Source organism: Brienomyrus brachyistius, chromosome 1, assembly GCF_023856365.1.
Source record: "Brienomyrus brachyistius isolate T26 chromosome 1, BBRACH_0.4, whole genome shotgun sequence".
NCBI classification, from domain to species: domain Eukaryota; kingdom Metazoa; phylum Chordata; class Actinopteri; order Osteoglossiformes; family Mormyridae; genus Brienomyrus; species Brienomyrus brachyistius.
Genome location: NC_064533.1, coordinates 45976853 through 46097088, shown reverse-complemented (window position 1 = coordinate 46097088; position 120236 = coordinate 45976853). Strand labels below are relative to the sequence as shown.

Sequence of the window (120236 nt, the reverse complement as noted above, 5' to 3'; positions counted from 1 at the left end):
GAGGGGCATTGATGTTAATTGTACCTTGGGGTATAGAACTGCATCAGTGCTGTACCATTTCTTCCTGACTGTGTGTGTAATAGCCAATTATCAAAGGGAAAAAGAATAGTAGAGTAAGAGTTAGGATTTGTGCTTATCCAGTCCTGACAAGATGCCTGAAATGCAGCTAAATTATGGTTCTGATCTAGACAGTACAGTTTTTGTAACAATTAATTGTGTCAAAAATGTATTGGCTTCTTATTAACTAATATGGATTTTTAACTGGTGAAGACTGTGTGATATGTTCGTATGAAACTCTTATTAAAAATAACCCACAGCATTTTCGTATTATATGTGCTTATAAGCTAATAGCTGAAGATATAAAATATTAGTAGTTGATAAATCAGGCTTTTGCATTGGTACTTGGCCAGAAGCAGTGGTCTACACTATGGTGAATTATGATATTTTTTTATTATTAAAACATTTTCTCATGGACACGGATGGGTCTTGCCACAGGATGACGATCCCTGGTCAGCAGGAAAGGGCCTAGTAATTGGCTAGCAAGTTATGGTACTCTGGTTACTAGGTGTTGTAATGAGGAGTGACTTCATAAATCATGAAAGGATATCTAGTGGCATAGTATTGTAGGGTGTGGCGTTGAAGGGGGTTATTGTTTGTCTAACAAAGTTCTTAGATATTATATAAAATTCAGATGTTACATGTGAAATGAGGTTGACAACCGGAAGACCAAACACAGAACCGGAAAACGGAATAACTTAGTGAGCCAGTTCAGGACAGAACTTTTGGGTCTCTTCACATCGATCCCTGGTTGGAAAATATTCATAGAAAATATGTCAGGAGCGTCAAATGAAAAACTACAGTGCATAGTACTGGGAGGTGTGGTGGAGTAGTTAGTGTCTACCCATTATGAGAATTATGCTAAAGGAATGCATGTTGCCAAACAAAGGGACAAGGGTCATATTGAAGTAAGAGGAATTCCAAGGTTTTACTTTTTAGCAAGTTTAGTAATATATTACTTAAAATGACACATAAAGTTATCTATACATATGTCTACAGCATATAAATTTATTTCAGCAACCCATTTATAAGCATCTAATTAGTCATTTATAATTATAAATATATTTGCATGATATCTTCTGTAATTGCTTGTGAATTTATAAAGACCGCTCTTTGATGATGAATATGAAAATACGTATTGTCACCAGCTACTTGTGTGATGTTTTCCTCATCTTTTCTGGGTTTTGCCTGTCACTCCAGATTCCTCCTGTAAGCAAAAGATGTGCAGTTGTGTGACTCTGTGTGTCCCGGGATGGACTGCGTTCTTTTTAAGGTTGTCCCTTACCCTCTATCCTTGTCATCGTGGAATCACTTACTGGGTAAGCTGGGGGGATAGATATGCAGCATGTTAACCGGAGATACGGCGAAGTTACCTGTAGCTTATTCTCGTAAAACACACTAGGTGGCACCAAAGTACCTTTTTACAGAAACCAATTCCGCTTAATTTGACTTAGAGTATTTAATATGCAAACTCGGCATCGGCCTAACCGGAATATGTTTATAATAACATTAACTCCCTGATCCGCGGCTGTCACAGACAGAGAACAGCAGCTTAAGGGGGGTAATTTCTTGACCCCCCAAGGCACTGCATAACGCAGTGGTTCACTCATAAATGGATGCCTTATTTTATCATAGGCTGTGGACGCCACATCACTGCGTTTACCTGTTTATCATCGTAATTTATACATGTACTCTTATATTACGTATTTGTTGCCTGGTTACGTGTTTATTCTCATTATTTGTACTCGTGTTTTGTCTTATTAAAGTGCCTTAATTTGTATTTGCAATTTATGTTTACCGGCGTCCAGAAGCATTCATACAATAATCATACAGTATTCATAGCATAGTGTACCTGAGTGTGTACTGTGCATACTGTCCTAAATATGCAGAATCAACCCGTTAAACCTGAGCAACAGCGGCCCCACTGCATCACCGTGTCACTCCTATTGGCCAAATTTGTTTTTGTTGTTTCTGTTACAGATCATGCCAAATTTGATATTGATTCATATATTATATGTATTTCTGAATACATGATAAATCACAATCAGAGATGTGACTCGTTTTAATAGTCAGTGTGTATGTACTGCTGACGCCTGCGCAGAGACGCATTTAGTGTCTAATGGAAGGAGAACCCATCTGGGTGCGTCATCTTTCAAGTGCAGAAAAACCCTCCGCGGTCCAGATGCTGTCCAATTAGACCATGACATCACCCGTGTAGTTCACTCTGATCTGTGCTAACTCAATTAGAGAGCCGACAGACTGCAGCCGAGTCTCACAGCCGTCAGACAACGCCGCCATGTTTCGTCTCTCTCTATGTAAATATAAATGCTTGATAAATACCACAGAAGGTACAAAATGCAAATATGCATACATGTATACGTTTAAATTCATGCTATGGCTGCTATGGCTGAAACAAATGTACTAGGTCTTTGTTTACAATTATCAGTAATACTTAAAATGCCAAAGAACTGAGTTGCTATGAAGGAAAATTGAAGCTACATTTTCTCTCTCGATTGACTCAAGGCATGCAGACAATGGATTTTGTCTGCAAACGGAGGCTCGCTCTGCTTTTAGACTCCAGTCCACATATTATCCACCCCCTTGAGCTGGATCTCAGCAGCCTTCATGTGTTCCATGTGGGCTTTGATGCTGTTGCCATGGCAAAGGGGTAAATGAATAGGAGCTGGTGAATACAGGCTGTACTTTTCAGTGCTGTTACTAGCTAATAGCATATACATCTGCTCTGACAACAAACGTCGGAAGTCAAGGGAAGGAAGAACATACACCAAAACATCAAACAGAAAAAAAACACTTGACATGGAATTCGTTAAAAGAGGGAGTGTCTTCAGTGTAGAGGGATGTACTTGTGAAGTATATCACTGTAATCCCTCTTGTCAAGCGGAGACTCACAATAAAAATGGAACCTTTGTGAAAATATTTAATGCAGGAGGCCTGCTGTGACGGGAGATTCTTAGTTTCAGTTGCTGTCCAATGTTCAGATAAACCCATACTAACTGATCTCCATGTGAAAATATATGCGACCTCTCATACATCTCCATACATCTACATATGCACACGTACAGAGAAAACCTGTGTTTAATTTCTTTTCATTTGCATTGGAAGTTATCTGAAAATGTATGTGCAGACAGGCTGGAGAGGTTCGGTGATTGGGAAGCTCAGCGTTAGAACGGCTGTGACGCATGATGGAAATGATTTTAAATGTGGTGCGACTGGTAGTGCCAGATGTGGCGGTTTCAGCATCTTCAGGTGCAGTCGCTCTCCTGTGATTGTCCCGTACGGCAGAGTCTAGTTTTAATAGAGTATGGTGTGATAAACAAAAAAAGAATCCAGTCACTGGCAGTTTGGCTGTTGAAAGAGGTCAGAGGAGAATTCCAGATTCATTAAACCTAAGAGGAAGGTCACAAATGCAAAAATAAGGTCGGTAGAACAGTGGGGTGTTGAAAGGCATCTCTGAATGCACAGACACTGCAAACCAGAATGTGGTTCTAGTAGTAAAAGAAGGTCTAACTGGAATTTTATGGGGGCACGTAGTAAAGTCTTTACATGCTTCATTTTGTGTCCTACAGCCATGCAGATGTACAGTTATTTAGTCAATATCTTAATTTTCGTCCTACCAATTTGTCTGTTTTGTGTCATAATACGTTGAATTGCAATGCCACTATAAATTCACAATATCATTATGGGAAAAGCTGTCTAATACTTTTAGGGTTTTTGTTGTTGTTTAAAGTTAATGTCGACTGTATATTCTACAGTTTTTCTACATTTATTCATTCATCTGACGCTTCTATTCGAAGCGACTTAAAGTACAGGCAATGGTCACTATTTTCGTCTGCACCCTGGGATTTGAGTCCATGACCTTTGCGTTTTCAGCACAATACCACTGTCGCAGCATTGACAAAAACAAACACAGCGATATATTAATGAATACATCCTTACTTTGCCACACAGTGGGACGATATATACTCAGTACAAAATGGCTGCACTTGACCTATGTGGGAAATCTCCGTAGTAGCTGGAGCTGAACTGAACAGTGACCGTGTCAGCATTTGCGCTCTCGGTGTGCTGTCCATGAGCTCCTCCCACCTCAGCCTGCGGGATCTCTTGGCTGTGGACCTGTACACCACACTAGGTAACTATCGGCTGCCTGCCTCCATTTTCCTACAGTGAAGAAAAGAATACAGCAATGAATATCTGCATATTTTAATTGCTTCCCATGATAAATGTTAACCTCCAGTTAAATGCCCATTGACAGTTATTGATGATTATTGATGATTGTTATATATAATACTGATAAAGGTCAAACATGGGGCTCTAAAAATACACTAAAAAACGTTTTTGTCCATTTCTTTACATCAATCCACTTATCAAGATTATACATGACTGTGGGAACAAAAATTAGAGAAAATAGCAAGAAAAATTTAATTTCATATATTGATTAAGTCATATTTTAACAGTTGAACATTATGCTGGAGCTGTCTAGGAAGATAGCAGTATACCGTCCAGGTAGTAAACACTCACAGCAGTTTACTATATTTTGAATTTTCATAGAGAGAGAATTTTTAGAGCCGGGGTGTCAAACTCCAGTCCTGGGGGGCCGGAACCCTGTGTAGCTTAGTTCTTTCCCCGTCCCACCTCAAATTATTCAGCTCAAGAGCTGTATGGTAATTAGCACAAGGAGGGGCAAGGAGTTGAATCAGGTGTGTTAAATGAGGGGGAACCCAAAAATGCATAGGGCTCCGGCCCCCTAGGACTGGAGTTTGACAGCCCTATTTTAGAGAAAAAGAAAACTAAAGAATTGTACCACACAATATATAGGAATGCCATCCATTTTCTGTAGCTTCTTGTCCTTTTCCGGGTCACAGAGGGTCAAGAGCCTATGGACAAAGGGCAGGGAGTAACCTAGGATGGGGCGCCAACCAATCGCAGGGCATACTCACGCTCACACACGCACATGGGTACACCTATGGGCAATTTGGTAACTCTAATTAGCCTCAGCATGTTTTTGGACCGTGGGGGGAAACTGGAATACTTGGAAGAAACCTCATGATGACATGGGAAGAGCATGCAAACTCCGCACGCATGTAGCCACGGCGGAGACTCAAACGCTGGTCCCAGAGGTGTGAGACAACAGCGCTAACCACTGCACCACCCCACATAGGAATGATGACACCAATGACACAGGTACTGCTTGTAATATAGCATTGCACTTTCCAATTACTTTACAATATTGTTTTCTTTTCTTGTGTTGTAGCATTAATTAATCAAACTATTGCCGCACGTATGGCCTTCCTGAGTACTGCATTGTAGTCCACTGTACAATGCTGAGGTGTGTCCTTTGGCCCTCTCTGGATTTTTACTCTGTATTTTACTCTGATCTTTTATTTTATTGCTTATTTTGTTCAGATTGTAACAGAGGCAAATTGCTTGTACACGAAACGTCCTTGGGGAATGTAGCTGATTCTGATTCTTACTTCATTTCCTGCTCCTAAAGACACACAGTCAATAATGTCAGTGCATGTGAGAGCTGACCTGAGAACAGCTTCTGCAGAGTAGTCGTGTACTGCTGCTATTACCACTGAAGAACATTTTAAGTTACATAAGTATGACAGTAACATTGATGCCAGAATCCAAATCCCAGAACATTTGTATATACACGTACCTACTAAAATGAAGAGGACATTTCAGTAAATATTTGTTAAAAGAAGGAGCTTCCAGGCAGGCAAAATTCCTGAATTCATTACTAATATCCCATCATGCTTAAAGGTCATGTGAAAAATTCTGGGCATATACTAATTGTATTGGAGGAGATCTGAGTGACTGTTAAAGCATATTTGACATGAGATTCAACAAGGAAGGCTGTTCAAACTGGTGATTTTTGAGAAATTGATTAGTATGGGAGTTTGAGGGAAGGACATCGTCATCTATGCCTTTATCCAAAGGCACTTACGGTCGAAGGAAGGGATACAACTCATGTACGTTCCTTGGGATTTAAAACTACAACCTTCACGTTGTCAACACAATGCTTTACAACAAGGTTCCCCGAGTCTGGTTCTAAAGGGCCTGTTTACAATTTCCCTGCTCAGACACACCTACTAAACCTGGTAATTAGGTAATTAAGAGGCGCTTGAGCAGGGAAATCTGCAAACTGTGTTGGGTTCTGGCCCTCTAGGCCCGGAAATGCGGAACCCTGCTCTACATATTGACCTATATCAGCATCACATACACTACATACAATTTAACTGTGATAAAAACTGTGAAAAGTTCCACTTTTTGAGATGCGAGATACTGTTTTATTTGCGAATGTCAGGCGCCGGCCATTTTGTGAAGTGCAGTCCACTGAAAACGAAAGCTGGTCTGCACTACATAAATCCTATATTATACATACAAATAAACTATTACACGTGGTACAAAAGACACAAGCAGTGGTTTCTGAGGACTTAAACAAACTATGGTCAGGTGAGTCATCTTTCACCAAGTGTTCAACAAGCAGCCAAGTATATATGAAATAACAGACAACCTCAAGTTCTCCTTTTCTTCACTGAAGAGTCCAGGTGACCATCAGACGTGGTTTAGGTCTGGTGTTCCCCTCAAAGAGCAGGGTGAATTCCAGGGTAACGGTGTAGGAGTGGTTACTAAATGCTTCAATGAGTATGAAAACAATGTAAATCATGTCCCATTGTCATTCCATCCATCCATTTTCTGTAACCACTTGTTTCATTCAGGAACATATATACATATGTACACATATATTTTTACTTTTCATATGTTAATTTTATAGATGGTACATAAAATAAATAACATTTGGGCAATTTTTTGTTTTTATTAGTCATTCCTCCCACCCAGTTCCTGTACACTACTCATTCTACTCAGGGTTGTGGGGGGGGGGGGGGGGGGGGGGGATTCCAGGGTCTACATGCGCAAGGTAGGGAACAACTCAGGTTGGGGCACCAACCCATCATACCACTCTCTCATACACCATTTGGTAACTCCAATTTACATCAGCATAGTTTTGGATTGGGGGGGGGGGGTGAGGCGAACATGCAAATTTCACACACAGAACCCTCACAAAGACTTGAACCCAGGTCTGAAACAACGATAACCACTGCACCACATTGGTTGGTGATTTTCCATCAAAAAATCATGAACGAATATACATTCTTTCTTGCAGAATTCATGCCAAGGTGCCTCAGAATTGGTCTGGCAGCTCGTGAGAGGACCAGTGTCCCTTTAAGACATTTGAATAGTCATTTTCATTACTTTGTATATGTGTGTGCATGATTAAATGTGTATGTCAACAGCCCAAATACTACTTACTAAACCATTTAGTGTAATTGAACAAAGCATTATAAAACCACATTCATTTCTGCCTTCAAATAGTTTAGTTTCTGGTAGAAGATGATAAATAACTACAATATTTTTGTTTGTAGTCCAGTTATTTCTATTTGCCTCAGAAATTAAGTTAATTTAATAAGTGCTCACTATTATATTATCTAACCTCCAAACACTGCTTTTATATGTCAATTTTGATTATGGTACATTAAAAAACTAAAATACATGCCATAAATGAAAAAAAAAATCTGTTATGGCAATTTTACATTTCTTATTAATTTATTTTTAGTAAATTGCAAATGTGGGCAAAGGGATATAGAGAAAAACCTCGGTATTTTTTTAATTTGGTATTTCCAAGCTAGCATCTGCGGCTTAAAAGCTAAAGCCTAAGCAGGGTTACGCAAGCCGAGAGGGGCGAAGCCGTCCGAATAGCGTTACGGGCAGAGCGGGCGCTGTGGGGACGCACGCGGCGTATCCCGGCATGCCTGACAGCGACAGCGGCTCGCGGACGAGGATGAAGCTAAGATGGCAGCGTTAGCGAGACTGCGGCTCGTTCGGGCTCCAGCCAAACGCCAGCGACGGGCGCTGCCAGCCGGCACCGCGGCCCAGCTCTGAAGGAAAGCCGTACATGTCGTTCGTCCACATGCGACATTATGCCCGGGAATGTCATATTTAATCGGGCATTGATTGAAATTACCGCGCTGAAAAGGAGCGCCGCTTCGGATTCGCACCACGGAGTGTATTTTATGTCGTTTCAGTTCTAATCGGGTGCATGGAATTTTATTTTTTTCTGCATTCGAAGGACATCTAGCTTTAATGTATAAGGTCTTTTTAATGACGAATGTTAGTGACTGCAAAAAGTGAGATTTTAACTAAATGTCGCTGATGTAACATACGAGTCGTTCCACAAAATAATGATGTGCGCCGCTGCGGCGGCGGCGGCTGCAGGAGGGATCCTCTCGTCGCCTCCCACCGTGGGCTTGGGTGTCAAAGTCTTTTCAGCAGCCGGGACGGATTTTCCTTGTACGGGATTAGCTATGGGTTCGTGTCCCGGCCCGGGGGCTCAATCAGACTGCCGGAGCCGGTATCAGCTTCTGCTCTCAGGCAGAGCTTTGGGGGACATATATCGGAGGATTTACACCACAGCCATAAGCGACAAAGAGCAAGGGATTTCACAGAGCAGGTAGGTCAAAACAAATCAGAAATGCACTCTGCACTGTTAACCTAGCACTGTACATGTTTATTTCTGTCTAAAAAATAACTAGTTGACTACCTAGAAGGCTGACGAGAACGAACCTTGGCTAACTAGCTACACCCCTTCGTTAGCTATCCGGCTAGCTGCTGTACTACAATGGCTAGGGAAGTCCGTGCTGGCTAGCCTGCGAGCTAGCTGTCATAACTGGCGTTTGTTTGGCTTGTTATCTAGCTACATTTAGCTGGTTAGCTTGGCGCTTATATACTTGACGAATATACCTTTCTTTTGCGTCTATTTGTTTCTCTTATTTGGCTCATACGTTTGCCCACTAGATTGATCGTCATTTATTAGCTACCCGGGGCAGGTCTGCGGCATGCACCCTGGATCTGTTAAGGGCAAAATGCAAAAGAAACGTTGCTCTTCATTGGAGACACGTTCAGCACATTCAGGATTATATATGCAGTGTGTTTGGTTATCAAAAGGGGTCTTAATTTTATTGGGTTAGATGTGGGTGTTTGAGGCAATGACAGCCCGCGCTGCGACGCGGGGCTCCGTTGACCAGCCCTTCCTTTCACCGGGACTCCTCCGATTCAAGATCAGTATAGAGGTATCAGGATTTTTTCGTCCAGGAAATGACCGTGCATCCGTGTGCCTTGAAATGCAAATAAATAGCGGGTGTTGATGCGCTTACTATGTCCACAGCGCTGAGTTTCAGAGTTCAGTCCGTCCGTTAAACCACGTTTCGCTGACAAGCCAGCCGTGATTCATCCATGCCTGTTAAACGGGTTTATAGTTTCTTATAAACATCCCGGATCTCATCCTAGCGGTCATCTAATGTTCTAGTTACTTAGTCAGTACTACAAAGCCGAAGACAATCTGTGTTTATTTGTCCTGCGTCACTAGCTGAAATTGTATTATTGATACCAAATTAACGCAGCTTATAGTGTGATGGTTTTTCAAGCTTATTATACTGTTGTCCCCCATTGAAGCGTGCAAGGTGGTACTTCTTTAGCAAAACCCAATTATTAAAAAGAAAAAAAGACAGCTCAGTGTATTGAAATCGGCGTCTCTCCCAAACGTCTTGTTTTGAGGTGTTATAACGGCTTTGATGTGTCGTTACGCAAATAAAGAAATATATCTGTATTTTGCTATCAACTGCTGACAGTACTAAAATGCAAAGTGAAAGTATCAAAATGTGAAACACCTGTCTTTTTCTTAAATCACAAATTGAGTAATTTTTTTTGTAGACAGTGTGGTTGTAAAGCATTGTAAAATGGAATTTCTTGTGCGCTTTAGTTGTCTAGTTGTAGCTTCTTAAGTTACACAGCACATTTTTGGATTTGTTGGAAAGGGTGTTGTGCTCCCGTTATCCTCCTGAAAACAGGTTCACTTCTCTAATTACTCAGGAGACGCCTTCAAAGACTGAGAATTTGCTACCTAAAATGTTCTGTCATCCGTACACTCAGCTCTGATGATGGCCGCGCAGACTCAGAATCCGTTTATTCACCATGTACAAAAAGTACAATGAGTGTGTTTTTGCTGGTGGCATGAGTATACAATTAATCTAATCACTGTGTGTGTGATTTTTTTTTTTATTTGCAAGAAATTGTTGGTATTTATTTTTAGTGTAAACTTAGGTAAGTCTACATGCAAATTTAACATAAATCGTTAATCTTAAAATATGAAATTAGGAAAATGGTTTATTTTTGCCAAATATTTAGCTGTGCCTCCCTGTTTGCACTCTAGGTATATCTGCATCATTGCACACAGGTATATTGTCTTATCAGTGCAATAAAAAGGACATTCTTCTATACTGCCAAATCACATGCCTTTAAGCAATGGGGAAATGTAACTTTTTTTTTATATATTTCTGAATAATATTTAGACAAATATTGGAAGTTGAACAGCTACAGAAAGTATGTGCTAGGTGCAAACATTCGCCATTGAATAGCAGGTAACATAGTGGTTAAAAAAGTGTACTTGTGGTGATAATCTAGTTATGCTGCTTAGGCTAGTCTTCGTTTCTGTTGCTAGTGTGACGGTCAGTCAATATGTTCTATTTTTGTGACATGCAAGCCATTTGTGACATTGCAAACGGTATGGTGTTTCTGTTTGCCTTCTGGTTAAAGGTACTCTCTGGACAATAATGCACATTGTTAGTGTTCCATACTACCTAACCATCCTAATTTATTCCTCAGATAAGCCTTACTTTACAGTATTCATCCCCTTTCTGTAACCGCTTGTCCTATTTAGGTTTGCAGGGGGTCTATAGCCTATCCCAGAGACTCCGGGCACAAGGCAGAGAACAACCTAGGATGGGGCACCAACCCATGGCAGGGCACACTCGCACACCATTCAGTCACACATGCACACCTATGGGCAGTTCGGTAACTCCAGTTAACCTTAGCATGTTTCTGGACTGTGGGAGGAAACCAAAGTACCCAAAGGAAATCCCACGATGACACAGAGAGAACATGCAAACTCCACGCACAGAACCCCTAGCAGAGAGACAAACCCTGGTTCTAAAGCTGTGGGTTAACAGTGCTAATCACTGCGCCACCATCCTGTCCAATTACAGTACAAGCAATCTCCAGGTTACAAACAAGATCTGTTACCTAAGTCTGTCTTTAAGTCGACTTTATAGGTGTTGGAAAAATAATAATATGGTAACAATAATGACTAAAGAATTGTACAGTAATGATAGAAATAACTACTCAATGTACTGCACCTCGAACCGATGAACGGCTAAAGCTGCAAATGTTTTCATGGATGTCACAAAGTGTGTCCATTCATTATTATGCACCATTGCATTTAGCTCAAATTCTTTATCTAATGGGTTTAATGGCAGTGCGTTTGTAAGTATGAGTTGTCTGTAAGTCAGACGTTCTTAACCTGGGGACTGCCTGTATCGTTTATGAATATTTAATTTATTTTTTTATTTTGCAGAAGTATTAGTGTGTTGTCATTGTTATGAAACATTGTTGTATCGACTCATTGATCATATGGAGACCATTTTGTGCTGCACTGGGAAACGACGCTGTTAATATGTAACTGCAGAGTTTTTGTTGCATTACATTGCACTATTGTCTTTTGTTATTTAGGCTTGGGTAGCTTACGGCTGGAATCTTAATATTTTTATAAAACTGAATTGTCTTGTGCTAAGAGTTTTGGTTGAATAACAACAATAGAGTCAAGGTGGTGATGATACTTTTTTTTTTTTGGAGTTGGCTGTTTCAGTTATATAGGGCCTCGATAGACAGCTGAGTTGAAATCTTCACTGATTGGTCCATGAATCGTTTATCGAGCAGCCTGTCGAAAGTAGCATACACTGCAGACCTTTGATGCGGTATTTCGGGGTGCACAAACAGAGCTCTGCTGCTTCCTTCTCTTTTTCTCCAGAGTGGAAATCATTTGGCATAACTGGACCATCTTGTACCATCAGTTTGAAGTCTATAGTGTTGTTTTAAAAATGAAGGTCACTAATGGACTGCGCCTTTATAAAGTCACCGCTAAGTGTTTTCATATGAAGTCATGTTCTTGTGAGTGTGATCTTTATTTGCACTGAATAGAATCAATATGTCAGCTTAAGGCCAATTGTTAATGTAGCCTTCCTGAATTTGATTTAGGTGGCATGTTCCCTTGGGTGTTGGTGTGCATTTTTTAATGAGTTTCCTGCTATTAAAGTTTTTTCTATGTGTTGCATGTCCCTGAAATGGGCTAGTCTTGTTATTATGGAGATATGTTCCTCCTAGGGATTTCGATCAGTTTTCCTTTTCATACAATATCAATATGAATGTGTGGTACAGTTGTTTGTAGAAGTTTGGTCTGTCTTTTTATTTAAACTGTTGGCCCAGGCTGTTTTCAGAGGATTTTATGTCAAGAGTTTGCTGATTTTTTAAATTTTTTTTATTATTATTTATTTTTTTAAAATCTGTACCCCTCCTAATAACCAACCTTTGAAGTTAACGTGTGGTACAGTGAAAGGGCTCTTACTAATAGGCTTTCTTTGCGTACAAGAAGAAAATCATATTTGAAAGAATATAAGCATATATTCCAATGACACATTAATTTGAGAGGAATACAGCTGTTTTGGTGTAAACTGGCACTTCATATGCTGCTGTTGTAGATGATTTATAGTAATACCAACAAAGCAGAATTATGAATAATAATATATTCTCTTTATTCATTAGCATTAGCCTGCTGGATAAATGGGTGTTTCACTTAGGAAAAATAACGGCACTGATTGGTAAGTGTTGCAGTGTATAAAGAGATTGGCATAGACTGTTTAATGTTTAATCGTTTTCCTTTGGATTAAGCTCTTAGCCTACCTGCACTTAACGGTTGTTTCCTTCTGTAATGGTTTAGCTTTATGGCTGGCCTGTTGTCATCCTAATCTAAAATTTCTTGTCCCTTATTAGCAATGAAATTAGAGCTGAAAAAAAACGACCATCAGTATGTATCTTAAACGGAATTTGTCGTGTAGGTGGGACTACCAGTTAACATCCTGGTTTTCACGGCAATACTGCAGATTCTGATAAGTCAACCAACTAGAGTGGGTTTTATCAAATGAAAATTTGTTGAAATTGTTGAAATTATGTTAGCGCAGTTGAGCATAATTGTAGTGGCAACATGCTGGTCTCGGTGCAGTGGATGGCCACTGCTTCTCATACGCTCCATTCTGTCTCTGTGCTTATTTTTTCGGTCACCAGTTTGGCTGTGTCATCCTTTGGATTGTTTTTGTGCTGGTGTTTATACCTGCAGACTGGCTGACCAGGGGTAGAATGTATGTGAGGCCTTTTGAAAAGTACAGGCGATTGTAGCAAGGAGAGTGTGTGTCTGAGAGACAGAACTCTGCTTCCATAGGAGAATCCTCCTAGTCCCCACTAGTGTTCAGTGTCTTAAATGCAACATTCTTGATTGTGAATAATGTCTGAAGAACAGTGATGGCTATGTATGACTGTGCTATAGGGTTGGTGATATACGCAGACACAGATAAGCATGCATGTATGTCACTCCAAGCATGCTACTTGCATTTTTTTTAGCTGATAAAATAACGTGACGGCATAACGGAGCAGAATTTTGCTGCTGATCATGGTTTCTCTATGAAATGATCAGTGGGTGGGCCCGAATTAATTATGATTGAGAAAAAATGTTACAGGCCTTAATAAGCCATCCAAAGCAGCGGGTCTCAAACATTTTACAGTGCGCATGTTACCTTGCTTTGTGTCTGCCCACTTTGTAAATGAAGGCGATAATTGAAGGTTAATCACTGTTGGATACTGACATCAGGTCTATCACCGATATCATCATCATCATCATCATCATCATCATATTGCACAAGCTTATTGTGCTACATTGTTTACTGTAGATACGTTTGGCCATAAAGTGTATCTGGACAGTGACTTGCCCAACATCTCATTCTGAAATCAAGGGTATTATGCTGTGTTCCATTTACCTCGGAGGTCGGGAGTCGGTGTTGCGTATGACGTCACACCTGAGTTAGGCACTTTCTGATACAAATTGAAAAATCATTTAGCAATATTAGGCACCTGTTTCATAAAGCAGGACTTCTTGCTTAGCCAGACAACTTATCAGATTTAAGTTACCCCAGTTTAAATGGCCTTGATTTTTGTTAGACAAATCACACTCCCTTAAATCCAAAACATTATTTGTCTAAGCAAGATCCGGCTTTCTGAAACATGCCCCAATTCTAGCCAGGTTCATCGTTAGCCATTGTTAGCAATACCAGTAGATGACAACACATCACATAGTATTTTGAGCATAAAACACTGTAGCAACATGGCCACAGATAGCGGTTCAACAGTTTCATGTGTGCTGCCAATTTAATGAGCCATAAATAAGACATGAGTGCTAATAAACGGTATAACGCTACAGCTTTAATTTCTGTTGATAAAGGGCGCAGCCATCTTGAATTCTGAGGTTGGGGTTGTGTAGATTCCTGTGACTTTCTGAATAATAATTCCAACTTCAGGGGGCGTTCCAGTTGAATTTTCCAACTACGAACTCGAGATTTCCGAGTTATGTGTGCAAATGGAACGCATTAATGTGAAGTTGGTCGGCCCATTGTTGGTTCAATCACATTTGCTCTTCTGGGAAGGCTTCCCATTAGATGTTGGAACGTTGCCAGTGGGATTTTCTGCAATTCAAGTTGGGTATTGGTGTTTGAGTGATAAGGTCCCTTTCTGTGAGCTTCTGTGTCCAAACACTTCACAACTGAACTTGCCCCGAGACATTTTGACATTTACTTTCACTTCACTTGCAGTATGATACAGCAGGACTAGAAGCAAAACAACACAGAAAAATCACACACGAAGATCACGGACATAACGATGCAAAACAAGGAGGAAGTACAGTTTAAAGTTGAACTGATAGACAAATATTTTGTTACATGTTCAATCGGCATGGACAGTGCGCATATCGACACATTTTTGGCACTAATGGAACCTCCTCATACATAGCAATCTGACGACTTGGAAAGTTGTGTAGTGTGAACTTAGCTTCATCCTTGCTCATCCTTGCTTGATTTATGGATTTATTAATGATAATGTCATATTTCGTCCTCCATATTAGCAGGGCAGAAATGTGGCGAACTGACTTATTGGAAAAATGGCATCCTATAATGGCACCAATTGGAAAGTCCCTAAGCTCTTCTGTACAGCAACTCATTCTGCTGCGAATGTTCGTCGCTGGAGATTGTGTGACTGTGTGCTTAGTTATACACCTGTGTCGGAAATAGATGTGGCGTAATTAGAAGATTACTCTAATTAATAATGGTGTCCACGTACCTTTGGCTATATTGTGTACCTTTATATTTTATTCACATTTTATCAATCTTAAAATTAATGCACCCCTTCACCCCGGTCGGCTTTTTTGTAGAGTAAGCCGAAGGATGATATCTTCTGAAAATCTTCTGACTGTAACTGTTTAAATTTTGGAGGAAATAGTGGACAATTAACATCTGTAGTCTTTTTATTAGTTGTTGATAGGGTTGCTGTTCTTTGTTTTGTTAGTTTCAGTGCATATTGGGGTTATTGGTAATATAGGAATTGGTAGCTGCTCTTTTGCTTTTAAGAATTCAGTGTTTCAAAATGTTCAGTTAGAATTTTAAGATGGTAATTACTGGCTGTTTCTCCTGTTTGACTTTGGTGCTTCTTTTGCAGGGGAAAGAAGACTTTGAACAAAAAGAAGCTGAAAAGGCGACAGAAGGTCAAATCAAAAGTAAAAATTAGAACAAAGGTAACTGGCTTTCATTTTGGCAGTCCTTGTCCTTCGTTTAGGCCTGTCTTCATTTGGTGTTATCCGTTTTGTCTAGTCTGTCTGTCTTTTTTGTGAGTGTGTGTGATTTCGAAGACTTGTATGAATTTTTGTGTGTGAGTTTGACTTTTAAAAATATATTTGTCTAAGTTCTGATTAAGGAGGTAATGAATGAGGTCTGGGAGGTTTCCTTTTGTATTGCGTGATTGTGGATGATCAGAAGTCTCAGAAAGGTATGCATGCTAATTAGATAGCTTTGATCATGGCTGGTCAAAATCAGTTGTCCAAATGCACCGATGTGGAGCGCTGTTTTTAAAATGTCAGTATTGTTAAAGTAAGATCGTTACGACATTAATGAAGAGGCTTCCCTCTGATCTCAAGATCTGTTGCTAGGAGTACAGTTTAAATGAATTACAGCTGGGCAGTAGCCAGTAAACAAGGTTTTCTGGAAAAGATGTGTAAGATACTGTGGCAGTTCACTCTGTTGCCAGGTGATGTAGTGTCACCTGTTGCCCTGGCAACCATGTCCTCCATCCGGTTGTCATGCAGTCAGCAATGCAGTATAACCGTGTTGCGTGTCTGCTTATGGGTGTGTTGGGGAAAAAAATAGGTTAATTTCTAAATACCATATGATGTGGTATTAGACAATCCTTTTGGGATGTGTTCTTTTGTGTGGTTTTGTTTTCCTTCATAAAGGTCAGCTGTTCATGGAAGGAGCCAAGAGAATCTTAAAAATGAGCAACGGAATAGCATGCCCCCTCCTCCCAGCTCAAGACCTCATTAGAATAAAGTTAAGCCCCTTTCATCCCGTAACTTGTTCCGTTATATATGCAAAGGTGTTGGGTTCAGAGGTTGGCACAGTCTGTAAGGGTCACACTTGAATGATGCACCCAGATGCATTGTTATGTGGTAAGCATTAAGTGGTAAGCATTTTGGTGATCCGAGGGGTGTATTTTGCTACGTATGCAGTGAATTGTGCTTGGAATTTGCTCTTTGTGTTGTTTGAATTCCATTGAGTGATTTTGGTGCTGACCTGTGCTCTTGTGTCTCCCCTGCAATCGGAAGAATGATTTTGTTTTCTGTGTTGGAGACATGGCACATCACTAGCTGAGCACATGCCAGCGGAGTTGCATATTGACCAGGTGTCTCATGCGATTCAGTTTCTGACATAAAATGGTGAAGATCTGCAACAGAGCTTGGAAGCTCAGGCCTTATAGGAGAATTTTGATTTATGCTATGAAAATCGATCTTCAGTGCTCCCAGATGTAGTGTGAACTAATGAATGAGGGTGTCACATCTGTTGGAATGTTTTATATGCATATATGCATTTATATACAAGTTACTATATCTTATTACATTTGTCATCGCATGTTGTACAATTATGTATTGAAAACACCCAAAATATTTCCAGTATAGAAGCTAAACAAGACCATACAACCAAAACAAATAGCATAGCATGATGTTTGTCATGTCTTTATCTAGTACCTTGTAAATGGTCTGAAACATCAAAAACAAGGGCACAATAATAACATGGCATTTTTATGTTTTGCAGGTGGTTAGTGTGTGTGTGTGTGTTAGAGATGCACCAGTTGCAATTTTCTGGACCGATTCAGATTTCTGATTCTTTATTTATCTTTTTTGTAAGTGTGACCGGCTCATACGTAATTTTGCTGATTCTGATTTCCTTTCTAAGACCTATAATTGACAGCATATACAAACAAAAATCATCAAATGCAATTTCCCCCAAACTGCACCAAGTTACAGGATGTTCTCTCACTTAAACAAATCTCAAAATAAAAGTGCTCGGTGACAAAACAAATGTCTGCCACTGTATCATTTTCCAGTATGTTTAAATTCACCAGATAACACATTCACCTTATTTTTTACTTGTCTTAAAAAGAATAATAATTTTATTAATATCAGCGTCGCATGTTATGCATATACAATTCTTACATCACTAGTCAGATTAAGATCAGCCTTTTTCATTCTTTTGTACTGTACTCATTAAAGCGCAGGGGGTTAGTTTCGCTAAACCGTTTTTACTCTCATAGGAAAAATCCTTGGCTTTGTAGCAGTTGTAATGATTATTCCTTTTCAGTATGATCTAGCATATGTTTATTACTCAATTTAAAGTTTACCTCCTATGTTTTACCACGTCTTCCTAGTGGTTTCCTCATAGTTTGCTTAGGTTTTACATGTATTACAAATTGCAGTCTTTGTGTTGTCGCTCGGTGACAAATTTCTACTCTAATGACACGTTAGCGTGCTGCAGTGAGTGTGCACGCGGCTGTAAAGCTATTGCTTGCATCGCTGTGTGTATGACCTGTCGTTCATACGTATAATGGATCGGTTCGGTTTCGGACATGCATGAGACTGACCGGCATCATTCAGAGTTCATGCCTACTGTACTTGTGCACACACACATGAAGTAAAAATATACATATTTCATTATCCATATACTATTCCTCACATCTGCATTAGGAAAATGCATATGTACTTTGTTAGTTAAAATGCAAATCATGGTTTCCCTGCACTTTATACCACAACACCGCATTAACATCACACTGTAGCTTTAAAAATGTACAGCTGAATGGAACTTGTCACCATTATAGCTGGTGGTGTGTGAAAAGATTATTTAGACTCATTGCATATGAATAATGACCCTGTGTTATTGCTGATCACTTCTGAAACCACAGCAGTTTGGACTGGTGTCAAAGTAGAGCTCTGGGCTTTGTTTTTCATAGAAATGTTTTTGTGCCATTATGCGTATTATTCCATCTGGATTAGTCAGTTCACTTAGCGATATGGCAAACCTGCATCATGCCTCTCTGGGCTTTTATTGGGAGTCAGCAGAGCTGCTAGGAGCCTGTATCACAGCAGACTAAGAAACATATGAGATGTGCTCAAAAGGTTTAGTGTTACTTAACATGACCAACGAGCATAAGTTTTAAATGTGGCATGGACAGGTTCGAGTCTCAAATGGAGTCTGGGGCACAACGATCACGTTCATGGAATTATGGTTTTGAATGGTGACATTTTGATGCACACTGGAAATTTATTTTTTGCTTTGTATTGCAGGATTACCCAGGTGCACTTGGTGTCTGGTTTTTGTCATGCATCCTTGCTCTTGGGTAGTGCACATTAATAGTAGTAACATGCAGTAATGGGCTTCCATTACTGAATACTGGTGACGCCAGGAAAGCTGCAGCCGCAAAGGTCCTCTGAATAAATTTGTTCCCTGATTAGATGCTGACATCTCTGTCCGACTTGCTCTGGTTCTTCTTTTGAGCAAGAGAAATTGGGCATTGCCACCCTGCAGGTCTAAATGTGATCCAAATCGTTATAACCGCTGCTGCAGGAAGGCCTGTTGGAGAAGGTGGATTGCTGTGTGCGAACAGGCATGCCATGCGATTGGACTGCAGAGCTGTGTGCGGACAGGCGTGCCATGCGATTGGACTGCAGAGCTGTGTGCGGACAGGCGTGCCATGTGATTGGACTGCAGAGCTGTGTGCGGACAGGCGTGCCATGCGATTGGACTGCAGAGCTGTGTGCGGACAGGCGTGCCATGCGATTGGACTGCAGAGCTGTGTGCAGACAGGCGTGCCATGCGATTGGACTGCAGGGCTGTGTGCGGACAAGCATGCTGTGTGATTGGACTGCAGAGCTGTGTGTGGACAGGCGTGCCGTACGATAGGACTGCAGGGCTGTGTGCGGACAAGCGTGCCGTGCGATTGGACTGCAGGGCTGTGGTTTCCTGTCCATCTCCCCGGCCTTGTGGGATGCGCTTCCCCGCAGCGGTGTGTGCGTGCTTGCGTGCATTTGTGTGTGCAGGGGCGGGCTGCCCATCCCCTCCCTTTCGCTCCTGGCAGGGAAGCCCTGAAGCTCCAGGCCTCTTAGGTGCATTATGCAGCACGGCATCCAATAAACCTCTGACTCCTCCCTCCCTCCCTCATGTACACTGCAATGGCTTCCCCCTCCCCACATTGTGAAGAAACAGGCCTGTATTCTCACCTGCTGGGTTCAGAGCTATGTACTAATCTATTCTGAGTAATATGTGTGTGTATGAATTGAGTGTCTATGTGTGTATGTGTGTGTCTACTTAAAACAGATGATTATTGCCAAATATTAAGATTAAAAATAGTTCAATTGTAGTAGTCTGCACAGTATGAGCATATAGATTCTGTACCAGTGATTACAATTGTCTGATAACTGTTTGTTTCTGATTTTCTTATTCATAAAGATTTTGCAGTTACATTTATTACTGTGTTGCTTTGATGGGCCAGGCCTCAGTACAAAAACCATCTCTCTCTTTCTCTCTCTTTTGTTTTATGCTCATTCTTTTGTGTCATTTTGTTGCCCTGCCGTCCCTCTCCCAGGCCGATGGCGTGGACGGGATCCTCCCCATCCCAGACGTTAAGCTCCATGGCAACCCTTCGGCCTTTAACGTCTACTGCAGCGTGCGCCTCTGCGTGCTGGACTGGCAGCAGAGGGAAGCGTCTCTGGCCCTCGCTTCCCGCAGCTCCGTGCAGAGCGGCGACTCGGACAGCGAGGAAGAGGAGGAGTGCCGCGAGCCGGTGATCAAGCTACCCAAGGTCAGCAGCGATGTCCCAGAGGGGGTCGCGAGGCCTGCTTGGCCTGGGGGAATCGATAGGTCCATCTCCTCATGTTTCTGAGTGTCTGTTCACTGAGGAAGGGCTCTTTCTTTAACTGTTCGCCAGCCGTCAACAGAATAATTTATGCTGAATTTCAGCTGCATGGTTTTACAGAAAATGCAAAATTAAAATATTTCACAGATACAGACCATTTTCTAAACCGCTTTGACCCAGTAAATATTGTAATTAATTCAGACAATAAAGGGTTTTTTTTTTTATTTTTTTTTAAATATGGTTGGTAATGTAATAAAATGTAGGGTGTTATATGCATCAGTCTAGGCTGCATTGGGTATATTGAAATAAGAAGATTATTAGTATATATGGAATGAGTGAAAAGATTAGAACTGGCATTTCTGCAGCTGACCTGTATGGCAGATTTTTCTGTTAAGCTCCCCCTAGCCTGTGCGGAAACCCAGTGGTGTTGAACCCCACTGCCCCCCCTCCAGTGTTCAGAAGCAGGTCACGTCCCTTTTGCATGTGACTTGCTAAGGAGAGTGTGGCACTGTGACAGTGTATGGCCTGTGGAATGAGTGCACGCTTTCCATTGTTCGCTTCGTTATGCTAATTAGACAGGAGGTGCCCCAGCGGGTGGCATCGTGCTGTAGCCTCGTGCCTCTCGGGTTCTGGGTTCCATTCCCAGCCCGGCACCGCATGTGTGAATTTGCATGTTCTGCTCATGATTGCTTTCCTCCCACAGTCTGAAGCCAGGTACTTTAGGTAAATTGTCCTCTATATTACTTTTAGTTTGTGTGTGTGTGTGTGTGTGTGTGTGTGTGTGTGTGTGTGTGTGTGTACGCAAGCTCTGTGATCAATTTCTATATCCTGTATATTTAAGGAAACCGCTTTGAAACTTAAAGGGCAATAGGCACGATTTCCTAAGATTTCCTTTTATTTAGCAGGTAGCTATATCTGTAGTGGGGTACAAAATATTTGAAATATTGTTACACAATACAGAGGCAAGTCACATGAAGGTACTGTAACAACTTGAGATTAGGAAGTCTTTTTTTTGGTGAGTACCCGCTATAAAAAGTGTCAGTCCCAATCATTTAGTAATATAACTGCTCTAGTTTTTTTGGCCTAATTTCTACATTGTTACTTCAGTCACTAAACCAGTGCTTAGATTCAGGGATATTTGATTGCCCTCCACAAATAAAAGTAGTAAATAACCGTTGGGCTTCTATGTTCATGGAATGTCTGGATTTTGGGATTTCTCTATGACACGCAATTCTGTGATTACTACAGAGCCTCTCCTTTGAATGACATTGGTGTTAGCATGCACCTTTCAGACTGTCATAGTAATTAAATCTGCAACAAAGTGGCCATACCAAGTCCCTGCCAAAGCATCAAAGCTGGAATGCCGCTAATACTGACCAGTCTTGCAATCTGCAGTGAAGCATTGTGGGAACACGGAGGCACCATTGAATTACGTTTCACTTGTATATGTAGTTGTCTATATGTAAACCTTTAGCAGAGGTGGAGATTTCAGGTCCAGAGAGTACAAATCCAGACCACAATTTTGTTTTAACCTACCAATTGAGTATAAAGGGTCACAGACACAGAGTACTCAACTGGTTGGTTGAAACAAAATCTTAGTCTGGATTTGTACTCCCTGAACCCGAAATCTCCACCTCTGACCTTTAGGTAGAGATGATTTTATTTCTGTTTTCTGTCTAAATATTGTTTTATCAGCATAGAGATGGAGGGGTTTTAAATTTTACTTAATTGATTTTTTTATTGACAGTTGCAAAAAATAACCCTTTTCTGTTTTGTGTCTAAGATACAGCCGAACGAGACTTGCAGCTGGCTATATATATATATATATATATATATATATATATATATATATATATATATATATATATATATATATATATATATATATATATATATATATTATTCCATTAGACATTAATACAGTGGTTTGAAGCTAGGGAAACAGACCCTAGTGCCAGTAAAGGTAGACAGTGGGCAGTTGTGGTGTCCTGGTGGACTTGCTTCTTAAATCAGACCCTGTTCATTTAAATTACTGTCATAAACTGCAGTCCAAGCTTTTTAAATCAGTGCAATAATCATAATACCTGTGTTAGTTTGGCTGGTTCATAATGGACATTAAGGCTGCTGTTGATCAGTGTTTAGGTGAGTTGTTGCACCGAGCCTTTAGAAAGCCACTTCTCAGTGCTGCACATCCCGCAAACATCTAACCAAGTGATGTTCCATGAACTGCACCTCCTTTTTAGTGGATTTGCTTTCCATCAACTTGGTTCTTTCGCTCCTTCCCTTCAAGGTGAAGAGTGTGTGTACTTAATAATAAGCCTTGAGTAGATTCTAGCCGCCGATCATTGTTGTTCTCACTTGTCCTTATCAAATATGTTTTCAGTGTAAAAGGCAAGCTCTGCACATATTGTTATACAAAGTTATATAAAGACAAAAAAGTTCGTATTGCTGATGGCTTGTAGTGACTTAAAGCAGACCGTTGATTTTGATTTTCTTCCATCCATCCATTTTCCAAACCGCTTATCCTACTGGGTCGCGGGGGGTCCGGAGCCTATCTCGGAAGCAATGGGCACGACGCAGGAAACAACCCAGGATGGGGGGCCAGCCCATCGCAGGGCACACTCACACACCATTCACTCTCACATGCATTCCTACAGGCAATGTAGTAACTCCAATTAGCCTCAGCGTGTTTTTGGACTGTGGGTGGAAACCGGAGTACCCGGAGGAAACCCCACGACGACATGGGGAGAACATGCAAACTCCACACACATGTGACGTAGGCGGAGACTCGAACCCGGGTCCCAGAGGTGTGAGGCAACAGTGCTAACCACTACACCACCATGCCGCCTCGATTTTGATTTTCTTTAAGTTTGCAAATGGATTATTTTTTGATACACACCTACACAGATGGCCTAGGATACGTGGTAGTGAACTGGGTTTATGTTAGTCTTAAGTGCCATTTTAATTTGGGGAAATACTGGATTTCCTATAAATATGAAAACTCGGGTCTGGGAATCGAAACTGGCGACAGGATTTTAGATGTTTACTCCGGAATGAACGGATCTGCTTTTTTGGCTTTTTCGCTGACCAGTGATATCGGTAGCGTAGCTTCTGCAAACGCCACTGGGCAGAATCCTGGAATGCGTCGGGCTCTGCCGTAAATGGCAGGTCGGGCCGGCCTTCTCCTGCTTCAGGTGAACTCTGTTTGAAGTTCTACTCAGAAAACCTCAGCTGGCTTCAAAGCAATGGGCCAGGCACGGTGCTGAGGATTATTTATTTTTTTTGTCTCCTGTCAGATCATCGGCATCGGGCTGCGCGGCGTGTTCGAGCTCATCAAGGAGACGCGCTTCTCGCACCCTTCGCTGTGCCTGCGCAGCCTGCAGGCCCTGCTGGACATGCTGCAGGGCCAGCAGCCCGAGGCCTTCCTCTCAGAGCCCCCCGATGTCCTGGGTAAGTACCGGCATTCTGCCAGAGGCGTTCAGGGACGTTCAGGTCCAGAAAATACATATGCAGAGAACTCAACTAGTTGGTTGGAAAAAAAAATGTAAACTGGATTTGTGCTTTTTGGATATGAACTTTCCACCTCTGCATTCTGCCGGTCAGGAACATTTAATTAAAAATGCAGCTAACATACGTTATCGTATTTAAAGAATAATCACAGGAGCAAACCTGCCCTCACTTAGCGTCTTTTATCGTCATAGTAACCTGCTGTCAGTATAACCCAGTGTATCCTTCCCTGGGAGGGAGCAGAAATGTGGACTCTGTAGGTCCATGTGGACCAGATTGGGGAACTCTGATATAACTGATCACACTCGCGTTCCGCTGACACTGAACCGCGGGTGGCGCTGTCCATTTCTCGACCGCAGAGTCTCTGTTCTACCTTCTGCTGGAGACGACGGTGCGCAGCACGGCCATGAGCGACAAAACGGGCCAGGCACTGGCGGCACTGTCCTGCACCTGCCTCTTCAGCTTGGTGGTGTGTTGGGGCGACACAGGGAGGATCCTGCAGGCCGTGTCGGCCATCCTCACCAACAACGGCAGCCACGCCTGCCAGACCATTCAGGTGAGTTACCCCCTTAAAGGGCCCCATGTAGATACACCAGTATGTGGGTTTGAATGGAAAATGAGATTGAAGTATGAGCCCGCTGATGACTGAGGGAAGAATGTGGAGCACAGGAATGAGGAATGGTTTCCTTTTAAATGCCGTTCACTTCTAACCGTATGAGCTATTTTTGCAGTACGTTTTGAAATTTCTGGTTATGTGTGTTTCTGTGGGTTTAAAGCCTACGGGTTCGCAGTCAGCAGCAAAATGAAGCCGTCTAGCAGCAAAGGCAGTGATGGCCCAGGGTATGATTTGTAGCAAAGCTTTGTGAGGAGCTAGAAGGTTCTTTCTCCTTCGTGCAGGAAGTCACATACAGCTATTTTTGGATATAAATGTCACAATGGGTTTAATGTCATAATAAGGACTTTTGACATCTATGTTTACTAAAGTGAAGTTTATTTAGGGTGTTTGGTGATCTCTTTGGTCTGTGAGGGGTGCAGCGGCGAGAGCTGACTTCTCCTTGGGGTTCATGGTCTTCATTTTGGAGCCGTAGAGCTGCCCTACATCCTAAAATTGTATTTTGCCAGTCAGGTTTCAAGAAGGCACAGAAAGGGCAGAAACTCACCACGCTGTCGTTAAGCAGTCAGGGCTGGGGGTGGGAATAGGGTGAGTCACCAGTGTCTGTGGAGGTGGGGGTACGATGAGAGGAGCTCTGGAGGAGGGAGGGAGGAGCAGCAGAAGCATCGTTGGCGTTGAGTCAAGCTAATCGGGCAGCGGCGTGTCTCCAACTCCGGCTCTTGGCGGCTTGGACCCACTCCAGGAGCTCGCGGATTTATTGAACTTCCGTTTTGTTTGAGAGCTGATGAGTCGACACAAAAGCAAAACTTTGCCCTTCGTCCTAACATCAGTCGTTGAAGACGTTGGTCCATATTGCATGGAAGCACAATTGTTTCCATGAAAACAGCAGGACATAAAATTAGGGTGTTTCACGCTACCAACGGCAAGAGCGGTCTTACTAACTTGGGCTGCAATGAATCATGGGATTGGTCTTCTTTGGCAAGGATACAACCCGTGTACCTGTACCTTTGATATTTGGGGCAGGGCAAGAACAACATCCAGGGATTTTTACTGTCCTCTGTACTTCTGTTCTTAATATTGGACCTGATCCTCGGCAAGGGAAGATGGTATAAAATGGGTACGCGAGAACACAAGTATGGTGACCCACGCATATTGAGAAACACCCTTAGTTTCCTCGTCGTCTGCTGGTCAGAAAGTTATTTCATTACTGCGCTGTGGAACCTTCAGGCGTAGAAAGTCCAGGCGTAGAAGTCCAGGCGATTTATGAGTGTGAATGGTACATAAATGTTTGTGGTGGTTTATGATAGAACATAAGTAGGCGACATGCAGGCAGTCATGCTATGTCCTGCCCCGCGCCCGTCCAGGTACCCACCATCCTGGGAGCTCTGCAGCGCAGTGTTCAGGCCGTCCTGGTGGGCAAGGTGCAGATCCAGGACTGGTTCGGCAGCGGCATCAAGAGAGCAGCGCTGATGAACAAGTGGGTGTTGAGGGACGTCACGGTGGACGAGGACGAGCACTGCCTGCTCCAGACTGACGGCTCCTTCCTCTATCTGCTGTGCAAGGATGGGCTCTACAAAGTGGGCTCCGGTTACAGTGGCACTGTCCGGGTATGTCTGCGCGTTGGCCTCTATGTATCTCTGCGCGTTACCATCCACGTTGGTCTCCATAAGTACAATAAGTACCTTATGTAGTTCCTCAGCACACAGTTAGGTACCTGATACAGTCTTTGATCATTTATGTGCTGTGCCCTGGGTTTCAACTAAGCTCTCCTTTATCCGGTAATCCCACACCTTCATCACATCACACGGTTCCATGGGCATGTGTTAATCACTGTGCTCAGTTACCGGAAGTCGTGTTCACTTCTGCTAGTAGCGAAGGTTTTAGGTCAGTGTATTGGAAGTTTATTCTTTCTGTTGCGGTCAGTGTGTACGAACATTTATCTGCTGTATGGGGGATTTGAGTGTTTTTTTTTTTTCTAGATTTTGGGGAATGTTTGCAGGGAGTAATTGTGTTTTTCTGAAATGCCACAGGGTCACGTGTATAACTCGACGTCACGCATCAGGAACCGAGAGGGGAAGGGGTCCTGGCTCGGGTTCGCTCAGGTAGCCTTGTGGATTTTGTGTGTGACGTCACGATGTCATATATACTCATTTCTATGGGGGGAAATGAACTTAGGCTACATTTCCATGTCTTCCTGTAAATACACTTCATGACCAAAAGCATGTGGGCACCTTATTGATTAGCCACACCTCTTTCTGAGACAGGTTCATAGCTAAGCATACAGTCACACATCTCCCGCAAACATTAGCAGCAAAATGATCACTTTACAAAAGAGGTTAATGACTTCCGATTTGGCACAATCAGAGGACATCATCAATGTTCAAACATCTAATGGAAAGCCTTCCCAGAAGGGCAGAGGCTATTGTGGCAGCAAAGGGCGGACCAACTTCATATTAATATTCTTGGTTTTAGAATGAGACTTCGGTTAAGCTTTGATAATTTTCTTAAATTGTTATTTACTGAATGTATGCTTGAATCTATTTGCATGGTTCTTACCGTAATTATGCTCCTGTTTTAATTGTGTTAATTACCTCTGTATATGCATTAGAAATGGTGACTGTGGCACCATTGTGAGTGTAATAATGACTCTGTGGGGATGTGCGTAGGGCTGTCTGCTGTACAGAGATATGAATAGCCAAAACATGACAGCTGTAAGGATCAACCCAGAGACGCTGGAGCAGGAGGGAACGATCACCCTGGCTGGTAGGGTTCACCTTTTCTGCAGAAGGCAACCACTGCTGAGGAAGGATGCCACACTTTGTTGAATTTGACTAGTGTGCGGTGCAGCTAAATCTATTGATTCATAAAACCACTATCGGACATTTACTCAGACCCGTTGCCGTCGAGAGAATGCAGCTATAACCCTGACAGCTTTATTTCTGTCTTACTTTGTCAAGGTCTGCAAGGGGATGGACAGAACATTTTATTTACGGATGGGGAATACATCAATCAGATTGCAGCCTGCAAAGATGTGAGTAAAACTGTGTAAATATAATTTTTGGTTCTCAGCTGTCAGACTGTATTGTTGATCCTGATGATAGATAAATCCTGTATTTTCTGTTACAACTGCCATCTTAGGTTTGTAGCAGTTTTAGTTTATTAGTGTGAATGTAAAGTGGTGTGTGAAGTCCTGTATTAGTTGGGTTCTAGTTTATTGATTCAGTCATTTGCTGGTGTTCTGGAAGGTTTAGTAGATGATTAAGGACCTGTTGTATAAAGTCATAATAATCCATCCTGTACAATAAGGTGTGGACAGAATAATAGTCCTGTTGTGGCGAGGTTTAGATAACCTGTATTTCCAGAGGAGTTACAGAGTAGGATCTGGTTTTAAAATGGATGCAAGTGCTGTTGGTCCCACGTATTACCATATGTGCTTGTCCCTTTAAAAATGGTGCCGCTGGACCAAAGCATGGGGAGACTGGGAATGACATCAACAGTCTGGGATAATTCTCCATGGACCAGTGTCTGTAGCAGTTAATATGCAAGCAGGAGGAGAGATGTGAAATTCATGCATCTGCAGAGGAGTTCAATTTGCATAATCATCCCCGTGTAAACGGGAGGAGGGGTGGGTTGGGAAGAAGTCAGCGTGCGGCTTCATCCGTCCTTACCGTGGGATGCAGGGAGTCCGCTGTGAACCAGAACCACCCATAGGGGGCACTGATCAAAAAGGATGCCGAACGCTGCTCGTTTGAGTGCACCTCAGAAGGGCGTCACCAGCGCTTAATGAATACAGACATCTCACGTTCGCATAGCAGCAATCGAAGCATCACACTGTATATAACGGCACGCCTTTCTCTGCTCCAGCCCACCATTAGCACAGAGATCACAGGCTCTCCCTTTTTTGTCTAATGTCCCCAGTGTCCATTTATGTCCATAAAGACACAAGACATCTTCCAAGGCTTTTACCCATTGTTTGGCAGAACACCTCCAGCGTTGCCGGGGGACGTTCTGCTCAACGACGTGTGTCGCTGAGTCGATGTTGGGGTGTAGGGGGATGAGTGAGATGGTTTGGCTTGGTGCTGCAGGATGGTTTCGTGGTGCGGATCTACGCCACGAGTGCCGAGCCGGCCCTGCAGCAGGAGCTGCAGCTGAAGCTGGCTCGCAAGTGCCTGCACGCCTGTGGCATTTCCCTGTTCGACCTGGAGAAGGACCTTCACATCATCAGTGAGTCTGGCGCTCCACATTGTAATGCATTTAAACAAGCTTTGACTTCCGGCTTCACGTTTGAATCTTGTTGCGTAGCCCATTTTCGGTAAGTTTATCACAGATATGAAGTTTAATGTGTGAATCGCATGAGGGTTGGAGTAATTAGTAATGGGAGAAATTAATAATGTAATTAATTACATTGTCTTATCACTCAATTGTGAAAATGAATTAATGACTCGGCAAAGTATTGCTTTCATGTTTTACGTTTTAGTAAAATGTATTAATAGTACAGGTGGGTTAAAGAATCTCTTTATGGCTCAGAACTGATTTTACGCTAATTGATTTAATTAAATTGAGTCAAAAGCGACCCACACAGACTCATATAAACATAGACAGTGGTCGCTATTGAACTGAAGTAGCAGTTGAATAAGAACATTTTGACCTCTTAATAAAATGTCCGTGGGTTAGTGAGTCTCAGTACCTGATATAATGTCTCTATCACTGAGATCCAGCAGAGGTCTCAGATTTGGTGAGCAATTAGGTTTTGCTGTGGGGTTATATATAGATTTGGGAGCTGTGTTTCCCCTGCTGTTGTGAAATGTGGGGTGACCTGTCTGGCCGTCTCTCTCTCTCTGTGTCCGGCTGGCCCGCTGTCTCCCAAGGCACCGGGTTTGATGAAGAAGCTGCCCTGCTTGGAGCTGGCAGGGAGTTTGCGCTGATGAAGACGGCATCAGGGAAGGTAGGTCTCATTCATCCTCCATCTCGCTGCAGTACGGATGGGCCCACATGGTGCGTGGATGATGCTGCTCAGAACACTGCTGCTATATGACCAAGTCTGTGCCATAAAATGGCCGTATGGATTCGGTTACGTGCCTGGCACTGAATGCCAATAGGAGTTTCTGGAGTGAATCCAAAGCACAGGCTTTTAAAATACATTCCACTTCCCACACTGAGCCTATTAGGGCTCCATTAAATATTGCTCTGCATTTTGTGAGCGGCAAGATTTAAAAATAGCCTACGTTAATTTAACCTCCGTATTTTGAAAACGGCCCCGAACGCTATAGAAGTAGAATCTCGTTTTCGTGATTGTCATCGGTAACTATGGCCCGTGTTTCCATTTTGCCAACGCATTTTCCTGTGAAATGCAATACCGCTTCAATTCAGACCGTAAAGAGGGAGATGACTAAGAGGCGTGATGGTGTGCCCCTTCTCTGCGGGTCGCCCGTTTGCGGTAATGCTGGGCGTCGAGCCCCCAGTCGTCACTGCATGTGGGGAATTGTAGACAGACAGCCATGAAGCCATCGCCAGTCCTGAGCTGGCTGCTGTCTGCATCACTGGCTGCTGTAGCTAATTACCCGCTTAAATCGGCGGAAGTAATTTGGTTATATCCCCAGTGCCCACTGTGTAGCATGCCACCACTGTATTAGTAATGGAAAAGCAAAGAAAATCATAGGTGCCGCATCCCGCACCCCCCACTTTATTTGTAGCATCTTTGCTGAGTTATTATAAAGGTGCTTTGGAGATGCCCGTCAGAGATGGATTTGTATGATCAGAGTGCAGGTGCGTTTGCTGAGCATAGTGTGTCTGACAGACGACACTTGGGCTGCTGTTAAAAAACAAAAAAAAACAGTCGGAGTTAAATGGGTGCACTGGGATTTGGTGTTATTGACCAGGGATAATTATACCGCTTATCAAGGGATAATTTACTTGTCATTGCTGACCTGGTAGTATAAATATTTATATATTCATATAAGGTATTAAGGCATCTTGCAGGTCACCTATATTTCGGATAAGTTTGAATTCCAAAAAGAAGTTTGCCAGACAGTAATAAATGCTGATTGTATTTTTTTTTATCCAGTCCAGATGCTCCTCGCTTTACTATAGCTGGACTTCCGACATTTTGACTTGACAGTGGTGCGATAGGGATACCGCACATACCATAGTAATTTTGAGTTTTGATGTGTTTCCGGCCTAGCACTCTGCCATGCGGTTTTTTTCACTGATCGCAAGCGAGTCTTCCTATGAAATGCGATACCTCTTCAATTCAGACCGTAAGGAGGGAGATGACTAAGAGGCGTCAGGGTGTGCCCCTTCTCCGCGGGTCGCCCCTTTTTGGTGTCTAACACCAAGTGTTGATGGCACCATCCACACAACCATACCTTCAGTCTCTATAGTGATTGCAAGCGTAAACATTTCATACATGAAGAACATATCGTGGGTGGCACGGTGGTGCAGTGGTTATCGCTGCTGCCTCACAGCAAGAAGGTCTTGGGTTCGGTCCAGGGTCCTTTCTGTGCGGAGTTCGCACACTCTCCCCCTGTTCACGTGGGTTTCTGCCGGGGGCTCCGGTTTCCTCCCACGGTCCAAAAGCGTGCAGGGGCGGGTTGATTGGCGAGTCTAAATTGGCCCTGTAATTGTGTGTGTGTGTGCGTGTGCGTGTGCCCTGTGGTGTGTTGGCACCTGCCCATGGTTGGTTCCCCTTGTTCCCGGGATAGGCTCCGGTCCCCCCCCCCCCCCCCGCGACCCCATTTGAGATTAAGCAGTTATGGTGATGGTTGGATGGATGAACGACATATCGTAAATAGTCTTTTTTTTTTCTTTTCTTTTCTGTGTTCTTTATATTCATTTATTTAGTTTTTGCATTTCTGATATTTACTTACTGTAAATGTTTATTGTTTATTTACTGATTCAGTAGTTATCTATATACTTTTTATTTATCATTCATATTCGACATTTTCCACTTACGTTGGGTTATTCGGAACATGACCCCATCGTAAGCGGAGGAGTATCTGTACTTCATGAACCTCCCTGGTCTGCAGTATTTTGTTTCAGATGAATGTCGCCCTGCGTCTCCATCACACTGCAGTAGCTGCAGGATGATGAAGCGCTGGTACCGCCGGCTCTGTCTGCGGTACAGTGCCTCAATGCGGTATCTTCCGTCTCTCAATCCTTTGTCAGATCTACTACACTGGGAAGTATCAGAGCCTGGGCATCAAGCAGGGAGGCCCGTCAGCGGGCAAATGGGTGGAGCTGCCCATCACCAAGTCGCCCAAGATAGTGCAGTTCTCTGTGGGCCACGACGGCTCCCACGCCCTACTGGTGGCCGAGGACGGCAGCGTCTTCTTCACTGGCTGCGCCAGCAAGGGTGAAGATGGGGAGTCAAGTACGCATGCTAATGCTACCTATCTCAGTGCTTTTCTGAATCTCAATGGTCTCCTGCATCTGACAGTAGTATTCTTTAGTGATATTCAAGTTTATGTTTCGGGGTCAGAAAACGAAGTAATCAGTTAAATGTATTTGATTAAAGCATAGGCTGTTTTAGACCATAATTGGCAGGGGGCGGGGGGCTTTAGTCCTCCTATTTTTTTTTTGTCTCAGCCCCCTGAAAAATAATCTTTCTAAACTCATTCTGTGATTCGTCCCACATTTTTATGTATATTTCGTAGTTAATCATAAACTTAATTATTGTGACCCCCTCCTTTTACCAAATTTAATCATTCGGGGGGGGGGGGGGGTCCTTGTATCTCTTCAGGGAGCTGAGCCCCCCTGAGGGTCAAATCCTAGAATAAGCCCTGGATTATAGCATTTGATGAATTTTAAGTGAAAAATATTCTTGTATTAATATATAATTAACATATAGTAGACGTTATTGCTATTAATACATAAACTTGCACATATAATGAAATCAGAATTACGGCTAAGTGTTATGTAAGGCCCTCTCGATTTCTCTGCTCTGTTCCGGACGCACGTTCGGCGTTCCACATCTTTGTTCCACGTGTTTTGCAGCAAAAAGCCGGAGACAGCCAAAGCCATACAAGCCCAAGAAGATGATCAAGCTGGAGTCCAAGGTGGCCGTGTGCACGGCCTGCAACAACGGCAGCAGCAGCATTGTGACCAAAGACGGGGAGCTCTACATGTTCGGAAAGGACGCCGTGTACAGCGACAGCGCCTGTGAGTCGCATCGCCACTTCACCCGCAAGACTCGGCCAGTTCCAGGATGCCCAAGTTTGCTGCAGATTCTTTAGCACATTTAACAAGCAGGACAGAATGTTTCACCACTGACATTTACTAAGAAATGTTTTTTTATTTTATTCTTTTAGCACTTAAAAATTCACGTCTGTCAGTGTGCTCTAGCGCCCTTCGTTCGCTTAAATAAGCGCTGCATAACCAGGCTGTATAAAGGCTTTGATAAATGGAGCTGTCTGTATTTGAGTGCATGGATTTTATTTATTTATTTAGCTTGGCTGAAACGGGTTTTAGCAGCTCTGTATTGAACTTCTCGTATCTGCTGTAATTCATTTACTCTGAAGAGACACTCAGTGGTGAACATGGTGGGGATGTACTATATGTGTTGGGGGGAAAAGAACATCACATTAACTGTGGTTACACCTCTAAAAATAGATGCTAAGGCTCAGAAAGAATAACAGTAACCTATTGCTTTCTGGATGTTCTGGGTATGGAGGATGGAACGTGATTGGCGCCCCAAATGGACTGGGAGCCCCCGATAGCATAGGAAGGACATGACACATGCCCTGATAATACTGAATGCAGTTCTGTAAATCTGCTAAAAGTGCAGAATCTGATGAGGTTAAATTGTTTTAGCCTTCAGTTGCGGAATTGGACTGCAAAGCTTACATTACCTGTGTTCGGCCATAGAGCTTTTCCATGGCGATTCCCTCGTGCCGTGCCGAATGCCGTGGCGTGACATGTCTTCTCCCTTTCCATCTCCTTCAGGCCAAGTCACAGACCTGAAAGGGCACTTTGTAACTCAGGTAGCCATGGGAAAGGCCCATACCTGCGTGCTGACTAAGAACGGGGAGCTGTGGACGTTTGGGGTGAACAACAAGGGCCAGTGTGGTCGGGACACGGGGGCCATGAGTCAGGCTGGCAAAGGTAAGACTTTGTTTTAACAGTAGCGGCCTCAACCCTGAAGCCGGTCCCAGCCAAAATACCTGCTCGTAAATGGGTCACCTGCACTACTGCCTTTCAAAGCCCTGACTGAGGTTCTGCATTATGCTTTATGATAAAAAAATAGTCCATTCAAACCCAGTTAATTCTCTAAAAGGACGCATTGATATTCACAGAAGATGTGGCGTGTACCTGAAATCCTGTTGTGCAGGGTAAAGAAGAATCGGTACATGTGCACAAGTGTAATCGGGATTGGAAACAGTGGGGTATCAATTTAACCAATCAGAGGAGTAATAACCCAAGTTTGGATGCCTCCCTTATATAGAAGGGAACCGTATCAGATTCTTGGAACCCATGCTGGATACTATAATACACTGCACATTGACCTAAAGACACATCAGGAAGCTATTTTTGCTCATTAGCCCGAGAGGGCAGTTATAAAACCATGGCAAAGCATTTTATAATTCATCAGTTCATTGTACAGCTAATGTATGGAAATGGAGAACATTTAAGAAGCACATCCTCCTCTTCTGCAGCTGATGACTGTGTTTCTAGCTCAGCTCAGTTGTGTTCATGGGAAGTTAGCATTGGAGCAAAGAGCAGATTAAGAGAAGTATGATTTGTATGTTGTAATGGCTGAATGCGAAAACTCACCAGTATTAATTCAGTATGCACTTTTTTGTATGCCTGGTATTTAGGTTTTTCCCCTTCAAGTACAGAAATATCAGATTTTTTTATGGTGTCCTATTAGGCATGAAGGATACAGGGTTCACATACTTTCAAGCAACACTGTACAATGTCAACTGTTTCCAATTGGCTGACAAGTTGTGGCTGTTGTGGACTAGCTTACCGTAAATGCCGTAATAATCATCTCTAAAAATAGATGCGGTATTGTATTTGTTTGCATCTCTGTGTCGGCCCAAACACCTCTACACACGTGTCTCTGTTCCCTTTGCGGCGTGCCCCTTATCTCCTCGCCCTCACTGTCCTGCAGCGGCTTTTGGCGTGGAGAACATGGCCACCGCCATGGACGAGGACTTGGAGGAGGAGCTGGACGAGCGAGAGGGGAAATCGCTGATGTGCCAGCCGGGCGCTCACAGGTGGAAGCTGGACCAGTGCATGGTGTGCACGGTGTGCGGAGAGTGCACGGGCTATGGCGCGAGCTGCGTGAGCAGTGGGCGGCCGGACCGCGTGCCCGGGGGGTGAGTCAACACCCAGTACTGTGCTAAGGCTCTTTGTACACTTACTGCTAGGATAGGGGTGCATTATTCAGGTGCAGGAAGTAAAAATCTGGTCCAAGATTCATTCGGTTCAGTATTCGGTAACTGTGACTCTTTATACTCAACCATTCGGTTCAGTATTCAGTAACTGTGACTCTTTATACTCAACCATTCGGTTCAGTATTCGGTAACTGTGACTCTTTATAGTCAACTGTTTGGTTGAAACAAAATCTCGCTTTGCAGTTTTACTTTCTGGACCTGATCTATCCACCTCTAAGTGTATTTGCTTAGAAAAAAAGAAAACTGTTTAATATTGGAACGGATGCAGATGAACAGCAACACAATGAAAGCTAAAAAGAATTTCTTCCGTGTCCCAAAAAGTTAATGATATTTTGCTGGATGGCTAGAAGAACACTGCTTTGGTTGCCAAACCTCTCCTCAGGGGCACCACAGCCATTCCATTTATTCATTAGAATTCACCACTAACGTCACTCAGTTAATTAATTAACTTAGTTAACTCAGTGTGGAATTGATTAGCCAAACATGGTATGCTAGAGATCAAAAATACATTGGTGTATTGGACAGTTGCTGCAAATGCTGGAGACTGGAGCCCAGTATTGTATGCATGCTTCAGTGGCCAAAGTCAGTTGTGCACTGGTCAGGGTTACCTGCTCTGTAAGTAATCTTTACTCAGCAGATGGTCACGTGTGTTGGTGTCATACACCCGGCCGTGTCTCCCATACATCATCAGACAGCTCTCTGTTACTCAGCTCAACACAATCCTGCTGCAGCGGAATCGCAGTGCGCCTGGATCTGTGCTTGTGTGGCGTTACATGATTTGCATTTTAGCAGTGTAGAGAATATCGCAGTGTCATCAGAGATTTTTCCATCTAAGGTTGAATGAGCAGACATGTACTTATTTAAAAGGCACTTCTAGTTTTTGTTTCCTACAGCAGTGATTTCTCAACCCAGTCCTCGGGGGCCCACAGACGGTCCACAGTTTTGCTCCCTCCCAGCTCCTTACCAGACAGTCCATATTTTTGCTCCCAGGAGCAAAAACATGGATTGTCTGTGGGCCCCCGAAGACTGGATTGAGAAACATTGTCCAACACTATGTAGTAAAGACAGGAGTGTTCTTTATTGGTATATCTTTGGTATATAATTGGAATTTATTACAAAACAAACAATATTCTGTAGACATATGATCAAGAGTATGCATTTAAAGTGCTGCAGTTGGTACTCCATGCAGAGAATGATGGATGCCAATTCTGCGCATTTCCCGGTGATAAACATCGCTACAGGACATTTCGTTATGGGGTGGAGCCTGCGTCACATGTACACCCCCCCTGTAACACATGCACCTTCTTGCCCTTCTGCAGAATCTGTGGCTGCGGCTCGGGGGAGTCCGGCTGCGCCGCCTGCGGCTGCTGCAAGGCCTGCGCTCGTGAGCTGGATGGCCAGGAGGCAAGACAGCGCGGCATCTTCGATGCGGTGAAGGAAATGATCCCCCTGGACCTGCTGTTGGGTACGGAGCCAGTCCGGTCCGACTCGGCCCAGCCGGCGATGAATCTTAATGCTGGCCGCGAGCCAGTTATCCTAAATGACAGATTGTATGGTTATGCAATTTATTACGCCGTAATACATTTTTCAGATTAAGTACCTCAGGTAGACCGGATGTATCCGATACAACATCTTAGTACTTCCGAGTTCTGCATCGTTGTCTTTTGAGGCTGCGGTGTGATGTTACATGCTTTGTGCCAGAAAAAATGTACATGAGTTAGCTGTGCATTATTAATAATTGATAATGATGTACACGTGTTAGCTGTGATGCTGCAGCTCTTTGCAACGCGAGAACCTTCCGGATCCATGCACAGCTCTCCCACAATTCCCTGCCACGTTTGTCTTTAAGCCAAGCCGTCATTCATCTCACTCACCTTTTGTTTGTTTGCTTTTCCTCTTTTATTTCCCCTTGTCCTCCTCCCCCCACCCCATTTATTCACCATTAAAAAAAAAAAAAATCCTTCTGGGCCTTTTTGTTTTAGCTGTTCCTGTCCCTCCTCCCCCTGCAGGCGTGAACATCGAGGAGCACATCCAGGTGCGACAGGAGGAGAAGCGGCAGAGGGTGAACCGCAGGCAGCGGTTGGAGGAAGGCCGAGGTAAAGCTGGCGTCACGGACCTACGGGGGGGGGGAGGGGGCGGCCGGAGTGCCAAGCCCGCATGGGCAAAACTGTATCGAGATTACGGACACTCAGCGTGCTCCATCGCAGGACGTCAGTCTGTCAGGTCACATGATTTAAGATCAAATCAAACGATTAGTTGCCAGAAGAATAAATACTGCCAAAGGTCTCGGTTTGCACTTTTTACGTACACTATTAGACATAATACATTCTAAATAATTTATGACCTTTACCGCCTTCCTTCCGTTAAATTGGAAGTTTTTGTTTAGACACTGATGAGAATTATTTATGCTTTTATGTAGACAGCCGATATAAATCTAACTACAAGCCAAGTCCTGTCTACAGCTTCCATCCATAAGGTTGAGAAAGTGTTAATATTATAAAATGCTGCGTCTGCTCCTAAAGAGGCGAGCAGAGGGGCTCGTTAATTTTATTTCTTCCTGTTCTATCCGCATGCTGATAAGGTGTGTTTCCCTTTGTGACCAGTAGGCCATCTCTAGCTTATTTTCAGTATTTATCATTTGTTTCCTGTGTTTCTGCCATCTATGATTTGACTTTTCTTGATTTGATGTTGTTGTTGTCTCCTTGATCATTTGCCCTCCCTGTCAGTGAGCTTTCCCCATTGCATGTGAAGGTCTCTCTCTCCCCCCCCAGGCCCCCTTGTATTCCCTGGCCCCATGTTTTTGCACCAGCGAGAGCAGGCGCTAGCCAGGCTAAGACCCCTTCAGGCCCACCTAAAGCATAAGAGGGACAAACACACAGGTACTGCGGCCTTCACTAGGGGGCGCTGCGGGCCTCCCGGCACCCGCCTGTCCCAGCATCTCAGAGGTTAAATAAAACGAATCCCCTCTCCCCCGCTGTTAAAGGGATGGCACTTAAAGAGTGTTGTCCCTTTCGCAGAAAGAAGGTAATACCCAAATTGTCATCTTTGTTGTGGTCTTTTCATGTTTTTAGCAGAAGCTTATAGTATATTAGCGAATGTCGGTGTGGAAGGATCTGTTCATTCTGCACGTTACCGACGAGTGACTTCACTTTGCCATTTGTCTGGTTCATCCTTGTACACACTGCCACACATTCGCATTGCATGGCATTACATAATGTATGTTAAGTAGAGTATCACTGGCCTATTTTATTAGCCTATTTGAAGAGTTTATCCACTCTGTAAATTGAATTTGATATATGGATGGTTCTAGTAGGGGAGTAAAATTATATATATATATTTTTTTTTATGGTTCATTTTCAGCATGTCTCTACATGGAATTAGAAGCTTGACTATCCTTTAATGTAACGTGCACCAACACCCCCCCTCCATAATGTTCGCCATTAGGGTCGTGTCTTAATTGTCTGCTCAGAAATGGTCTGCATCGGCTTTCCGCAAAGGATGCACAAAATCTGACAGCAAAATGGATTGTGGAGGCCGTCTCTGCAGCAGTAGCAGTGTGCTTTACCCGTTAATTGTTCGCGGAGAGAATTTGCCCATAAACATTTTTGTAGCTCTAGGAAGAGGAGTGTCACCTGTTCATTTTTCATGGGGGCTAATGGTTTTTTTTCCCCTCCACTTGGTCTGTTATTGCCTTCATTTTTTAGGGTGGAGTTCCTGCTTCCCCCCCCCTCCCTCCCCCCCCCAGATGGCAGGCCTGCTTTTTTCTAGACCACAATTCCCTTCCAGGGATCCGAAAAGCTCCCTTCACTGCTACTGAATTCTCTGTCTTTGTGTTGGCTTCTGGCCAGCACCGTTTGGACCTCAAGCCGACCCCTGTGGGTCCTTTTTTAATAGATGGCAGCGGTGACCGTGTGGACAAAGATGCGAGCAAGATCACCACCTACCCCCCCGGCGCGGTGCGCTTCGACTGCGACCTGCGGGCGGTGCAGGTCAGCTGTGGTTTCCACCACTCCGGTGAGGCCCTCTCTCTCTCTGCCTCCACTCGGCCACTTCACCTTCTCCACCTGCTGCCCTCACATCTGCTCTTCCAGTTAGATTCTCTGCACGCTGATTACTTAGATTTTTTTTTTTAATGAGCAGTAGAGTGGAAAATAAACAGAGCACATGCAGTGTCACTTCCTGTGTGGTTTTTCTGAATGTGGCCTGTCCTTGTGTTGCAGTGGTATTAATGGAGAACGGGGATGTCTACACCTTCGGCTACGGACAGCACGGCCAGCTTGGTCATGGAGATGTCAACTCCAGGTTAAATACTGTTCTGAGTCCGCGTCTGCAAAACCCGTGTTGTTGGTTTGTAGCTAATAGATCTTCACGATGTTCTGTACAGGGGCACTCCTACATTGGTGCAGGGTCTACCCGGGCCTACTGTCCAGGTGACAGCAGGCAGTAACCACACAGCAGTCCTCTTGATGGACGGCCAGGTCTACACCTTCGGGAGTTTTTCGGTATGGAAATTTCTTTGTGTCCTCATTGATTTCCTTGGCCTGTTTTGGATTCCATGGTCCTCAAACCTGTTCTTTTGTTGTTGTGTATTGTGTCAAAATGGTCTTTTTGTTTGGAAGATGGCCTTCAATAGGAGCAGTGCTCCTGCTACACTAGACGCTGGGAGGGACCAAAAATATGGACCCCTGGGGATTGGGCTGAAAAACACTGATCTAGACCTGTTTTCAGGGAATCAGAAGCTAATTTATGAAACCATTTCCAGAAAGGGCAGCTGGGCCGGCCGATTCTGGACATGCCATACTGGAATGCCAAGCCCTCCCCAATGCCTAACATTGGAGCCAAATATGGGCGCAAGGCCACATGGATTGGAGCTAGTGGGGACCAGACCTTCCTCAGGATCGACGAGGCTCTGATCAACTCCCACGTCCTGGCTACGTCGGAGATCTTCGCCAGTCGCCACATTATCGGTGAGGTCTCCGGCTGCCTTCTGCACTGCCTTGGCGTCTATAGCCATGCGGGATGCAGGAGAGGTTTGTGGGCTGGTGTGACGCCCGTGTCTGCTTACTTCCAGGCCTGGTGCCCACCTCTGTCTTTGAGCCCCCACCCTTTAAATGCCTGCTCATCAATAAGACGGATGGCAGCTGTAGGACTTTCAGTGACTCGGAGCAGGAAGACCTGCAGGGCTTTGGGCTCTGCCTCGACCCGGTCTATGATGTCATCTGGAGGTGAGCCTTTGTGCACTGGGACCTAGACTGTCACCTTGGAGATGGATATGGTTTTACATAGCAACTCTAACTAAATGGGGTCCTGAGGTTCAGTTTGGTCCAAACTCTGTCTTCATAATGTGGGCTTTCATCAAAGTCTTTCGGTTTCCTTTTGAAGTCCAAAGAGGCCATTTTTAGATTAGTTTCCCGTTTTTGGTAGACTCGTTAATCTTTGACAGTATTGGTATGAGCAGGTGCTTTGGACCATTTGCACTCCCATACAGCCTGCTGTTTTAAAGCTTTAAACTTTAAACTATCTAGCCATAATCCGTTAAGCATTCTGACCCATACTTTACGTATAAAATTTTAAACTGTATATTTGAATGTATTTTTCTGTCTTTGTCCATGTCTTGGTATGTCGTGTTTAAACTGTCCGATTGTCAGTGTGTAAAATATTTATATCCTATGCGTCACTGTCTTTCTTGTACTATGACCCATGAGTCGCCCAGCTGAAGTTGACAATATAGATCCTTCACTTTGAATAAAAATTTGGAAATAATAGAGGACAGTACATTATGCTTTGAGGTGGGACTATCAGGGTTGAGTCTGGAAGTCATTGACACGTAATTTCTCTCGGTGTGGGGAGCGTCCGTGCTGCTCCTGTCTGGCCTGGCCTCCTCTTCCGTTTCGGTTGTGACTCTCTGGATCCACCCACAGATTCCTGCCGGCCACACGGGAGATGTGGTGCTACCATGCGGTGATGGCTGACGCGCGGCTCTCCCCGACGCCGGGCCCGCAGGTGCGCTGCAGCATTCTGAGCCCCGAGCTGGCTCTGCCGTCCGGGCCCCACGCAACCACCACCCGCTCGCATGGAGCCCTGCACGTCCTGGGTAAGCGCCGCCTAGCCTGCACCCGGAGCCACTGACCCACATTAAAGGGGCGACGTTAATGTGTTGTATGGACTGAGGGGAGACCTGCACACCTCCTGTAGGATGCCTGGACACGCTTGCGGCTATGCAGGAGCTGAAGGTGGGCGTGGCCAGCACCGAGGAGGAAACTCAGGCTGTCATGAAGGTCTATTCCAAAGAGGACTACAGTGTGGTCAACCGCTTTGAGAGTGAGCGCATTTCCCATAATCCTCGGCAGCACCGGTTGTGTCATGTTAATTCCCCACCATTCATCCTTTCCCTAACAGACCTGCACTAACATTAATAAAGTGGGTTTGAATGGCAGGGAGCGCACATAAAATGTAACCCTTCCTTCTATTGTAATTTACTCTGGATACAAGCGTCAGAGAAATGTAGATGCACATAGACAAAAATATTTTGAGAGAATCTTGGCTTCTGTAACGCGGCACCTGGGCGTGGTGGTTCCCTCGCAGGTCACGGCGGTGGCTGGGGATATTCCGCCCATTCGGTGGAAGCCATCCGCTTCTGCGCCGACGCCGACATCCTGCTGGGGGGCCTGGGGCTCTTCGGGGGCCGGGGAGAGTACACGGCCAAGATCAAGGTGAGCTCCGCCCACCCCGCAAAGCATCCAAGCGTGTTCTTGAAGCCCTCTCATCTAGAGGAAATATCAGAACGACTTACAAATGGATGCGAATCGCAGTGTGTCCACAGCAAATTAGTACCTTCACAGCGTGAATCAGCCACAGTGGGGGAAATTCAATGTGAAGAGCAAGTGACACATTAATAACGCTCTGAAGCCTCATCTTACGCAGTTGTTGTGGTATGAGAATAGAATTTGAATGGCTGTCTGGTCATCTGCTATTTATAAACACGTCAGACAGCCGAGACCCCCTTTGCGTAAATACTTCCCAGTTTCTGCATAATGTTTCTGTCTGGAACCACTATTACCAACTTACTTGACACTTGGAAATCTTACACGCGCTTTAATGATTACATGGCTTTTAACATTCTCTTTGATCAAAGGCGTCCAAAGACGATCTGTTTTGTGACAGATTTAATTTAGGGCAGGAACTGTTCTTGAGAATGACAGGGTGTGTTTGGTTGCTATGATAAATGTTTTTGTGCTTGGTGACTGACTCCTTGCAGTTGTTTGAGCTGGGACCAGACGGGGGTGACCACGAGACCGATGGGGACCTGCTGGCCGAAACAGACGTCCTGGCATACGACTGCGCTGCTAGGTAGACCAATGGAGGGTCGCTCTCCCTTCTCTTGTTTCACCCATTGTGAAAGTCTCCCAGCCATGCCCAATTAGCTCATCCTAATCACCTTGCCCTTTTGCACTGGCGAATCAGCTGTCTGATTTGAAAGGCTGACTCCACCCCTCCTCTCCCTCGTCCTATCAGGGAGAAGTATGCCATGATGTTTGATGAGCCGGTGCTCCTGCAGATGGGCTGGTGGTACGTGGCTTGGGCCAGGGTTTCGGGTCCGAGCAGCGACTGCGGCTCTCACGGTCAAGTCACCATCACGACTGACGACGGGTACCAATTTTCCTTATCAATTAATTATTTTAAACCTGTATTTGCTCGAATTTGTTAATTGATTCGGTTTTTTTAAAATTACTGCCATGGGCGGAGTTTTTACAGTGAAAGGATTGTTAAAGGATGCAAGATGTTTCATTTATTGTCAACTGATTCCCAGCATAAGGCTGGACAGGATACAAGTCCATTGTAGGACACATACATGCATACATACATTCCTGCATTCACTTATGCACTGTGGGCAATTAAATGATGTCAGTTTGTCTGACTGCCTGTCTTTGAGCTGAGGGAGGGAACTGGAGTACACTGGAGCAGTGTGGTTAGGATCAGAAGGTTTTAGGTTTGAATCCCTTGACTGGCACTCACTGCTGGGCTGTTGAGCAAGGCCCTTAACCCCCGACAACTACTGCAGGCACACTGAATAAACAACTGACCCTGCTCTTTAACCCCAGGCTTCACTCTCACCTGAATATCTGTCTCGTCGGAGAGTCAGATGGCGTGTGTTACAGCTAAAGACTTCCTGTGTACCTATATTCGGCATAACGAAGTGTCATTATCAGAGGAAGGTCAGGGGGAGAGCATGCAAATTCCCCATACAGCGGGGTGGAGCGTGGATTCACGCCCCCAGCCCTGGGGTGTGAGGCAACAGCACCCCCCCCCCCCACAGCCACTGTGGCAGCCCTTTTAGGTGCATTTGTGAGTAAAATGCCATTTCCACCCATTTGCAGCGTGGTCTTCCAGTTTAAGAGCTCCAAGAAGTCCAACAATGGAACTGACGTAAATGCTGGGCAGATACCTCAGCTGCTGTACAGGCAAGTCTGACTCTTAGGTCTTTCATTTCTTTCCGACCAGCATTTAGCAGAGATGCACTGAATACTTGACCTTAGAATTTTTTTTCCACCCTTTAGGCTTCCATCAAATGATGGAAACTCAGCAAAGGGGAAGCAGCAGACCAGCGAGCCTGTACACATCCTGAAGCGCTCCTTTGCTCGCACTGTTTCCGTGGTTAGTGTGTGTGTGTGTGTGTGTGTGTGTGTGTGTGTGTGTGTGTGTTACCATTTCTCTAACACTAGTGCCAGACTATCACTTCAGAACCTCTGTAATTGCTTTTTTTAGGTATAAATATTTAGTATAGTGTTAAATGGCTTTCACAGTGTAAGTGTGGATGATGTGGTGCCTTCTTAGAGACCAGCTTACAGAAATGTGTGTGTGCGTCTGTGTGGCTCCCATACACATCTAGAATATTGCAGCAGTTGCCTTAACTTCAGTGTTCCTTCCCAGAATGCTTTTCTGTCGGTTGTCTGCTAGTGTGCTTAATACACACTGACCGTTAGTACTTCGGTTTTTTTTTTTCCACCCACTGAGAGAGAATATGATGGAGTTTCTCTAGGAAGCAGCTCTCTGCCTCAGCTGTCATCACTCCCATATAAGGCTGCATCCATGAAGATGCCTTGATCCAGACAATTTCAGTTTGAGGTCCGCAGCCTCTTTCAGCCAGGCGGACTCCTTTTGCAGAGGGCCAGTCCTGGTACTCCAGGCTAGAGCAGCAGCAGTCAGTGCTTGTCCTACTGAAAATGCTGCCGCACACCTGGCACAGTGATTTGATTAAGTGTCTACGGTTGTGCACCAGCGGCTGTGCCTGATCACCGAAGTCACCATTTGCAGGAGATGCCGGCTAGGGGAACTGCAGGCCGATGGTAGCCGAACCCTCCAGAGTGTGGGTAGAGTGTCACGTAGGAGAAGCCGATTGCTCCAGTGACTGCATGTAGGGAGACGTAGTGTCGGCAGGGTTAATGAGGGGAAGGCGGTACAGGAAAGCCTGGATGATTACCCTTTGGAGTGAGAGGGATTTGGGGCAAACATCGTCAGAAGGTGAGGCTAATTTACTGCAGGGACTGGGCCTTCGAGCAGTCGATGGCTTTATAAAGATGTCGCCTTGGATTCAAGCTCCAAAACAAGATGCGAATCCAAGGCCTGGCTGTACGTAGTGTCAGATGCGCCCGGTGGCTGTTTGCACAGTCTAATGCGCTGCCTCCCCCCGCCCACCCAGGAATGCTTCGAGTCCCTGTTGAGTGTGCTGCACTGGAGCTGGAGCACGCTGGTGCTGGGAGCCGAGGAGCTGCGGGCCCTCAAGGGCTTCCAGTACACGGCCACGCTGCTGGACCTGGAGCGGCTGCGCTTCGTGGGCGCCTGCTGCCTGCGTCTGCTGCGCGTCTACGTCTGCGAGATCTACCCCGTCTCAGGTGTGCCCACGCCCCCTCTGACACGCCCGTACATTTAACAGTGGACTGAAATGTTATTGATGCTTGTGTGAGACACGGCTGTTTTCAGCTGTAGGAATGGCAGGCTGTCATTGCAACGGACCAGCGGAATTTATCTACACGGGAGGACCGGGGTACATTGGTCTGTTTGTGTTTGAAAAGCGCCTTTATTCAAAGTAGCTTACAGAAGGGGGACGGGTTGAAGTGATCCTCCTGCACTGTGAACCTACGACATGTACGTCGTTAGTGCAGTGCTCACCTGCAGCGGTTGCCAGTCACGATCGACAAATCTGACTTCTGTCTTCCTAGTCGAAGTTTATTCCCCCCCAGTCTACTTGTTGAGTGGAGCACCCACAGGTACTTTTCAGGCTTTAATTGATGAAAGATTTATCAATTTGCATTAAATTCTTTGTAGGTTATAATGATTCATAATCACTACATTCTCAGTGATGCTCCTGAAGTTGTTCCGCAGTCCGTACTCATAGCCATTACTATCCATGCCGTGACGCATTGGCTTGGGGTATCACCTGTCCATCGGAGCCCATTGCTGTACTGTAGGTATTAATGTAATTACCGTGCCTGGGTATTCTCGGTGGCATGGCTGGAAGCATTCAGCCTCACAGCACTGTGCTGCAAAATATGAAGGGACAACTGAAATAAAAGCAAATAGCTGCAGACAGTGACTCCAAGAGCCATGCTGGTTCAGCCATATGGTTAAGATGACAACTCTGCAATAGCGTTTCATTACAAACTCCATAGGAGTGTAGTGAAATGTTTGTAAGCCCAGCGGTTTAGCAGAGAGTGTATTTTGATGAATTCATAATGGAGCGGCAGTCTTTATTACTGAAACTGTGAACGTTCTCCTACTGGATAAGATCTATATGAAGTTTGGCGAAATTTTATTTTTGTGCTGAAGAGCATAATGATTTCGTACTTATGTACTGAAAATACACGGGCCGCAGTAGAAACCATACTATTAGTATTAGTTTCAGAAACGTTTGAGTTTTCCTAGATGAAAAATACAAAGGCACTGACAGGAAAACTGAGGAAAGGTCTGTCTCTCACCTTGGTTTTAGTGTGGATTTTGTAGTTACTGTAATTTTCATACTTTCTTTTTCTTCAAAGCCATATTTGTACTAAGATCTTTTGTCGCCAGATCAAACAGCCCTTTATTTGATAAGATAAGCCACTACTGTGTGTTGCCTTTGTAGGCTGGTATGCATGTCTAATGGATCAGATGTGATGGGTTTTCTTCCCTGAAATGCTGAAAACACATTGGAGCACATTGGACTCCCTGAAACATCCGTCTTCCAAAAGTGCTTATCCAGGACAGGCTGAACTGTGATATGTGGTTGAAGGTGGGGCCAGGCACAAGGCGGGGTCTGTTTCTCAGCCCAGTCCTCGGGGACCTTCAGATGGTCCACATTTTTGCTCCCTACTGGAGCAAAAAACATGAACAGTCTTGGGGTCTTTTATAAGTTAGCCTTTATAAAATATAAACCTATTCTCAACAACATCCTTGTTACTTATCAACTTTTAAACTGTATTCTGAAATGGCCTTAGATAAAAGAATGTTTTAGTCCATCGATCAGGTATATTTAGCAGGAATTTATGTGTTATAATGAGTTGAGTTTGGTCTGAGTGTCTGTGACGGTATAAGGGTGTGAAAAATACCTTGCATAGCGACCTAAGGGAGTGGGAGGGCGTGGCTGCCCTTCGTGTTGGGAGGGAAAGTTCCACGGCTCTATTTGGCCCTTGTTTGGTGCGGTTCCTTTATTTTGGTGTATTTTGTTTGTCTCAGTCCCTGTAACCAGGAAACCAGTTTACCGGACCAATGGTCCTTGATCTTATCTCGTGTAACTGTTTTGTCTTCTTATTCCAGGCACATCGGTCTCACATTGGTATCTCATTATTGTTGGTGTTGTTTTGGTAATTTTTTTAATTCATGAAAGCAGCTGCTCCTTTTGGTATTTTTGCTTTTGTGTTGCCTGGCCCCGGGGCCACTGCGTGCCTGCTGAGCCCTGAATAAGCCTCGCTGCCAAGCCGAATCACGTGGCTCTGTTTACCATCGTGATCCGAGGCGTTTCCATACAGCCACGCCGTTCCATGGCAGAAATTTCCTGTTTTCAGACGGACCAATTAAAAATAATGATTTCACTTGAGTTCCGCAGAGGTGTGGTGTAGGGCGGGGTTTCTCAGCCACTGGACCCAGTATACTAGTGGCCTCTGGTGGCCAAATGTAGATTTGAGTCTGCAATAGGTCTCTGCAAGAACATGAACCAGACCATAGCCAGAAAAAAAAATGCACTGGTCATTACCTAGAGGGACCCCCCACCAATCGATGGTCGTTACCAAGGGGCATAATAAATAGCCAAACCTTGTTGAGAGTGTGATGCAGTGACATGCTTTTGAATAATGTACTATGACTATTTTAACTGGTGTCCATGCTTTCCTCCATCAGCCAGCACCAAGGCTGTGGTGGAGGAGTCCAGCAGGCTGGCGGAGTGCGTGGGGAAGACACGCGGCCTGCTGAAGAAGATCCTGTCGGAGGGCGTGGATGGTCGTTTGACGCAGCTGGACAACGATCCCCAGGGCTACCTGAGCCAGCCACTGGCTCTGCTGGAAGCCGTGCTCCAGGAGTGTCACAACACCTTCACTGTTTGCTTCCATGCCTTCTACCCTACCCCCGCCCTGCAGTGGGCCTGTCTCTGCGACCTGCTCAACTGCCTCGACCAGGTGAGCGCACTCTGTCCCGCCGCGGGGTGCAGGCTTTGGCAATGCCGGAGGTTGCTGTAGAAGCGAGGCCCCGTGCTGTACTTAACTGGGAACGAGCGGCTGGCTCTGTGAAGCTTGTGTGTTGCTCAGTACGGTGATGTCATTTCCTCTCTGTCGTAGAATTCCCTGTTCAGCAGAACCGTTACCTCTACATCTCTGTGGTGATGTCATTTCCTCTCACAGTCGTAGAATTCCCTCTTCAGCAGAACCATTACCTCTACACTTCCCCTTTTCTGTGAGCAAATGTGTGCCCTATAATAATGAGGCAGGCCAGCCAGGCCTGTAGCCAGAAATAAATTTTGGGGTGGCGATCCCCGTCTGATTTTGAGAGAAAATTTCTTGGGGGCTTCAAATCAAACACATAGAGTTTTGCTAACCAGCTAAATACATGCCTGATTGATAGCAAACATTTTTTTGCCACAAGTTTTACTTATACTGTGCGCCTGAGGCCAGCCAAGGTGGAACTAGCTCTGTGCCCTGTGATTTCTGGATTTTCTTCTTCTATCTAGCATGCTGCTGTTTCGATTAGGAATTAGTAAAAATAAAATAAATAACAGTGGGTGCATGACATGAGTTTGGCAAGTGATTAATTAGGTTGAAATAAAAAGCTTGTCTCGGATAATGGGTTTTCCAGACATGGAGATGATCCTGTCTGTGTTTCTCTTCTCCAGGACATCCAGGAAGCCAACTTCCGCACGTCCAGCAGTCGCCTCCTGGCCGCCGTCATGTCGGCGCTGTGCAACACCTCGGTGAAGCTGACCTCCATCCTTCCCATCGCGTACGAAGGCGAGGGGCTGCTGCGTACACTCGCCAAGCAGGTCAGCACGGAGAACGACTCGGCTCTCGCTCACCGCTTCCCCCTGCTGGTCGCACACATGGAGAAGCTCAGCCATGTGAGTATCTATCTGCACATGAGCGCAGCCTCTCTCTCCAAGCTTACAACCCCCTAATTCATACACATTCATGGAAAGGCTTTTTTAAACCTAATATCAATCAGTATTTTTGTTTGGGTTCTATGGAGCTATATTTACTGGCAAATTTTTTTGTTTATTCCTGAAGAACAGAATTACTTAACTTTTCTATCATTACTGGAAGTTTATTAGTTTTGGAATTCTATAATGTAACTGAAAAAATTTACGTAAATGATTTTCTCATAAAGTTCTTGCTGCAGTACACGTCACTGTTTGCCTTAACGGGGCGTTACCATTTCTATAATGCTAGTGCCAGACTATCACTTCAAAACCCCTGTAATCATTTTTTTAGGTAAAATTGTTTAGTGGAGTGTTAAAGGACTTTCACGGTGTTTAGGTGTTGATGATGTGGGACCTACTTAGAGGCCAGCCTACAAAAATGTGTGTGTGTGTGTGTGCTGTGGGCAGAGTGAGGAGAACCTGATGGGTCTGACGAGTTTCCGGGAGGTCTTGGAGAAGATGCTGGTGATCGTGGTGCTGCCAGTGAGGAAGAGCTTACGGAAGGAGCTGGAACTCTTCTCCCCACACCTGGTGTCGAACACCTGCAGCTTGCTGGCCAGCATTGTGAATGAGCTGACTGCCTCCGCACTGGGCACCGAGGTACGGCCTCCACCCCAAAAAGCAAAACTGTTAGTCACCCAGATGCAACTGAACCCAATGCAACACACCCTGCTTTATGTCTAACCAGTATGATCTGTATACTAGGAATTAGCTGAGTCACGGAAACGGGTCTTGTCGTGGTTATTGGCCTGGGTTATTGATTCTCCTGTAGAAAGCCTCCCACTCATTCCGCAACGCCATTGGCTACTGCCATGGCAACTGTTCTGCAGGCCTTTTTCATCATATAGCTGGAGAGCGGCCATTTTCTCCCCTGGTATTTGCAGAGATGCTGAGCCATTTTTTTTTTTTCCAACCCTGTGGTTTTTATAAATTCAGCTGAGCCGAATAACACGTCCTCAACACATACTTTTGCAGTTTGTATGTACTTGTAATATTTAATGTCCTTTAGAAACAAGATGTTTTGAATGTAAACCACATTGTTTAAGATTTTGGAACTCAGGTTATATATTATTGCTATGTTGTTTTTTTTTTTTTATCTCCCGAGGTTATGGTTTGTTTAATTGTCAGCCTTCATTTATAACATAGCTTTCACCAATAATAATAATAAAAGCTGTAGGTGCTTACATGGGGTGAAAACTCCAGTAACTAGCCAAACAGATGTTTCGTGACGTATTAATTATAGTTTAATTGCCGTTCAGTTTGTAAGTGTGATTTTATAGGACGTGCAGTATAAGTGGGCCGTAAAAATACGCTTTAACGAGCCGCCCCCCCGGTGCCTGTGGTGCAGGTGGACCGCCTGAGCTCCCTGCACTCTGTGAAGTGCACCCCCAGCCGCTTCACCAAGACCAGCCAGGGCCGCAGCTGGAACACGGGCAACGGCTCGCCGGACGCCATCTGCTTTGTGGTGGACAAGCCGGGCGTGGTCCTGGTGGGCGTCTGCGTCTACGGGGGCGGCGGAATCCACGAGTACGAGCTGGAGGTGCTCGCTGATGATGTAAGCGCCTGTATCTGCCAGGCTTGCGTGTCGCTCTCACTCAAATGCAACTGTGCTGTGCAGCTGGATCCTGTAATTGTGTTGTTCAGCTTTATGGTGAGATTTAGATGCCTTGAAGGTTATTTCACCACTAGTGCTTTCATAAAATTTACTATGATGTGATTTTAGGGGAGGGTGGCACGCTGGCTCAGTGGAGAACGCTGCTGCCTCACATCTCCACGGTTAGGGGTTCGAATCCTGCCCTATGTGTGCGGAGAGTTGCAGTTATGGTGGCGTGTGTGAGATTGTGTGTATGTGCCCTGCGATGGATTGGCATCCTGTCCATGGTGCTTTGCAGTCTTTTGTCCTGTGCTGCCTGGGATTGACACTCTGTCCGTTCATAACCGCTTATCCTAGTCAGGATCAAAAGATGGATGGGGGATGACTTTTAAAAGTTGCATTATTTGACCCATGTATTTATATTACCTGATGACTCAGTTTAGTTTCCTACAGTCTGGAAGAGCAGTATTTGTTGGTTCTAATGTCTTCCCTGTTTCTCTTCAGGCCCAGACGGAGCACCCAGGGGATTCTGCTCATTCTCACAGGTGGACGTCCCTCGAGCTGGTGAAAGGCACTTATAGCACCGATGACTCGTCGAGCGACATCGCTGAAATCCGTCTGGACAAAGTAGTGCCACTGAAGGTATCAGTACCTGGTTCCTCCCGACTCTGCTCTTATGCGTCCTGTTGCCCCTTAAATCTGGCAAACCGTCATGCCTTCCGCAGGAGAATGTCAAGTATGCTGTTCGCCTGCGTAACTACGGCAGTCGCACGGCCAATGGGGATGGGGGCATGACCACAGTCCAGTGCTCCGATGGGGTGACCTTCACGTTCAGCACCTGCAGTCTGAGCAGCAATGGAACCAACCAGACCCGAGGACAGATTCCCCAGATTCTCTACTACAGGTGAGACCTGCCAGCGTTTTAATACCTTGACAGATATTTCGTGAGAAATCTTGAGAAATAAAATGAAATTTGTCTGAAGATACGTTATTTGTAGTTTAGCAATAATAATACTAAAATTATTAATCCCTATGTCATCCCGCATTTGTTGGTTTTGGTGCTACAGGAGTGAGTATGACGGAGATCTGCAGTCTCAATTACTCAGCAAGGCCAACGAAGAGGATAAGAACTGCAGCCGATCTCTGTCGGTGGTCAGCGCCGTGGTCCGGGCGGCCAAGGACCTGCTGCACAGGGCCTTCGCTGTGGACGGTGAGCACCACCCGATGAGGCCGGGCCACTCGCAAGCCTCCGCTGTGGTCAGCCAACTATAGGGTCTGTCACTTTTTTCTCCCTTTCTTCTGCAGCGGATGACATTCCAGAAGTGTTGAGCTCCTCCAGTCTGTTCTCAGTGCTGGTTCCCCTCGTCCTGGCCTACATTGGTCCAGTGGCAGCATCTGTTCCCAAGGTGAAGCGATTTGATTGTTGCTAAATGGAGAAAGATGGACGATTTTTCCTCCTGTGACTTTTTCATTCTGTATTATATAGTGGTGTAGAGAATATATGAGAGGCTGTGTAGGCTAACATCGCAGCATATGTGGTGACATGCGTCTGAATGTCCTATGGCCTCTCGTTCATAAGGCAGACAGGTCCCTCTCATGTGTTTTAACGGTTATTGACCATAATCGGCCTTTGACATCAGAGGTATCCTTTCCCATCAGGCCGCAGTGGAGGTCTTTGGACTGGTGCAGGAGCTGCTTCCTGCTGTTTCTGCTCTGAATCAGAAATATGCCCCGCCCTCCTTCAACCCCAACCAATCCACCGACAGCGCCACCGGCAACCAGCCAGACCAGGGCCTGTCTGCCTGCACCACGTCCAATCACTATGCGGTTATTGAGAGTGACCACCCCTACAAGCCGTCAGCTGTCACCCAGTATAAGGTAAAGCATAGCTGTGCCCCCAGCACTGCTGTAAAGCTAGTCATTCTGTTTCCTATATTGTTAGTATGCCCAGGGGAACATGTTTGTTTTTCTTTGGTTGTTCATTTCGGAACACGTCACAAAACTTGAAAACTTGAATTGCAGAAAGCTCCCAGACGCTGGTGGAGAAACAAGTCCAAAGTCATAATTAATGCATCTTGAAGCACATTTTTAGGATGTTTTGATGGGGTCTGTTTGGAATCCTGCACGGCTTGTTCTTTTTGTCCTTAAACGCCGCCCTCGGTGACTCTCCCCAGGTGGCGTTCCCAGACTGTGTGCGCTGGATAACCATCGAGTTTGACGCGCAGTGCGGCACCGCCCAGCCTGAAGACGTACTGCGCTTGCTCATCCCCAGCAGGTCGGCGAACTTCTCTGGGATGGGCTCCAAGCCGCTGGTTCATGAGACCATCAACGCCTGGACGGAGCTGAAGAAGTTCTCCGGCTCTGTGGGCTGGCCCACCACTGTGCTGGTGCTGCCAGGTACCTGCGCGACTTCCAGTCCGAGCCCGGCTGCGATGTTGCCGTTGCATGCAGTAGCGCTGCAGCAGTCCAAGCCAACTTTTTTTAGATACCTTAAGATTGCAAACAGTTGTTTATATTTGCATTTGCTTTTATTTAGCAGATGCTTTTGACCAAAGTACGTACAAGTGAGACAAATAGTACATTACAAACACAGGTGCTGTCAAGGAGTCGACTATGCATGAGTGCAGCTAGGCTGAGCTTTCAGTGAATGCCAAGGTACAGGTGTAAGCAGGATTGGAGCAGAAGCCACACAACAGATTCTAACTAAGCAACAACCTAAAAATACAAGCGTATAATAATATAGTTCTGTCTCTCTTGTTGGAGCTTATTATTTATGTAGGTCTGGTACGCAAACAATAGGCACTGTAGCCAACCATGTGCAAATAGTGAACTATTTTTGCTGGTCATTTTATAAAAAATTATGAAAATCTATGAATGCTCTGGCATTAACGGTCAAGGTTATACAATCAAATGACTGGTCAAACTAGCACTGACTTCAAAGTTCATGTCTCTTTTGACCTATGAATGTGGTGGTTGACATTGACCTTTAGTGAAATCTGTTTTTACTTTCAGGCAATGAGGCCGTCTTCTCATTGGAGACTGCCTCCGACTATGTGAAAGATGAGAAGTCTTGCTTTTATGGTTTCAAATGTATCGCCGTCGGTTATGAATTCAACCCTGGACCAGATGAGGTAGGAGAAATATTTTAGAAACAGTTGTAGTTTTTTTTTTTTTTTTTTTAATGAGATGAAACTCTAGTAGATGCATATTTCACTATTAGCACCGTGAGATTCAAATCCTGCAGTAGCTAATATTGCCATTTTCATTTGGCTCAGAGTACATACTGTTCTAGCAAATTAAAGTTTGTGTTTTGAAAACAGATGTGTGTCATATGTAGACAGAATGTGTTTCACTTTTTGGTTTTCTTGAGTGCAAACCTAGTTTTCTCAGAGCGCAATGTCATAACTAAACAAATGGTCCTGGTCTGTGTTTCAGGGGATCGTCCAGTTAGAGAAGGAGCTGGCGTACCTGGGTAGCGTGTGTGCTGCTGCCTTAATGAAGAAGGATTTGGCTCTTCCTATAGGCAAGAGCTCTCTCATCTGTTGTCATACTGCTTCAGAAGAAACAGACACTTTGTAGCATATTGCTTTAATGGTTTAGTAATTTAAAGAGAAGGCAGGGCTCCCCCTGAAAAGAATGCTGCACGTTACTAATAACAAAACCTTAGTCATTAATTAAAAACTGGGCATGTTGGTGTATGTTCTGGCTCCGCCATGTCCCTCGCAAGGCTCAGGGAAATTCTGAGTTGATGGTAGAAAAGCAAGTGTATTGTGTCACATTTCTATATTTATTTGTTTTTTTTTCTTCAAAGTTGTTATGTTTGGTGCTATTTGTTTGCAGGAAATGAGTTGGAAGAAGACCTCGAGATAATTGAGGAAGCATCTCTCCAGGTGAAATATCTTAGCCTTTGAAAAGACTAGAATGAAGCAGTTGCTGTCGAGCGCATGGTGATTTCTTCCAGCTTCTCTGACTGATGCCCGTGTATCTGCCCGCGGCAGGTCTGCAAGGCCCATGCTGGCATTCTGGGGAAAGGCCTGGCTCTCTCCCACTCTCCCACCATCCTCGAGGCCCTGGAGGGAAACCTGCCCCTACAGCTGCAGAGCAACGAGCACTCCTTTCTGGAGGACTTCATCACCTGTGTGCCAAACTCCAGCGGAGGCCGCCTGGCCCGGTGGGTCTGCATCACTGTCGCTCTTGGTCTGTGTAGTCATTTCTCCCCACTAGGACCGCATGGTCACTTTGGAATTGAACTCCTTTCCCAGATGGCTGCAGCCAGATTCCTACGCTGATCCCCAGAAGACCTCTCTCATCCTGAATAAAGATGACATTCGTTGTGGCTGGCCCACCACCTTGGTGGTACAAACCAAAGACCAGTATGGAGATGTGGTACATGTACCAAACATGAAGGTTAGGGTTGCCCTTTTAATTTTATTGGGTTAAAGTTTCATTGACTTGGAGATGATTAACCTTTGGGTATGGGTATGTACACATGTAGCTATGCCTGCTTGAGACCTTCCAAAGCTACTTGTCGTACATATAGGTCGAAGTCAAGGCGGTGCCAGTCTCCCAGAAGAAGCCCCCCCAGCAGGAGGGTGGTAAGAAGCTGCAGCGCTTTCAAGGGGGCTCAACACAACCCATTACTGGAGCTGACCTCACTTTTGGGGGCCTGTCCGCGCCCAAACTGGATGCCACCTATGAACCCATGATCATCAAAGAGGCTCGTTACATCGCCATCACCATGATGAAGGTAAGCGAGACCTGCTGCTGATGTTCTTTCGGTTTGGAATTACACATTCAGGAAATTTTGAATTTGTTATCGATGGACGGTGCAACCTCTTGTATATTAATGTTTACCAAATCCAGTCCTCGGGTACCCGCAACAGTCCATATTTTTGCTCCCTTCCTGCTTTCAGTAGGGAGCAAAAATGTGGACTGTCTGTGGGTCCCCAAGTATCAGATTGGGAAACACTGTCTTAATGCAACAATTATGTCATTTTATTTTGCGCAGTAGGTAAGAATCACCAGTTTTTTTTGCATATTCTATTTTTTAGGCTTATGAAAACTATTCATTCGAAGAGCTTCGATTTGCATCCCCAACTCCAAAGAGGTAATCTCTCTCTTTTTTTTAATATGGGACCTCTTCTCTATAAATGTCTGGTGTCATTTTGGATAAATCTCCTGCGTGGTTTTCCCTCAGGCCCAGTGAAAACATGCTGATCCGGGCCAACACTGATGGTACCTACAGCGCCAACTGGACCCCTGGTGCTGTGGGCCTCTACACCATTCATGTGACCATTGACGGGATCGAGATCGGTAAACAAATCTTCAGCATGTCCTTTTCGCTGAGGATTGTGGGGCAGAATGGACTTGTAGTGGATTCAACCCTGAGTGAGTTTGTATGTATGATGATGACGGCGCTTTTACACTTCCTCCTCAGATGCTGGCCTGGAGGTCGAGGTGAAGGATCCTCCCAAGGGTATGATACCACCGGGGACTCAGATGATCAAACTGAAGGCTGAGCCTCAGCCAAGCAAGGTAGGCTTTGTTCACATCTTCCAGTAACAACTACTCGCATTTTCGATGGAGGGTTGCCCTTTGTTAATGCGGCCCAAGGCATGAATTGGATTCAGAGGCATGTTTTTGATGACCAGTGTGCAAAAAGCCGGGGCATGACTTCACCTCTTTGAAGGGTATCTGTAAGGTAACTACCTTAAACCTTAGAATATAATAGTGGTACTTCATTCATCCCCATGGGGAAGTTCGCTTTTGGCCATCCTGCACCAATTGGTGCGAGACACCAATGCACCTGAGCCGTTTCCTGGCATTCTACTGAAGTACGCCTGATGCATTCTGAAGGAGCCTCATCGGTTTCTAACGCATTCACGGCATGGATGCCTTTCATCATCACACGCATTTGTTTGTTGGAAGGACAGACCATTTCAAACCAAGCACAGCTTGGAAACAAGCACAGGTTCTGTAATCGTTTTGCGTCATTTTATCCCCTCCTCATTCATCACAATGTGAAATCTGTAGAGTAGTACCACAGGGTTCTACGGCTGGTTCTCGCATGTCTGACATGTTCCTGCGACGGGAGGTTGCTGCATGACATTCGCATGCCTTCCATTCCGGCTTCCTTTTGCTCCGAGTCCTCTCCGCTCCTGCCTTCAGTCGCCTCCTCTCTCCTCTCCTGCCTTCTATCCCCATCTCACGATCTCCACTCTGCTTCTCTCAGACCCGCAGATTTGTGGCCAAGGACAGCGCGGGGCTGCGTGTGCGCAGCCACCCGTCCCTGCAGAGCGAGCAGATAGGCATAGTGCAAGTCAATGGGACCATCACTTTCATTGACGAGGTAAACTGCTCTAGAGTCAGGGGGGCTTGCTTTCCTGTCCATGTTAACCAGAAAGTGCTCTAACATCACTGTAGATTCCAGTAACTGTGCGCCTACACGCGAAGTAGAATCATTTCTGTAGCTTTTTTGTTTTGTTTTGTTTTGTTTTGCACGCTTTCTTTTGGTTGTTTTGTTTCGATTTGTACCTGTGAAAGAAACCGAGGCTGCAGTAGGAGAATGGGGCTGGGTGCTAGTGTACTGCATTGGTGGTCCCAGAAGTGGTCAAAACAAACCAGTACAGGCTGAGATGTAGCTCTGCATGCTGATTATTACTAAAGGCCACATCCTCTCACTACTTCCTTTCTGCACAGCTTGGATGTCCTGTTTTGTTTCTGCTGCTATACAATGACTTTCTGCAAGCTCCTGCATCTTTACTGTAGACGCAGTATGTCTATACGACGTAGTGTGCAGAAATGGGACGTGGGCCCCCCCTACAGACTGGCATCTGGTATTGTCAGTTCCAATAACATCACTCCCCCCAACCCCCCATCTCCCACTTCCACTCTTCCCTCCACTGTTCAGTCATGTGGTCAAGTTATCACATCCCCACCACTACTGAGCATGGCTTAACGGCTATACCCTGCCATGGGCTCCCACGCTCTCGACGTTTCTGGGTAGCCCGTACCTGGCTCCACCTCACCTGCAGCCTTGGGGTCTGTCAGACGGGCCAGCTAGTGGAGTAACGGCAGAGGGGTGGGTGCACTCTCGCTTGTCTTCCCCCTGTAGATCCGCAATGATGATGGGGTGTGGCTCAGGCTCAACGATGAGACTGTAAAGAAGTACGTTCCCAACATGAATGGGTACACTGAGGCCTGGTGTCTCTCGTATAACCAGCACCTGGGCAGGAACCTCCTGGTCCCTGATGACGTAAGTAAAGGCCTCAGGAATGGAAGGGGCCCCCCAATGCTGCTAATGGGGAAAGATGACCCCCCACCCCACCCCAATATGTTTGGGGACGATCTTTACACCTCATTTCCCCACACTGTATTTAAATTTTTTTGTTTATTTTTTTTTTTTACTCAAATGCCCACACATGAAGTTATATAATACTGCGTCTGTTCTGAGGGGAAAAGTGGTACCATTGTGCAAACTTCAGCACCAGCCAAACTACTTCCAGGGATCAAGAGAGTCGTTTCCAACAGGATTTATGTTTGAGTCTAGAAGTATCCCAAAGCCTTGGAATCTAAATGTAAACTGTTCTGTTGGAGGAATCGCCAGAAAGATACCAATGTGCTGCCTTGACTTGCCTTCTGGGCTTTTCTCTGTACTCAGTGTTTTTTTCCCTGCCCATGGACCTCGGAATATCCGCAAAATGCTTCTTCTATAGCAGTGTTTCTGAAGCCGGTCCTTGGGGACCCTCCAGACAGTCCAGGTTTTTGCTCCCTCCCAGTTCTTGGTAGGAAGCAAGAATGTAGACCGTCAGAGAGGGAGCCGAGAGGGAGCAAAAAACATGGACCGTCTGGAGGTTCCCAAGGACCAGGTTGAGAAACGCAGCTCTATAGGAGCCGGTATTTGGCACAAAATATTAGGGATTTTGCCAACAGATGAGAAATAATAGTTGGCAGAATCACAAAGCATAGCATACATAAGAAAGCATTGCCCTGAATCCTTAGGGCCGTCCTCAATCTCTGCCATGACACAGCTGCTCTCCGTGAGCGATGCATCTCAGCCTCGCACATGCCAGGGTGCATCCAGAGGAAGTGGCTGTGTCGGGCATTTGTTCCAACAGCATGACGCACGACATCCTCTCTGGAATGTTGCTCTTCTTTTTACTGCTTTCAGTGACAACATCACATAATAAAACAACCATAATATGATTAAAAATACATATATTTTTAATACTTCAGTGTAACCTGCTTTCAGTATCATTAATCTTAAATCTTATTAACCTTTAATTAATGTTCTTTTTCCCCTCCAGTAACTGTTCTTTGCTTTACTCGGTTTGTCATTGTTTTAATGCCTGGCTGTGATTACAGCTTTTTTTGTTAACTTAATTATAACTCACTTGGCTACATGGCAGGCAGAGGGCTTTTTGGAAGCTGCACGCCATGTGACGTTTTTGCTCCCGATTCCCTGTAGTCCATACCCCACATGTCATAATGCTGCCACTCAACGTAAAGGAAGATTTTCCAGACTAATAAGCATTCGCTTCATGAATTCCTTTCTGATATTTTTCTCAATGCATCCTTAAGTGTAGTAAGTAAGTTAAGGATGTTGGCTCTTTCAGCATGGGAGATCTCAGCAAGAGGGACATTCATGTATTTTATTTTTTGCTACAATGCTTTCGTGGCAGGTTTTATCGCTGCTTTTTATGAGCTGCATCTGTGTTTAATTGCAGTGTTTTAAAAGTGCTGTTTTGCACAGATGCTGAAAATAGGTTGCATGTTTAGAATCCAGTTACCGAATTGCTGTTGTAACCTTGATAAGCTTTGCTTAAATTATCAGTACAAAGCAATTTACAACAAGCATTAAAAGTACCAAAAAGCAGGAAACTTGTCTTTACCTTCGTTTAAAATGATTAGCTAAGCAATACGTGATGTATTTATGGCTATAAAACGTAGAAAATATCTGTAACTTCTGTTTTGTGTGAATGACAGAACCTGTCTGCTAAGTGAGTCCCTTGTGCTACGTTTTACCAAACCAGCTTGGATGAAGGCTTTCCTTTTTCTATTATGATGCCCCTCCTGTACCTGCTTGCTCCTGTCACTCGTTTTTGCTGAATCATTTCTTTCTGTGAAACGCCACATGAATATGTGGCTCGAGCACTTGACAGAGTCAGATGTAAAAATCTTGGAAATCAACAAAAGTTTTTACAGAACTAACCAATGATATTAGTCACTTTAGTGTGTATCATGTAATCCTTATTGTACTCTCTGCTAACTACATGTTCCTTCTTGGATTACTATTTGTATTCCTTTATTTTGCCGAAGTTTGCAGTTTCCTTTTAAAATTGGCAATGAAGTAAAAGCTGAGCCTAAAACTTCTTGGACAGTATAATAGAGGACAGTTCATTTTATATAAGAACAGTTATGTGCAAAGCTTTGGCCACCTCTGGTCAAAACGTTATAAAGCACACGTAAGTGAACAAGCCATATATGTTGGTTAAATAAGACATTTTACTTAATACTCTGTAACGTCACTCAGTCAACTATGAAATGCTTACAGGAAAGAAATGGGAAGGTTTAGGAATGACCATCAGCCTCCCTATGCCGGAAAATGGTTAAAAATGTGTTGGTCTCTTATAGTGAATCTTAACAGTATTTCTACAATAGCTTGATTTCCCTGGAAACAGTATGGAAAAATTCCAAAGGATAGAATGGAATGATGCCTAAATGCTAAGGGAAGCATTATATCTGCCAACGAAGGTGTTACTGCCTCGAAAGGTGCATGTGTCTTTTTCCAAGTGTTTTATGCTTTTCAGCTAGTGGGAAATATGAAAGAGAGTGAATGCTAATTATGTGTTAACACTTTCTCAAAGATGTTATGTTTAATCAGGTGCAGATTGCTTCTACACTTTCGTCAGGAGTGCCCAAAATTTGCTCAACGCTGTGTTGGCCGTCATTGCATTTCATAAATGTTACAGGCCTTTTGAGTCCCAAATCGCAGCTAAAGTGAAAGCGGTGGGCCATGTCCTATTGATGTTAGGCTTAGGGCAGGAGTAATGCACTTCATACTTGGCCAGTCCTGGCTGATATTGTTTATACCTGACAAGGTTTGAATGCTAAGCCTGAGGTTTGTATCAGATCTGGGGACCTGGACTGGCCTGCATCGAGAGACTAACCCCGTGTCCTTTGGCTCTTACAGGAGGGCAGAACGCACTTGGATGAGTATGTTAAGGAAGTCAGTGGCCGCCCCGCCCATGAAGCCCCCATGCGTGGGCATGACAGGGTGGGCCGGGGCGGTGGACCGGGCATTTATAAGGTAGTGAAGACTGGTCCGTCAGGCCACAACATCAGGAGCTGCCCAAACCTTAGGGGTATCCCCATTGGAATGTTAGTTCTGGGAAACAAAGTCAAGGCGCTAGGCGAGGTATGAACCCAACAGTATGTTCTTGTGGCTGTAATAATTAATCACTCCATGGCTGACAGACTTTCATGTTAAGATCCAGTAACAATGATTTCTTAGCTTTTACAAATGTACACTTTTCCTCTGGCGGGAGTGTCTTTAATTCCGGGGTATATCTCTTGGGTTTGACTGTTCTGCTTTTCGCTCTCTAACCACCTTCTATGGCTACAGCATTTCCTCCATTTTGTCCAAGTAACTTGTAATATTGTATATTCCTCAAAATTTGAAAGTTGTTGATTTAACCAATTAATTATTTGGCAATATATTATCAGTGAAAAGCTTGCCTCCAAAGCATTCTGGACAATAATCAAGCTCAGTGAAATAGCCGCATTTATGTAGTGGGTCCATGTGATCTTGATCCTGAAATGCTAGAGCCATGCTTGCACTCATTTTTCCAGCTTCTGAATTGCTTTTTTTTCCTGGAGAGCTTTTTAACGCGGCCAGTGGTTTTAACCCGGTAACGTTAAAATCAGCTCTTGCGACTTGAGCTTTCTTGAGAGGATGCAGTGTGTCATGCTGTTCTGGAAATGTCCATTACAAACTGTATCAGTACAAACTGATACCCTTTCAGAGAAGCCGAGGGAAACTTTATCTTCAGTCAGCGCTGCTGTTCACAGACTTGATTTTCTTTGTGTTCTTTGTGTTCGTTCATAGTTCTTAATCATCTGTCTGCAAATATCCTATAGAAATTAGCTGCTGTTTATGATTGCCCCTATGATCTTAAATGTGAATTCCACATAAAAAATTTAGACATTATTTTTTTCTAATACTATTTTAAGGAAAACATATTGCATCACCTTTAGAAATGTCACCAAAAGTGATTCTTATTCTGTTTTTGAAACCTATACAGAATAAAATATCTATCTATCTGTACATATATCATAATTATTACCTTGTGTTTTAAACCATTATTTCTATATCTTTTTAATATATAGCACTTTTATGACATTTTTCCCTCTTTCATTTGTGATAAAGCAGGAAGCATCACCCCAGACTGCTAAATTTAGTTTTTGCTTTTGTGTAGCGGTAGTGATGAAGGTTAGCATTCCTTAATCCCTTGGAGGAATGCTTGTGTAGTAAATGAGCTGCCTTGCTCGTTCTGCAGGTGACCAATGCTGACGGAACGTGGGTGCAGCTGGACAAGAGCAGCGTGGTGGAGTTCTGTGAGAGCGACGAGGGGGAGGCCTGGTCTCTGTCCCGGGACCGAGGCGGCAACCAGTATCTGCGGCATGATGAAGGTCGGCATCGTTATCATCTAATGCAAGAACAGCAGCAGCAGCAATAACAATAAATAATCTTTATTTATATAGCACTTCTCATACATGGAATGCAGCTCAAACTGCTTCACATATGAGAATAAAATAAAACCAAAGAGAAGATGGCTAGTTAAATTGTAGAAGGATGGAATAAATCTAAATAAAATAAATAGAATATACGAGCTGTAAAGGAATGAAACGGTCAAAAGATATAAAAGTATAAGCTGGTAAAAATTGGAAATAATCCCGAATTTTATGAATATAGCAACAAAATGGTAAACAGGGCGTAAAAGAACACAAGCATATAATGCCATAATGATGTAAGTGAATATAAAATGAAGAATGGTGCTATAAGTAGAGCCAATTTGAAACGATGCTCCTTATACTGGCAGACAGTAGCAAACAAGTCCATCTGCTTAATGTCTTTCGGACTTTCTTATGATTTTCTTAGGATGTATTTATTTCTAGTTGAGCTTTTTGCCTTGTGTAAGATTCACAACCTTTTTTAGAAATTTGTTCTGATGGTTGCTTGAAGTAAACATAATGTTTTCAATTATTCTATTAGCAGCATTAAACAGGATAGACCTTTGTTTAAAAAAGAAGCAGCAGTCATGGGGGTTAGAATTCCACACATATCTGGCCCCTTGCATGGGATTGGCTGGAATAAAGGGGCCTCTCTTCCCAAACAGAGCAAGCGGCCGTGGAACATGGGCCGCAGACACCCCCGCCGAGCCCATTCTCGGTGCAGGCCTTCAGCCGTGCTGCAGGGAGCGCTGGTGCGCAGGGCTTCGACTACGGGATCTCGAGCAGCAAAGGTAAGCAATGCCCATGTGTGTGACTCCTCTGGCCAAATGTTTGACGATTCCTGAGTGAAGAGAATTACGTTGTGAGGCCCCTGTTTTCTGTGGCTGAAGCCTCTCAGGCATATGGTGACGACACCTAAAGTTAATGTAGTTTTTTTTTTGTACGTCGATGTTTCCTGGAGTCTTCGCAGTGACTCGGGCCTTGTCTGGTTATGTGGCTTAATTGAATCCCAATAGCTGTTTTGAACTATTGAACGTATTGTTGCCAATTGCTTTTGAATAATATTCATACATTTGACATCATTGAATGGAGAACAGATTTAGTTTAATACGTTTTTTTTTTTTTATTGTTCATGTAATTTTCCATGTTAATGGTTGAAGGTCTGACTCTCATGGAATCCGCTTGTCTGCATGTTAAGGTGATTTTGAGTGAATATGCCTATGAATAGGCCTGTCCAGTAACATGACTCTCTCTTATTCCCGCTGTTGGGTATATCTTTAATCTTGTTCCTTTTGGTTGTCAAAGGTAGGCTTCACTGTCAGTCGGAATACATGGATTTTGATGTTTACGTAAAGGAAGTAGATTTGTTTTTGACTATTGCATTTCCCTTTAAGTTATGCAAATAGCCGTAATGACACAACTGGTAAACAATGCAGTGCATTACGAAGGCCATTTTAAGCCACACAACACATCGTTCCTTTTGTTAACATGCTTGTTTGGGGTTGGGTTTTGCATGCTCTTTTTTTCCTCTTTTTGTCGCGCTTGTCTGCTATTATATGTGTTGCATTGCTGAGTGTCTTGGTTGGAGCTTGCTTTGGAGTGGCGACTGCTCTGGGGCCATGAGAGAACCACACCACCGGCCTAACGGCCTTTCATCACCCTCTAAACCTCTGGCCCAGTCTGCCTCCACGCTTTATCCTGAATCCATTACATTAAGATTCGGAATTACCCTGAAATCTAAATATTATCAGGAAAAAAAAAGCGGTTGCCTCTATACAGTGTAAATCTTACTCTGCATGTGCTTCCGCTAAACACAAATAAACGTGAAACATAGATCAGAATTTTAGGTTCAAATTTTGTAGCGTGAATGAGCGTGGGACGAAATTTTAAATCCTGCACCCGTAGGATTCTGTCCCACTACCACAGAAGCCTGTCATATTTTGTCTTGCTCTCGTCCGCAAAGGAAAAATATGTTTCGTTTGACGATGCTTCTTTTCGGTTGGAGAATAAAGACAAACCTGTAGTCTCAACCAAAAGACTACGTTCAATGTTTAATAGTTACAGCGAGCTATGTTTTTCATGTAATAGGCTAGTCAACTCATAGGCACATTTCGCCTGCAACAACATTTGCAATAACAGGTCGTGGGTCTGCACAGACAATTTTTGTGTTTCAGTTTTTGGTGCAGTTGTGTTTCATTTGCTTGCTCTTGCAGTCATTGTCAGTATGTATTCTGGCCCTTTGAAACTGAACGTGGCATTTTAGCCCTAAAGTGCCAGCCTTGTGCCCAGTGTATGACAGCCCATTGTTACATTTCTCACAATGGCCAAAGGGAAATGCATCCCTTTGTGGCCGTACACAATGGGAAAGGACTGGCAAATATCTTATGTCCCCTGACTTAGTTTGACGTTGTTATATTCAGCTTTTTCTTAAGCAAGTACCTGCATCCTTAGGCGTTTTTTGTGCTGGTTCAACCATCATTAGCTGAAAGTGAGTGACGAGGGATTTTCAGCCCTAACGTCCTTCTGAAATTTCCACGATAGGCTGTTCTATTTTTTTGTTTTAATCTGTGAAACTGTTAGCATAAATTTAATAACAGTTTCATGACAAAAATAACGAGGAACATATTTGAGCAGTACTGATTTAATTCAAAAATGAAAAATTGTCCCTGCACCGCACTCTGTTGCCGCGATTCAGACGAGAGTCCCACTGAAATGCAGACCTCTAATTTACAAATATAACACATATTTTTTTAAAAAATTACGTGAATAAACTGGAGAAGAAATAACAACAGCTAGGAGGGCACAAAACCATGGATCAGAAGTAGCATCAGTTTCATAGAAAGAAGAAGACAATGATGTTAATGGGTCTAGAAATACGAGCTGAAATGATATCGTGTCGCATTTAAGACGACAGCTCCCATGCCATGTGCCACAAGACATGCAGACTTGCCACCGATCTGCTGACCCACGATCAAACCTACCAGCACTAAAAGTGAGACTGCCAATCCCCCCCCCCCCCCCCCCCCCCCCCCCCCCATCCATCATTAAATCATTGCCAGCCCACATCACACACCCTCCTGCATCACTAGTGAATAGGACTGATGGGGAGGTGAGTGTTCTGCCTTGTGCATGGTTGCCCATGGGATAATAAAACCTGCAGCTCTCCCCTTGTCTCCCTTCACATTTGCAGGTGACCGGTTGAGTGCTGTACTGAATTCCATTCAGTCTGGGCCTTTCCTCCTAACTCCCTCCGTATTTGAGCAAGCTGCCCAACCTCCCTGTTCCCTTGTCCACAGCCCATTTGTGTTTGGACAGTCCCTTTCCCAGCAGCCTCAACCACAGCTTCCGAGTAAGTCTGCCTGCCTTGTGTCTGTGCGTGCCGGCTCACATGCTTTGTGTGCGCGAGGGTGTGGGTTTGCCTTGTTTCTTTGTTTGTTGGTGTAACTTTCTTGTTTCCTTTTTTTGCTGTTGATGTCCTATTGCGTCTCTGCTTTTCACTTTGCTCCATTCTATGCAGTCTGATGTGTTGCTTTTTCAACATCATCATTTATCGCCATTGCCTTCTGAAAGCCTGCCTCCCTCCTCCTTATCTGGTCTCTGCCCCTGCTGTGTTTCGCAGTTACCCCAAGTCCCATTCATCTTCTCATTCTAGTTCTGTATTCGTAGAGGTAAAGTTAGACTCATTGATTCTCAAAATCAATTGGAAATGCACTTTTTCCTCTCAAACAAAACCCGCTCACCGTTTTATACTTATTTTTTTTAACTAATTCATCGGCCGGAATTTCATAAATCGATGTAACAAATGATATGCGGAGAGAGAGAGAGAAGGAAGCATCAAAGGCCTTTCTATGCTAATATCTGACCCATGCAATTGGCAGCCTCATGGGATGTCAAATTCCGAATAGGAAGTCAAAGCTCTTCAGCTGTGATGTGAATTTGCATCGGAAATTCCGCCTATGCCTTCTGTAGACTTCATAGAGGCACAAAGGCTGAATGTCATTCCTGGAGCGGCTGACTGCCCTCTTCACTCCCCCCTCCCCCCACTCCGTGTCCCATTCCCTCTCTGATAGGCTCCCTCCTTTCAGCCTCTTTTGCTTATTTGCCACTGTCTCCTGCTTTAGATGCTTCATCACGCAGCCTTGCTTCACGTGAGCGTGTGCACAAAAGCGGCGCGGGGGGGCTCGGCACCGCTCTATCATCTCTCGCTGTCAGGCACAAGGGTGGGTAAACGTGCTCCTGCGGGCGGGACGAGTTCCGGCCGGCAGCCCCCGTCTCCTGCTGCTCTGTAGAGCATCCGTGCCCCCTTACCCATCCTGAGTCGCCTTCTGGATGCCCCTGAGACTGTCTGTCTAGCCGAATGCATGTGGAATTATTTTGTCACCACTGTCTGTTGCATTAAAAATTATAACTCTTCTACAAAAATTGAGGGGAGATGAAGGCAGTTTTGATGCCTTTTTTGTTCGTTTGGGATGTTGTTTATTTTATAATCCATATAAACTTTATTATAGTGACTGAGAATTATAGTAAATTTTTACTATATGCTACTTTGAAATTTGCTTTGTTTGCCAGTTTTGTAGAACAGTGGTCTTTTTGGAGACTTCTATATTTGTTTTGAAATGAAAATAAAACAATGTTTGGTAGCACTTCACTTGACAGGGCACAAATAGTATAGTATTATGTATTAATTACCCACAAACTAAATCTTAGTTACATCCTGATCTCATCTTAATTACTCATTAATGAATCATGACGCATGTTTTATCCCCAGCAGTTACTATATCTGTTAATTCTGTTAACCTTTGTGAAGTACTGAAGGAAAGAAGTGAGGAATAACAAGTGAAATACTGATCTTTGTTCATCTTTAATGAATTGTGCTGCATCCTTCACCTCAACTAGCAACTGTTCATGATTTGTACTTCAGTAGCAGCTGAGTTATTACTAACTGTTTGTGCCGCTTCAAGTTTTTATATTTTATATTTTTATATTTTATATATAAATGCTGAGGTACAAAAGGCACCCATATATTTACTTCCTGTGGTTATAATACTGGGTGCTTCTCCGAAATTCTGTAGGGTTTGAAGAAATATGCTTCTTTGCTTGGGATCTGGAGCTGATTCCCTTTATTATTTTGGTATTCATTTGGTTTATTTTTCTGCTGCCAATATACCAATATTGGTTCCGTATCTGTTTCTCAATGTGGCGTCAGGTTTAATGTCCGTGTGTTTTGCGTGCAGGCGAGAGGGGAACAGCTCGCTCCATGTCCCCAGCAAGCAAGCAACGGCAAGAGAACCGGCCCTCGAAGTCCGAGACCCGTGGAAGCCGAGCTTACGATCAGGGCAAGATCAAGAGCAATGAAAGCATATCTGCTAGCGAGGCCCTGATCCTGAAGTCTGAAACCGCCAAGCTGAGGTCCGACTCCCACAGCCGCTCCCATTCTCCGAACCACAACACTCTGCAAGCTCTCAAAGGTGATGGAAGGACGTCTGACCTAAGGGCGGAGTCTCCCACTCCAAGTTCTCGGTCATCGTCCCCCAAGCAGAAAGGCGTCTCCAGTGGCAGGTCCAGCCCTTCTGGCACCTGCTCGCCCGGTCCCGCTTCCTTTCATGAGAAAAACCTACCTCAGAAACTCAGCCCATCTTCAAAGGTCCACCTTGACCCTCCTCGCGAGAGATCCAAGTCGGACTCGTATACCCTAGATCCTGACGCGCTGCGGAAGAAGAAGGTGGCCTTGGTAGATCCCACACGAGGCCGCTCTACTTCACCCAAACCAAAAATCCCACCCAAAGACAATGTGGAGAACCGTGCACCTTCGCCCCATGTGGTGCAGGAGAACCTCCACAAAGAAGTCGTTGAAGTCTGTACCTCCAGCGCCCGGCAGTCCAACAACGAAGAAGGTATTGGTGAGAACAGCGAGCTGCTCGGCAGCGACGAGGGCTCCTCCAAAGTGCACTTCAGCATCGGGAAAGCTCCTGTCAAGGAGGAGCTGGAGACCCGCTCATCACCCAAAGTCAGCCGCAAGTCCTCAGGCCGGCATGTCAGGCTCAAGAAAGAGAAGTCGGGACCTCTCTTCAAGGGGGAGACTGTGAGAATGGCAGAGCCCACTAAGCAAGCCATGTCACCGTCCGTGGCGGAGTGCGCCCGCGCCGTCTTTGCGGCCTTCTTATGGCATGAGGGCATCGTTCACGATGCAATGGCCTGCTCCTCGTTCCTGAAGTTCAACCCTGAGCTGACCAAGGAGCACGCTCCCATCCGCAGCTCCCTCAGCTCTCAGCAGGCTACAGACGAGAAGGAGAGCAAAGTCAAGAACCGGCACTCTTTGGAGATCTCCTCTGCCCTCAACATGTTCAACATTTCTCCTCACGGCCCTGACATCTCCAAGATGGGAAGCATCAACAAGAACAAGGTGCTCTCCATGCTCAAGGAGCCACCCCTCCCAGAGAGGTGCGAGGATGGTAAGATGGAACCGGTAGCCTACGAGGTGACCAGCCACTCCAGCATGAAGAGCAAGTCCATCCTGCCACTCACACTCCAACATCTGGTCGCCTTTTGGGAAGACATCTCCATGGCCACCATCAAGGCGGCAACCCAGAATATGATTTTCCCCAGCCCGGGATCCAGTGCCATTTTGAAGCGGAAAGAGAGCGAGAAGGACAACAAAAAAGCCAAAAAGGAGAAGAAGAAGAAGGACCGAGCTGAGATTCGGCCCAGGGGAAACCTTTTCGGGGAGATGGCCCAGTTTGCCATGGGAGGTCCGGAGAAGGACACCATTTGTGAGCTGTGTGGAGAATCACATCCATACCCAGTCACTTACCACATGAGGCAGGCCCACCCAGGTAAAACACATTGGCTGTGCTTCCTGCTCCTTCTGAAGACCCTAATACTTCTTCATGGTTCTGAGAGGGACTTTTGAATATCTGTCCTTGTGTTTCCTCCGTCAGGCTGCGGTCGCTATGCCGGTGGCCAGGGCTATAACAGCATCGGGCACTTCTGTGGGGGCTGGGCAGGTAACTGTGGAGATGGAGGGATCGGAGGAAGCACATGGTACCTGGTCTGTGACAGATGCCGAGAAAAGTACCTGAGGGAGAAGCTGACAGCTGCCAGAGAAAAGGTCGGTCATCACTGAGGACAGTCACTGAATTCTGTTAGGCTTCAGTATGTTTGTCGGTGGGAATTTGTATGGTGGGAGGTCACCTTGAAGAAATGGCCAAATGTAAGGAGAAACCAATAAAGGTGTGTTTATAATTGATGGTAGGCTCCAGTAGCGCGACAAGTAGAGCCAAAGGTAATAACCAAAAGTTTCAGGGTTTGAATCTTAGGTCCCACATAACCAAACACCTCGGTATCTCGGAATCCCAGGGAATACATAAATAGTAGATGTTACCCATTCCGTCCTTGGATAAAAGCATCTGATAAATAAACGTTGATGGGAGAAAATCATACTGTGGGATAATTATATATGTAATCCTGTATTCACAAAGGAGGTTGTGTGTTTTTGGGATAATGGCCCTATGTATGAGCTCACATAAACTGCTGTGAGGAGTCGGTATTTAGTCTGCAGTCATTATAGCAGCATCATGATGAATACAGAACGTATGCAACGGCAGTGGGTGATTGGGGAGTGCCATGCATAGTCATAGAAATGCTTTGTGCACCAGAGCGAGGTCTCTCTTGCCATGTCATTACGTTGAACGGAGCTGTAATTTAGCTATCTACCTGGCAGCGTTTTGTCCAGTTCTATGCCCTGCACCCATCGCCTGTGATGCACTTTGTAATGACTTTGACTCGCGGGCCCGTCCTCCAGGTGAAGCAGTCCAGGAAGAAGCCGCTACAAGTGCGGATCCCGCGGGCGCTGCCCACCATGGAGGCACACCAGGTGATCCGGGCCAACGCCCTGTTCCTGCTGTCCCTGAGCAGCGCCGCCGAGCCCAACTTACTGTGCCACCACCCAGCGAAGCCCTTCCACGCTCACCTGCCCAGCCTCAAGGAGGGCGTGTCTGATGACCTGCCTGGCAAGATGGGCTGCCTGTACCTGCAGATGCTGGCACGGTATGCAGGCTGCCGATTGTGTACCCTGGCTAAGCCTAGTAGCATAACGCCTGACATCCCGCTGTCAACCATTATTGCAAAAAGTATGCGCTGTACAGTTATCCTTAATTTTACCAGGAAACATTAATCTGTGTTATAAAATGAGCTGTGTTAGAAATTAGTTAAAGTACTTTATAAGTATCTGAAGTACATATTTAGATTCGTACTTCTGCAGAGCTTCCCTGTGTAATTCAGCAGACACGTTTATTATTAGGTGACATAAGTCAAATTCCTGACAGCCTTATAGATGACACACTTCTCGAATAGTCTGTCTGGGTCTTTTGGCCTCCCAGTGAAATATTTTGGTAATTGTGTCCATCTTGTTTCTGGTCGTCGGCTTTGTCTGCTCTTCCAAGCTTTGTTGTTCTCTAGTACGCTGCTTCATCTCATAAAATGCTCAAAATCAGATTTAGTCTAGTTATTGTGCCTCTGATGAAGATTCAGTCTTGGAAATTGGGCAGCCTTCTTCCTTTTAGGATTATTTGAACCATATGTAGTTCGTGATCTGTTCTGCGATCCGCTCCAGGCCACGTGCCTGCTGTGTAAATCGAGCTCTTCCAGTGATTGGCTGGCAGTGCCTGCGAGATCTGCATCTCACTGGCTTATAAGACTCTGTGTGCTGCCAGTCTGCGTGTTTATACATCCATTGATGGCTTCCTCCTTTCCAGTGCCCGCTTTCAATTTTCTTGTGCCTCCCAATCAGGCACCACACAGAGACCTTCGGAGCGTTCCAGGACGACAACCTCTTCCAGGACGAGATGCGATACCTGCGCTCAACGTCGGTCCCCGCACCGTACATCTCGGTCACCCCCGATGCCTGTCCTAATGTGTTTGAGGAGCCGGAGAGTAACATGAAGTCCATGCCCCCCAGGTATATCACATCCCACTGTTTATCAGATGCAGTCGGCTGAATATCTTTCTTGCTTTGTCATGACCAGGTTTGACTGTGTAGAAAACTGATCTCTACAAAAACGGAATGGATCTTTATGCAGACCTTATGTGTTACAGTATACAATGTCCCTGAGCTATGTGTGGAATCATGATGGTATGTTGTGGAGCCATGTAAGTCAGCAGTATATTCCCCCCCCCCCCCCCCCCCCCCAGTCTGGAAACTAGCCCCATCACGGACAGCGACACAGCCAAGCGCACCGTATTCCAGAGGTCCTACTCTGTAGTGGCATCCGAATATGACAAACAGCATTCGGCATCACCCGCGCGGGTGAAGGCTGTACCCAGAAGGCGGGTCCACAGCGGAGATGCCGGTGAGCTCATTTCGACGGGCTGTGCCCAGAATTGGATTAAGCGAGATTCGTTGCCGGGCACGAATAACAGTGTCATGTTTGGCCTTTACGTTCAATAGTTTGCAGCAGAAAGACCTCCATAAAAGCATCCATGTTGGATTTCTTAGTGCAATCGCCTTCCTGCTGACTCTCTGTAAGCGGGCAGATAGTGAGCTCCGTGTAACACCTGTGCCTCTCCCCCCACCAGAGCTGGGCTCCTCTTTGCTCCGACACCCCTCCCCCGAGCTCTCGCGGCTCATCTCCGCCCACAGTTCGCTCAGCAAGGGCGAACGTAACTCCCAGTGGCCCGTGCTGGCCTTCGTCATCCAGCACCACGACCTGGAAGGTTTGGACCTGGCGATGCGGCATGCGCTGCGCAAGTCCGCCTGCAGGGTGTTCGCCATGGAGGTCAGTTTCTAACCATCATGCTCCTTGACACTGATGCGTCTGACCATTGTGCCAAAAATAAGGCACAGGGACTAGCAGTGAAACACTGTCCGTGTCGTGATCGGTAACTCCTGCTGCCTCGTGGTCCATGTCTGAACTATCACTTGTCTCCTTAGGCGTTTAATTGGCTGCTGTGCAACGTCATCCAAACGACTGCGCTGCACGACATCCTGTGGCACTTTGTGGCCTCCCTGACTCCCTCTCCCAGCGAGCCGGAAGAAGAGGAGGACGAAGAGAACAAAGGAAATAGAGAACAAGTAGAACAGGTGATGTCAGACTGCGGAACGGTATTCACAGAACATGCTGTTTAGCCCCAAGACAGATATGGGGCTTTAGCTTATTTCAGTACTGATGCTCCGTCTCATCCACCTCTGCAGGAAAGGGACCTTGGGGTGTGTGAGCATCCGCTCTCAGACATTGTGATTGCCGGGGAGGCAGCCCACCCCCTCCCCCACACCTTCCACCGTCTCCTTCAGACCATCTCAGATCTCATGATGTCATTGCCCAGTGGAAGTTCCTTACAGCAGATGGCACTCAGGTACCGTCTTGCACTGTGTATATATAATATGCCTACCTTCAATTATATGTATTTATAGCTTTCTCATGGCTACAGAAGTGCTTCTCCAGCTCGGAGGCTTATGCCCCATAACAATTACACTATCTACTCAGCAGTCTCATAACCTAGGAATATCACACTAATGAATGTTGAGGGATGCAGAATACAGCCTTGGGAGCTGATTTAGCACAGGAACGGAACCCTACCTGGAACATGCAAGCCTTGAGTTATCTGACTACCGCTCTGTATGTTGCCTGGTCTTCACTGGGGTTCTCTTTCATTGCAGGTGCTGGAGCCTCAAGTTTAAGCAGTCCGACCATCAGTTCCTGCACCAGAGCAACGTCTTTCACCATATCAACAACATCCTGTCCAAGTCTGACGATGGTGACAGCGAGGAGAGCTTCAATATCAGCGTGCAGTCCGGGTACGAGGCCATCAATCAGGTGAGCGTGCGATGTCACCGGCATTCCTCTCACTTGTTCTCCTCTTCTTTTGAATGGTAATGCCTTAGTATACTCAGCCATGGCCATTGAGAATCATATTTAGAGGGTTTTAACCTGAATGTGTTTTCTTAAGGCGCTTTCAGGTGCAAAGCCAGGGGAAAAAATGCACTGCGAAAGTTCATAGTAAAACTGTGAAGTTCACAGTTAAACCATCATTATTCATATTTCTGCTATAAAGTTTACGGTTTGACCATGAACGCTTCATAGTAGAACTATGAACTTGTTTTACTTTGAAGTTCACGGTCACCTCTTATGATATTTAATAACCATGACGGTGAAGTTTACGGTTCGATTGCCGATTTCACAGTAGAACCATGAAAACTGTGCCAGTTCACCGTAAAAATAATTCATGGTCGAACTGTGGAAGTGCATAGTGAAACTGTCAGACAAGTTTACAGTTTTTACTATGAAATGTCACAGGTCATTTTTTTCCCATGTCGATATTAGACGCAGTGAATGATTACTTTCAGATTTTACGACTGTCCTACTCTATAGCGAAAGATTGGACTTCTGAAATGATGTGAAATATCTAAACGCTTCCACATATTTCTTGCTTGACATTTAAAAGCTAAGTGCTCATGCGACATTTCTGTGGGTTAGGATTGTTTCTGATATGACACCTAACAGTCTTTAGTTGCTGGAGCATATTGCAGTTCATTCTTGTTGTATCGGCTAGATTTTTTTTATCGCCTATATTTTTGCGTTTTCTGTTTGAGGTATAGGTTTTCCTAGTTTCGCTGGGTCTCTCAGGATTCCTTATAAGCCTTCATCTGCACTGGATGGTACTCTGATTATTTGCAGTAGGACTGGTGTAACAAAGGTGGATGAATTACATTAGGAATGTGAGTTCAATCGCTTGGCTTCCAGGAGCCATGTATGGTCACTTGCCTGAAGGACCTGACCAGCGTGGTAGACATCAAGACCTCCAGCAGGCCAGCCATGATCGGCAGCCTGACTGACGGATCCACAGAGACCTTCTGGGAATCCGGTGATGAAGACAAGAACAAAACCAAGAGCATCACCATCAGCTGCGTGAAGGGTGTCAACGCCTTGTATGTGTCTGTTCATATAGACAACTCCCGCGACATTGGGGTGAGTTCCTCTTTGTCCGTTTATCCCTGTTCCCCGGCTTTGTCAGTAAGTTGCATCTTAATGCCATGTTTTAGTTAAATGATCTCTTTGTCAGTGTGGATGCATGATAATTTTACCGTGTTATTGTGACCTCTGCTTCTCCAGAACAAAGTCACATCCGTTACATTCCTGTGTGGGAAGGCAGTTGAAGATCTATGCAGAATTAAACAGGTACTAACCTTTCGGGTCACGATGAATATAGAATGTTAAATAATAATCATCCATCCACTTTCCAAACCGCTTATCCTACTGGGTCGCGGGGGGTCCGGAGCCTATCCCAGAAGCAATGGGCACATTCACACACCATTCACTCACACGTGCACTCCTACGGGCAATTTAGCAAGTCCAATCAGCCTCAGCATGTCTTTAGACTGTGGGGGGAAACCGGAGTACCCGGAGGAAACCCCACGACGACATGGGGATAACATGCAAGTTCCACACATATGTGACCCAGGCGGAGACTTGAACCGGGTCCCAGAGGTGTGAGGCAACAGTGCTAACCACTGCACCACCATGCCGCCCCATCCTATAATCATCCTAGTCCTTAATTCAGTATCCATGAATATACCATGACAGAGTTGCCTTGTTAATTAAGTCTTTGTCTGTATGTTTTGCGACCTGTTGAACCACATGATGCCTTTTATTTGGAGAACAATATACTTTTAGCTGCATGGTAAACATTCATGGACAAATACACTGGATTTCAGAAGGAGCATTTCTAACTGATGTATACTGCCCTCCAAAGGCAAAACACAATAACTATGCTGACTATGAAATTGAGAAAAATAGCTTTTTTTTGACCGTGCACCCATTTGTGTAGCGGTTAGAAAAAGGATAGTATACTTATTCAAAGCCAACTAAGATATTTTGTCACAAGAGCTCAGCTCAGCTGAGTACCGGCGATTGAAAGGTGTGACGTGTGACCGCAGATGGAGCTGGACTCGCGGCACATGGGCTGGGTGACCAGCGAGCTGCCCATCGGGGACACCCACATCATCAAGGTGGAGCTGAAGGGCCCCGAGAACACGCTGAGGGTGCGGCAGGTGCGTGTGCTGGGCTGCAAGGAGGGCGACAGCGTCACCATTGCCGGGCAGATCTCAGCCAGCGTGGCCCAGCAGAGGAACTGCGAGGCTGAGACTCTACGCGTCTTCCGGCTCATCACCTCACAGGTGGGCGGAGCTCTGCTCCCTCAGGCGTCCCCCCATTGGCCTAGAACTGGCTGCCCTACATGGTCATGGGTCGTCACATTAACTGAGTTTGAGTGTGACCAACATGCGTCTGGGCTCACAGGTGTTCGGGAAGCTGATCTGTGGAGATGCGGAGCCTACTCCTGAGCAAGAGGAGAAGCATCTGCTTTCGTCTCCAGAGGGAGAGGACAAGGTGGGCCACAGCAGACGGTGGACGCATGCAGAGCACCGTGATCTCTGCGACATGCGCAGAACGTGCAGCTCAACCCTCAGCATACCCAAAGAATCAACGTGAACAGCATTCGCATTAGTGACACGTTTCATTGATTGTAGGGGGTGTTAAGGTTTATAAGATTAAGAAGGACTTTTATTATGGTGCATATAATAAGACGAACATACATATAGTGCAAAGCACAAAGACGGTACACGTAGTGCCAACGAGTAAACGTGGTGCGAGTAGATTTTGAAAAGTATACAAATGGTATATCCTGAAAACAGAGTAATTGTAGTATGACAGAAATAAGTTACCTGTATTTTTGATTAGATGAGATTCTAATGGCCTTTAATCATTGTTTAATCATTGGTTTTGCAGAAAATAAGTCAAAGACCCCCTGAAGATTAGAACCTTGAAATCTGAATCTTTCAAAGAATCTGGCAGTGGAGTCATTATGTCACTCTGCCATTAATAAGAGCCACCATGCGGATTATGGGAAAACAGTCACCACCACGCACCTCAGAACATCTGTTTTTTTGTTGTTTTTGTTGTCAGGCTCCATCAGATGCAGACTTGAAGGAGCATATGGTGGGAATCATATTCAGCAGGAGCAAGCTGACCAACCTGCAGAAACAGGTTTGTGTGTCTGTGTAGGTTCTCAGTCTCTGGTTTGTGTGTCTGTCTAGGTTCTCAGTCTCCGGTTTGTGTGTCTGTCTAGGTTCTCAGTCTCCGGTTTGTGTGTCTGTCTAGGTTCTCAGTCTCCGGTTTGTGTGTCTGTCTAGGTTCTCAGTCTCCGGTTTGTGTGTCTGTCTAGGTTCTCAGTCTCTGGTTTGTGTGCCTGTGTAGGTTCTCAGTCTCTGGTTTGTGTGTCTGTGTAGGTTCTCAGTCTCTGGTTTGTGTGTCTGTGTAGGTTCTCAGTCTCTGGTTTATGTGGGCTCTCTCACACTCCCGGATTAGCAGGCTCTACACAGACATTTGTTTTTCTGAATTGTTTCGAGTAAATATTACACACCAAAAAGCATTTTAGGACTTTAAAAAGAGATGTCTATCTTAGGGTTTGTAAGTTTGCGGAGTTCTGTTTTCATAAGACCCTAAATATTTTAACCCTATTTCCTTATTTTGTTAGTCACCAGTTTCCCTGTAACTTAATTGAGGGTTGTTGAGCCGTGAATCATCATCATTGACAGCGCCGAAGTGGTGGCCAACAGGGAGTGCCTGCGGGGGCTGACCTAGAGCCGTGTTTGCGTGTCCATAGGTGTGCACCCACATCGTCCAGGCCATCCGCACCGAAGCCACGCGTGTCCGCGAGGAGTGGGAGCACGCCATCTCCAGCAAGGAGAATGCCAACTCGCAGCCCAGCGACGAGGACGCCTCCTCGGACGCCTACTGCTTCGAGCTGCTCTCCATGGTGCTGGCGCTGAGCGGCTCCAACGTGGGCCGCCAGTACCTGGCACAGCAGCTCACCCTGCTGCAGGACCTCTTCTCCCTGCTGCACACGGCGTCACCGCGGGTCCAGAGACAGGTCAGTGTCGTTCCTTAAATCCGCCATAGCATGTGTACGTTGGCCCATTAACTATTATTGAACTATACCTCCATTTTTTTACAGGTGTCCTTCTGATTAATTACCTGTACTTGTGAAGCCCTTCCTGGTGGCCTCTGACCGCCACAACTCGTTTAGAAAATGATCCCTATTGTCCATCGGTACGCTTGAGTTGAAATATAAATTTCCATGCCGTTTATTGACTGAGCTCTATGCTGCCCCCTGCAGGTGACATCGCTGCTCCGCCGCGTTCTCCCTGAGGTCATCCCCGCCCGCCTGGCCAGCATCATTGGCGTGAAGGCCCTACCGCCTGCTGACATCAGCGACATCATACACTCAACAGAGAAAGGGGACTGGAGCAAACTCGGCATTGTGGACATGTTCCTGGGCTGCATCGCCAAGGCGCTCACCGTGCAGGTGAAGGCCAAGGGCGCCACCATCATCGGCGCGTCTGGCACTAGTGTCGGCAAGGGTGTCACCACCGTCACTCTGCCCATGATCTTCAACTCCAGGTCAGTGAGTTGGACACTTTTACAGCAGGAATAGTCTACATAAAAACACCTTCATTTTGCTACCCAACCGTGTTCTTGCTGCACTCGCATCACATTTTTGTGGATTCCGACATCTTGTAATGTTCCACGGTATAGTTCTTGTTCAGTGTGGCCATTGAGTAACCTTTTAGGTTCTTGCTTTGTTACTCGTTCCGTAGCTCCTGCTCCAATATTACTTACACTTGTACCTGGGCTTTCACTGGAAGGTCAACCTAGCTGCACTTGCACCTAGTCAGCTCCTCAACTGCACATATATTTGTAATGTGCTATTCTTTGTCCGTTCTGTCTTTTCTTATGGCTACATGCCGGCCTCGTCTTATCCCTTCGTACTCTGTCCAGCTACATAAGGCGAGGAGAGAGTCACTGGTGGATGAAGGGCTCCACGCCACCCCAGATTGCAGAGATCATCATCAAGCTGGTCAAGGACATGGCAGCTGTAAGTCCTGAGCTTCTGCCGTAGATCTGCTTAAAGGCACGAAAGGGTCCTTTTGTAATAGACCTGCTGATGGAACTTGAAGGCACCAGTATATGAATACAGCTTTAAATGTGGATGTGGAACTTCATCGATCCCTAGGGGAAAATTTGTTTGCAAACAAAAGCAAGGTACTTAAAGTGCAGACAAACAAACATATAGTGCAAAAGTACAAGACAATACAAGAGGAAAGGAGTTTTAGCATATACTGGGAATTGTAAGCACTGAACAAAAAGCATGTTGATTTGAATATTAATTAACTGGGTTGATGCTTGAACTCCAACTTAAAAATTTAGTAAGAATAATGGTATGGGAACATGCATGTGCTCTGCTGTACCTTTTGTGAGTAGACTTTGTTCCTCCTCTGGTATTTGTTGACGTTTATCGGCTTTTGCTCATTTCGCCTCAGGGCCACCTGTCGGAGGCTTGGTCCCGAGTGACTAAGAATGCCATCGCTGAGACCATCATCGCTCTGACCAAGATGGAGGAGGAGCACCGGTCTCCAATGCGCTGCATCGCCACCACCAGGGTGAGCCCCTGGGCCTCGACTCTCAGACGCTTTTTAGCCCTGAAGTCCACCTGCACGATGTGGATTTTGAAACCGGACATTTGGCCATCGGGGCCGAGCACTTGTGCCAGCTGACTCACCGCAAAGGCACACATCCTGAGAGATCGATGTGTTCTCCCCGCAGCTCTGGCTGGCCCTGGCCTCACTCTGCGTGCTCGACCAAGACCACGTGGACAGGCTGTCTTCTGGCCGCTGGATGGGCAAGGATGGCCAGCAAAAACAGATGGTATGGCAGCCCGGGGTATGGAGGAGAGGTGTTTGTGTGTGGGTTGTGCCTGATCGTCGTCTTTAAGGAGCTGCTGCTTCTACTGCGCCTGTTGAAATAAGATAGACGTCATTTCAGGCGTAATATCCATTAGATAGAAATGGGTTGAGTGAGAATTAAAGATAAAAATTAACCTGTAGCTTCCAGGCCTCAATTAGTAGTTGATAAACAACTTGAAGTAAAAAAAAAATCACATCCTGAGTTCCCCTCAACACTGGATCCTGATCTTGTAGAGCAAGTCTGCAAACATCAGCTTTATTTATTTATTTATTTTGTCGTTCAGCCTGGGTCCCCAAAGTATGGTGAGATAGGAGTGCTAACATGCTGCTCTGGCTTCCCCCGCAGCCCATGTGCGATAACCATGACGACGGGGAGACTGCCGCCATCATCCTGTGTAACGTTTGTGGCAATCTGTGCACGGACTGCGACCGCTTCCTGCACTTGCACCGCCGCACACGCTCGCACCAGAGGCAGGTCTGTGTCCCCGTCGGCCCTGCAGTGACCGCTTCTCTCACTTTGCAGGGGTTCGTGTTGCCCCTAAATACCTTAGTCACATCAGCAGTGCTGCACATTCAGTATCTACATTCCACTGGATTGCTTACAGGTGTTCAAAGAGGAAGAAGAAGCCATTAAAGTGGACCTTCATGAAGGCTGCGGGAGAACCAAACTCTTCTGGTTGATGGCGCTGGCTGATTCCAAGACCATGAAGGCGATGGTGGAGTTTCGGGAACACACCGGTAATGTTAGGGCAGCGCGAGATTGAAGATATGGTCACAAAATTCTGGGAATTTTCTGTTAATTCCCATATATTCCTGGCAATTCCCATGGGAAGTTGGAATATTTCCAAAATTCTCCAGCTTAACTTTCCATGGTATGGAAAGTTTCTGGAAAATTTCCAGAAAATTACCATTCCTTTGCAACCCTAATTGAAAATTCATCTGATTACAGCTGATCTTCATTTCGTTTTACCAATATAGTTCTCATACTTTATTTTGTAGTTCCGAAGTATGAACCTTCAATTAGTTGGAGGATAAACTCGGCTTAAAATACAGCCTTTTATTTGTCATTGGTCAGATGAACAGATTTAATGATCCATGTAGGCCTCACCTTAGAAGCTGAGAGTGTTTGTCTTGCCGCCTCCCCCTCCCAGGCAAACCAGCGTCCAGCAGCTCAGAGGCCTGTCGCTTCTGTGGGACCAGGAGCGGCACAGAGCTCTCCGCAGTGGGCAGCGTCTGCTCTGATCCCGACTGCCAGGTGAGAGTGTTACATCTCACTCCGCCTCCTGCAGGCTGCTCGGGGAAGTCACTTGTATTTAATATGTCTGCATCAACACTGTAATGACATTCTGAATGTCTGTAATTTAATATTTGCAGTATCATTCTTCCTGATTATGGATTTGTACTATATTAACTAGATTGCTAAGCAACTGAAATTAATACATTTAGGTTTGAGATACTCTTGCAGGAGGATGTTTTATACCAATTTGAATATACAGCTTAGTCACAATCTTATACCCTAAAACGGCCACGGGAAAACTCGCCCTAAGCACCATGTCTCTGGCGCCCCCTATAGGAGTACGCCAAGCTGGCGTGCAGCAGGACGCACCCGTGTGGACATCCGTGCGGCGGGGTGAAGAACGAGGAGCACTGTCTGCCTTGCCTGCACGGATGTGACAAGAGCGCCACCTACCTGAAGCAGGACGCCGATGACATGTGCATGATCTGCTTCACTGAGGCGCTGTCGGCTGCCCCTGCCATCCAGGTCTGTATAGCAGGCCACGTTCTGTTTATGTTTCTCTGGCCATTTCAGAGGGATAATTACAGTCTTATTTGGCCGCAGGCCTAGTAAACGACTAGTTTTTCAAATGCTATATTAAAAAAAAAAAAAAAAAAAAAGAGCAATTATAGAGAATCCAATACAGATCAAATCAAAAGACGACTTCATGTGCTTTGTCTCCAGCTGGACTGCACTCACGTGTTCCACCTCCAGTGCACACGGCGGGTTCTGGAGAACCGCTGGCTGGGGCCAAGGATAACCTTTGGGTTCATGTCATGCCCTATCTGCAAGGTATGTCACCTTGACATCTGTTGGGGCCCATGTGTGAACAGATGGCGCTTTCACTACTCACCGGGGGGGGTTGTCTGTAGTATTGTTACATATCGTATCCTGCATTACCTTCCTTAATTATGTGCATCTGATTTAACTTTTGGACATCTTTCAGAACAAGATTAACCATTCGGTCATAAAGGACTTGCTGGACCCCATAAAGGAGTTATACGAGGACGTGAGGAGGAAAGCTCTTATGCGATTGGAGTATGAGGGGCTGCACAAGAGCGAAGCTATCACTACCCCCGGAGCGCGCTTCCACAACGACCCGGCCGGCTTCGCCATGAACCGATATGCTTACTATGTGTGCTACAAGTGCAAAAAGGTACGGAGGAGTCAATCCAGGGAAGCAGAGGCACGCGTGCTGTGTTTCATCTGCATAGCCTCGCGCAGTAGAAGCCCACTGTCGCTAGGCTGGTATTATACAAACTATTGTGACTTGGATGCTCGGCTATTTCACCTTGAGAGTACCTATTAATATTAGGCAAATTTAATCTGATTTAAGGAAGCTGCCAGCCCTGAATATGCAGAATGTCAGGCAGTGATAAATGATGAGGATAAAGTGTGTACAACTTGAACTGAGCAGGTCAATCGGCTCACAGGATAATCGGAAGGGGCGCTAATGCTTCTTGAAATGGGTCCCTGTTTTGGGGGAGCAGGTATTGAAATCATGGGTTATATTCTCAAGGACATGATTTACAGATATCAAAGGATTTTGGTCACTAATCGTGTTAGCACAACGGAGTAGAAAAGGATACGTCATAGTGGCTTGGATATGGCTAACGGATACATCAAATTTCAGGCTTACTTTGGAGGGGAGGCTCGCTGTGATGCGGAGGCAGGACAGGGGGATGACTATGATCCCCGGGAGCTGATCTGCGGAGGGTGCTCTGATGTCTCACGGGCACAGGTCAGTGGGCCGGGCAGAATGGATGCTGGAGTCCTATGCTTGCAATAATCCCATACCTTCACTCGCAACTTTTAACGCAGGAAAACTCGCACGCAGTCTTAATGAAATATGTTGACTTGCATTGTGCAGATGTGCTCTAAACACGGCACGGACTTCCTGGAGTATAAATGCCGTTACTGCTGCTCTGTGGCCGTGTTCTTCTGCTTCGGGACCACACACTTCTGCAATGCATGCCATGACGATTTTCAGAGGATGACCAGTATCCCCAAGGAGGAGCTTCCTCACTGTCCGGCTGGTAAGCAAAGCATCTCACCGCCTGCTCTGCTATTCAGCCGCACAGATCTCATTTCTATAGTCAGCAAGTGCTGCTACACACGATCGGGTAATTTAAATCCGCCCCTCCCTCCATGTACAGGTCCTAAAGGAAAGCAGCTGGAAGGGACAGAATGCCCCCTGCATGTGGTCCATCCCCCCACCGGCGAGGAATTCGCCCTGGGTTGTGGAGTCTGTCGGAACGCCCACACCTTCTGAGCCCCCACCTTCTGCACCCCATTTGTCGCTGGTCCCACTGTCACTAGAAGGGCGGACCGTCCACCCTCGTGATCCGCAAGCCAGGCGCCGACATGGAAGTTCACGGGATGCTAGGACCCTTACAGACGATGTATAATTCCTGCTCGCCGAGTTAAAACATCGCATCCATGAACTCGAAAAAAACCCAGCTCTCAGTAAATGTGGGTCAATGTGGGAGAATAATGTGAACATGTATACTATGGGTACAAATATATATTATTGTATGTATACTGAACTTTCTGGCCTTCCTGTACAGTATTCTCAACTTTCAACTACATGATGCGTTAAAAGAAGAAAAAAGAAAAAAACACGATGATGGATTGATGAAAGTAGGCTATTAGGAAAATTATGTTTCTGAGATGTAGTGTATGATTTGTCAAATGTATATAATGGTGGCGTCTATAACAGGCAAATGCTGAAGTGGATACTACATTTTGAGGATGCAGGGGTTGTGTTTAGAGCCTGATATTTTAATGAAGTGCAAAACTCAGTGTGCCTCCCACCTCGCAGCTGTTAACATATGAAACGTGTATGTTAGTAAAGCCACTGTACATTTTTATACAAGGAAACCTGTTCAGTACAGTGTCAGATTGCATCTATATGCCAAGAATGTTGAGAAGCCTGTCTGCATCGTCTTCATGTATGTATGATAATGTATTGTCAATCCTTCACTAGTAATGTGGTACAAGCTTTTTTTTTTTTTAACTATAATTTGAATTGTATAAATATACAGACTTGGGGGGGGGGGGGCTGTTGTTTACACCAAAAACATGACATGGAATAGTGATGTATCATTTTGAGGTGTAATGTTGACTGCAAATATGATTAGGAAACCAATGTGAGATTAAATGGTCATTGGGGCTTGGCTTAAGGTGTGGATTAACTGCTGTTGATATTAACATTTGTAAATCTGCTCTGTAATAATATCTGGAGATGGAGCTGAATAATAATAAACCAATTTCTTTGGTTCACAGCGTATATTCCAGGGGACTACTTTGCCACTTTTATTTTAATTATTATTTTAGTTTTTAAATCAACTAATAGCCTGTGAATTTCTGCCTGCATGACTGCACACAATGTCCTCCCTAATTACAACTGTGAATGGACAGCAGACAGTTTCAAGGTATTCCCACATGTACAGTGAGACAAACAAAAAAATACCGTCAGCTTTACTTGAGCACCTAGTTAGGATTGTGTGAAGAGAATGCCTGTGTTCTTGATTATATAGCATGTCCTGGTCGTTACAATCAAGACGACTTGTGCTGAAACATTTATTTTTCAAAAAAATTCAGTAATGTCAAATTCGGTCATTATCTACAGACAAACATTTTCAGGGAGGTAATTGTTGACACTGCTGGATATCCAAACTAGCGTATCTGTATACCCAGAATGCAGTGCGGCTTCGGCGCAACAACAACACGCCGCCATTTTCAGCAGTCAGGGCAAGCATAAAGGCGCAGGGCGCTGCAGGAATTGGGTCACAGTGCGGAAATTGGACGAAAACAAGGCGTCTGACGTGCCGTCGAGAGCTGACAGCCACCTAGCACCACTGCGCATCGACAGAGAGCCTAATGAATGTAATCGACCGGTCTGCTCGAATGAGGTTTCATAGCGCAGGGCCGGGTTGATGTCGAAGGCGATCTTGTTTTCCCACTGCGCTTCAATATAAACACGATAAAGCAGGTAAGTGGGGCGGGCAGCCAGTCAGTCCCGACGTCTAATTAACCAGCACAACGTATGGCCGCGGTGTTGCGAAAGCTGACCGGGTTCGTTACACCGACTGCTAGCGGTAGCTGTCGCTGCTAATGTTACGACGGCGGTTATTATGGTTAATATGGAGCTGCGACATATGTGGCGGCTGGCTAGCGGCTAACTAGCCTCGTTAGCTGTTCGCAGTGTTTATTTACCGAGCAGCAGGGTTGTGAAACTCCTTTGCTGCTAGCTGTTTTCTGATAAAGGCGTAACGTAACCAGGTTTAGAAGAAGAGTTAGCGTGCTAAGACTGAATCGGGAGTTTGTAAAAAAACTGTAGTTATTACTAAAAGCGAGGTTCGGATGTTCAGTTTGTAGGCGTTAACCTGATCGCTGGCTGGGCGAGTGGCCTCCTCGTCGTTGAACTGTTTTGATTATTCCCATGAACTGTTATATTTTGAATAAATGGAAATACCTTTTGTATACGCATTGTTTTCTAGTATCACTGAATATCGCTTACTCAAATGGATCATATTAGAATATTAACATTAAAACAATTTTAACGATGTCTCAGTAGAATGAAGAGAGGTCTAAAAGGAGATGAGGATTGCAGCTCCTCCGCTGAGGGACCACTGGAGGCCTGTAAGAAAGGGCGGCTGCTGAATCAGGAGCCCGATGAAGTCGTTTCCAACTGGGGCCGCCTGCCCCAGGAGATCCTGCTGCACGTGTTTCAGTACCTGCCGCTGCTGGACCGGGCCTACGCCTCGCAGGTGTGCCGCAGCTGGAACCAGGCCTTCCACATGCCGGAGCTGTGGCGCTGCTTTGAGTTCGAACTGAACCAGCCTGCGAGCTCCTACCTGAAGGCCACCCACCCGGACCTCATCAAGCAGATCATCAAGAGGCACTCCAACCACCTGCAGTACGTCAGCTTCAAGGTGCCCAAGCCGCAACCTCCAGCATCCTGAGGGGTCCTCCCTGCCGAGACCTACTGCCCTGTCATGCTGACCACAGTCAGGCTTTCTGATGATTGCAGCTGCACTTCAAAGGAATCCATATTACTTAGCAAAAATAGTCCTAGTTGAATTTAAAAATTCATTTTCAAAGGCATCTAAAGATAAATCTCTACCGATCCCACACTGGGTAAATTTACTTGTTACAACAGCCTAAAGATAAAGACGACAAACCAAAAGAAACTACGACAATAGAGATAAATAAGAAAAATATATGAGAAATTTGCACACACGATTGCACATATGCAGAGGGTAATTGCAGATATGACACAGAGCATTTTTTTTCCCACATGTATACCCTTTTACAATTATTTGTTTATTGAATTCAATTTTTCTGAGACTTCATTAACTGAACTGAGTGATAACTAACACATTCTAGCCTTTGGATGTGCTTCCTGTATCCTGTGGGGTGATGAGGGCGGTTGACCGTTTCCATGTGCTAAATCCATGTTGAGTTGAGTATACACATCTTCTGTAGCAACGTGTGTGTGTCTGTCTGCGGGTATCCAGGTGGACAGCAGCACCGAGTCGGCTGAGGCCGCCTGTGACATCCTCTCACAGCTGGTTAACTGCTCCCTCAAAACTTTGGGCCTCATCTCCACAGCCAGGCCAAGCTTCATGGAAATGCCAAAGGTACCCTGCCCCCCTCGTCGGTGCTCCGAAATGTGTGTTTGCTGCCGGTCTCTCCCACACACTAACCTGAGACTTTCTCTCTTCGCCAGTCACATTTTATTTCCGCCTTGACGGTGGTGTTCGTCAACTCCAAGTCGCTGTCGTCCCTGAAGATCGACGACACGCCGGTCGACGACCCGTCCCTTAAGGTCCTGGTGGCCAACAACAGCGACACGCTTAAGCTGCTGAAGATGAGCAGCTGTCCTCATGTCTCTCCTGCAGGTGAGCACCCGCGGCGGGGAGAGCCCGCTTTGCCACAGTGTGAAGGTGCACTGGGGGGCAGTGCAAAGGTCCATTTGATGTCACCTCCGTAACACAGATAAAATGTCATTTATTTCTAATGTAATATGTAAAGTTTGAGGATTCGTCTATATTCAGTCCAAAAGATTACATGAAAGGATATGCAAATTGACTGACACTTATTCATTTATCTGTTTTAATCCAAAGCAATTTAAGTAGGGGGAAGGATTACGATATATGTGTGGAATTTGAAACCACAGCCTTTGCTTTATCCCATTGACAATGTTTGACATAGCTCACTGCACATGCAAGTTTATTTTGTAAACAATGAAAATGACTTCCTGTACCCAGGTTTGCTTGCGCAGTTAATATTTTCGGCTCCTATAGTGTAAAAACAGGCAGTTGGGTAGATTAATATCTCTAAATCGCCCCTATTGTGTGATTGTGTATGTTAGACTGGCATTGATGGATGTCCCGTGCCTGGTTTCCTGTGATTACTGGGATGGGCGTCCCTGGATATGGGGGTTAGGGAGAAGCAGCACGTGACATTCCTCTCCGCAGACATTTGCCCTGTCATGTGAGAAGTGGTAAAACAATATGAGCACATCATAATTATTTTTATAGCACTGTTTGGATATATATGGCAGTTAGCAACAGATAGTGGGTATGCAGAAGGTGTGGAAACTGAGGCGAAGATGGGTTGGGCAGATTGTCCTGCTGGATGTATTGGTGAGGGCAGTAGGTTGTTTGCCCTGTAAATGTCAAAGGCAGGTGGAATTTGTGATTGCAGTTGATGCTGTGTAAACAGCATGCGTGACACGTGAGTGTTTGTGCAGCACGTGCAGCTCCCATCGTCTGTGCTGTGTTTGCAGGGATCCTCTGCGTGGCAGACCAGTGTCACGGCTTGAGAGAGCTGGCCCTGAACTACCACTTGCTGAGCGACGAGCTGCTGCTGGCGTTGTCCTCAGAGAAGCACGTGCACCTGGAGCACCTGCGCATCGACGTGGTGAGCGAGAACCCGGGCCAGACGCAGTTCCACACCATCAAGAGGAGCAGCTGGGACGCCATGGTGCGCCACTCGCCCAAGTTCAACCTGGTCATGTACTTCTTCCTGTACGAGGATGAGTTCGGGCCCTTCTTCCGCGACGAGATCCCCGTCACGCACCTCTACTTCGGTCGCTCGGTGAGCAAGGACGTGTTGGGCCGCGTGGGCCTGACGTGCCCGCGCTTGGTCGAGCTGGTGGTGTGCGCCAATGGGCTGAGGCCCCTGGATGAGGAGCTGATCCGCATCGCCCAGCGCTGCCAGCACCTGTCCGCCATCGGCCTGGGCGAGTGCGAGGTCTCCTGCAGCGCCTTCGTCGAGTTCGTCAAGATGTGCGGCCGCCGCCTCTCCCAGCTCTCCATCATGGAGGAGGTTCTTATTCCCGACCACAAGTACAGCCTGGATGAGATCCACTGGGAGGTGTCCAAGCACTTGGGCCGGGTCTGGTTCCCCGATATGATGCCTACCTGGTAGATCATTCCCAGAAGCCTCCTCGAGCTCAGCGTTTCATCCCGGCACATCAGTAACCGAGACCCGCAAATCAGACGACACTAACAGACCCGATTCTCCACATATATCCTAAAATGTGGAATTCAGACATTTTCTACCTTTGTAAATGCTGTTATGGGCCGTTTTTGGTCAGTTAATATCCACCCCTTCTTTGAATATATTGAGCTATGTATATACATTTTATTTTAAGCTTATTTTCTCGATTGGTTTGTGGAATGTAGTATGGGCAGTGTGTTTGTGTTAGTTTGTCTGCCGCTTCAAATACAGCACATGGAAGGAGCAAACTTTTGCTAAGAGAGAGTTCTTTGGGGGGGGGGGTTACTTTATTCAGTGACAGAAAGGTAGTTTTTAAAGTCGTCACGTTATGGTTATGCGAGTTGGCTTTTTTCAACAAATGAAGGCAGTGTGCCATGTGCTGATTGGCTGAGGGTTAATGGTCCTGTAATTAACACCCCAGCCATGTCATCACTCTCAGCATGTGTACTTAAGTTTTTTTTATCGGTTTTTTTTTTGTCTTGCCACATAAAATTCAAAACTTTTTAATGACAATTAGTGAAATGTTTTTCAAGAAAATTTTAGAATGTATTTTCCATAACCTGAAGCACCTTATACTGATACCAAATGATGTACAATATTAACGAAGGGATTTCTTTTAAAATATTTCAGTAGTGGTCAAATGACTAGAATGAAAGCCGGCTTTTCTCTCGCACTGTTTTGTGTTTTCTGTCATATGGACTTATCCAGCTACAAACAAAAAAACGGTGATATAAAGCAATAAAACGATTCGACAAAAAAAATAAGCTCCTTACAGACAGGAATAAGTACCTGAGCGTGGATGCTGAGTTCTGCTTTGGTACTTTTCATAGTCTGTGTGTGTGTGTGTGTGTGTGTGTGTGTGTGTGTGTGTGTGTGTGTGTGTGTGTGTACGCTGCCATTGGCTTTTGAGTAAATGAATACATTAAAACACTTTGGGGGAAAATCAAATGTGTAATTTAAAAAATTTCGATAAGCAGATGTGGATCTGTTGCAGGTTTTGACTTTTTTTTTTGCCCTTTGCCCATTGTACTCACTCTGCTGCTGGTGGCTTGGCCTGTATATTTACCTTACAGTTTTACTGTTGGGCCAGAAGAGAAGATATTTACACTTAAGTTACTACGCCCAATGACATTTGGCAAAATGTTTATCCTGGTCTAGAGGAGGGGGTCCCGAAGTCCAGGCCGGGGTACATCCTAGATGGGGTAGCAGTCCAGGGCTAGTCAGTCTAACTGCACATGTTTGGACTGCATGAGGAAATGTGCTCAGCGTGGGGGGAGCATGCAGGCCCCAAACATGTGGAGTAGAGGGTTAGGGTTCAGGCAGCAGTGAAAACCACCCAAATGAGTGAAATTCTTTAATTTTTCCTTTAAGAAGGAAGTTCTGTCTGTTTTGTATGTAAAATGCTGTGTGTTTGAGAATAGAAATGTAAATGTAATTATTTCACCACTGCACCCTCTGTCAGGGTGTGACCTTTCATAGTTATGGTTGGTGTCTTTTATACACGAGTGGGATGGCAGTGATCTTTTCAGTGGATGGATTTTCACTTTTTACTTTCCTAGGTACTGGATTTGATTTTTTTTTTCTTTGTTATTTATTGATATAATACATCTGCTTTTGTATTATCACTGATCATTTTATGTATAATTGTAAGTTAGTGTAGGAACGGTGAGTCTTGGTGTAGATGTGGTGAAATCTATAAAAGTTATGCTAGTGCAGGTAAATTTATGTTTATCTTGGGTTTTCAGTTTGTAGATATTTTACGTATTTGTATGGACGTCATAATCTTAAAATGAAGAACTGCAACACAGTCCATCTTCTAATGGCAACTGGCTAATAACTTGCAGCCGGATTTGATTCATTTATTAATGCCACAACATTTGGTTTATATAATCTATAGGACTAGGATTAGTTTGTGCAGTGCCCGTATTCACACAATATTGGAAGAGAGTCAACAAATCGGCTTTCATTCAACATTGTTGGACCTTTAAAATTGATCAGTTGTTTTTTTGCGGAGTTGGAAAGTCCAGGTCCAGTAAAAATCCAGACCAAGATTTTGTTCCAACCAACTAATTGAGTATGAAGAGTCACAGAAAACTCAACTGGTTGGTTCACACAAAATTGTGGTCTGGGTTTTCACTTTCTGGACTTGGACTTTCCACCTCTGCATGAGTGTAGGCAGTACACTTACTTAGAACATCCTTCCTTTTTCCTAACCCCCGCTGTGTTAGTAAATTTTGTATGAGCCTTGATTAAAAATTGAATGCAGGAAAACAAAAATGTATATTTTTCTCATTGCACTTTACTGATGTATTCCCTTCCTTAGTAGCATTCCCTAAGTTAGTAGCATTCAGGATAGTTGTTTCCTATATGAGTTGCTGTTTGATTTCGCTCATTAAGAGTAAAGTGAGCTGTTAAGACATTTTTCAGGCTCAATTTGCTGTTCTTTGCCTCAGTATAGCAGCTGCTTAGTGAATTTTACAGAGTATTGGTAAGTCATGAAACAAAACCCAGTGTTTGTGGAAATGCTTTTTTGGGGAATAAACTTTGTGAATGTATGCTGATGTATTTGATTTTTTTTTTCTTTTGGTGTTTCATTTTTTTAAAAGATTAGAAGAATCCTTTATAGAAAGAGCTGTACATGAATTTACACTTAGTGCATTTTGCAGCTTTACACTACAATCAGTACTACTTATTAATCAAGTATAGTATATCCTGTATTTCACTGGTATTGGTGCAGAATGAAATTCTCTAGCTCAGCATTCAGAAATATGTTTGTGCTTCATTAATTCACAAAACAAGTCCACAATGCTGCCTTCCATACCTGCCTCCGGAACCACTCTGCCCTCTAGGAGCTACATTATACCAAGGTTTACTGCAATGCTACAGGTCCAAACATGTTTGCAGAAATTGGTTAGTTACAGCCTTAATAGTTAAGAGCATCTGCGTTGCATGACTTGCTGGCTCAACTCATATAATAGGAAAAAAATACCTCAAGACTTACTGAATAATTTGTCATATTTATAAAGCTGTTCTGAATGAGCCAACTAGCTTAGGTAAATTAACAATGATGATGATTGACAGAACCAAATGAGAGAGGCTGATTCAAACCTATGAACCCTGAATCCTGGACATTGCCCACCTAATGTGGCTTTACTCGGTCCTCGGGAATATATCCATTATTTCACAGCCTTGCACTGCATTCTACTACTCTGTTTATTTCTTACTTTCTGGGAAGTACCTCTGTCCTATCGCTTTACCGTTGTCACTGTCCATCATTTCTAGCTCCCTATCATACGGAACTGCGTAGGCGCAGTGTGGGGCTGTACCACTTAGAGAGTGGGGGAGCTCATTTACTCCCTTATATTATTGAGAGACTTAATCGCGACCATAGTGCCGTATAGTGGGTGTGTTGAGTTTGCATGCTGGAAAGTTGGTGGATATGCAGTTTCTGCTTCCACTTTCAAAAGCATATTAACGTACGTCTACAGCGAGCAGCATGAAACGTTTCCAGCTCTCCGCGACTTAACCTGACATTCTGGCATTGTTGCGTGGTACAGAAAAAGTACGTCCAAGGGTTTGTTTTTAAACTCTCAGTTGCAGTAACACAGCCGAGAGGTTAGAGGGCGACACAGCCATGTTGAAACCGAATTAGAGTTTGCTCCACTGACCAGAGCAAGTCCAGTGACTTTGTTGGGTGTCTGTCAGGGTCTGCGGAGTGTTTCGAAGCCGAAGTTAAAATGAGCAAACGCGTAGCTGTCGTGTTGGCTGGTTGTGGAGTATTCGATGGCAGTGAGATTCACGAGGCGTCGGCAGTGCTGGTCCATCTTAGTCGCGGTGGAGCAACTGTAAGTTTTCCCGATGCTTTTTGTCTTCATTCATGAGTACATTTCCCTGTGTTTGCTCAGACCCGGAATCGGTGTGTCGTTTGCAAGTTGCATAAACTCAGAGCAATTCTCATAACAGGGGTTGATATATAAATGAGAAATCGCCATATTTTTCAGGTGAAAATATTTGCCCCTAATATCGATCAAATGCACGTAGTGGACCATCTGAAGGGGGGCCCCACGGAGGAGAAGCGGAACGTGCTGGTGGAGAGTGCCAGGCTGGCAAGGGGCGATATCCAGGATCTGTCTCAGCTTGATGTTAATGAAATGGATGCTGTCGTTTTCCCTGGTATGGAACTTAAGCAGCTGAAACTCTAACTTTACTTGGTATGAAATTTGACTGTGAACGGCTTTACCCTTCAAATTGCTAGACAGCTGCTTTTCTGTAGCGTTTCTTGCATGCATGAGTGAGTATTCAATATGTTCCCCAAGGAAAGTTTGAACTCGGATCCGTCTGTCTGTCGGGATGGAGTGAGTGAAAATGGGTCTCCTTTAACGGAGCCAGAACAATCTTAAAACAAGTCTCAAACACCTATTGTTGGCTTATGGTGCAAAGTCATTAGGGATACAGCTGTGTCTTCTAATGAACCTTTTGGAGAAGTGTTGTGTTTTTAATCTGAGACATGATTTTCACTAACATTTTAACCCTTGGTAAAATTTTAAGACCTATAGTATTGTGCAAAAGTTTTTTTTTGTTTTGTTTTTTGTTTGGTAGCAAGTGTATGTTTGCTCATAAAAACAGTTGAATACAGGGAACTGAACAGTAACACAGTCAAAACTAGCTAGAATTTCTTCTGTTCCACAAAAAGTTACTGATATCTTGTTGGATGGCTAAATGAACAGCGCTTCAGTTCCCAAACCTCTCCTCAGGGGCACCCCAGCCATTCCAGGGATTCCTTACATTTCACCACCTGCTCTGTTAATTTAATCTAATTAGTTAAACAAGTCAGTGAGATATTGATTAGCCATGATAAATGATATGCTAGCGGTCGAGTCAAAAAGTAAATGGATATACTGGATGGTTATTGCAAAGGCTGGGGTGACTTTAGGAGAGGTTTTGAAATGGAGCTTTGACAGACACACCGTCATAGTTTTACCCCGATCCAAAGGTCATTTAATATTATTTTCTTTGACTACCAAAGACTTTTGCACAGCAGTCTATCTAGCTTGGGAACACTTTAACAGGCCCTCAGACCACTGACCTATTCTCTCTTCGTCTGTGATCTCTTGTGTATCTTAAATGCTTTTTTCACTTGTTTGTGTCTCTTCTCTTAGCTTCTTGCAAAGTTTGTTGTGTTTTGTACAGCTCTTGCTCCGGATCTAACTTGCACTAGTTGCTGGTTATTCCCTGGAAGCTCAGCACTCAGCATCTCCCTGACCCCTGTATGCCTGTATCGTACCATCTGCCTTGCGTAATCATCACCTTGGAGACACCAATTTCCAAATTTTCGCCAGGTGGTTTTGGGGGTGGCGAAGAACCTCTGCACCTGGGCGGTGGAGGGGAAGGATTGCTCTGTGAACGATGAGGTCAGAAGCACGCTGGAATCGTTCCGTAATCAGAACAAGCCCATCGGCCTTTGCTGCATCTCTCCGGTCCTGGCCGCCAAAGTGTTCCCAGGGTGTGAGGTCACCGTGGGTCACAAGCAGGATGACAGGCAAGCTTGGGCCCTCCGTCTACATGCAGTAACAATGTACTGAACACTAGGTGGCACACTTTGCATATATTTTAGGGCAAATGGTAGTTTATTTCAATTATTTACATTATAATAGTGGTCAGTCCTTTCCCATTTTTAGATGATTCAGCAGTGCTAGGGATCTACAATCCATGAAAGGTGATTTTATGTGTAGGGCAGCGCTTCATCATGCCGCTATTTGCCAGGTCACCTGATGTCCCAGCCACCGCAGAGGCTATTACCCAGCTGGGCTCCAAGCACATCTGCAAGAAGGTGAATGAGACCCACGTTGATGAGAAGAATAAGATCGTCACCACCTGCGCTTTCATGTGCAAGGCGCCGCTCCACGAGATTTTTGATGGGATCGGGGTGATGGTGCAGGACTTACTCAAGCTTGCGTAATCCCTGCGAGGAAACTCCACACTCCAGTGATATGTCTTTGTAATACACCAAATGTATTGCAACAGCAGATATTTTTGTGGCGTTATGTAGCGGTTAACCAGATCAGTGTAAAAAAAAAAAAAAAAAAAACTATTGCTGTATGTGTGCATTTTACTCTGTGTTCCTGTAGGATTTTCCTGTATAGAGCAAATTTCAAGTTTTTTGACTTGCATTTACAGAGTATAGTGTGCAGCAACTGCGACAAATAAATTCAAATGGCAGTGAAGGTCCTTCTGAACTGGACTCTTTTGTGAAAGCAAACACTGTTTATTGATTTGTAAGAGTAATCGAACATAATTTAGTAATGTAAACTAACACCTAGAATATATTAGTCTCTAAGTTAAGAATTATGCACAAAAAAGCTATACAATCATTTAAATAATTATACAGAATTAAATGATAGTGTTAGTCATTACATGGAGTAGTGGTGGGGGGGGGGGGGGCAGTGTTCCTGTGATCGGAATGTTGTTGCTTCAAATCCCAAAGTCGGCAAAGTCAGGTCACTGTTGGGCTTTTGAGCAAGGAGCTTAACCCCAAATTGATCGGGAACTGTCTGACCCCAATTTCAAGTGACTGTATGTCACCTTGGATCAAAGCATTTGCTGAACACTGTAACTAGAATATTGAATCTAAAATGCTGAGCAATATTGCTTTTTTTGTATACATGTGTTTTTAGTTCAGTTTTCCAGGTTTTTGGAGAATGCAATTTAGGCACCACAGACTGAGGCTCCTCGGGCTGATTGATCGGTCGTTTGAAGGCATGAGCTGAGCACTGTGCAGTCTGGGATGTTCTCTAAATCATCTATAATGCTGACAATGTCCTCGGCCACTTCCAGAGAGAGTACGGTGGTAGCATTAGCATTGAACTTCCTCACCAAGTCCACCTGCTTCAGTGGGTTCCTCCAGTGACCGTAAAAGGTGTCACACCTCGCAGTCTGGATTCTCCCATCTGCTGTCTGAACTTGAACCTCACAGTACATCTTGTCAAAGTTTGAGGGATTGTCCTCTGGGTTCTCTATCTGGGTCGTGAGCAGAAGGTCCTTTAGGGACTTTCTCTCAATTTGGGCATTGGTGAAGGAATCCGTGGACACGTGGCCGTCCAGCAACGCCGAGCAGCCGTTGAACTGAAAGGAGTGCCTGGCTTCGTGCTCGGTCTTGGGGAATGGACAGTCTATGTACTTGGACTTGGGCACTCGCAGTGTCACCTTCCTGACCTGACCGAAATCAAAGTTGGGGTCTTCCCCGAGCAATTTCTCTCGGACGGCGGCCGCTGCCTCGGCGACCCAGTGCATCCCCAAGTGCGCCGGGAAACGTTTGAAGGCCACATCTTGATCCTCTAGGACCCACCTGAAGGACCCCCCACACGTGCCACTGGGAATCTCTGTTGGCGTATAATCTTTGTAGAACACTCTGAACCCCGAGTCTATGTCAAGAATGTGTTTGTTGCCCTCTAAACCAAAGAGGGCCAGCAGGGAGGCCTCTAGACCCCTACGGGTGGCGTTGCCGATGTGAAGAGGTTTGGTCTGGGTGGCAGCGTTGGCCATAGGGGCACCTGCGTAGGAGGCGGCGATGCCCAACGCCTCCACGCACTGCGCTGAACTGAGACCCAGCAGCTTAGATGTAGCCGCTGTACTGCCCATCACACCAACCACCGATGGAGGGTGGAACCTAGAACAGATACCAGCATGGAAAGGTTTATTTTTTTTTAAATAACCTATGACTGTCGTGTTTTACCCAAAATCATATAAGCTCTTCATATGACACTCAAACGTACAATGCATATTAACTTAACGTGTCATTTGACGTATGAAATCAACATTATTTCAAACATATAGGTGCATTCGTGTACAAGGCATATTAAATTCGTGTTTTGTCAGTATTTGTTTTCATGCAGAATTCTCTGAATGCCCTCCATTGAATCATGGGCAGTGGTGCCATACAACTAGGGTGAGTATTTTGATAAGGAATCATTCAGTTGGTGCTTTCGTGTCGTTTTCTGCGAAGTCATCGTTCATGTCTAATTAAACCAACTGAATGTGGATAGATCTAACGTCTTTCATTAGAATAATATAAAAACAACAAGCAATAAACGTATTTCTTACTAAAGCCATATATTATCAGATACCGTAAAATGTAAAGTTCATATAAAGGTTTTATATTTCTCCTATAAGCTTTTCCATTGAATGCCTTACATGTTTTTTGGTATGAGTGTGGCTATAATCATACAACACTGATTTATGGTGATCATACAAAATATTTGGTAACGCTTTACATTAACTGCACATTCATAGTGCTTTTATATTGCATTCATAAAACATTCAGTACACCTTCATAATGTATTCATTAAGTATTCATAAAACATTCATAAACATCATGCATGTTTAACATCCTAACATCAACATCTGTAATATACATTAACAAACATTATAATTATGTAATTATTTAATGTCTGTTATTAATGTATATTAAAGCTGTTAAGGGATGTTAGGATGTTAAGGTGTATAGTACTTGCATGCTGCTTATGAATGTTCTATGAATGCATTATGAAGGTGCACTGAATGTTCTACGAATACATTATAAATGCATTATGAAGGTGCACTTCATGTAGAGCCTTACCAAATATATTATGTGTTCTCATATATATTTGACAAATGAAACATGCTGTTTTTTTTTTCATACGAATAGCGGGAGCGTGATGTCACATTCACCAGGAGGGCTCTGGTTGGATAGCGGATGGGGGCGGGGTACCGTTTGGGGATGTGCTGCGCCTCATTGGAGAATCTCATAAGACGCCCCTGCACCTCAATGCCAATGTTGAAGGCCAGTAGGAGTTGTAATCCAGAGGGCTTGTCGGGCAGCGTCTCGGCCAGGGCGAGAAGAGCCGGCAGCACCGCCCCCGAGGGGTGTGTGGCTGGATGCCAGGTGTCATCAAAGTCCATGGCGTGCACCTGCGGGGGGGGGGGGGGGGGGGGGAGCTGAGCTCTGACACTCTGATTCACACGCCCTGTTTTTTCGACGTGCACTTTCCCCATAACCATGGAAACAAGCTGCATCAGAGATGACAGCCGCTATAAATGAGGAAGGATGGTGTCTGCCAGTAAAATCAGTGACAAATTAAAAGTGCAATCTAAATATATATCGTGCTGCCTGTACTCAGTTATATTGTACTCAGACACTTGCATTTGTATGTCTTGTAGCCGAATTTCGATTCTAGGCTCTTTAAGTTAGGAATAAATATCTGTCTTTTCCCAACCAAAACCTTACTTTTGGAAAAATACTGAAGCCAGAAAAGCCAGTTCTGCAAAACGCAAAGTCCAAACTAGAAAATGAGGGAGCCGAGGAAAGGCAGATGATCACAAAGAAAGAGCATTCAAAGAGGTCAATGGCTGGGAATCAGCAATCAGCAAGATTTCACAAGAGCAGTTTGTATGGAGGGCTGGAAAAGAAGAACCATCTCAGAATATACAGACTTTTCTGGAAACCACGTGAGAGGCCTAGTTAAAATCCAAGCAAAGTGCAAAATTGAAATTGTCTGCACCACGAGGATGCCATTGGTGCAGTGAAGATTGATCATGGCAGAATGAGGCCATGGGAGTTTCCCCAACAACGGGGGCTGCGTATCTTCTTACAAGAAGAAGGAAAACCATGTGGAAGAAAGTACCAGAAAACTCCGCCTGCCCTCGGAAAAAGCGCACCTTTCACATACAGTACAGGATCACGGCGAGACTGAAGCGGGTGAAGAATAAAAGGTGAATGAGCGCTGATGTTAACCCCACTGAGAAGTTCGGAGATGAACTTGTAGTCAGCAAGTGGCAAGGTGAACTTCCTGGGGCAAATCTACCAAAAGGATGGATAAAGGTGATTTAAAGACGGCACCTAGTCTTTCAAGAAACAACTCAGGACTCGCTTATTTAAATCGGCTTTCTCAGAGTCTTAGCATTCATGTTTATGTGCTATTTATTTAGTTATTTTAGCTATTATTATTATTGTTGTAGTTGTTGTTATTATTATTAATATTATTATTATTGTCCTTTTATTAATCTATAGCATTGTTCCCTAAAGCATCTACTCTTTATTTTATTTAACTTAATTTCTCTGACTGTTGCTGGCTTATTTTTACTGTTTCATCGTATCACCCTGTTTTATTTTACTCTGTGGCACATTACAAATAAAATGCATTATTTTTAGCATTACTAACTCCAAGCCAGTGTGCGAAGCTCTTTTATACATAAACCCATTATTATGACTTTTGGGCAGGATTATCGTGCAGATTACAAATAAGAATATTATTGCATTGAGATGTTTTATTCTACAGATTTGCACTAACAGTTTCTTCAAATGTAGTTGCTGAGTGGAAATGCCATGTTAAGGATGAATATTTTTGCTAACAGATGACTCACTGCGATTCCATTGACGAAAGCGGAATACTGCGCTGGTAGACTGAGTCCCGGTCGTCCCCAAATGGAACTTTTCTCCTTGGCTTCATATTTCTGCAATAACAGAATTCTATAAGCATCACACACTGCTTACATTTGCTATTGCGATAAATTTTCCATGCATTTTCAGGCTGCTTTCATCCGGTGATGGTTGCGGTACCAATGAATTCCGAGTGTTAAAATATTTACTGAATGCGATGCTGTTTAATATGGAGCAAGAAGAGAGCAGCCAGGTCTGGCCTGTGCAAAAACTCCTCAAGTTAAGCCAAGGTGCCTACCCTGCTGTACTGGAGGGCCGTCTGGAAGACCGGGGTGCTGGTTCCCAGAAGGCCCACTCCGAGTGTGTCCAGGATCATGCGCTTACTTCTGCGGACCACAGTGTCAGTCAGGTGGTCGGTGGTCCAGCTGGAGATCGCAGCTCCAAAACTCTGAGTGACACTCTGTGCCAGTAGAATGAGCAAATAACACTGACACCATCAGAAAAGGGGTGAGGCTGTCATGCACGAAAAGCACATTATAGAACAGCTTCCAGTATGAAATGACTTTAAGTTTTAGTCACTATTTAAAATCACACTTCATCACACTTTTCACTATTGCATATTACTATTGTCCATTTGCTCTTTCTGTTTTTAGAAAATTCATTGATACAATATATGTAAAAATAACTGAGAAGCTCTCCAATAAGTGATACTATTTTGTTTGGAATATCAAAAGTTTGAGATAAATTACCTTGCGGAGCATGGTGCTCTTCTTTGCTCAAATGTCGGCTCAAAGACTTGGGAATGGATCGATTGGTCTGGCTTATAAACCTCTATGGCATGTTTCAAAGCTGGAATTTACATAATAACCCAAGACCACATGAAAGGATGGAAAAATCCAAGTCATTGTGCAAGTGAGACCAGATGATTACTTCCTGTAAAGTACAAAGTAAGTCACATGATGGCAAATGTTATCTCTCTGTTCATGTGGGTTTCATTTCATATAGAGCAAAATTCAGGTTGGGTTTTTGACTTAAATTTACAGAGTACAGAATGGAGTACAACGAAACATCTCACAATGAAGTCAACTTACAAGTAACGTTAAATAGTGAGTTAAAATTCATGGATACTAACAGTAATAATTCTGCACTTTTGTAAGGGCAGGTGTGTACAACGTACAGCTTGCGATGGGCTGAAATCCCGCATCCAGGATTCCACGATTTTCAGGTATCCCAGGCTCTGTGCTTCTTGGAATAGAATGCTGTAATCCTATGTTGGATTAATAGTATGGTAATTGGGTGACTGCATTTCCAGTACACAGTTGGTACAAGACCGGTTATTTCCCAGTAGAACAGTAAACTGTTTGAGTACAGGAAAAAACTACAGAAAAGTACAGTGACTTCATTAATGCCAACTAATGAAAAAAACTGGAATTGAGAAACATGGTCATAAAAGATCTGTATGTTTGTGCAATTTCAGTATTCTAGGAAAAAAGAACGTGATATTACACTCTTTTTTAAAACATGGGGAAATGAAACAAGCTGATGGTCATGGAAGCCGTTTTTATCGATCACGGTTGCAAGCTGACCTCAAACTGCACTGCCTGAATTTGAACATTGTTTATTGCCAAATTAAAGAACAAGCCTACGAGCTTTACGGGAATTACTGCAAAAATGCAAAGTAATTCAATATCGTGGGGGTTATGTTATGTTGTAGGAGGGAGATGGGAGAAGGACATTAAGACACAAAGGCGTGAAGTTCTGCAGAGTGAACCATACAAACTCACACGCAATCCGGAAACCAGAGGAGAACAGGACTGGAGGAAGAGTTTCGGTCCAAATGTTAAAACACCACTTTCTCTGTGGTCTACATTTTTATATGCATTTTCTTTCCTCTAAATGTTTTTAGTGACACTAGTTCGGAAGTCTGCCCTGCTCGCAGAGGAATACATGCCGTTTATTCATCTAGCGGATTCCAGATTAAATAATGGGATCGCAGAACAGGGACCTCATTAACAGAAAACTATGATTTTAAATTGAATGCCTAGTATATAATTCAATTGCATCAGTAGCTCAATTGTAACATGGCCTTCATGCCATATGTCTCTTGCCAGAATTCAAAACTCAACAGCAAGATAAAACAATTTTACCTTTATGTAAAATAAGGAGAATACATGCAAAAAATATAATTTAAGGAATAATAATAATACCTTTAAAGAACCACTCTTTTCCAAGTCTTGTTATAGACTATAGTATTAAACCCTGAGCTGAATGCCTGTCTGTTGCAGTTAGCCGAAGAGTTTGCCTTTAGACTGCTGAGCAAGTTGGAATATATTGTGGAAATGGGTACAACATTGGCAGAACATCTAAACTCCACACACACACACACACACACACACACACACAGATTTGTGATTATATCTTTGTGGGGACTCTCCATTCATGTGAGAGGGGAAACTCTAATCCCAATCTGATGAGCCTAACCCGATGAGCCTAACCTTAACCATAACTAACCAAACAAAATATGAGACTTTTGGCATTTTTAGGTTTTCAATTGTAGTCATGGGACTGAAAAAAATGGTCCCCACAATGTCACAATAACAGGTTTTTATCACATTGTGGGGACATTAGCTTCCAACAACGTAATACATACACACACACACACACAGAGGAAGGGTGTAGGGTGCTAGGCAACAGTACTATCCACTGAGTCACAGTGTGATCATGCTGAACCCTGTTATTATTAAACATGACCATGATTACTTACATCGTGGCAGGAATTTCCCTACTACTGCTTTATATAACTGTTGCAGATTTTCTTCATGTTGGTAAACGTCATTTCCAGTGTATGAATACAGAATTTACGTTTACAGCCTTCATGAATTCACAAATAGTTACTTCACTCTAAATCTGGCAGGAAAATCACCGCTATATTTTAATCATAAAGAGACCACTTTAAATCTCATCGGTATGATGGAATATGATGGGTAAAAAGTTTATTCGTTAAACAGTCTATTTATGTTTTAAGGACTGCATATATATATAAAATGTATATATAGAAAGGTGTCTATCTCAAGGAAATCATGAGTATTATAGTGATGCATAAAGCAAGGCATCTGCATGGTGTACAAACTCGGCCATCTTGCAGAATGGTGTGTAAGCTGCAACCTGAAACTCAATGTGGTCAAGACAGGGAAATGAGAGCCGTCTCCCACCACCAAGCCCCTGCCTGCCTTCCCCTGGATATTAATAGCCCAGCCGTATCTTTGGTCGAGTCATTCAAATTCCTGTGGACCAGCATCACCAGGACATTCATGTGGGACATGCAAGTCACCTCCATCATAAAGGACGGCCAGATATTTCTGCTCCTCCTACACCCTCTCAAGAAGCTCAACATCTCCCAATGTAGCCTGCTGAACTTCAACTCCTCATCAGCATCACTGGGAGTGTCACGACATCCTCCATCGCCTCCTACTTTTTTGCTCCCTCCAAGACCAGATTACAATGTGTGGTTTGATCAGTTGAGAAAATCACAGGCTGTCAGCCGCCAACCCAAGAAGACCTGTTCACTTGCAGAGTCAAGAGAAGAGCTGGAAAGATTGCTGTTGATTCCTTTCACCCAGGTAGTCACCTCATCACCAAACTGCCATTACAGAGGAGGTACAAGTGTATCACAACCTGGACCTCACATTATCTCTGCAGGTTCTTCTCCGTAGCCCTCCAGCTCCTAAATAAACTTGCCTAGTGCCTCAGGAATCCGTCACCAAGGTGCAATCCACTCCCCCAAAGACAATGCCTCTCTTCCCTTTGTCTGACATCTTCCCTCATGGTATATGTGCAATATTGTTTCAACTTGCACTACATTGAAAAACTGTTTTTGGTTCTTGCACTAGTTCTTATGTTAATTTATTGTCTTAGAAGTCTTACACTGTGTCTTCTGTAATGTTATGTACTTCATGCTTGGCATTGGACCACAAACATTCTGGAATGTTTGTACGTGCTGAAAATAAAGTGAGTTCTGAGTCCAATGTTTACCAGGCTCGCTCTGAGAAATGACTAATTTAAATGCAGCTCTGCCTGAAAGGGATGAGATACTGATTTTCAGTTGAGGAGTTTATAATGTTTTTTCTGTATAAATGTATGAATATCGTCTGTTTGGAGGTCAATGGGTGTTTTTCAGATAACTGCTCACTGTCCTGAAGCACACAACGAAAATGATTAAAACAATGACACCAGTATTTCACTTTTTCTCATACAGTCAAGTTTGTCAATTTTAGTAGCTTGGCAACTGAAAGCTAAATGTTGATATTGCTGCACAACTTTTGAGAACTTTTTCAAGGGACCTGAAGAGTAGGAAAAAAAGACTGCAATTAAATCAGTTATCACTCTTTACACTACCCTGGTGTTCCTCCTGTTACAAAACTAAATTTAACATTTCAGAATGACAGCACAGCAAGACATTGAGAAACAGCTCAGCAAAAACAGTGCTTTGAAGTAGGCTAAAAAGCAGAAGGGTTTTTATTTTAAAAATGAATCTGAGAATAGTTGGGTACTGTTCCATGTAGTATAGAAATGGTGTGAATTCACACACAAGGCAATGAGGAAGCATATTCTGACCTGCAATGTGTGTGTGTGTGTGGAGGAATAATGATGTGTGTTTGCTTACACGGGTACAATAAAGAACCATGGAAGAGTCATTTTTCACTCTGGAGACAATTTTCATAAAGTCCAAGAGAGAACAGAGAATCTATTGTTGAGGACATACTCACCGACCACACAGATAGGCGTAAGGAGTGTTCGCAAAGAAAACACCAATTCAGTCAAGTGTTTTTTTCTAGGTTTTCTCTTACAGATGCAGACAGAACCAGCCATAGCGCAATAAATCAAAACATCTTATAAAACAGGTGCGTCATAGACTCACTTGTCATTAGACTTGATCACGTTAACTTTAATTGTGTTATTTTTGATCACGGGGAATAGTACGAGCAAAGATTGTTAAGAAATCGCTAATGCATGACTAACCGTGCTTCTTATGCTTTTAAACGCGCAGCAGCGGAGGCGAAGTTCATTTCTATACAGAATGTGTATACTGCAAAATTTGTTTTGTTACTATTGCAAAATGTTTGTGTAAAAAATATCATTTGATGATACTATTAAGAATCTTTTCTCATTTTGAAATATTGGTCGCCATTTACAATGCTTGTTTTGTTCACCCTGCTGACCTAAAGTAGTCCGTTGCATCTTTTCACCCCCTCACCACCACAGTGCGGCGTACAAGACCAAGTGAAATCGGCAGCCGACGTCACATAGCTGAGCTGAGCCTGACCCACCCATATGCAAGTGAAATCAACTGGTAAATCGGTGCCCTTCAGAGGCTGGCGCCCTAGGCGGCTGCATATGTCACCCATGGGATTGACCAGCCCTGGATATACATACACCCACTGGCCATTTTGTTAGGTACAACTATTCTACTGCTTGTTTGAAGCAAATATCTAATCAGCCAATCAAATGCCAGCAGCACAATGTATAAAATCATGCAGATACAAGTCGGGGGTTTCAGTTAATGTTCACATTAAACACCTGAATGGGGAGGAAATGTGATTTTACTGAGTCTGAATGGGCGAAAATGCCTTGTTGATGGCAGAGATCAGAGAAGAACGACCAGACTGATTCAAACTGATGGAAAGGCAACAGTAACTCATATAACCACTTCGTTGCAACCAAGGTATGCAAAAGAGCATCTCTGAATGCACAACACGTTGAACCTTGTTGAAGATGAACATGTGGACATGGTTTTACCGAAACTGGACAATGGCCAGTTTCTGATGAGACATTCAGATCGTAGGGTCAGAATTTGGCAGAAACAACTTAAAAGCATGGATCCATCCTGCCTTGTATCAGCAATTCCAGGCCAGTGAGTGCATTACAGTATGTGTATATATATATATGTGTGTGTGTGTGTGTGTGTGTGTCTGTGTGTGTGTGTGCCACATTGCCCCTCTTACTCGACATTCGGCTCCGGGCTGCAGAGATACGCCTCTCCAAATTTCGGACGCATTTCTCGGATATTGTACAAATTAGAATAAAATGAGCAAAATACGTGCATGCATTGTAATTCCACTAGATGGCGCTTTGACATTTTCACAATTTTACTGTAACAGTTTGAACTTCGTTCTCTTATTTTTCTGTGTACGCAAATGAAGAGTAATTCAACCATATTGTACATAAGAATTCGGTCTCTCTCTACGATCTTGCGTTGTGTACAGTAATAATTAAAAAAAAATAGTTTAGCATGCATTTTTATTACGCCCCTCAACTCTATGCAGGATAAGCGATTGAAAGTTGGTTGTTGGTTCAAAAGGATGGATGGATGGATGGATGGACGGACGGACTGTGTTTTGTCTGTGGTTCACCCAGGTACTATTCCAGTAGTTTAGGTATGATTTTAAGTTAAGAAAAAAATAAAATATTGTCGTTAAAACTCAAAAGAAATAACTTGTTAGTCGCGTGGGAGATTTATCATCCTATAAATAACTTACGAATTGTTTTACATGGATGCATATTTCTTGACGGAGTGCAAGGAATGAGTTAATCCCTTCAGCTCCCATGCACATGAGCCGCCCCGTCCCTCCTCCTTCAGCAGCCCATTCAGGGTACATAAACAAAGCCCTAAATGCTCATTCCCACTGTCTTGACATCTCCTGCCTGTGCTTCCATAGAGCAGAAATGGCTCTGCAGGGCGCCGCACGTGGATTGTCCAACGGCAGCAATTCCACCTTTTCTGAAATCATTGAGCTCAACGTTGGAGGTCAGGTTTACGTTACTCGGCATAAAACTTTAATAGCTGTGCCGGACTCTCTTCTTTGGACTATGTTCAGCCAGAAAGCCCCCCAAGATCTGCCCCGGGACAGCAAGGGACGCTACTTCCTGGACAGGGACGGCTTTCTGTTCCGATACATCTTGGACTACCTGCGGGACCTCACCCTTGTCCTGCCCGATTACTTTCCGGAGAAATGCAGGCTGCAAAGAGAAGCCGATTTCTTCCAGCTTCGCGAACTATCTAAGCTCCTAGCCCCGAAAATGAGCAAGGACAACTCGATCAGCGAAGATATCTGTCCCAGTGACCCCGAGGAGGCTGCGCTCCAGTGCGCGGTGGGGGGCTCCGGCGCGTCCCCGGCGGCGATCCATGCGCGTTCCCCATCATCGGAGTCCAGAAAGTCCGGTTACATAACGATCGGATACCGAGGCTCCTATACCATCGGCAGAGATATACAAAGCGATGCGAAATTCCGTAGGGTTGCGCGGATTACTGTGTGTGGAAAGACATCTCTTGCCAAAGAGGTATTCGGGGATACTTTAAATGAGAGCAGGGACCCGGACAGACCGCCGGAGAGGTACACGTCACGGTATTACCTGAAGTTTAATTTCCTGGAGCAGGCGTTTGATAGACTGACCGAGGTCGGCTTCCACATGGTGGCCTGCAGCTCCACTGGCACCTGCGCCTATGCGAGCAACGACCCGACCGAGGACAAGATCTGGACCAGCTACACGGAGTACGTCTTCTGTCGAGACTAGCCCTGGAAATGATTAATGCATTGAGAATTGCAACTTTGCTGTTGTGCAAGAAATCGATAGTGAAATATACTCTATGTTTTGTAAATAGATACAATTTTCGATTAGCAGCAGTAATACTGCCGTCAAATTGGTATATTTGTTTTATATTAACACCATATTCTTCATTCTTCCTGTGTATTTAAATATATTGTATTTTTTTTCGAAGTATAGGATGTGTAATGTTTAAAATGTCAAGTGCTATATATAAATATAGACCATACCGAATGTTATTTGTTTATTCACACTGCAGCCGTGTAGTCATCTGTTTGATTTGCATCAGACTTGAATGCAGCTGTATGTTTTGTTTGGAAGACTGTCGCCCCTTATTTCCACGAAAAAATGCAGGCCGTAGGTATGCATCATACATGCCTACGTCAGCGCTGTCACTAGTTGCAAGTATATGTAGCAGATTATCATATATCATTGTTATATTGCTATCATTTAACATCGTTATTTTTTTTTTGCAGTGGAAATGATTGAGAACTAGGAGAGAACTTGTGCTGTTAACTGAGTCAGCACATTGGCATTACAGAACCTTAACATAGATACACTGAATATCTGTTATCAGTTTTCAGGTAATATTTGTGCGTGATTTTGCACACAGTAAAACAAACTGAGATGTATTAGTTAAATAATTGAATCTGTCCAGTAATTCCCAGTGTAACATACTCAAGTTAACCACATAAAAACAGCACACACAAAAAAAATGTTTTAGGGTTGTATGTAGCATATTTTTTTTAACATAGAAATATTTTATGACTTACCAGAGTTTAAAACTTTATAAATCTTTGCATTTAACATTTGTTGTATTGAAGCAGTGTTTAGTTGTTTACTGTTGTATTCCTTAACCTGTTAAAACAAATAAACGTATTCCTCTTTACGTTATTAGAGTGTTTGTAAAGTTTAAGGTGGTTTAATCGGAAGTTATGAGGGACTGGTTCCGGCATGGATGAATCCTTTGTAACTCCCAGTACAGCAGTACACAGATCACAAAACCCCAGCCTTTTCCCCAGACATCTCCTGACCTTGAATTTCCATGTAGTTTGTGCACATCTCTGGAATCGCATGGAAATCCCCCACGGGCTCCAAAATGCCATTTACTGCAAGTTCTTTCCCACCCATGAAACACTTTAATAAGATACAGATGCCAGGCTCACTGTGTTTTGTGTGGTTTAAGGATAGAGTAACACTAGACTTTACACTACAGAAGCAAACATACATAATATAGAGTGGTTATGGTCTAGAATAGCATACAGGATTATTGCTGTGTTTAGGATCTGGTTAACCACATTGGCGAGATAGAGAAAGGGTCAGTATGCATCAAGATAAACTGGCTGAGTACATGAGTACGCCGTGGAATTTAATATGCTTGTCGTTTGTCTGTTCATCCTAAAATAACATGCAGTCCCAGTGTAATTTCATCAGCACAACAAAATGGTAAAAGAAATTTAATTTTGGAAAACAGAATTAGAGATTTCCCCTGAAAAATACAGCATGTTTTGTGCAAGAGACTGTAAATGGCTCTTAATGAATATGCCAGTCATTTTCAAAGAAGAGAGGATGGAGGGGGGTGACTTGCCTTTCATCAGGGACACTCCTGCATTCTACACAAAACCATTATAATGATATTACAATGTTATTGTGTAACACAAATGTGCTGTGTGATGTCTGGGTGCAAGCTGGGAAGGTGTGTGCATATCATGAGGTGGTTATCATGCTGAGTATGAATGACACGTATTTCTGGATACAAAGCAGAAATGAGGGAAAATCCTGCATAAGAATTGTGTGCTTGAGCTAAAAAAAACCAAAGAATATAGGTCAAAGTTCCGCCTTGTGTGTTCTGCTCCGGAAAATATTAAATGCTCTTCAAAATATATAAACTTTGAAGATGATCATGTTTGGTTTTGGCCTTGGGTTAAATTCAGATGTTTTTTTTTTTATTATTATTATTTTTTGCAAAGTAAACTTCCTCAGAAACACTTCAATAACAGGAAGGACGGTGTTTTTTTCATTTACCCCTAGTGTCCTTGCTCTGCCGCAGAAGGATGCTGGAAATGGAAATATAATTCAGAATTATACGAATAAGACATGACTTGACATATCGTATAAGAAAGCGACAAACAAAATAAAGTCAGAGAGTGTGGAGTTTAGGCTTATTTGTATTAAGCAAATGGATGTGAAGCGTTTCCTGCTGGTGAAGCCTTATCTTTGTTAATGTGTAATTCTTTGTTGTCAATGGAAACGGAAAACTCAGGGCATCAAAAAACACCCTAGATGGAGCATATCACAGGCCACAGGCACACTCGTGCACTATGGACAGTTTACAGGCATTTGGCGTGTTTTGGGATTATGAGGGAATTTTGAACAGGCCTGTATTTTGGCTTTCCTGCCTCATCATTATTATTGCATCATGTATGAATTGGCAAAAAAAGGTTTTACTCTATAATTTTGAAAAGTGAAAAAAGAAATAAAACTTTTTACAACTGTCATGGTTTATAACCAGGTACTTAAGGCATTGATAGGATTCGAGTGACTTTCGTGCTGTTCAGACGTACTTTTAAGGCAGATGAAAAGATAAAGAGCTCGATTGATTGCAGATTTCACAGAAGCAGAGATAAGTGCTAAAGGGAAGGAAATAAAATCTGCTCTAAGCGACTATTTCACGTTAAAAAAAACACTGCAGGTTCCACTTTTGCGTCTGTTGTGGATGCATGAGTCAGACATGTCCATTAATCTCTTAGCTTACTTTGACATCTTGGTGTGAATGCTCTCCTGAAACTACCAGAATATCCATCCATCCATCCATCTTCCAAACCGCTTATCCTACTGGGTCGTGGGGGGTCTGGAGCCTATCCCAGAATATCTGAAAACTGTAATTGGTCACCTTAACTTTTTGCTGTATATACAGTGTACTAAAACGTCAAACTTCGGTTTAAATTGGGTTGGAAATCTTTACTTGATTAATTTCACGTAAATAACTCAATCTGCAAGGAGGGTGCTAGGGCTACCGGCACTGCCAGTTACAACGGGGGAGTGGCGAGCAATCAGGGTGATCAGACCTGGGCAATGGACACAGACTTGGGGTCTCTGACAGGGTAGGTGGTACAGTAGTACAAGAGACACCAGCTAGATGCAGTGAACTTCACTCTTCACACATCGTGCTCTGGAGACTTTTATGGTGAAATACCTGAAGTGTGGCCCAGACAAAGGGCAATGTACTCAGCATTCTTTCAAATGTGAGTGATGTGGACCGATTGTGAACTTTGTGGCCCAGCTTCAATGCACATGTGGAGAAGGATGGAAATAAATGAAGGAATATAATTGGGAATCCACCTGGATCTAAATCCAGGTCGGAAGCTGTCATTAGAGCTCAATGTAAGCCGTTGATAGCCCATAATGAATACTATACTGTGGTATCGGAACACTCTCATATCAAAGGGCAATGTTTGCTGGGGGTCGTCTAGATTTAGTGAGATGCACTGACAGTGCAGAAAGCCCAAAGTTATGCACTGGAAAGCTTGTGCATGGAAGGAGTTTGGGGGGGCCAGGAAGGGGCACGGTCAGGTGGCCCCCGAAGACGTTTCGGCCAACAGGAAGGTGACGCGGGACATTGTTCTGGTTGTGTTAACCGTGAGTGGGAAACTGCTGACTTGTTGATTCACCTTTGCATCGTTGTGTGAGGGTTCATGGGAATATGCTAATACACACACTGTGTGCTTTGTGGGGTTGGTCATATGATGGTCTGCCATAGCGCACATTGTAGGAATTGTTACCAGCATATGGGGAACCTAAGTCACTACTGGCCGCTATTTGATCCCTTTCTGAATGTTGTAAGAGTTATACCTGCATGCTTGGCTTGTCTATATATATATATATATATATATATATATATATATATAGTTCATGAATGTTCTTCCAATATTCATGCAGTTTTCGACCATGTATTCCAGTTTCCTCCTGCACAAAAACACCCTTGATAATTTAATATTTTATTACCATTTTGCCTTTCTACGAGACATGCATATAGAGCGCAGGGTCCTCCATTTATTCAGCGCCCCAGAAGCAGTTTTTTGTGGTTAAGGGTCTTGCTCAAAAGCTCAACACTGGTACACTTACTCCACGGGATTTGAACTGGCAACCTTCTGAGTCCTAAACCTGCACAGCCTCAGATTGTCTGGAAAATGTCCATTTGTGCATGTACTGTGATGGACTGGAATTTGCTGCTTTCTGTGAGGTTTGCCCAGGTCTGGATTAATCTTTGTGGATGGATGGATGGATGGATGGATGGATGGATAACAGATAAATTATTACATCCATCCACTATGGACTGAGGTGCAGCAGTCAGTCTGAAGGACATTGGTTTGGCGCCTCTTGTTTAATTATTATCTATACACATGCATTTAAATGTTGCCCTTGTGCAAAAAAAGAAATAAGTTAAATAAAACAAAATAAAAACTTCAATTATCTTTCCCTGTCAAGAAAGCAGAAGGCACTTGTTTCTGTTCTCGATAAAGATGCTTTTACTTCCTAAGCTTTTGTTACAAGGCACGACATTTCCTTATGCTATACAGTCATACAGCATTAGCAGAACACAGCATTTCCAGCAGCTAACAGCATTTTCCTAAGTGTGCACAGATCAGATCAGATCCAGCTTTATTGCCATCATGCAAGTACAAGTACAATGGCAATGAAATGCAGTTAGCATCTGACTAGAAGCGCAAGAATATCGTTATTTACAGACAGCACCATTATAATTTACAGCAAAGTGCAATGGTGTAGACCATGTTTAGAAAGGTGATGTTATACGTAAAATAGACATTTTACATGCTGTACTGGGCATGTATTATTATGATTCATTGAAAGACCAGGTGAAATCTGGCCTTCCAACAAGTAATATCTGGTACATCAGAAGAGTTTTCAGAGTCTAAAAAGGTCGTCTTCACAGCTGATCCTGATTGTGCAGCTGTAACGTTTTTATGTAGTTCAGCCTATTATATTTCAATGGAAAGAGTATGGCGACCATATATTTTTACCCTCTGAAAGAGGTAAAGTTAACTTCAGTTTACAGCACCAATTAGGGTATAATTTATTTTGACTTTTTGAGAATGTTTGTTAGACGCTGTTCTGCCATGACAGAAAGGAATTTCATTTGGTTTTACTCTCAGATTCTCAATTAGGAATGTGAATCAGCTTTGAACGATGGTTATTTTTGGTTTCAATGCTCTGATCCAGTTAAACTCAAACTCATTTTGAATATGGTTTCCTGTAAGTAATAAACTGAGGATATTTGATAGAATCACCAAGACAACACTTGACCTTTTTATATAATGTCAAGAAAGCAGAGATACAAATGGTCGACTCAGTCACCATACATTATCAAATCAATTTATAAAGCATGTTTAAAAACAGCCAATGCTGAGCAAAGTTCTGTATAATCATAAAATGTGCAAAATATTGAGTGGTCTAACATTAATAGCCGTCATAAAATATAAACTAAAAATCAAGCATTGTGAGGTCACACATATGTAAAACAGATAATGTTAAATTAGACAGCAATAAAAAGAAAGGAATGAAGCTATAACTATAACCTCTGTTTTCAGTAAAGATTTAAAAGTGATTATTGAGGCAACGGTTCCGATACAATAGGGTGATAGCATAAGCTGTTCTATAGAGAGGGGGCAACTACCGAAAAATCACCCCTCCAATTGCATTTCGATCCTGGAACCTCTAGGAGCAACCGACCAGTCAACTTAACTGCTGTAGTGGGGTTGTAACTTTTTAAAAGATTGGATAAGTATGGAGTTTCCAATCCATTTAAGCATTTAAAAACCATGGCTACGATTTTAAAATCTAACTGGAAGCCACTGAAGGGAGGCGAGTACTGGTGAGATGGGTTCATGTTTACTGGTACCAGCAAATAAACAGGCAGCAGCACTCTGTACAATCTGCATTATAAAAAGAGAACTTAAGATAATCAGAAAATGGGCAGAAGATGTTGATATTCAGGCAAAAATAAAGGATTTTGGCCAAAATGTAAATCAATATCGTATGTAAATAAAAGTTTTTTGGAAGATTTCACAATCAAACATTTTTATTATACATTTCAAGCCAAAATAGATTACAATAACTGTAAATGTCCAAACTGTCCACTGTCCTCAGCACTGCCCTGCCCACTTGAAACTGCTCACCTTGTATTTATGCATTTTGGATTACACCTAAAACACATACAAGATATTTCACAGTCTTGTTAAATGTTGATAAACAGCTGAATTAAATGAATTGTGCCATTCTGCTGTGCACTTTGGCTTAGTGGTTGGCATGATGGGCTCACATTTCTTGGATCTGGAGTTTGAATATTTCTTCCTGCAGTCCAGAAAAGACAGTGAGGTGAAAGACCGTCTCCGAACTGCCCTTAGCGCCTGATTGCCTCTACTGTGATGGATTGACATGCCCTCGTTTTTACCCCTGCTTCCTGAAATAGGCAGACTCACCCTCTTCTGGATAAACAATTATGGAAGATTGATGGATGGATATTCCGCTGCGACTTCACAACCAGATATTATTCCCATTTAAAAACTCCATTTAGCTGCCTTTAAAGCCAGCCTGTGTTGCCTTCAGTTTTATTCAGTAACTACCTCGTCATCATCGATAGTTAGTCCATAACAAGGTCAGCTGATTAAGTATTATTTCAAAACATACCGCTGATGTTCATACTTAATACTGATGTTTTTTTCTCCATTTTAACATAAGCAGAGGGTCAGAGCAAATTATGTCATTACAACTCTGCATTGTTTTGGGCCAAATACTGTTCTTCAACTGATGTGAATCAGGTAGAAAGTACGTTACATTAATATAATGAAAAACATTTTGTCAAGTTAGGCTAGTTGGAATTTTTAAAATAATATTTAAAGAACAAAAAAAGTTCCAGAAATTGCAACACTAATATCCATCCATCCATTTGTACCCGCTTGTCCAGTTCAGGATTGTGGGGGGGTCCTAGCTCTATCCTGGAAGCTATGTGTGCAAGGCAGGGAATAACCCAGGATGGGGCGCCAACCCATTGCAGGGTACAAATACACAAATACACCCAAGGCAGAGACTCGAACCCTGGTCCCTGAGGTATGAGGCAAAAGGGCTAACTACTGCCCCACCCCCCCAAGTCCCCAATATATCGAAATGTATATTATGGCTTTCAGATTGTTTTCTGTGAGATCTGGTTTAGGAAATCTTTAGTCCATTCATGTGTAAATAGCAATCGAGTGGCTTTCTGTCTTGGGTGCATCTGCTTTGCACCCTTTGTTCCCTGGACTGAACATGCTCCTGAAATGGAGAAACATTCTGTAGAACGAAAATGGAGCACATGGTTGGGGCAGATTGAAACTCTTTGCGTGCTGCATGGAAGTTCCTTCTCTCGTCAGCCATTCATTTCCTTTGCTTCCAGGCGAAAGTACTTGCTCAAAGGCTAATACATGCGTAAAGAAGGAGTCAACTGAGCTGATCTCTCAGGATGAAATGAATACTTTTTATCTGTGGAACCTTAAACATCGCAATCCTGCAGGGTCAGGTCATTCTCAAGTCATTCTTCAGTCCCCATGTAAAAAAAAAAAAAATCCCAAAATAGTTTGTTAAATTAATTTAGATTGAGGTGTGAGGAGATTCTGAAATGTCTCTGCCAGGAGTTGCATTCCACACCCCTGAACTCCAGCCTGGTGTAATATGTTGGCAGCCCAATTGCCTGTTCTTCAAATACCATTAAGACTTTAAGACTCGACTAGAACAGAGTATCCTTCTCTGTAGACTTTTGTTTTCACTGTAGATTTCTATGCATTTTCTATTATATGATGGCAGCTTCCTATTCTCCAGAATCCCTTTTTAATAATTTATCAAAAATGTCATTTCTGCAGGCAGGATTGTGATGAGCTGCAACAGGAATGCAACACACTGGATATCTTTCATTGCAAACAAATGACTTACTACTTTGTTTTGTTACACCCACAAATAGCTGTAGATTCATATAGCCGGACAAAAAGTGTATATTCGGAATTTTCTGCGGTGCCTAGTATTGCGGTATGTGTTTTTTAACTCCATTGCTTTTTCCGTTCAGTTAAAGGTTATTGTTTCAGTCCTGCTTGCATGCATGAAATATGTGTGGGATAATATTCCCTCCACAGCATGAGTAAATACACGACACCGGATGGAGACATCAGCACAAATTATACAGCAGATGGTATTGATCTTATGAGAACGATTCCTGGTGCGTGTATCTCCCTCCTGAGGGAATATTTATTTGGTTGGTTGGTAGTTTAAAATGGAATAACTACAGGCCTGAATGAATACTGTGTCCCTCTGGAGAGATTTATTTTTCTTTACTGTATGAAACATGATACTAAGACACGTTTTTTAGAATTTTGTTTTGGCGGAGAACATCTAACTTATAAATCCTTGGAATATAGTTATCATGATTTTTCTATAGCAAACAAATGTGTTTCTAGATACTGATGTTTGCTTTTAATGCTAAAAATGATGTATTTACTGTTCATAGCCTATATTATTTGCACCAGTTTGGCCATAAAAGTGCATATTTGGGTGCATCTCTCACCATCAGCTTCTCTATGGTCTGTGCTACTGTTCGCTAGTCAAAGAAAACTTTATTGCCAACAGAAACACTTTTGAGTTCTCAGTTAGCTGAGTCTGACTCTCTCGTCTGGTTTTCACTGCAAGGTAACACATAGACTTTAAGGTTAAGTTCACATCACCAATGTCAAGTGATTCAAATCCAGTTTTTCGCCTGAATGTGACTCAGATCTGACTTTTTAAGGGCTGTGGAGACACAGAAATCTGTTCTTTTCAAATCAGAATTGAGTCGCTTTCATATGTGGTCCTAGATCAGATATGTATCCAATTCGTGATCACGCAACATGAATGTGAACGGTAAGATCACCCAAATTTCACGTTTTTTTGCCTATATGCATGCGATGAGCATGTCTTTTTGCTGTTAGTGACGCAGAAGATACATGCAAACAAAGTTTCAGAGGACAGACAGATGCATGGTCCAGGTCACGTGTAATTATGAATGTGAACTGTCAAGATATGCAAATCCAATCTGAGCAAAAAATGGAAATTGGACAATGAGGTAATGTGAACATGGCCTGAGGTTCAATCTAAATGTATGTGCTCTTTATCTATAGTTGCCATGTTATTTTGTACAAGACTAAGTAAAGGGTCTGTGTTGGTCAGAGACACGCCATAGCAATCACCCCTCTTGCAAATTCACTGTGATATTTTGTAGCCATGGTAGCCAAAATAATGGATAACAGGGTCAGCCCGTCATTTTTAATGGTCCTTTAATCACTTAATTACCCCATTAGTTAAGAGTCTTTTTGTTTGGGTAGTTACGTATATAATGCATTATCTTTCCAAGCATAAGTGTCAGCTGTAGAAATGGAAGCCTGGCCAGCAACGTCTAGGAAAGAATTATTAGTCCTGACAAATGTTCAGGTTATTTTGTTTTTTAGGAAACATGTTTTGTCCAGATGGACATCTGCCAGTAATATAATTCTTGGAAGACTGTCTCCATGGTGACCTTAGTAATTACAGTTTATGGCTTAATTGTGTGAGTAGTACATGAGTAGTATAAGTAGACGAGTACAGATGTGGGGTGGTGTTGCCCCAAGATGCTTTACATGGGTGAGCTGTGATACAACCCCCCCCCCAGGCATGCTAACATTGTAGGAGAAGAAAGGGCAGGCTTGCCCTCTAAAAGCAAGGTGCAAACTGTGATCAAGGTCAAATCTCCACGCTGGCTGGTGTTACAGTTCGTAAGTTACATCCATAATGTTAGCCCTCCATGGGACTGGAATGGACTGAAATCCTGCCCAGGGAATACCCAGGGAATACCCTGTACCCAGTCCTGCTTGAGACAGGCTCTTGGCCCTCCGGGATGGATTGATGGATGAAAATGGTCATAACCATTATCTAAGGGAAAGTTTGTTAGCTTTACAGAAGATTGTCTAAGGATCAAGCCTTAACTGTCTGTCAGAGATGTTGAGGACATGGGAAAGGCTAAACCAAGTGGAGTACTGGCATATATCAAAAACCAGTTAAACTCTACCAGCACACAACTCTGCACAGTAAACCTTTGTTTTATAGGACAAGAAGCCTTTGTTTAATAGGACAAGAATTTCTGGATATCTACTTTGAAAATGGCTGCAGGCAGTTGTAAAGTAATGATGAGCTAAAGCAGCCATATTACAATACTGCATGAGAGACTGTGAAAGCAAAGAAAGGAAGATGAACAGCATTCCTCCGTTATGCCTGGAGGGAAAAACGAATCCCAGGCACACATGGTATAACACTTATCGTATATTAAATGGGAAACGTTATTTTAAAAAGTTCATTTTGTTAATTAGCAGCTCTACATATTCCGAAAAATGTATTTCCGTACACTGAATACAGGAAGCTGGTTTTCTGAGAGTAACGAGGATGATGTCACTTTTTCCTTTGACAGTTTTTCTATGGATGTATTGTATGGCTCTGTGGGTTAGGACTCTGTGTCCACAGTTGGAAGGTTGCTGGTTTAAATCCCCTTGCAGAGTTTTGGTACTGTTGGGCCCTTGAGCAAAGTCCTTAACCCCAAATGCCTCTAGGAGGCCCGGATGTAGGCTGGCCCTGTACTGTGACACCCCCCACCCCCCCCCCCGAAATTAGCTGTTGTTTGTCTCATGGAGAGCAGGATGGGATGGGTGGATATTATTTCCCCAAGGATTAATAGCAAATCTCCATTCCACATATTTTTCTCACCTGCCATTATTTATGCTCTGTGTGCATTTCGTGTTTGCGTTAAACTTTTTAAAGAAACCTCAGAATCTCAGAATGCGACGCACGGGGATTTATTTCTGGGGTACAGGCGAACAGAGCAGCAATCGGCAGGCAGGATCAGAGACGGGGGCATGTGCAAAGGGAGTCAGAAGCTGGGGGAGTCAGTCCTACGCTGAACACACGAGACAGGAGGCCGACACATGGGGAAGGTGCGTGGGGGTTAGGTTCGGGATGGAACCGGAGCAGGGAAAGCAGGCAGAAGGACATCAGGGCTAAATGGAGGAAGGGAAAAGAATTCTCGGTGAGCGTCACATGCGATCAACAACACGTCGTTCTCACTGAATACGAGGCAGAGCAGAGTTAAGTAGAGAGTGCAGCAGGTGTCTTCACGTACGCGGGACTCGTGTCACTGCCTTCTCATGAGGTGCCCCTGACATAAACTTTTATCGAACATTTAAGGACAGTTTCCTCCAATGTGAAACTGTGATTTGCAGTCCTACTCCGAAGTGTTATTTGTTCTTCCAAACGTAAAAGATGAGTGGGTAACACTTTACTTTAGGGGCCACAAATGCTTAGTAGTAACTCAATTACTACTGAAGTACAAATCATGTACACAGTTGCAAATTAAAGTAAAAGACGCATCATGATTCATTAATGGTGAACAAACGGGAGATCAGTAATTCGTTTGCGTTATTCATTAGTAATTCCATCAGTAGATCCTTCATTAGCTCACAAAGGTTTACAAAATTAGAATAACAAACAGAGTATCTGCTTGGCATACATGATGCGTCATGATTCATTAATGATCAAAAATAAGATCAGAACTTTTCATGTGTTACTCATTATTTGTTTGCAGTTCCTTCAGTAGTTCAGAAAGGCTTATAGATCAGTATGTAACTAAGATTTAGTTTGTGTTTAATTAATACATAAATAATAATACTACATTATTTGTGGCCCATCAAGTAAATTGTAGCCGATCAGTGTAGGACAGTGTTTCCCAGCCGGTCTTTGGAGACCCACAGACAGTCTACGTTTCTGCTCCCTCCCAGCTTCCTGCCAGGCAGTCTACATCCCTCTGTGGTCCCTGAGGACTGAGGTGGGGAACACTGGTGTAGATGATTCCACCTGTCTCCTCCTCCCTTACTCTGAAGTGGAAGAGGCTTTCTGCCCCTTCCTCTTGTGGGAATTGAGATGGCTGAGCCAGATACCAGAACTGGAACACGACATCGTCACAATGAGGCCCCCGCCTGCTAACAGGAAGGCTTGGGTGAGTATGCTGCAGACAATGTAGTCATAGTGGAACAACTAAATTTGAGTGAGAGGGTTTCAGGAAATTATATATTGAAGAGCATTCTCATTTTGACAGCAGATATCTGTAATTAGTCTAGTTGCAAATGCTGTGGAAGGTCTCCTTCTTGAAAATGAAAATTTTGCATGATCACTACATGATTGTAATAGTCAGTGAAAAAGCGTTTAAGTTGCAGATAGCAGGGATATGGTTTGCTCAGCTTTTCCACTGCATGACTGACATTTGCCATGGTGATAAGCATATTGACAACCATTGGCTGTTCTCAGCAGGGACAGTCATGTGACTAGGATTATCCATATTGATTTGTTCCACCTGTCCTTCATTCTCAGTCTTTAGCTTGGCAGACTACACCTCATATCTAAGCACGGGCTGCTTCTCCACCAGCACTGCTACAGGGAGCACTTCAAGTACTTGAATTACAGTATAACTTTCATTGCAAAAGGGACATGTACCTTTTTAAGTGTGTAAATCAGGTTTCCTGGCATATGTGGTTATTTATATGCTGCCATTAATCCACATCCCACACGATCCTCACACAAATTGAAGGAAACCTCCTCATTTTTGTGTGCCATTACATAATTTAATAATGTGGGAAACGGTTCGTATTTCTGGACGCTTATAAAAACTGACATTCTATTAATAACCTCCTTTTGAATAATGTCAGGGAATCTGATGTGAGACAGCATTCCGAAAAGAACTCGATTTACTATTTAAATTCAGTGTAAAGAAAATTAGCAAAAAATGCTACGGCCGTGTTTCTGTCAGTATTCGAAAAGGAGACGTCTCACTTCAGCAAAAGGCTGAATGTGCAATGTCTCACATGCTCCCAAGGACAGGCAGGGCCTGTTCAGGGTCCCTTCAGTTCAGCTGAAGCCAGTGATATTGGCTGAAAGCATTTCCCAGGCCTGGCCATCCACACCACGACTGTGATGAACGATGACTCCTTCTAACATCACCAAGGGAAGTAAACAGGCCCCAAAACAGGCTCACTGAATATCTGTGGGTTGTGATGAAAAGCACGCAGAAATGTTTATTTACAATAACCTCCCCAAAGCCTTGAAGGAATTGCTGATGGGGTTTTAACTAACATACTGTAAGTGCAGATCTATACATACAAAATAATTATAAAAAGTCTGTCTCAGGTCTTGTAAATAAATAAATAAATAAATAAATAAATAGCTAAATAAATAATAAATGTTCTAAAATTGTGACTGTCCTCCCAGACTTGCTGGGCAGATGTGTCCCGGAAAGTTATCATCTCCTCTCAGTCAGAGACAAAGAGTAATCTGATTTTAATTTGCCATTACTGCGTAACAGATGTACCAAAAAAGGCTGAGTGGCCTCCTTTCCTATATTCTGCTTCTCTGTGGTTTGTTTTCAGAGATGCTGGCAAGAAATATGGCCACACAGAACGGAGAAGCAAATGCGCTTCTATTATGTTTTATATTGTGCTTTGCAAAATGCGACATTTGCAGATGTGTGGGAAAAGAAACTGCAGTGAGCTGCAATTCGTTGTATGTACAGTATAAAATGTATAAAAATGTAGTTTATATCATGCTTGTTTTATTTGACTGTAGCAATCTGGTGGCTGTAAGAAGACAGCAGCCAAGCATTTTGAGGGTTGTGTCATGGCAGGATGTCAGAATCTATACTCAAGCCTGTGATGTAAGGAAACCATTATGAATAGGGAGAGAACCAGGATTTCTATAAGTATTTAATGAACACAACTGAAAATAAGGATGTAACAGCAACTGATTGGTGTTAAATGACTTACTCTCTGGCGTAACAAGCAAGTCAAACAATGAGAGCATGTAGGTATTCTTTGAATTCTTGTCGCGCTTTGTCGCTCTAGCTGCAACCTCTCTCAGTTAGCGCATGCCCTTCCCAGACACTGCAAGCAGGATGCAGTTACAGAAAGGCATCAGTCTTTCTTTCCGAGAAACAACCATATTGCAGGAACAACAGCTTTGCTGTCTTGCATGGGGGAGAAAGTAGATATTTAATATACATACGTTTAAGACATTATGGAAGCATTAAAGTGGCAATATGTACCTGGACGTTGATACCGATATTGATGTATTTTTTTGTAATGATTTCTGCATTTCACTGTCATTACTAATACTATTAATAATATTCCTACAGTAGTAGTAATAATTATCACTAAATAAATTAGGCAATGTCTGCATTTCATCTGAAGACTCCGTCCAAAATAGCGAAGGATAGTGACAGCTGAAAAATCGACATATCTAAACCAGTGTTTTATAAAAGTGCGGAACATGCACTACGCCATATTTTGTTTTATTAAAGGGGCGAATTGCATGTGTTTCAATATTGATCTATCACCGTGCTACAGGCCTCTGTGTTTCCCCTTGTGTCTCGCGATGGTTTCCACGCCAGTGGCCAGTGCTGTCCCCTCGGTCCTGCCTGTGCATTTCAGGAAGTGATTGCACCCTTAAAAGATCACATGCATTAATCAG

At 44.1% G+C, this 120236-nt stretch overlaps 5 protein-coding genes across 16 annotated transcripts; 4 read left to right on the top strand and 1 right to left on the bottom strand.

Annotated features, from left to right (window-relative positions):
• Nucleotides 1-7890: 7890 nt before the first annotated feature.
• On the top strand, nucleotides 7891-83384 carry mycbp2 (MYC binding protein 2). 11 transcript variants are annotated; one of them, XM_049022824.1, is made up of 85 exons: nucleotides 7891-8590; nucleotides 15784-15859; nucleotides 20254-20469; nucleotides 23820-23973; nucleotides 24390-24586; nucleotides 26008-26250; nucleotides 26674-26745; nucleotides 27310-27406; nucleotides 27601-27674; nucleotides 28729-28867; nucleotides 29512-29588; nucleotides 31808-32012; nucleotides 32636-32800; nucleotides 33584-33742; nucleotides 34752-34959; nucleotides 36357-36502; nucleotides 37047-37133; nucleotides 37809-37916; nucleotides 38932-39051; nucleotides 39258-39339; nucleotides 39422-39539; nucleotides 39800-40004; nucleotides 40109-40262; nucleotides 40959-41131; nucleotides 41233-41358; nucleotides 41623-41750; nucleotides 42296-42387; nucleotides 42553-42687; nucleotides 43416-43499; nucleotides 43596-43692; nucleotides 44738-44930; nucleotides 47410-47684; nucleotides 48395-48541; nucleotides 49103-49294; nucleotides 50043-50249; nucleotides 50793-50930; nucleotides 51014-51192; nucleotides 51356-51498; nucleotides 51594-51694; nucleotides 51948-52166; nucleotides 52463-52685; nucleotides 53301-53419; nucleotides 53724-53811; nucleotides 54129-54178; nucleotides 54287-54459; nucleotides 54551-54695; nucleotides 54829-55035; nucleotides 55340-55395; nucleotides 55486-55601; nucleotides 55726-55823; nucleotides 56521-56637; nucleotides 57403-57543; nucleotides 60481-60705; nucleotides 61847-61979; nucleotides 62687-62812; nucleotides 65212-65370; nucleotides 66143-66241; nucleotides 67256-68854; nucleotides 68960-69129; nucleotides 69823-70067; nucleotides 70810-70977; nucleotides 71211-71368; nucleotides 71595-71794; nucleotides 71950-72099; nucleotides 72211-72371; nucleotides 72676-72832; nucleotides 73760-73984; nucleotides 74129-74194; nucleotides 74953-75192; nucleotides 75314-75403; nucleotides 75980-76060; nucleotides 76680-76946; nucleotides 77193-77476; nucleotides 77855-77951; nucleotides 78397-78516; nucleotides 78680-78781; nucleotides 79166-79294; nucleotides 79425-79557; nucleotides 79971-80074; nucleotides 80393-80581; nucleotides 80780-80887; nucleotides 81042-81251; nucleotides 81729-81836; nucleotides 81966-82131; nucleotides 82252-83384. In XM_049022824.1, exons 1-85 carry the CDS (start codon nucleotides 8322-8324, stop codon nucleotides 82365-82367), a joined length of 14118 nt encoding a protein of 4705 aa, XP_048878781.1. In that variant the 5' UTR covers nucleotides 7891-8321; the 3' UTR covers nucleotides 82368-83384. The 11 variants fall into 11 exon arrangements, with proteins under 11 accessions (XP_048878781.1, XP_048878772.1, XP_048878798.1 ...); XM_049022815.1 differs by having other exon boundaries at nucleotides 48395-48616; XM_049022841.1 differs by lacking the exon at nucleotides 37809-37916 and having other exon boundaries at nucleotides 48395-48616.
• Nucleotides 83385-83783: 399 nt separating this feature from the next.
• Nucleotides 83784-90162, top strand: fbxl3a (F-box and leucine-rich repeat protein 3a). Of its 2 annotated transcripts, none has more exons than XM_049022916.1 (5): nucleotides 83784-84089; nucleotides 84675-85032; nucleotides 85618-85740; nucleotides 85830-86001; nucleotides 86892-90162. In XM_049022916.1, exons 2-5 carry the CDS (start codon nucleotides 84676-84678, stop codon nucleotides 87533-87535), a joined length of 1296 nt encoding a protein of 431 aa, XP_048878873.1. In that variant the 5' UTR covers nucleotides 83784-84089; nucleotide 84675; the 3' UTR covers nucleotides 87536-90162. The 2 variants fall into 2 exon arrangements, with proteins under 2 accessions (XP_048878873.1, XP_048878864.1); XM_049022907.1 differs by having other exon boundaries at nucleotides 84672-85032.
• An 853-nt stretch (nucleotides 90163-91015) lies between these two features.
• zgc:162944 (uncharacterized protein LOC569993 homolog) lies at nucleotides 91016-93831 on the top strand. The gene is given in 5 exon segments (XM_049018534.1): nucleotides 91016-91452; nucleotides 91609-91780; nucleotides 92947-92954; nucleotides 92956-93146; nucleotides 93371-93831. Coding segments are annotated over 5 exon segments (675 nt in total). The 5' UTR covers nucleotides 91016-91344; the 3' UTR covers nucleotides 93567-93831.
• Nucleotides 93676-102743, bottom strand: acod1 (aconitate decarboxylase 1). The gene is made up of 5 exons (XM_049018509.1): nucleotides 98771-102743; nucleotides 98320-98481; nucleotides 98006-98095; nucleotides 96354-96553; nucleotides 93676-95273 (listed from the first exon to the last, which is right to left on the bottom strand). The coding sequence occupies exons 1-5, from the start codon at nucleotides 98780-98782 to the stop codon at nucleotides 94313-94315; spliced, it is 1425 nt and encodes a 474-aa protein (XP_048874466.1). The 5' UTR covers nucleotides 98783-102743; the 3' UTR covers nucleotides 93676-94312.
• Nucleotides 102744-104489: 1746 nt separating this feature from the next.
• Nucleotides 104490-106517, top strand: LOC125745539 (BTB/POZ domain-containing protein KCTD12-like). The gene has a single exon (XM_049018522.1). It carries the CDS (start codon nucleotides 104625-104627, stop codon nucleotides 105591-105593), a length of 969 nt encoding a protein of 322 aa, XP_048874479.1. The 5' UTR covers nucleotides 104490-104624; the 3' UTR covers nucleotides 105594-106517.
• Nucleotides 106518-120236: the final 13719 nt, after the last annotated feature.

Coding starts and splice junctions, on each gene's coding strand:
- acod1 (XM_049018509.1), bottom strand. Junction 98,096..98,319: donor CGGCCCTCCAGTACAGCAGG/GTAGGCACCTTG, acceptor CTGTTATTGCAG/AAATATGAAGCCAAGGAGAA. Junction 96,554..98,005: donor CTTTCGTCAATGGAATCGCA/GTGAGTCATCTG, acceptor CCCCCCCCGCAG/GTGCACGCCATGGACTTTGA.
- LOC125745539 (XM_049018522.1), top strand. CDS start 104,625: ATGCACATGAGCCGCCCCGTCCCTCCTCCTTCAGCAGCCCATTCAGGG.
- fbxl3a (XM_049022916.1), top strand. CDS start 84,676: ATGAAGAGAGGTCTAAAAGGAGATGAGGATTGCAGCTCCTCCGCTGAG. Junction 85,033..85,617: donor TGCAGTACGTCAGCTTCAAG/GTGCCCAAGCCG, acceptor GCGGGTATCCAG/GTGGACAGCAGCACCGAGTC. Junction 85,741..85,829: donor GCTTCATGGAAATGCCAAAG/GTACCCTGCCCC, acceptor TCTCTTCGCCAG/TCACATTTTATTTCCGCCTT.
- mycbp2 (XM_049022815.1), top strand. CDS start 8,322: ATGATGTGCGCCGCTGCGGCGGCGGCGGCTGCAGGAGGGATCCTCTCG. Junction 44,931..47,409: donor CGAGATCTACCCCGTCTCAG/GTGTGCCCACGC, acceptor TTCCTCCATCAG/CCAGCACCAAGGCTGTGGTG. Junction 51,193..51,355: donor CCCCAGATTCTCTACTACAG/GTGAGACCTGCC, acceptor TTGGTGCTACAG/GAGTGAGTATGACGGAGATC.